General features: G+C 46.5%; 1 protein-coding gene, 1 long non-coding RNA gene and 1 pseudogene across 14 annotated transcripts; 2 read left to right on the top strand and 1 right to left on the bottom strand.

Moving 5' to 3' along the window:
- Positions 1-9,457: 9,457 nt before the first annotated feature.
- Sall1 (spalt like transcription factor 1) lies at positions 9,458-26,136 on the bottom strand. Of its 2 annotated transcripts, XM_013119909.3 has the most exons (4): positions 26,003-26,136; positions 24,343-24,435; positions 12,165-15,589; positions 9,458-11,032 (listed from the first exon to the last, which is right to left on the bottom strand). In XM_013119909.3, exons 2-4 carry the CDS (start codon positions 24,416-24,418, stop codon positions 10,577-10,579), a joined length of 3,957 nt encoding a protein of 1,318 aa, XP_012975363.1. In that variant the 5' UTR covers positions 24,419-24,435; positions 26,003-26,136; the 3' UTR covers positions 9,458-10,576. The 2 variants fall into 2 exon arrangements, with proteins under 2 accessions (XP_012975363.1, XP_005079221.1); XM_005079164.4 differs by lacking the exon at positions 26,003-26,136 and having other exon boundaries at positions 24,343-24,524.
- Positions 25,084-113,148, top strand: LOC106021873. Of its 12 annotated transcripts, XR_005873021.1 has the most exons (8): positions 42,859-43,064; positions 45,091-45,155; positions 51,574-51,867; positions 52,859-53,282; positions 83,256-83,424; positions 92,624-92,761; positions 93,387-93,495; positions 108,343-113,148. It is a non-coding gene; the product is annotated as an uncharacterized LOC106021873 (long non-coding RNA). The 12 variants fall into 12 exon arrangements; XR_005873018.1 differs by lacking the exons at positions 42,859-43,064; positions 45,091-45,155 and adding an exon at positions 25,084-25,348; XR_005873024.1 differs by lacking the exons at positions 42,859-43,064; positions 45,091-45,155 and adding an exon at positions 26,245-27,209.
- Positions 113,149-117,591: 4,443 nt separating this feature from the next.
- LOC121135969 lies at positions 117,592-117,691 on the top strand (annotated as a pseudogene).
- The last annotated feature ends 26,488 nt before the right edge of the window (positions 117,692-144,179 follow it).

The following is a 144,179-nucleotide window of genomic DNA, read 5'->3' on the forward strand; positions in this document are numbered from 1 at the left end:
TGCCACATTGCATGTATCCTTTCTCCTAGTCCTAAAGCTCCTGAATATAACTCTTTAAGCAAATCTATTGTTATGTGAGGAAGGGGCTGTGCATGCCATGGCGAGGTCAAAGGACAACTCTGTGGAGAGAGTTGTTTCCTCCCACCTTTGAGTGGGTTCTGGGGATCCAGCTCCGGAGACCAGGCTTCCACACCAAATGCTGTACCCACCGGGCCATCTCTGCAGCCTAAATCCTGAATATAAAGATTCTCTGCGTTTTTTTCGGATGCTCCAGACAGATCTTAGAAAAATACCGCTTCCCTAGGCCTTGGTTTCTTCATGCGCAGTGAGGAATGGCGCTTCCACGTGCCCCATCCGCTTCAGCAGAGTTAGAGGAGACAGCTTTGGAAAGCGCAGCCTTCGGAGGCTGGGATGGTCCCCACAGAAGGCCTGGTTTCGGGGGCCTGGGATGATCCTGGATGATCCCCACAGAAGACCTGGCTCAAGAGTCCTGCTGTTCTTTTTTGAACACCTCCAAGGAGGCCTTCCTTCTGCAGAAAGCTGAGGGCCTGTCTGCCACGAATGGCCTTGTTGATGTGTCAGGCAAGCTCTCTTGGACAGTTTGGGGAGGAACTGTAGGATTCCTGTAGGAGGGAGAAACACTTAGCTCCCTCTGCCACGGTTGTTGAGATGTGGGAAGCAGACAACACTCAACTGGCTGAAAAAAAAAAATCCCTGGAAACTAGAGCGTTGGAATGAGACCTTCGAGTTTTAGTGCTGGCAAGACTTTCACATTTGTTAGCCAGGCTACGGGAGCCAAGCGAAACACTCGGTAGAGCAAGTGGCGGGCGTCTGCAGGCTGTGGCTGGCTCCCCAGGCGCTTTTGGGACTCTGAACACATTGCTTGTTCGGTTGGTGGACTCTGCTGAGAGACCCCCAGGGCTCCTCTCTCTTGGGATTTTTTTCCTCAGGTCCTCCTAGGGTTGCACCTGGGCCACTGTGTCAGACAACTGGTACTTGTGCCTCGGGCCTTTATTTAGAAATAAGGCCTTTGCAGATTTAATCAAGCTAAGATGAAGTGCAGATACTTTAACATGGCAGGCATCCTCAGAAGAGAGGCAGAGAAACGCAGTGTGAAGGTAGTAAGGGCTGGCTGTGTGGAGGCTGGTGAGGCAGGGGTTGAAAGGCCCTATCTACCAACCCTGAGGTGCCCAGTCTTTCTGGCAACAGCAGAAGCTGAGGTAGGCCGAGTAAATTCTTCCCCACAGAGGGTATAGCTCTGCCAATGTGATTTCAGACCACTCCAACCCAAGACAGCCCCTCTGCTCTTTCATCTGCTGTCAGTCTTGCCAGCTGTGGGTGGATGTAGCTTGCCATCCCTGAACCTGCCTGATGGTGCCTTACCGAGAGGCGGGGCCTGATGAGGAAGGAGATCAGGTCCTCGGGGATGGATGAGGGCCTTGTCCCTTGAGTGGACTGTGAAGGTATCTATCACATCTGCTTGTGCAATGGCTGCCATCCTGCCCACTGTGGCCACACAATCTTGGCCATCCAGCTCCTGCAACCACAAACTGAATGAGCTTGATAAACCTCCAGTCTTACCGCTTCTCATTCTTTCGACTGAGATCAGGTGTCAGTGTTGTACTGTTGTCTCACACTGAACCCCCCAAAACATGCTGTCAGTTGCAGACAGTCTGCTGCAGCAGCAGAAAACAGATCAAGACATCCATCCTGCTGGGCTTCTCAGGACCTGTCATGTCCCCATAGTACATGCTATACAGGGGACCAAGTCCCCAAATTTCCTAAATTTGGACGACTCCTGTAAGTGCATCCTTGATTTTCCAGGAATGTTCAAATCTAGCTTTGTATAAATGAGAAAGTGTGGACTGCTGTGATTGTTATTACAGAGAGTAAGAGACACAGCAGCTGCTCACACCTGCAGATGATCCCCTCCCAGTGACAACAACTTGTGATGACGGAATGGTTTGCAGCCTGAAAATACACAGAAAAAGAGGAGCGTATGAGAGGGTGAAAACCCGACACGTTTCTAGCTAGCTAGAAGGATCATTTCCCATGGAATTTATCTCTAGACTTCCGTATGATCTTTGTGAGAAGGTTTTAATTATCTCATGCAAAAAACACCCCTGCACCCTGAAGGGAGATGCTGGAAACAGGGAGAGAAAGGGTCAACCCAAGTGATCCTGGCTGGCCTGGAACCCAGGACCCTACTGTCTCAGTCTCCTGCCTTCTGAGACTTCAAGCTTGCACTCCACACCCAGACGAACTGCTTTTCCATCTCCAGCACGAGTCACACTTGGATGGGAAGCTTCTTCTGCAGACAGGGGTTTGGAGAACAGCTCACTTGCCTGTGGGTCCGAGACGGCTCTTTGCTGGGTACCTAAGAGCAAGGAGGGAAAGCAATTGCCAGACAAGGACACTGATTTATGACAGAGCTCTGAGCCTGAGGTCTCGCCAGGGAGGGACAGATGTGTGACAAGGTGGGAACAGCTCAGTCTTTAAGACCTCCACATGTGTCCTGGAGCCAGGAGCTCTTGGTTCAAATAGTTGTTGCGGATCAAACGTGTGTCCTTAGGCATTTAACACAGCCTCTCTTTGCATGAGTCTCCTTACCCACCTAACTGACTCTCCCACTATCCCTCATCATGCGGGTGTTCCAGATCCAAAGAGTTAATTCAAGTAAAGTATCTAGGGTGGCAACACTTTGTGCTACTAAATACAACTTACAAAGTGAGCTGACTTGTCAAGGGTGTTGAGAAATCACTTCTAAAATCAACAGCGTAAAACACTCAGGTGCCTGTGGCTGGGGCTTGGCTGAGCCAGGGTGGGCTAGGCTAGAGAAGGCTCCTCCAAGGGACTGTTTCCTTCTGAGGCTAACTGGCGGGGTGACAGCAAGGGCCCAAGAACACATGTGGAAACACATGTAGAAACACGTCGTGTCCCAAGGCCCAGGCTGTGGAACCAGCACACCACAGCATCTACCTTCTCTCCTGGCCAAAGTGAGTTCCTTGGTGAAACCTGGAGGCCGCTGTGAGAAAGAAGGATGGTAAAGGGGAGGGTGGCAGAGAGGGAGAGAAGAATCCATGGTAACTTGCTTGTCCCTTGAGGGAGGCTGTGCTGAGTATCTAGGCCACCAGGCCGTATTCTGCCCTTGAGTCTTCAGACTGACCGGCATCCTACTTCTGCTCTCAGATCAGAGGGTTAAACCTAAGAGAGTCAGGCTCTGGACCTTAGACAGACTCCTATCCAGTCAAACAAGTTCCTTGCTGGTCACTCTCAGTTCCGGAGGTCAAGCAAGCAGACAGACGGGGTGGTGCATGCCTGAGAGCCTAGCTTTCAGGAGGTGAATTCACAAATCTTTTCAGTTTTGAGGCCAGCCTCGATCGCTACATAGCAAGACCTTATTTCAGAAGAACAAGAGGGGAAAAGAGCAATTTAAGTAACTGTGTTGCTGTGTTGGAATTGTATGTTCTGGCGTCCTCAGACAACCTTCCTATTGGAGCAGTGTTTTCCTTCCCCTTTTCTTCTTGAAGTGCTGGGATCTGAACTCAGGGCCCAGTGCAAGCTAGGCAAGCGCTCCACCCTGGAGCCACCGGCCCAAACCCCTGAGGAATTGTCCCTAAGGACTCTTCCTAGGATGCCTTCTGAGAACGTTCTACTGTTAGGCCATAGTAAACCCCACACTGAAGTCCTGGTGACTAGGATGCTTAGAAATGGCAGGATTTGGGAGGGATGTTATCTTAGTTACTCAAGAGCTGGGCCCAATTACCAATGGGGGAAGGGTCTTAAAGAGACAGCGCAGCTTGCTGTGTAATTAAGCTTCCCCACTAACAGTTTTTGTTTCCTCTTTTGTGTTAGTGTGTGTTTAAGGAGAAATCTCTTGACAACAGAATGCTATTGAAACCCTCCAAGTGGAAGCAGGCTGGGCAAGGAGGGCATACACGAGGCGGCACTGGAACCCCAGCCCTCCTTCTCAGGGGCAGAACCAGCCGCCAGGAAATGCTGCCTAATGGATGAGTGGCTGAGAGAGAATTTAGGGACCTGTATCACCTACCTGTGCCTCAGTCATCACTCTGTTCAGGCCCAGTTCTGACTGCCAGCCTTTATTTTAATGTGTCAGTTGAAAATCAGACAGAAGACCTTTGTCACTGACCTTCCAACTTTTGTTTCTTTTTCCCCTCCTAACAGGGTCTCCCTGTGTAACATAGGAATGCCTTGTAGCTAGTGGTCCTCCTGTCTCTCAGTCTTCTGATTTCTGTGGTTGAAGGCATATATTACTATACCCTGATGCTATAATACTGTTTGTTTTTTAAACAGGGTCTCACTCTGCAGCTGGCCTGAAAGTTACAGTGATCCTCCTGCCTCTGCCTTCTGGGTGTTCAAATTACAAGCCATGCACCACCATGGCTTGGTCCTTGTACATTTCTGGGATAACGACCATATCAGCAGCTTGGGCTAACAACCATGCTAACAGATGTGATATAGGGCGTGCATGTGTACACAGCTGAGACCAAAGCTTCAGGGGATAGTGTCACATCCAAACAGAGTGCTGGAGAGGGCCTGCAGCACTGATGTCACCACGACCCGAATCACACTCCAGGCTGGGAAATCCTAGTCATTTTAAATGGGCCTGGTGCCTGGTGCCTGGTGCCTGGTAAGGAAGTAGGGATGAGGACTCAATAAAACCTTCCAAGCCCCACAGACTCCATCTGTATCTGTCTCTACAGCAAGTGGCAGCAGGGGAGAAGAAGATGTCTCTGAGTAGCACAGCGGGGTGCACTCAAGTTATTTGATTTGGGGTGTGTCACTGGTTTGAAAACTTCAGCTGTTCACCGATTTCTCCTGTGCAGGGTTACAAGACTGTTGGGCAAAGGAAGCTTGTGTTTTCCACTCCTTTGGGAATGACTCCAATGACGCTTTAAGAGGGGACCCACCTAAATCATTGAATAAGTAACTGGAGATGCTTCAATAGCAGGAGACTGTGACAGAGGGAAGCAATGGGTTTTTGATGGCTGCCTAACCTTGTACAGTTTGAGATGGGGAAACCAAACCACTCACCAGATCAACACCCCAAGAATGCTCGGGCAGGCTCCCAAGCTAGGAACAGCTCTAGTTCTGTTGTTCCAGGTGCTGGAGTTTTGTTTGTGTTTGATTGTTGGCCTGCATGTCTGTGTGAGGGTGTTGGATCCCCTAGACCCGCAACTGTAGATAGCTTTGAGCTGCCCGAAGAGCAGCCAGTACTCTTGGCTGCTGAGACATCTCTCCAGCCTCTCCCAAGTCCCTGCTTTTTGAGCCTCAGTTTCGTCATCTGTCAAATGGATTTTTGTGACTCACAAACAAGATGAGGCACTTAGAAATGCCCAAAGTTAGGGATGCAGAGGCACAACTACAAGCCCACCAGGTCAGCCTTCCTTTTCCTGTTGTGAACATCAGGAATTAGGTGGTCCCAGTTACAATCTCATCCTTGTTCGCAGGGGACATCTAGGCCTCCTACCCAAAGGGAGCCATGATTCCGGTCTGTGACTCCAGTCTCTCATCCATGCCCTGACAGACTGCTGTGTCAGGATTTAGCTGGCCTTCCTGAGCCCGGGTGAGGTCCATTCTGCCTCCAACAGAGACTTATATGGAGCTTCTAACTGTGTGATTTGTGCATCTGCAAATCCCTGCATAAAAACCTAAGTAAATCCTGATCCTGGACTTGCCTTCCTGGAAGAAGAGGAAAGTGGAGGGACCCACACAGAGAACTGCCTGTTCCTGAGGTGTCCGCAAGGGCCCCTTACATTAATACCTCAGTGTCCTCATTCACAGAGGGCCCACCCAAGCCAACATATCTTCTACGAGTCTTTGTTCAACTTTAACTCAGATGGATGCAGAAACGCAGGGAAGCCAAATCATATGTTTAAACAGTTGAGAGGAAACCAGACTCAGCAAAGATCTAGGGCCCTGGATTTAGATCGAGTGAATTTTCCTTCTCTGGGATTTCCTGTCCCTTTTCTGTATGTTTCTATCTATCCCGTGTTCCTTGGCAGTTGGTTTAAAGGCCATCGGCTCAGCGGCGAAAGAACGCCTTACACAGACTTGGACTTAGCTGTTAAAATATCAACCGCTGCTGAATTGTGTGGATCCAAAGCTAGGTTTATAGACATAAGCACTCAGCCTCTGACAATCTCATCTTTCAGTGGAAAATGACCAAACTTTAAGACTAAGCTTAAAAGCGCACCCACACCCAACAGCCACTTAGGGGGCAAGCCACAGGGACAGGAGGGCTGCTTGCAGAGACGAGATTGGGGGGGGGTGATTCTTAAGGAATGTAAAAAAAATGAGCCCAGAAGAAGCCCTCCTGCAGTGTTTTTAGACTGTAGTTAAAATTTAACCATTTTTTAAAATGTAAATTATCTGGCCTTCTCAACTGCACAGGATGAGGGGGCAGCGAGGAAGGGACAATGGGTGAGGATTAGATAATTTACTTAGTGCTAAAATTCCAGGAAGTTTGTGTTGATCTGGGCCTGCATGTTGTTACTCTTTAGCTCGAATCTAAATCTTTATCTTCCTATTACAGTCAGAGAGGACGTTTTTTCTACTTAGTCATTTTTACAGTTGTAATTTTTACCTCTTTCATCAAATAGAGCTGGTTAGATTGGCAGCTCTTAGCACTGAGATGAAAATATTGGGAGGGCCCAGTGGGTCCTGTTTTGTTTATTCTAACAGTGCAGTCTTTGATCTAAACATATTTCCTGGGGTCTGGACCAGATGACCTAATTCCTGTCTTATCCGTCTCCACTTTTCTGTGCATCTCAGATTGCTGCTGCCTTACCGAGGGACCCTTTGAAATTCACTTTATGCCCCCCCACTGTTAGCCTCTGCCATTTGTTTCATTTGGGGTGGAGTGTGTAACTCCTAGCGAAGAGCCCATGGCTTTGTTTCTCTAACAGAACTGTGAAGTTTTAACAGAGTGGGAGTCCTTTCCCTTTTTTTCTTTTATACTTCTCTTTCTTGACATTCTCAACATGCCAAAAACAATACGCAAATAACCTACTGCTAAGAAGTCTACGTTAACTGCAAATCATTTTGGACTTTCTGTTTGAACACTTTTAAAAAACAAATATATATCTTAAAAATGCTGTTGCCCCCTCATGCCCTAACAGCCCATTATAAATCTGAACTGGGAAGGAGTATGTGAAAAGTCAAGCTTCGGGTTATCTCCCTTCCATATTCCTGCCCCCTCCTCATAGACCCCCTACTTGGGGATCTGTAGGGAACTTCCGCCAGCAAGGGTGCTAACTTCTCTTTCTTCCCAGGTCACTGTCAATTATCAACTGCTTTTCCAAGGGTGTTTTCCAGGAAGGGAGGCTTTTATTGGGGGAAGGGAGGAAGCGGGAAGGGAAGGGGGTGGAGGGAATCATAAAGGAATAGGAGGGGAGGACACTGATACAAGGGGAAAGAAACATAATCAAGTCCTTAAAGTTGGTAAATTCGGGTCTTGGCACTGATGGAATTTTGGGTATCTTCAGCAATTTACATTAAAAAAAGTCAACAAAGTCAGTCTTTTAGTTTTAAATTTTTATGAACTTAAATTGTCGTTCCAGTCTGCAGCGACCCTTCTTAGTTCAGCCAACCTGGTTCCAAACTACCAGGTTGTCCCTCAAGTTCCAAAAGGAGGAGGCTCAGTAGCCAAATCGGAGACGGGCAAGGCGCGCTCGCATCTTCTGCTGGGAACCCACCCAGTTGCTGTACGAGTATCAAAGGCCAAGCATGTTTATTTCTGGGCTGCGCGCTTTATGGGGTTGGAATGGACGTAGAGGGGAATGGACAGGTAGTGATCGATACATTATAATGATAGTCAATCGATACACAGATAGGTCCGGACAAAAGGCGGGAGGAGGGGCGCAGAGACCCTGTCATGGGGGCCTAGGCGACTTTCGAAAATCTGGGTGAACCTAAAGCTTCTTTAGCTCGCCTTAACTTACTTTCAGAAAAAGCTAGAAGGGAGGTTCCAGTGATAGAAGAAAAGCGTCCGCCCCTGCTCCCTCGCTGTAACAGCCTCGCAGCCCCCCTGGAAAGCGCGGCCAGCGAGACTTGGGGACCCGGCGGGCCTGCGGCAACCCAGGGAGAGCGAGTCCAACTGCCGCGCGGTGGCCGGGGAGGGCGGCAGAGGCGCTGTCCCTGCCTGGCCCCTCGCGGCGGCCGCAGCCCGGGAATCACCCCGACGCCCCCAGGCTTCGTGCCGGGGCCAGGAGCGCTGCGCGCGACCCCTCCTCTGCACGCGAGACCAGCGACACCGTCATCTCCGCGACAGAGGAGCGTGTGGCCTCTTCATTCGGTGCTCAGTCCTGGAGAAAAAAATGTCGCAGGCATGGCGGCAGAAAGACCCCGAAGGTGAACGGGAACCAAGGCATCCATCCGCACTGTACCCCCACTGTGCCCACTCCCTCTGTTTTGGGGGCCCCATCCCGCGACGTCAGATCCAAGGACAGAGGCTTTCCCGAACTCCTGGCAGGACGCTGAGGCTGAGTTGGCGCTTAAAGCGCCCTCGTGGCTCTCTGAGCTTTGGTCTGGGGACAAACCTTGGGTAGGCGCGGCCAGAGTCAGAGTTGCCTAAGAATGACCCAGGCCTGATGGGAGCTTCTGCTGGGAGTCCTCACCTGAGCAAAGCCAGATTCAATGAGATTCATCACCTCCCTGAGACAGAGTTCATCGACCCCTGAGCAGACAACCTCCACCCGGTCTACTGCTCACCCTAAAATTGTGCGTAGAAGTAAAACATGCCCCCAGAACAAAAGACAGAAAAGAAGACCACTTAGGTGAACTTGGATGGTGAAATGTTTCAAGTTGCTCCTACAGATCTAAATAGACTCCCCCCTCCCCCCTTTTAAATGTGCATGCGTTTTTAAATGCCTAAAAGACTAATTAAATAAAGAAAACGTTGACCTCCTGGGTTGAGGCCCAGTTTCTGAGTCAGGTTATAGAAGCCTGCTGCACGGGGAATTCTCCTGCAATCGGGCCCTCAGCTGCCTGAAAAAACAGGCCACAGAATCAAGTGAAATGGAACTAGAATGGTTAAAACTGAAATCAAGTCCACAGATCACGTTGCGGGGGGGAACTTACCTGTCAGGATGAGGCCTCCAACCATAGCGTATCATCCCCCCTTCCTTGGGAGGTGGAGAGGGAGAAAAGTGGAGACTAATATACATTCCCAACAAGAAGTGGATATTGGAAAAACAGATTGCCAGGTCTCAAAAGCAAGCAAGCAAACAAAAACAACAAAACAGAAAAAAAATTAATCCAAACTAAAACAAAATGCAGGCCCATGCATGCCCATTCCTGTTATGTCTTTTACTATTTCTTATTTAGAGGAGATACTCGCTTACCCATGCAATTTAAGGCTACCTGGGGAAATGTTAAACTACCTTAGGGGGCCTGGCTAAATAGAAATGCACTCTAAAAACACAGACACGGTATGTTGTTTTATCTGTTGCAAAAAAAAAAATGTATTTGATTACTTGAGTAAAATTACAGTATCTCTGTTGTTAGTATTAAATGTTAAAGAAATTGGAATCCCCCCTTTCAACTTTCCAAGAAAGTGCATGTAACAGTCCATTTTTTTTTCTTCCATACCTAATACAAAATAAACCAGCACTATACCTGCTCTCGATCAAGAAGCATTTGCTCTTGTAAGGGATATATGTACATTTTAATGAAAGTGATATTTCTTATTGTATATACAAGAGCATCTACATTTCTCCACTGAAGGTTGTTCAAGATGCTATTGTTAGCAGCATTGTGAAATTCCAGCACACGTTTTCTACTGTGAATATACCCTACAAGGCAAAAATGCTAAGTCTCAGTTTCAACTACCAAAACAACACTTGTGGTTATTTTTTCCCTCTAAAGAATTCTGCGTGCTTATTACTGTACAGAAACTTATTAACATTGAAGACGACTCAAGTAAAAAGCACAATACAAATAGCAGTTCAAAACGGAAATGGTTAACTCTATAAAATAACAAAAAAGGCAGGTTGAAGTTCAGAATAAAAATGAAAACAAAACCAAAACAAACAACAAACAAACAAAAAACCCAAACCTTTCAAATATTCAGCCTGTACTTAAAGTCCTTCCCTTCAATCTGTTTGGAAAGATTAGACAATGTGTTTACTGATAAAATTTTCCAGCAGGATCAAAGTGTACATTTATATACAGACTTTATTAGAGATCTAACGCATCACGGAGGCATTGCATCAACACCAGATTCATATTAAACTGGATATAGAAAATAAGTTAATGCCAGATTAAGACTGCCTAGCAGGGCAACTTGCAATTGCCATAAATGTTACAGCAAGCTTATAGCACTCTAGTCCATTAGTATTTAGTCCAAAATACAGAAGACCAAAGTTAATGCTTGCGATCTGTTTGCAAAGCAAGGTTATAGCACTAATAAATAAGCTTTCTTAGAACTCTAGAGGTTGAACAAAGTACAAAAGAATGTCTTCATAATGTAGTTCATAGTCCCAGGGGCAGAAGGTAAGGGGCTGGGGCGGAGGCCACCTCGGGCAGCGTTCTGAGTGGAAACGCTCTGGCAGCTTTAGCTTGTGACTATCTCTTTGCTGTCCTCCACGAAGCGGGTGAAGCGGAAGTTGGTTCCATTCTCGCTGCTCGCCATTTTCTCCAGGCCAGCCAGAGGAGCACTGGGTTCGGAATTCCCCAGCTTTTCCACATTCCCTGTCAGCCCGCAGATAGGTGAACTGCTCCCGCTGCCCAGGCTTCCAGGAATTGGAGGGATGCCACCGTTCTGAATGACAGAGATCTCGTTGGCCTTCATGGCCAACCCGTTGGATAGTGCTGCTGTGTACTGATTCCAAAAACTGGATGGATCCCCACTTCCTGACCTTGCCGCCAGATCCTTCTGGAACATTTCTGGGAACTTGACATCTGGGAACTTGACAGGATTGCCTCCTAGAAATGTCATGGGGCCATCCATGGAGAGCCGACGGCCCCGACGTGCAGGGGTGCTGTTCCACATGTGTGTGCCCATGTGAACCTGTGATGTGGATTGGGGAAGAGAGAAGAAAAGAGAGAGAGAGAGAGAGAGAGAGAGAGAGAGAGAGAGAGAGAGAGACAGAAGCTTAATAGCTGAATCTGTCTCAAGTCAAATCCCAACACTTGACATAGCAAGTGGCCTAAACGTCTATTCTTATTACATGACAGACGGGGGGAAGAGGTACCAGGAACCATCCACTCCCAGGGTCTAGTAATAACGTGTTCTCTCTCTCAGCCCTCGGCTGGCTCTCCTCTTCTGGGCAGAGAAGCCTTACTTACTCTTTTTTTATTACCCGTATTTAGCTTATAATGGCCTCAAGCAAGCCAGGCGGTCGCAGACAGTGCCTTTCAGGGTTAGAATTGTTATGTCCACTCTCATTGCAGTGGCAAGTATTGTATCTGACACCCTTTACCCTGTAAATGTCCTTTTCAGATGGGAAGAAAGTAGCCCTCACTGATTGCCCATTGGAGGGCCTGCACAGAGAGAGAAAACCCAGAAAGTAATTATTCATTTCACATTGCTGGCAGCAACCTCCAGAGAAATACTCTGTCAACAGAAAAATGTACACAGTGAGAGTGCTCAACTGTTGCTCTAGAACGAGCATATTTGCTTTATTTCCAACACATATCAGTAGGAAATGTCGTGCAATCAATTATCATAATGCCCATTAGCAGGAGTGATGTTACTGTTTCTAGAAAAACAAACCACGCTAGACTGCGGTTATGAAAAATAGCTGCATACGCCGAAGAGAGCCATAATTATTAAGTGATATGGGCAGTATGCAGGCCACACGGAGGTCTTTAATCAATACCCCATGGCAACGCCAGGCTGTCTGATTTGGTAGGTAAAGCAATTCATTTGGTGCACTTAGCAAGACAGCAGAGAAAGGCTGCTGCTTTACTTGGGTACCAAATTATTCAAGGCGTGATGACACGCAGCAAGCTACAGGCTGCTCTTGTCCCTGCCATGATCCTGACCCTAATAAGGCTCCCTCATCACCCCCTCCCCGTAAGCTGCGTGCATGCGTTAAGCTGGTCCCCCGACTATGCAGCTCAGGGCTCCGGGAGCATGCACTACCATCAAGGGCATGAGACAGGGCTGCGGGGTAGTGGGGTACACACGGAGCAGGTACCTTCAGATTGCCTTTTGTCGTGAATGCTCTTCCACAGATAGTGCAACCAAAGGGTTTCTCGCCAGTGTGAGTTCTCTCGTGGATCTGCAGGGCACTCGAGGAAGAGAAGGTTTTACCACATGTGTTACAATAGTGCTGTTTGGGAGTTCTCCGGGGCAGAGCTGGGAGTAGAACTGGGGATGTTGAAGAGGATGACGGAGGCCCCGAAGGGACAAGACTAGTGAGGGCATCCTTACTGTCCTGAGGAGAAACGTACACAAAGCCGTTGACCTCCGTTTTGATGAGAGATGACAATGAGTTGGCGGGAATCACCGCAGAGTTCTGATTGAGGCCGAGGTTGGAACTGGGCTCAAAGAGCTGTGACGGCAGATCCCGCATCTGATGTGTCAACATGTGCTGCTTCAGATTACCCTTTGTGGAAAAGCCACGATTGCAAACTGTGCAAATGAACGGTCTCTCTTTGGTATGACTTCTGTAGTGAATGTCCAAGGCACTCTGACAAGCAAAGGTTTTGCCACAAATGTCACAAGCAGTGTTTTTAAATTTACCCCGGTCTCTGAAAGGGAAGAGGATTCCCAGAGACTCTTCTTTGATGGTTTTGTCTGAATGACTAGAGGTCAAGTCCAAAGCACCCCCATTCACTGGGGTGGGAGACAGACCATTGGCAAACTCACCTGGTCCCACTCTCTGTGGCTTCTCCTCAACACTGGGTGACTTGTGAAACTCTTGGGTGCTGTTGGATGGGGACAGAGCCTGCATGGAAGAGGTAGACTCTGAGATGGCGGGACTGCCGGCACTCTGGCTCTCCATATCGCCACCCACTGAGGATGAGTCATTGGTCAGCACGTCCCCTTCCACGGACCCATTCGCCACTGACTTCAGGCTGGCCTGCAGCTGCTCTGCCAGGCCGGCGTTGATCATCTTCATTTGATTTTCCAAAGCAGCGATGCTCGAGATCTCGAGGGGCAGAGGTGACGATGACAGGCTGTCTTGGGAAGCATCAGCTGACTTGGGTGTGTCCGGGATGCTGCCCTCGGGACAATCTTCCACGTTCTCATCTGAGAAGTTGTCTAAGTCATCGAAATTTTTCTCATCAAAGGAGCCTGTGTCAGACTCCATGGACTCTGGGTAGTTGTCAGGGACTGGGGTATTGGGGATCTGGCCTCCCATGTGCATTCGGATGTGCTGCTGAAGGACCACTGCGTTTGTGAACTTCTTCTGGCAGATCGGGCAGGAGTGCTGCACTCTGAGTGGGGGCATAGCCCGGTGGACACTGTAGTGGGTCTTAAGGTTCCCTTTCGTGGTGAAAGCCCGGCCGCAGATCTTACACTTGAAGGGCCTCTCCCCAGTGTGCGTCCGGTAGTGCATTTTCAAGGCGCTCTGGCAGCTGAGAACCCGGTGGCAGATGATACACTCATTGGGGTCAGCGGCCTTCTTGTCAATGTTTTCCACCAGCTGCTGCAGCTTGGATGTCTCTGAGGCCTGGGCTGAATCTAAGAGTCCCCCAAAAGGAAACTTGGCCTTGAACTGCTCAGACATGAGTGGCAACAAAGGGTTGGTGAAGGTGGCCCCTCCGGGGCCACAGTCAGCCCCTGGGGAACTCAGGGTGCTGCTGCCTGCTGTTGGGACTGAGCCGGCGGTCACGCCAGTGTCTTCACTTTTTCCACAGAAGGGTGGCACAGCAGACCCTTCAGCTTCCTCTGGGAGCCCACTTGGGTTTTTTGTGGCCGAATCAGGTGCTCCAGAGTCACTTTTGACTGAGCCTTGGGGGCTGGCAGCAGAATGGCTAATAGGGATGGGGGCTGGCTCTTCCGTCTTGATGAAGGGAGTGAGGTTTGGGAGGGTTGGGGGCAATGGCAGGCCGACGGAAGTGGTCAGAGTGGGCAGGACCGGCTTGGTGTCTAGCCAGCTGGTGACTGGCTTCTCTGGGGGGATGGACATGCCATAGGGGATGCCGGTGCTCGTGGGGATGTTGTCCAAGTGCTCCGGTACAGGGTAGGGGTTCATCTGGATGTGGGGGTACTTCTCTTTGTGGCGCTGGAAGTGGACTTTCAGGTTCCCCTTGGTGGAGAACCTGTTCCCACAGATGTTGCACTTGAAGGGCCTCTCTCCGGTGTGGGAGCGCAGGTGAATCTGCAAGGCACTGTCACTCCCGAAGACCTTTGCACAGAACCTGCACTTGTGTTTAAAGAACGTCTCGTCTGAAGTACTTTTTGCTTCAAAGGCAGCGACATTTGGTGGCTTGCTTTTTCTTTGCTGGGCCAAGGCAGACAGGGAGTTTAAGTCCTCTGCAGTTGTTCCAACGTTGGGCAAAGGGCTGGGGAAAACAGCGTTAGCTGGGGTGGGCTGAGGTAGAAGTGGGTTAGATGCAGGACTCAACAGGCTGCTTATTGCGAATGCTGGTGAGGATGACGCTGAGACTGGCGGAGAGCTGACATGGGAGGCACCAGCACTGGAAGCCACCTTCTCTGAGGATGGGGTGGGGACTGCCGTCGTCGTCACTATGCTCGTGTTGGGAGAAGTGCCACCGCTGGGCGGGACGATGGTGCCGGAGCTGCTCTGAGGTAGCTGGACTGGGGGGAGCTGTTTCACACCGCTGATGCTGGCAGATTGGCTAGCAAGGCTCTGTGCTAATCCAGCTGCCGCCGCCAGCTGCTGAGACAAATGGGAACTTAATGTGGACAAGGGGTTGGCAGATGTTCGTAAAGTACCTTGAGAAGGACTAGAGGATGTTGGCAGGTCTGCGTTCTGAGAAGCCAGCAGCAGTATTTGGTGACGAATCTGCTCTATGAGCTGCAGCTGGTGGATCTGCTGCTGCTGCAGGGCTAGGAGCTGCTCCATGAGGGCTGGGATGGCCAGCTTGCCTCCGGAGGCCCCCCCACACCTCGCTTCCTGGGAGAACTGGGCCACAGCCACCTTGGTGCTCTGCAGGTTCTCGATGATGACGTTGCTGTTGATCACCGAGAAGTTGCCCAGTGTCGTCAGGTCCCCGAGTTGAGGTAGAGAGGTTGTGATTGCTGAGGTACCCGCGGAGGAGCTGCCGTGGCAGCTTGGGGTGGTGACGTTGGTGACGCCGCTCAACGTGCTGCTGCTGCTGGTGGTGGCGGCAACTGTGGCGTCCACCTCCATGGACTCTTCCCTGTCAAGTCCCTTGTGTTCTGAAAGGTTGCTGCAGTCTTCTTGGTCGGTCTTGTTTACTGCCTCTTTCATTTGCTCATCGGGATTACTGAGAGACTGGCCAGGAGGGAAGGTTTTGGGTGGGGAGGCTGGACTTTCATTGACGATCAGAACTAATTGGTTCTTAGTGCAGTTCTTTTTGTGGAGCAGAAGATCTGATAATTCAAAGAATTCAGCACAGCACCGGCCACAGACATGGGCATCCTTGCTCTTAGTGGGGCGACTTGGTTGACCCTTCTCTGTGTCCCCTAGAAACATCAAAAGGTGCAGGGTTAAGAATGAAGCCAGGACAAGTTGTCAGAAATGACTTGAAAGAGAAAAGATCATAAATGTTTTCTATCTGGGAGACTCCAAATGTAGACCCTGAAAGCCAGATTGTGTTACCAGGGATATTCAGGGACACCGATCCAGCTGGCATCTTGGATAGTTATGGCCTTTAGATAATTCATCAAAATATAAAATACCATGAAGGGAGGACATTGGTACATAATGAAATTCCATAGCGAAATATTGATTTCCAATATTTTATACACTGATTGTCTACTTGCCGGGAGAGGGTCCCTCCAGCAGGCTGACGACTTATTAGGCTCCTGAGTTCCTGTCAACCTTATTCATTTTCAACTGATGCAAAGATATCTGTGACAGTTTGTTCTGTCACTAAACTAATTTGTAGTCATTCAGGTTCCAATCAGTTGTTGACAAGGGGGAAAAATGCCTATCACCTAGCTGGGGATGGATGACTCCAGAGTCACCTCAAGCCCCTGCCTGGAACCTGAGCCCAGGCTGAGTGGTGAGGGACAAACAACAAACACAGTTCAGAAACAGACCTGTTGGCTTCAAAAGAGAAGACGAAGACACACACACACACACACACACACACACACACACACACAGAGAGAGAGAGAGAGAGAGAGAGAGAGAGAGAGAGAGAGAGAGAGAGAGAGAGAGAGAGAGAGAGAGAGAGAGAACACAGGAGCATAATCCCTCACTGGCCTGTCTGGTACCTATATATCACCCCCAACACATTTATTTTTCAAATTCAGGAATGGGCCCTGGTGATAATTCTCATAGCCAAAGACTATCTATGCCATCACCGTGCTCCAAGTGTCAATGTTCTAAATACCTCCTCAAAAGTGGTCTTTTTGTCTATAAAATTTGCCATGGTATCTAGGGTGTTGCTAAACACGAATGGAAGAAGAATGTGATGAGTAGTGCTCCCATCCTTCAAGCATCCGGCTTGCAGGAAAGTTTGCCAATTCTTGCCTGGATGTCGTTAAAAATGCTTTGTTTCTTACTGTTATCAACTGTTTAACAGATTGTACCGTATCCTTTCATACACATATATAAATAAATCCCAAGATTTCTTGTTTGTCTTCACTGGTTGCTCAGATGTCTTCTCACTAAGATCCATTTGTAAATTAAACATCAAAATCGCCAACTCCAAGCTAACATTCTATTCAAAGACAGGATGGCGTCCCCTTGTTTGCTCAGCATGGGGAACACCAACTTCTGTTGTACAAATGGTGTGTGGTCATCTCCGAAGGCTGTGAAAAAAACTGTTTAATTCAAGGATTACCTCCCTGCATGCTTTTTTACAAAGCTGAATCAGATAATAGGTAGTTTCCATGACTTCCAAATTGAATCTTCTAGAAAACTTGCAGGAGAAAAAAAAAGTAATTGCAGATATGACTGCATACAAAATCAAGATGCTGCACCCCCCTCCCACAACTCAGGGTCCACTCAAAAGAGCCAGAGGTTACCTTTTTTGGATTAAGCATCTAACAAGCTTGAAGAATTTTGCATTTCAGAAAATACAATTAACACCTAAACAGTCACTTGTGAAAATTCCTTAACTCTATCTGCCTGGAGTGGCGCGGAAGTCCATTAGGGCCCCTGGTGAAGTACGCCAAAGCGAAATGAACACCAAAGCCAAATGAACGTATGCATGCTCTCCTCACTGGGAGTGGTATTTTAGTAGCTAAGTTATACTTAATAAGCCAGCTTTCCTAATCCCCATCTTTAAATCTACACAGGGTTATAGTGCAAAATGCATTAACAACACCAAACAAATCGCAGTTGTAGCAGAAAATACCGATAATGATCCAGTTTTAATTTAATGTTTAATCATCCTAATTGGCACCAGATTCCCATGCACACTGAAGGTGCTGTTTTAAGCACTTTCTGTCTCTCCTCCTGCCTTGGAATAATACAAACAAAATATTAAATGAAATTTGCTAAAGTTACACTGCTTCACTTGGGACAAAAATGATGTGACAAAAATTTCGTTTAAAGCTTCGTATTTTGACAACTGATTTTAAATGATGCATCCATTTCAGACGCTTATTTTAAACTAGGAAATGCAATTCCTAATATATTCAACAGAAATGTTATTTCTTTCTCTTTGCACATTTCCATATGTAATGGTTATGTTTCCATCTACTTTTACAGCCAATTATGAAGGAACAAAAGCTATTCTGTTTGTTCACACATTTTCAACAAAATGCATTAAAACTATTATGTCAGCATGTTCTATTAAGCTCTGCATTCAGTGGAAAATACTTTTCAACCAGCTCACATTTATCAAAACATAAAGCCACTTTAAAACACAGTTTTGCTTGGTCAGCTGGGCTTAGACAAATAATGACAGATTCAGAACTAAATAACTAGCAAGGGAAATCAGAAAACTGACTTCATCAATTGTACACATTACAATGTGGTTGCTTCAAATATTTAGCACATCTGTGTTCACGGTTAAAGTGCATCTTAATTCTTTATAACTTGCATGCTTCTAATATTCTCATAATATATAGAAAAAAAATAAGAGGAAGGTTACTTTGGAGGGCTTAAAGGAGTATTACTCCCTGCACTGGGTTTCTGCATCCGTGCTGCTTTGAAGACTCACTTGAGAATTTTCAAGTTTTTCAACCTGAACATTTTCATATTTAGGATTATGCTAACAGGATGGAAAATAGAGATGCTTAAAAATAAATGCCTGTTTGCTCCTGAGAGAGCCTATTACAAAGTTGGCCATATTTGAGCTTTGATTTTTCACGATTTAGTAAGTGGACATTTGATCTCACTGTACAATCAACTAATTTAATTTCCTGATGTTTATGAACATGCTGCCCCCACCCCCCAAAATCCTGGTATCTATTTTGGCTCACTTCAAGAAGCAGGTGTTGCTATACTCTAAAATGCCTAACTTTAAAACCCATCTGCATTGTGAACTCAATTCCAGTGAAGCAGCTTAAAAAGAAAGAAGACAGGCCAGGAAACCAGCATGAGTCTTCAGCCTCAACTGCTAAAAGGAATACTTTAAGTTGCAATTAGATAACAGGCAGGCAGGCAGGCACACGTGGGCGCGCACACACTAACAGGCACAGGCACGAGGGCGCGCGTAAGCGCGCGCACGCACACACGTTCTAATTCATTTTTCTGATCCTATCCTCTGTTATCTTGTATCTCTCTCAATAATCTGCTAGACAGGACAGCAACTGGTGACCTCATTATAGTAACTACAGTTGCCTTCTTCCTCCTATTGTGGTGAAAAATCACATTCCAGATTCTTTCGGATGGATTTTGCATTCACATTAATTTTGTAATTCCAGTCAGGTAGGAACATTTACGAAGCAAGAGCTTTTTTTCTCAGCAAACAGAAAAAAAGATGCTTAGAATTTCTGTTCTTTTTTGTTTTTTTTTGGAGGCAGGAGGTATGTACCAAATTGACACTAAAATTCCAGATGTTTAAGCTCTTGGTGAACTATTTAGGTACCCAATTCAAATTTGTCACTTTTTCATCCTCTGAACCAAACACAGCAGACTCGGAAGCAGAAAACTGAAGTGTTGCAGCCTGTCTGTCTACCCAGAAAACGAAATAAAACTATGTCTTGTAGAAAGGTTCAGCCAGGCAGGAAAGGAAGAAAAACAAAACAAAACAAGCCTAGAAACCAGCCACCAGGCTCTACCAGATTTAGTTTTCTTTTTTGGAGCTCTTTAGAAAGGCCCTTGCCTCTACTTCCCATTACCTTAAGCCTACATTAGCATTTCTTAATAGAATTCAAACAATAGTGGGGTTGGGGCCCCAAATTTTAACAGGCTGTTGCTTCCCATGGACCTACTTGCAAAGGCGATCACAAACGTAATTGATTGAGTGATCCTATATCTTTTTAAAGACAGACTCTAAATGTTCCAGTTAAGGCTCCAGAAAAACTGTAAACACAACATATACTGTGCCTGTTTTCAGTATGTCTGAAGTTCTCTTTAGGCAGTATGCAACCAAATGACAAACTAACTGGCCTCCTTGAAGTTTACAGTGCCGGCTCTGATTATGTGAAAATATGCAAAGAGAAATCTCTGAAAAAAAAAAAACCAACATGGACAAGACACTCCACTGAAAGCTCTGGATCCGGCCCACCTCTTGCTCACAATAAATAAAAGGGGAAAATGTCTTCCCTGTGGCTGAATCAAACTGAACACTAGATGGGGTTCCAACTGCAAGGGTTTGTTCAAAAAGTGCTTTGTGGCTTTCCTATTCCAGTGACGCGTAAAAGAGAGACTCCTTAAGGCGAGATCTAAACGCTGACTACACAAACATTGGCAAACTCACAAGAAACTAAATCCCTGTTGTTGGAGGGTGAAGCTGAGCTATGGGAACTACCTGTCAATCTTCCCCTTTGGGGGTCTGGCATCTGGGGGTGGTAGGGGAATAAGGTTAGGAAAAGGAGCCAAGCTGATAAGGAGAAACTAAAATAAACTACTAACTTCCTGCTAAGTGACTAGCAAGACTCAAATTGGGGGTCACTGGGAAGACACTGAAGGACATATTATGATCTGGACCTTGTCACCTTTGCAGGGGAGGAGGCTGGCAAAGGTGAAAACAGCTCCATACACACATGGCACAAACTTTTTTCTTCTCCTCGGGGGAGGGGTGTCAAGTCTCAGGCGAGAATTCTCTTCTCCTCTAAGAACATTTTGGAACACAGGCTTTCTGCACTAGGGACTGTGGTAGGAAAACCATGTTTAAGTTGTAGAAGAATTTCGTTTTTCTGGTTACTACTCACTGAGTTTGGCTAAGTTTGGAAACCAGGAACCTGCCTGAATCCCTCCCCCCACGCCCTCCAGATTCTCAACCAGGAAAAACAAAAAACAAAAAACTAAACACTTGGGCTTTTGCCTTTTGAAGGAAGGAGACTGTTGGTAAAAGACAACTTGAAGCTTCCGAACGTAGAGAAAAGAAATCTTCCCAAAGAGCACCCTATAGTTTGAAACTTGCACTCAGGAGCCATTGTGGAAACTGGATGTAACCACACCACCAAATGCTCAGTACCAAAAGCCACCTTCACACATTTTATCTCCTGCCTGGTTCTTTTGTTACGTGTTTGTTTCCAACATTTTAGAAAGTATCTGCAGTCTGAAGCAAATTTCAAAAAACAAATCAACAAAAAAGCAGTTCACTTTTTATCATCCAGAATCTTCTATTTCCCCAAACTTAAAAATAGGCTAGATTAAACATGAATTCTTTCCAACCCCCCTTATCTTGCAGGTGTCAGATTTTTTTTAAAGCTATTCATTATAGTTCTCTCTAACCTTTGGGGCCCAGAAATCAATGTGCGGCCATTAAGCTGCTTACAATGAGTAAATTACTTTGATAAATAATAGAATTTCTTTATTAATATGAGTAAGAGGGGGTTTCAGGGTACTTCTCAGAGTCAATGTTTTAGCTGCAATTTTTGACGTTTTTTAAAAATTTTTCTTCCAATGTTATCCTTTCCTTAAAAAGCTGAGCAACAAGAATACTTAAAACGAATGAAGTCAGAATGGGGCTTCCATGTAGCTGCAAGAATATTGAAACCATCGCCAAAAGGAGTGACTGACACACACACACACACACACACACACACACACACACACACACACACACGGAGGAAATCCAAACTTACAGAAAAGTAACCACATATTAAATCATTAGATTCACACACTCCCTTTTCCAAGGATTATCTATCTTGGTAAATAATCTTTCCAAGGCCAGTTATCTTGCTACAACTAATTTGAGACTTGTTGAATATCTTTTAAGATATGAATCCTACTTACCATAACCCTGGTTTCATAAGAAACAGGAAAAAAAACCATAAAATACCCAAGTAGAATAAATTATCAATGTTTTAAGATCAGCTAAATCATCCTTAAAACAAAACAAAACTTCGAATGAAGCTGCTGGAAAGGCTACTTAGCATGGCATGACTTACTCTGTAAAACTCACACACAGCATATACTACATCCACTCGAATGAGGGCATACAACCCAACAGGAGGATGGCGGCTTCAGGACCACTATGGGTGGGTCTGCAAACTTTTCTAGGTTTTGCTCTGGGTCAGACGGTTTGAGGGACAACATGGGAAAAGGGCATAAATCAGATTTACTCTGCTAATATCTGGTATTCCATTTGCTACAGCAAACCTCTCTTGTGATAGAAGAAAAAGTAAGGTTGGCATTTAGGTAGGGGATTGCCTTCCAAAGTAAAAACATGAGACGTCCAGCAGCGCCTTCTCAAGCGCCCATTCTGTGTAGGGAAATGGATGGAGATTGCTGGGCTCTGCAAAAAGCTGACTTTTTAGAGCAAACCTGAGCTATGTCATGAGCTTTCATTTCTATCTCTCTCACAACAGTTCCCGAATGAAAAGAACCGGGGTATGGGAGGCCCTCCTGACCGTCAGCTGGTGGGGAGGGCTCCTGTGTAGGAGTACTATTACAGCCCACTAAATCCTGTAACCCTATTACAAAACCTACCCTCTAGGCAACTTCTTCCCAACTTATTGTTCAACCATGTAAAAACAGTCATAACCTAAAACTATTACTACTGAAGAAAAGGAGGGAGTGAGAAAAGGGCCTGGGAGGGGTGTTTCCTAGGGTGCTCAGAATAATCACTGCTTTGTGGACAATGAACTAGCTTTTAGGAAGGAAAAAAGGAGAAATTAAGTGAAAAAGAAGAAAGAGAAAGAAAGGAAACTTGCTTCAGTTCCTTAATTAACTTACCTCAAAGCTCAAATAAACTAAAAAAATTGTACTAATAAATAATAACAGTAAGAGGTAGTGAACTCCTTTAATGCTATCGCTTTATGAGAAACCTTAACTATTAAAAATTCCAGATCCAGACTCAAAGCGGGGAACTAGCAAGTATCATTTCTTCCGAAGCCCGATCTGGTGGTTGCTCCTTTTGAAAATTTTGCGTGGAAAATGTAAACAATCAGTACAAATTTACAAAATTTAAAAAACCTCTCTCCTCCCTAATTGTTTTTTTTTTTCGCATGCAAATTGTTAACTTTAACAGTAAGCCTCATCAGAAACTTGAGGGAAGATTGGCGTGGGGGCGGCAGGAGGCCTAGGAAACTAGCTGAGAAACCCACAAAAATAGTCCGAGTGGTCGCTGCGGCCTTGGTTAATCGCATCTGGCTTTACTCTGGAACCGGTTCTTTTGGGGTGGGAAGCCGGGTGTTTCAGGGGATCTTTCCGAAGAACTTAGAGAAGCAGAAACCGATAAGCCTTCAGGCTTCAGAAGGTGCTGGGCAAACAGTTGTCTTAGTGGGTTTCTGGTCACCCGAAAAATGTCCAGGTATCTCTCCCGCCAGGACTGCCCTCTCTCTCCCAACAGCGAGGAGGAAGGGAGCGCCGGCCCCTTCTCGCCGGGGCTCTGCCTGCGCGTCCCCGCACCCAGAGCTGCTCAGAGTCAGGCCTCTGGGGAAGGAGCCTGCGACGTGGGGCTCAGCCGTCCGCAAAGCGGAGCGGGCAGAGGTGCGGATCTCAGGTCACGCTTCGGAGCTCTGCTGGGGTGTAGCTCCCACCTCCACACCCCGCAACGCCTCCCGGGACTGAGGATCCCGAGGGGCAGCAGTAGCTGCGGGCTCATGCAGCAGAGTCCGGCACAGCGCCGGGTGACCCGGGAACCGAGCGGAGCCTCCGGCCTGGGAGCTCGGAAACTCTGCCCTGACTCAGCTCAGGTCACGCTGGGGTCGGAGGGGGTCTTCCCCCCCTGGCCCCAGTTCCCTGCCCGGGTGTCTCCTACTCTAGGCCATAGTCCTCCTCTCCCCAGCACACAAACTTTTCCCGACTTGTCCATTCCTTTCCGGACCCTGCCTCCGTCGCCTGCTCGCTTCAGGGATCTGGCGCATTAACCCCAAGACCCGAGAGAGTGTCCCACGAACGACCCTTTCCAGGACCGGTTCGAAAGGACGGGACTCGGTGGGGAGCACACACCCAAGCCCGAATTTGAGGGGTTGTGGGTGTAAATGTCGGGAGAAACGGTGTGGGGAGAAACTTGGGAAGCCGGACCGCGACACTTCCCCCGTCCATAAACCCAGTCTCCAGGGCGACCGGCAGCACTCTGTGGCCGCGACCCCGGCATGCCACTCCTCCACACCAGTCCCCACTTCTCACAGGTCGGAACCCCCAAAGACGGCACATTTCGCTCGCTAGCCGAGTGGGAACCAGAGAGTGGGGAGGGGCTGCAGCGAGCTCCCCACGCGCTCCGCGTTCAGCCACCCGCACGAAGTAAACTTCTCTAACGCTGGCGGCCGGGCTGGGCTGAGAGGCCCAGGCGACAGAGGCCCAGACCGGGGACCCGTTGGCCGCGCGGGGAGCACGAGGGACCTCGCATGGGCAGCCACGGCCGGCCTCTGCCCGCGCGATCGCCCCTGGGGCGGCCGGGTTGTGTGGCCCGGGCTCCTCGGACCGGCGGGGCGGAGGAGAGAGGCCGGCCGACCCTGCTCCGCCCAGCCGAGGACACGGAACTCCGGAAAGCTCCAGCCGGGATGGGCTGGCTCTCCCGGGGCAGGGGGGGAAACCCGGCCGGCAAATTGAAATCGAGGAAGCATGAAATAAAATCAGACGCGCCGAGCGCAGAAGGCGAGAGCGGCGGTGGGCGCGGGGCCCGCCGCGTGTGCGTGGGTCCGAGTGTGCGTGTGAGTGCGTGTGTCTGTGTGTCCGCGGCGCGGGCCGGAGCACTCACCATCTCGCCGGGGGAGCGAGGCCACTTCGGGGTCGGATTGGAAATGTTGAGGCTTCGCTTGCTTCCTCCGCGACATGCTGGCTCAAACATCAGCTGGGGCAGAATAAAAAATTACTAAAAAAAAATCTTCTCAAAATTACGGAAATCGAGCGGCGGCGGCGGCGGCTCCCCCCGCCCGCCGGCCCGCCCGCCCCCTCCCCGGCTCCCCGGCCCCGGGCACAGCGCGCATGTGTCCTGCTATAATTATGATTATCAATAATGCATTGCGATTAATCATAGAGGGGCTCTTTGAAAGGCGATTGGCACCGGGCCAGCGCTATTCAAACCCGCTCGCCTTAATCAATTAGTTCGTGATTTGCTGCAGACCCCTGTCTCTCCGCGCGCTGGCCCAATAAGCCGGCCGCGGGGCTGGCTCTGCGCGCCGCGCCGCCCGACTCTGGGTTAACCCTCTTGGCGACCGCCCGGGACTCCGAGGCCCGGCCGCCGGGGGCCTGCCTCCTCGCCACTGCGCGCCCGGCGCCCCGGCCGGCGCCCCCCGCTCGTTCCCCTCCCCCCTCCCCCGCCCTCCATCCCGGGCTGGGCCGACCCGAATTAGCATGCCCGCCCCGGAGCCTAGCGGAGCAGGGCCGCGTGGGGGTGGGGCTGGCGGCGGGGGCTGGGGACCCAGGCTGCGGGCGCGCGGCGAACTTCCCAACTCCCGCGCTGCGTGCCGGTCCGCGGGGGGAGGGAGTCCCGTGGCGGGATTGGGGGGTGGAGTGGGGAGAACGTCCCATTTCGTGAGTGTTCCTTCGTTTCTTTAAGAGCTACCAGAAAGCAGCCCACCCCCACCCTCGTAAAAAAAAAATAAGCGAGTGGGGAAGAGCCAGCCCCACGCCGGTCCGCCTCCCGCCTGCTGCCGGGCCTCCCTCCCGCCTGCCCGCCGCCTGGCTCGGAGATTCTTCGCCCAGAGTTCTCCATTCCCAGGATCCCGGGCTCGCGGGGGTGCGGAGAAGAGGACCCAGGAAAGGTTTGGGAACGTGACGGTTTGGGGGCCTGGGGGGAGGGGCAGTTTTCTAGCCACCCCATCTACTCCCTGCCTGGGAGCTGCGCTCCTCCAGCCTCTGGCTGGCTCCTTAGCTCCCTTTCTCTACCTCGGACATTCCCGGGACAATTAGGGCTGAAGTTTTCGGGAGAAGCGCCCCGAGCCCGTGGGATAAGGGGGCGGCTCGGCTCCGCCCAGGACCCCTCCCGAACCTCCCCCCGGCCGCCCCGGTTGGCTGCAGGGCGCGTCACTCCGCGGGGAGGCGGCGGCCACCGTGGCGCCGCCAAGCCCGGGGCGGGTGGAGAGCAGGGACCTGCCTGGGTCCGAGTTCAGCTTCGGCGGGAGGGAGGGGAGGGGCGCCGCTAATCCTGTGCTAGGAAGCGCGCCCCCGGCCTGGGAGGTGCAGCTGAAGCCGGACCCTACATACCCAGGACCCCATTGCTCCCTATTTTAGCCGCTTCCTTGTCTGCGGCGAGGTGGCTTCCCTGAGCCGGGAGTGAGTGAGAGGGGAGGGGGTCCTGTCCGCTGCCCCCTAGCTACGCCGCAGCTCGCCTTCACTTTTCCGACACTTGCCACGCGCGGCGCCCAAACTTTTCGCCCTATCTCTACCTCCCAGAGCTGGGTAACAGCCTCCCTTACCCGCTCATGGGACCCAGGAATCCGGGCCCTGCAATCCCTCTTCCGGGCTTAGACGCCCGCGAATCTGAGACTTGGTCCTCGGCTTAGCCTAGATCTCCTCCCGCCTCGGGATTTCCGCTCGCTGAGGTTCCCGAAGTCCTGCGCCCGAAGGACTAAACTAACTAAACTTCGGCTGAGTGATGGGGGTGGAGGCGGGGGAGGGGTGCAGATACACAATCCTTGCCCTATCTCGCGATCGGGAGAGAGGCCTCATAAGGACGCCCCAATTCTGGAGCGCCTGTGAGTCTGGATGCGTCTCAGTGGGCTGGCGCGAAGTGGGCACCAGCCTTCACAGCAGAGCCTCGGAATTCAGGAACCATATCGGACTCTCCCAAATGGCCCTTTTTTTCCTCCTAGTTTTTTCTTTTTCCCTTAATCTTTTGTGCCCTAGTTAAAAGTATATTTTCCATCTGCTGCCTTTATTCTTTCTTGGTATAACTTCTCCCTTCTTTCATTCTCCCTGTTCACTCTTCTTAGTTTTGCTCTTGCTTGCCCACCCCTCTCCCATCTCCCTAATTTCCCGTTCTCTCTCGCGCCTCGCTCTTCCCCTCTCCCCAGGTTCTGTTGGCTACTGTAGATTTTGATAAAAAGACAAACGAAGCTATCAGTGGGTCTGATGTTGAAGAATGAAGATAATAATGTTTCCATAGGTGGTGTTTCAAATGCCATTATTTCTCGCTGAATATTTAAAGAGATCTCTCGGCAAAGATGGATTTGCGCACTCCTGGGGTGCGAGCCGCTTGCTTGCCCCAAACCCCCGGGAACGTGATTAGACCTGAACATTTTAAAATCTAGCACTCGCCCCCACCTCACAAGTCGGCGCTCTTGAAAACACGCCAAGGCGCACCCTTCGGGTGCGCCGACGCTTCCAGGCGCGCTTGCGCCTTTCTTCCCCAAATCTGCCGGTTATGGAGTGGTCCTTAACAGTCTGTAACATTTTTGGTTTCTTCAAAGTCCCGACCTCCGGGCAATCCAGTGGCCAGAAACCCAGTAAAGCTAGCGGTCCCACAATCCCTTCTCATAGTTTACTCTTCGGGAAGCTCGGGGGAAAATCTTTACACGTGCTCGCTGTTGGCTCTATGTGTGATTAAGGGTGAAGGAACCTCCTCCCCAAAACAACAAATGAACGAAAACGCAAAAACTGCTTCGCGCTGATTAATTAAAATGGGTGAGCAGAGACGAATTAATTGTGGGTATCTAAACTTTGATAACTTTTTTCGTTCTTTTGAGTCCTCGACCACGTAGAGGCGGGCGCCTGGCTCTGCAAGCGGCATCCCCCGCTAATTTCTTGTTTGTTTTCTTTCCTTTTGGCCCGGAGAGAGATGAGGGGAGGTGGAGGAGGGGGATGGGAGGAAGGGGACGGTTGGAATGGCCGGGAGAGGAGAATTGGTCTTTATTGTTGGTGGCGATACATCAATTACAGGCCATTGTCTCGCGCCCAAGTTCCGCGGTTCGCTGGTGCGGTCGCCGAAGTGTCAGCAAGCTGGCAAGGCACCGCGTGTCGCGGAGCAAAGACATAATTAAATCAATAAAAATGAACATAGAGTGAGGGTTAATTTTTATTTTTGAACGGGTCGAGAAAGCGAAGGTCAGTGAGGTGCAACAGCTGGAGTCCCTCCGACTGCTCTGCACACCTCCAGGCCAGAGCACTCCATGGGGTCGCGCCCTCCTAACCGTGGATGGGGGCTGCTGCTGGGAGATATGGCCAAGAGGTTGTGGCTTGCAGGTTCCTCAGGAAGGCCTGGTATTTGGGGACAGATACCCAGTAGGGAATGAGGGTGGCCGAAGTGAAGTGACAGCTGTGCAGGGGTCGCGACCTCCCGGACCAAGACGAAACGCACCCTGGGGAGACGCTTATCAATTGCGCAAACTGCCTTTGGGGCGCGGGGGGGAGGGCGGGGGGTGTCTCTGTTCCTTCCAATGTATCACCTCACTTTCCTGATGTCTAGTTTGTCCTCGGTGAGTTGGCTGGCCCGAGGGCCGTGGCCTAGGGCTGCTGACACAGCATAGTTGCCAAGGAAGGGGTTTCGGTCTATCTTTGTTCGAGCTCCAGTTTTAGGAAGGGATGGTGGCGTGTGAAGGCCTTCTATTCTGATGCCTGGTTCTTTTGCCCGTAAAGTTTTCTAATTATGGCCCAGTCTGACCTCGGTGTGGCCTGGGTTGAGGCCTTGTGTGGGTCCCCTACTCGCTTTCGGGTTCCATCGGTGCAGGTTGGGAACCCTACTCCAGAGGTGGAGATGGTCCTTAAGCGCCCTGGCTATGCCCCAGCTTCCGAAATCTCCAGCCCAAGGTCCCAGGCCGGGACTACAAGGGCAGTAGAGGAGGTTTCGTTTTCCTGCGCCCGGCAAAAAGCGGCAAAAAGGCGGCAGCGGCGCCCTGGGGGCGGGGAGTAGGCACGTCGATGGTATCAACATTATTGATGGGGAAACGTTCGGGGCAGGAGCCGGGAGATCAGGTTCCCAGTCCCTCCCCTCCCCGGAGGTGGGTGGGGCCAAGTGGGTGGTGAGCTTGGTGTGCGTGGTGTGTGTGTGTGTGTGCGCGCGCGTGGTGTGTGTGTGTGTGTGTGTGTGTGTGTTTGGGGATGGGGCGCCTGGATGAACCACCATTAACCACCTGGGGTTTATTTGTGCTTTTCTTGCCTGGATGCCTGCCGGGTGGGGGTGGGAGGAGCAGGGAAGAAAGATTGAGGTGGCTTGTACTCCTGCCCTTAGGGTTCTTTTCTGGACTTGGGGCTTGGGGTGGTGGTGGTGAAGACAGAAAACAAAAGACAAATTTGGAAAGCATTCCGTAGGTTCGGCCTTTTTCCAAGCCTGAGACTCCGCTTTCCTGGGAATTTCACAGAGTTTTTCCTAAGTGAATTGATATAGTTTAAATCCTGACCTCCCTCGGATCTTGGCTCAGCTTCGAACCCGAGGCCTTGGAGACCGAACTGTGTGCTCTGCCCAGCAGCTGACTCCTGGCGAAGTGGAGAAAGGCGCAGATGGGAGTGGGGAAGGGGGACCAGACCGCCGTCCACCTGCAAGGGCGTTCTCTAGACCTCTGTTCCCGCAGCGCGGAGACAGGGTGCTCAGGTGTGGGTTCTAGAAGGAAATTCAGTCGTGCACAGCGGAGGCAGGATTCCACCCAGGCAATGGATCCATTACTACCAGTGTGTGGCAAACTTCATCTTCCCCTCCTTGCAGGGCTGTTTTCACACCGGCATTTAAAAACGGAATAGGCAGGGGACCGCAAACGGTCCTCCAAGTTCGCGCTAAGTTCTCCGTGCCCCGCATGCAACAGTGCCTCGTTAAGGAGTGCCTGGGTATAAAATTCCTCCCAGAGGAAATGTCCCGAGGCAGAGACAGTGGAAAAGGCTAATCGAATTTATAAAAAGAAAACCTTCGCTTCCTTTTGGTTAAATCCTTTTGCGGTTTTCTGTGCGAGAAAAAAAAATTACCACCAAGCAATCGCGTGTGGCTAATTCTTGGAATGAGTAACCAAGACGTTGAGAAAGCCCAGCAGGGTGCACAGATTCCCCTCAAGCGCAAGGAGTAGGTCCCCAGGACCCAGCGAAGAGTGATTGTTTCTCATTAAGTGCCTTCAGTTGAGATTGAAAGTAAGGTCTCTAGGGCCCCGGCTCTGGTGTGGTGTGCGTGTATTTGGGGGTAACCGGGAACCTGTCAGGGAACAACTAAAAGAGATCGTCTCCAATCGCGGGGCGCCCAGACGTGGTCGAAGCAAACCTCCTTCAGCAACTTTTTTTTTTTTTTTCCATTTATACTGTCACTTTTTTTTTTCACCAGCAAAACTTACTAAACAACAGGTTAAAAGTTTTCAAAGATGTTGGCTTCATTAAAAGGCTGGGTGCCTTCAAAACTCACTCGGGGAGGGGCTTTTCCCCATTAATTTTCATAGGGGACAAAGAACCTTTTGGTTTCATTTTGATAGAAAAACAGAAATGGCAAGGTCTGGTTTCAGGACTTGTGCTGTCAGGAAGGCCTGCCTGTCACTCACATGGGTGGTGACTTACAAGTCCCACACGAGTCAGCTGAACCCTGGCTTTCACAGGGCATGCTGTGCTGGGTTCCTGCCTATTTTTAAGAGGTTTTTCTCCTAAGGAGGAAAAGCCTGTCTTGTCCCTGGATGCTAGCTGACTCAGCCATAGCTTTACCTCTCCTTCAGGTCCAGTCAGACTGCCGGCCTCTCCAAGCCTGCGCCCTTAATTAGTGCACTCTAGCATCTCTCTCCAGCCTCGGCAACTCCGCTTTTCCTCAACTTGATGTCCAGTTTAATGTGCAACAGGAATTTGAGATGCGTACAGTTTCCCAACTCCAAACCCGTAGCCTTGCATTCTCTCAGGATAGAATTCGGAAATCATCTGCGTTCCCCAGGCAGAGCGAAGAAGGAGCTCTAGAGAAAGTCGTCGTTCTGATCCCTGACTGCCTTTTAAATTTCCCTAACTTGCCCTAGACCTTTTGGAATATTTTGTATTAAAATACAATCCCAAGAAGCCCTCCCCACGTTGCTTAGACTATAACACTATAACACTCCAACCTTTAGATTCTGCAAAGATGGCATTGGTCTGGCTCCAGCTTTTTTTTTTTTTTTTTTTTTTGACTGTGCTACATCCCCAGGCTGCCAGGGGATGGTTTCTTCTGCAACCGAAGCATATATGTGACTTGGGTGTGTGTGTGTGTGTGGATGAATTCCGTGTTTCCCAGGGTTGCTTTCATTTTTTTTTCTTTCTACCTTGGGCCTCACAATGCCTTCAGTCTGGCTAAAGCATATTTAGCAGATCAGCGCCCATGACCTCAGCTCCCCACCCAATCTTTCTTTGGTTCATCTCGGATATTCGCAAGGCCGGCCTTTCTGCACCTGTGCTGCAGAGGTGTTGAGAGTGTGGAGTCAGAGCAGGCTATTCAGATCTCACAGTTTGGATGTGTCACTTAACAGTGACCAGGGACGATAGCCCTAGGCTTGCTTTGTGTTCACATCTTACCTAACCTCATTTAAATTAATATCATGAACCTATGTTCCCTGCTTTGTAAAGTATACAGTAGAGGAGCAGTATAATGCTGGCTAGTGCCTAGCAAGGAGCCAGCTTTGCCTCCTATAAGCAAACCTGCCTCCATGAGTTCCTCCGTTTGCTAAATGGAGATAATAACAGTCCTTATTCCATAGGATTCCAGGGTGGTAAAGGAGTTAATATGTATGAAGATTTTAGGATGGTGGCTGGCGTGTAATTACAGTGCAACTGTTAGCTATTATTGTCATTAACATCACAGGTTTGCTGTGGGGATCAAATAATATGATGTGGTCAAAATATTCCTACTTCTTCTATCCATCCATTCATTTATTCATTCGCTTCATAGAGAGAACTGTTGGGTGGGCATGGGGGAAGCCACTGGGAAAGACTCACATTCATTCCCTTGCTTAGAGTAATACATCGAAAGGATTATTCCTTTGATTATGTTGTTGCCTGGCTCGGTGTTAAGGGTGGAGGAGGGAACAAGCAGTGCAGCGAGAGAGCATGCTTGATCTAGGAAGTCTTTGCCAATCCAATGGAGAAATCCGAGACTAGAGTAGGCTGTGCAGGAGACGAGCTCACATACCCATGTGGGTCCTGGGGCCGCAGCCAGGCCTTCTTGTGCTTTGGGAAGGCTGGGGGCACCGCGGACACAGGAGCAGCTAACTACTCAGGTGCCAGGCGGTGCTTGCTGGGTCTCTCTATTTGGCTTTGTTGTATGGAGTCCCCTGAGTCGTGCACAAAACAGAGCAGAGCAAACAGGGCAGTAAGACAGGAAGTGCTTCCTTGGGCTCTAGATGGCGTCAACCAGGTGTAGAGTCCTAGGCCTTGCTTTTCCAGTGTTCTACCCCCCACCCCCTTTCTCTTTCCATTTTGTCAAATCATGAGAATTCACCTTGGCCATTCCAATAGTGTGCTTCCTGTTGCCTGTCTTGTCCTTGGAGTAGCTGCCTTTTGGTATGGACTCAGCCCCTCCAATGGCTGCTGTTCCTTCTGTTATTAGGATTATAACCATGTTGTGGCTCAATGTAATCGAACACCTAGAGGCGGAATGCAAAGTGCCCTTGTGAACTCCCTCCCTGTGCAGTGAGATTAAAACGCTTTTTATGGCTGGAATCTGGAAAAGGAATCCAGTATGTGCAGCCGTACCTGCTAGCATAGAGCACAATCCCTGTGAGATGCCTGCAGCAAATGGCCTTAAGAAGTGCCCAGGTGTCAGCTAGTGGAGGGCAAGGCTCACCCCCCCTCCCATGATGGAGAAACAGACAACGTTTAATTTGTTACTTGATGTCGTTCTACTCAAAAAATAATGCCGGGGGGGGGGTGCACAGGACCTTTTATTTAGAAGCTCCCAGGAGCTCAGCAGTATGTAAATTATATGTGAGTGTCCTGGCTTGTGTGGCCACAGTTGGGGGTGTTAAACACGGTCTAGCATTTCTGATGATTTGTGGGAGCATTGCAGTGGTGGAAAGGGCACTGACATTTCTCACTGTGCATACCATAGGCTTCCAGGTCTCCGTGGCTCTGTCCATCTGCACTGCTGACCTGCCGTAGGAAAGACCTCTGGTGTTGGTGGGTGGCCCTCTGAACATCTTCATTGCTTTGGGGAGTGCAGGGATTTTCAGAAGCGGAAGGATTTTTGTAAGTTAAGAAAACACAAGTCTCCAGTGGCCCCTGGCCTGCTCACGCATTCAACCCTTTACTCACAAATCCATGGAAGCAACTTGGACCAAGCAGCTTAACATGCCAGAGATGATTTTAAGCATGCAAGATGTAATAACGTTTAGCAGGACAGACAGATATGTTTGGTTTAAAAACAAGATCCATCATTAAAAGGATATGTACTGTATAATTTCACTTATACAAAATTCTAGAGAATTCAAACTGATCCACATGCCAGAAAGTGATGGCTAAGGTGATTACATGGGGAGTGGAGGGAGGTTGTTAAAGGGAGGGAGGGCACTTTGGGGAGGGTTAGAAATGCTTGTGCCCTGGGATGGATGCTGCTGCTCACTGTGAGTGAGCGCTCAGCAGTGCACAATTAGTTGTGTTAATAAAATGGAAAGCTTGGGGCCTATAAGATGTTTCAGATAAACCAGTTAAAGGACCTGCTGAGTTCAGTCCCCAGAACGAACCCACATAAAGGTGAAGGGAGAGAGCTGACGCTCCGTCGTCTTCCGCTTTGGCACACACCTCATGGCACGCACACCCCTGCCCCTGTGTACATGCGCACACGCTGATAACGGTCAAATTGAAACTTCTCACTCAACAATTATACGAAATGGCTATGTTATATTAAGGTCTTAAAGGGGGGAGGGACATTGCAAGTGCCACATTTAAGCACTTGAGCCTTAAAGGTTGTCTGGGGCTTGTCACCTTCGGCTTGAGGACAGCACACAGTAGTACGGAAGTGGGACTGGGTTGCCACCAAGTCTTGGTTCTGGAAGGACCTTTAGTTTTGGTCAGGTGTACTGATGCTTCCCATTGATCTGACTAGAAACAACAGACTCCTGAATGTCACAGACTCCTGAATGTCGGGAGCTCGTGGAGTCTAACAACTGGACTTCCTACTGGGGAAGGAAAAGGGCACAGCTTCCCCAGACGGGTGGGTCCAGAGCGAGCTCAGGTCTGAGGCTAGACCCACTGTGACTCCCAGCCTGGCATGTGACTCACTGGTCACATGTTTGTGCTGCCATGTAGTCACCAGTTGTGGTGAAGGGTCATCTTTGGTGGAAGACCAGTAGGTTTCTTTTTCTCCCACAACCTGTCATGGACCAATATTTGTGCAAACGTAATAAAATGTAGTAGCATGAAAGCGAAACAGAAAACAGTCACACAAAATACAACCTCAAGCTTTCTTACATTGTCTGCCTCTCATCAGAACCCATTGCATATCATGAACTCTGTGATGGGGCTGTGAGAAGTATCCAGGGAGCAGAGTAGAGGGGGCGGCAGTGGGCTGTCCTGTGCTCACATCCCTGCTTCTGTGAGGATGCAATCCTTGGGATCCTTAGCTTGCTACAGTCACAGAGGCCAATTTAAACAAAGAACATTCTCATGGAACTGGGGAGTGCACAGATTTTACAAGGAGGGTCAGGGACTGAGCCTGTTCAGAGTCTCCCAGAATAAGCTCATGATTCCTTCTGGAAGCAAATCCCATTCTGACCACGAAGGAGCCAGGAAGCACAGCATCAGACCCACGGTGTTTTCATACAGGTCTTGGCTGCTGTGTAGAGCCTTGCTGGGAAGCATTTGTTGATGGTGCCATAGCTGCAAGGGAAGCTGGGAACATAGATGCATGACATTTTCAGCATCGGTTCTGGGAAGCATCTAGGGTGCATGAGGTAGGCAGCTCCCTGAGCTAGATGAGCCAGAGTGAGGTCAGACATCTGGGTGGGCTTTTCAGAACCCTCTGAGCACAGTTGACCACTTCCTCACAATGCACACTTACTGTCAGACAACAGGGCCCCTACCTCTCTCTCCATCCCCTGCCCTTCAATGGGTGGTGACTCTTTCACACTCTCAGCTCTGCCTGCTGGGGTTAGGAGTCTTGAAACCCTCAGAAGAATCTTGGGGCATCCTCAGGAAAAGGGGGATGAGAAGGTGGCTACCATTCATTGCTCACTCTCCTGGATTTAGAGAGAGCTGGAGGTGAGCTCATTGTACCCCCAGAGCCCTTAAAGTATTTCCACGGTTTCTAGTTCAAACATGGGAGAGTTTATGCCATCTCTTTGGGGTCTCTGAGCTATGGAGATGCTTGTTGCCTACAATCCTGTGTCTTTTATTTATTTATTTTTAATTGGAATTCAAAATTCAGGCATGGTGCCACCTACCCTGTACTCTACAGACTGAGATAGGGACCGGCAAGTCACACCAACATGGGGCTGCATCATGACATCCTGCCTCAACCCCTTCACTTCCCCCCAACAAAACAATAAGCTAAATGGCAACCCCCCCCAAATGTTAGAGCCCTCAGGAAAGGAATGATCTGGGGTGGGACTTTCGGAACTCACAGCAGAGGTGTGATCTGGACTTTTTCCATGTAGGTAATTTCTAATCAAGGGTACAGATTTGCTAGGCTCAGGGATGTGGCTGCTTTGTGGTTTTTATGTGTGGTCTGTAAATGCCTTTGATTTCCACCTGATGAAATGGTGGGGAGCTTAGAGTAAAGCTAAGCCTGTCCCAGTGACTTAAACTGTCTTTGACCCTCTTACTCCTGATGAGTTGATAGCTGGTGCCAGCTGTCAGTCTGTGTGACCCCAGCCCCCACCAGGCTCCCAATACTTAGGACAAGCAGAAAGTTCCAGTTCTGCAGGGCACATATTGAAAGAGCTGGGATTTGGGGAAAGGAAGTCTGCATTAAAACCCGTATTCTGCTATTAGCAGAAGAATTAGGCCTGAGTGTTCTCACCTGGTAGCACTTCATTGTAGTCTTGTGTGGACTGAAGGGCTTCGTCTGTGCACTTAGCTGCCTAGCAAGTGTGAGGTCACCAGGCTGTCACCCCCAGGGGCAGGCCATGGGTGTTGTTGAACGAATTGAATAGAGAGGAAGGTTGGGGCATTTATTTGTGCACACTGTGACAGTTTATATGAGAATGTCCCTAAGGCCTGCATGTTAAATGTTGGGACCTCAAAGTAGGACTGCTTGGGATGTGGGGAGCCTTTAAGAGGTGGAGCCTAGGGGAAAATGTGCAGATCACTGGGGAATGGCCTTAAGAGGACCCAAGACAGTTCTGTGGGTTTTGTTTGTTTGTTTTTCTTCTTTCTGGCTTTGAGGTGAGTAGTTTGCTTTGCACATGGCTCCACTATGCCACCCTACAGATCAGTGAGCAAGGGGCTGGAAAGATGGCTCAGTGGTTAGGAGTACTTGCTGCTCTTGCAGAGACCTGAGTTCAATTCCCAGCATCCACACTAGGCAGCTTATAACTGCCTATAACTCCATGGAATCCAACTTCTTTCATCTCCCAGGGCATCTGTGTATCCCCTTCTCTCTCCCTCCCTTTCTTCCTCTTTCTCTCCTTCCCTCCTTTTTTCTCTTACACACACACACACACATTTTTTAAGGAGCCCAAATAAACTTTTTCTCTTGCAAGTTTATTCTCCCAGATGTTTACTATGTTGAGCAGGAACTGACAAATGGGTAATGCCAAGTGCTGATGGATGCTGTGTGTTAGAGGCTGCTGATTACAACATAAGCTGCCATTACAGAGAAGACCGCAGCAGACTTTAATGCCATCTCAGATAACCTAGGGATCTTGCCAGGATGAAGATTGTGATCTAGAAGGTCAAGGGTGGGGCCCAAGAGTCCAAATTCCTAATGAGCTCCTCAGTGGGCTGCATGCCGTGGACCACTCTTTGTGAAGTGTTAATTGCACACAAGTGGCAAATGCAATTGGCAAGCAAGACTAGGTAGGGTAACAGGGCAGTCACCTTAGTTTGTGACCTTCCAGTAGGACGGTGGCCCATGGAGTGATGGCTTAGAGCTTAAGAGCACTGACTGCTCTTCCAGAGGTCCTGAGTTCAATTCCCAGCAACTACATAGTGGCTCACAACCATCTATAACGAGATCTGATGCCCTCTTCTGGTGTGCAGACGTGCATACAGACAGAACATTGCATATATAATAAGTAAAATAAATCAGAGAGAGAGAGATGAACGGTCAATAACTAGGCAGGAGAGGATAGGTGGGACTTCTGGGAAGAGAGAGGAACTCAAGGGAAGACTCTGAGGGGCTGGGGATTCGCTATGGAGAGGCAGAGGAAATTGGACATACAGTGCTGAGGAGAGTATGTGGCAGAATGCAGATTAATATAAATGGATTAATTTAAGCGTTAAGAGCTAGTTGGGAACAAGCTTAAACTTAAGCTAAGACCACCCTTCCATAATAAGAAGTCTACATGTCCTGTCATTATTTGGGAGCTGGTGGTCCAAAGAAAGTTCAGCTACAGAAGTATACTTCACTGATCTCTCAATCCATTCAAGTTGGCAATCACGATTATCCACTCTACCAACCATGTTCCTGCCTCCATGCCTTTGCTTGGTGCTATAATTTTCAGCTGAGGGTAACTTCCAGCCAGGGTCAGTTTATAACACCTGGAGGTCTTTTTTATGGTTACACCTGGTGAGCGCCAGCAGTTCTTAAAGGTCTGAGGCTATGGAGGTTGCTAAATACCTTCAGAGCACAGGATAGCTTCACACAACAAGCTATGTATAGGCAGGTCAGTGTTAGTCACTCTGGGCAGAAGATGTGCAGGCAGGCCAGTGTTAGCCATGCTGGGCAGAACAGCCTTTTGGCTTAAGTGGTTCATCCTACAGGAAATGCTTTCCTTTTCTGCCTTGCAATCTCTTGACGGTTCTTTGAGCTGGCTCGGGAATGGAAGTTTTCAGTGTTTATTTCCTAATTTGTATCTTTTTTAGTCTAAATTCAAGGTCAGTGAGGGGCTTTCCTGTCCACTCGTCCTGCCTGGCTGCCTTTGGCAGGATATTATGGCGTGTCACATTCTCCTTCTCATGTAGTATGTGTTGGGTGGAGGGGAGGAAAGGACTCCTTTGGTTGTATGTTTGAGCTACTTTAGTATTGGACATTACTGTTTTGGTTACTGTCTACCTTTTCTGACTGCGATCGGTAAGGGATGTTCACCCAGAATTCAGGACAGACTACCTAGACCCACTCTGCTTGTAGCATCTAGACCAGTCACTTTATTTTATGGAACCCAGGAGAAGGTATAAAAAAAAAACTCTAAGCAACTAGTTTGGCCCCTCCCCCTCAATAACAACAACAAAACAAAAAACTTGAGGAAGGATTGACAAGGTGTGGCTTCCTTTAAACAATTTAATTTGGCATAGATCTCTCAACAGCACACAGGGCTTCAAAACACCTTCCCAGGTTTCCTGGAACCGGTACTCACCACAGACTGTGCCAGAGCGCTCTGTCGTACATCGTATATAGGTCCACATGCATCAGTCCTCAGAGGGGGCTGGGCATGTTGCCTCCTGGAATGGTTTCTTTGCTGCAGGCCTGCTCAGGAGATGTTTATCAGAGAGGGTCAGACAGGTCTGCAATGGACGGGCCCCCATTCTGTCTCCGGTGGTTTTTTATTGCTAGTGATAGGTGCCATCAGTGTCTTGCCTGAGCAATGGCCATGCTGCAGGCACCTCTGTCGGAGCATCTTATTGATCTGTTCTCCGGCTCCTCCCAGAAGACAGGAGTAGTAAAAACTCAGAGGCTGTTGGCTCGAGCAGCCATGGCGCTATGGGCTGCAGCTGTTCTTTGGGGTGCTTACAAGTGTCATCATCCCTACAGCCGCCCCACCCGGCGTCACAGTCCCTAGCTCCAGATCACAGGGCTGCACAGTGACCATCCAGCAAGGCGAAAGCTGCTTCTGAGTTTTTTCCCCATTGAGGCTGTGTGGCTGAGATTCATTTTCCCAACATTGACCCATTGGACCTCCATAAAATAGGATTGAAAGCAATTAATCTGGGGCAGAACGCCCCTAGAATCTCATTCATAAATAATCCTTCTTGGCCTCCAGCACTGGTATATAAGTAGAGATTTATAAGCTCAAACCTGCAGGCCAAACTGCAGGACGTACCCAGCCTCTGGCTTTACACATGAGATTAAATGGTTATGATCAATAGATTGCCATAAGCACCCGGGGACGTTTTTATGGCGTTTACATAAGGCTTTATAATGTAGAGGAGACAGGATCTGCCACCAGCCCCAACCCGGGCATAAAATGTATCTTATAAATAAAAACACAAAGGCACTTTGGCAAAAGTTCTGTTGTGTAGCTGTGACAGCTGCAGAGAAAGAACTGTAGTGAGTAGGATAGACTCAGAATGCTAAGGATATGCCATGGGTGGGGCCAATGGCATTGATGAGTTATAACTGTGTGGCTAAGGGCTCTGCTAAGAGTCGGGGAAGGGGCTGAACATGACCCCCTTACCTTTGAGCTCCATGACCTTGGGTCACTCAAGTTCCCTCTGTTTTCCCACCCATCCGTTTATTGATGAAAATAATAGTATCTGTCTTCATTTGTTTTTTCTTCTTCTTTGGTGACGCAGGATGTTTGTATCTTCATGCATGCTAAGCCAGTATCCCACTGCTGAGTGACAACCTTAGCCCCACATAAGCTTCCTCTAAGGATTCAATGAACTGAAGTGTATAAAAATATTTAACTCATCCTCGCAGCATATAACTTGATAACAGTTAGGAAGGAGGAGACGATGCTGATGGTGGTGATGATGTTAGTGATGATGGTAATGATAATATGATAGCAATGGGGATGGGGATGGAGATGGTGATGATGGCAAAATATAACCAGATATCTTACTTCTTACCTCTTACCGTCAGGTGGTAAGAAACAGGTTCAGCTAGTGTGGTAGTTTGAATATAATTTGGCCCCCAGAAGCTCACAGGGAGTGGCACTATTAGGAGGTGTGGCTTTGTTGGAGTAGGTGTGGCCTTGTTGGGGGAAGTGTGTCACTGTGGGGGTGGGTTTTGAGTTCACTTCCTTTTGCCTGAGAATCAAAATGTAGAGCTCTCAGCTCCTTCTCCAGTACCATGTCTGCCTGCACGCTTCCATGTTCTGCCGTGATGATAACGGGCTGAACCTCTGAAACTTAAGTCACCCAAATTAAATGTTTTCCTTTATAAGAGTTGCGGTGGTCATGGTGTCTCTCCACAGCAGTAAAAACCCTAAGATAGAGAGTCACTCCCAAACATGACTGGTGACAAAGGGGCCCAGCCAAGCAATTACAGCTATGTCTCAGAGATGGTTGTTTGCCCTGCAGAGCTGGCCATGGACTTCTGCCCTCACTCTCTCTGGCTTTGTTGTGCTACCCTTGGCTGTGTGTTCTGAGACTGCAAACTCGTTTTTACTGTGAAGACTAGCAAGCTCTGATTTGCTATCCCAGACTTTGATATGCCAAGAAGGAGACGGTTTTGCCTCTATCATCATTCACTATTCCTGTTTGTTTGATGTTGGTATTGGAAGGTTTCAGTCTCCATATTTTGTGTTCATCCAACATTGCCAATTTACAGTGAGTATGACAAATAGGAACCAAGTGCAGCCAACATCTAAGTATAGAAGTTACTAGTTAGATAGCCAGGATTCTAGGTACCATTTCGGGGAACAAAAACCCATGTTTGACTCCAGATATTCCTTCCTGGGGCCATGGGAGCCTGAAACCATCTCAATAGTTAACTTGTCCTGAGCCTGATCTAGTGCCAAGCATTCAGGGAACGCTTTACAAATGTGACCACAGTAAAGCTTGGCAACAGCCTGCAAAGGGAGCCCCGTGTCTGTCAGCATCCTTGGCTGTCAGCAGCAGAAGCTGACTCACTGTCACAAGAAGAGCAGCTTTATGGGAAGGGTGCTGGGGGCGTGTAGATCTATCCGATAGATGGAGGACACGGCTCTGAAAGAGTGGGCACTCGAGGAGCCCAGAGAGCCAGGTGTGCTCCAGTTTCTTCTCTGGAGATGCGCTTAGGCCTGTGCTCAGAGGATTTGCTGCCCTGACTAACCGGTAGGTGTGTCCACCCTTGTTGCCACAATCAGTTAGGCTTCTAGCTCTCTCCACGCTGCCTTCAAGCAAGACAGGCTGAGCATGCCGCAAGACTTGCCCTCTGGCAGGGAAGGAGGTCTTCTCTGTTGCTTGTCCCTAGCTTCAGGCAGGCTGTCCTTTGCCAGGATTGTATGCCCCTAGGGAATCTCTGAGAGGAATTTTAGAGATGGGAGGCTAAGGTGGTTCAAATGGGTAAACACCTTCTCAATAACATACATGTTCTTCCTGTACAGATTAATAAATAGATGTTCAGAAGGGTTGGTACATTGCCCAATTTCATACAGGAAACAAGTGGAAGAGCTGGGCTTGCATTCAGGATTCTTCTATTTGACTACTAATCAAGGCTCTGTCTCTGATTAGAGAATGTGCTGGGTGGAGCAGGCCAGCTGGCAGTACCGCAATAGTCTAGGGATTAACTGATGGATATTTAGTGTCTCAAGTACCTGGGGTTCCTGAATCCAGGGCTGTAGGTATGATCTCAGGGTTCCTGTATGCTTGTCATGTTCCACTGCAGAAAGCCAGAGTATATTTTGATACTCACTTTAAAGCACATGAGAGGGAGGGGCTGCGGTGGTACAGGACGAGGCTTGTCTTTGCACTCTGCTCTCTTCCACACGTGACTACCCGACTCCCGAAGGGAAATGGGCCACATAGAATAATCCACGCCTCACTCAGAGGTATTGGATGTCCCTTTCATCTTAATTTCCTGCATCCCTGAAAGGTGTCTCTGCTCTGTGTGGTCTAGGTCCCACCCCAGCCCAGAAGCTACAGTGAGCTTACAGGTGACTCTCTGGATGACCCTGCAGGGCAATTCCTAGACAAGGAGGAGTCCTGGGCACAGTCCCACAGAGCCACCATCATCTGGTGCTGGGGAGGGGCAGCTGTGGTAGGAGCAGGGAGGGGAATCTCCTCGGTCATTTGTGGATTTGGCTTTGCTGTTCTCTTCAGGGATCCTGAAAATCTGTTCTCTCACCTCTCAGCCCAGAGGATTCTCTGAAAGATGTGTAAGGTCTCCCGGTGGGCAATGGTTCCAGAGCTGGGCATCTGGTTACCACATCCTATCTGCCAACAGAAAGGCCATAGATAGGTCAGGGCATGGATGGGTATGCAAGTCAGAGCCATACCACCAGGTCTATAAGGACACCTACTGTCCTAGTCTGCATTGAGGCAGCTGCATCTGTGTGAACTCCCCCAGGTCAGGACTGTGTAAGAATCAACTCTGCTCCGGAATGCAGTTCTCCTTGAATGGCCGTAAGTGGAGGCAAGTAAAGGAATACCTAAAGGCTCTCCCCTCAGGGCAGAAAGAACCGTGCTCAAGAGAGATGCATGATGGTTGCTTGGATTTTGAAAGGCTGGCTCCTTTGAACTTCCAAAGACATTAGCTATATGCACCTACTGAACATGTTCCATGAGGTACAGCCAGAAAGTCCAAGGAGGAGGTGCGCTCCATTTGCATAATAGGCTCAGGCTTCCTAGTGCTTCTGTTCCCAGCCTGGGCCTCACAACTGAAAGTGCTGCTCCCTAGAATGTCATCATATTGTGGAGAGTAAATGAGAATGTTCCAAGACGTCAGCAACTTTGCGGTGGCTGTATTGACTTTCTAGAGCTCCCCGCATTCCAAGTAGACAGCCTCATTCTGTGCAGTAACCAGAGGACCAGGGGAGAGAGACAGATCAGGGAGAAGACGAGTGCAGGAGGCCAGGTCTCTGAGGTTTCAGAGAGCATCTATACAGCTCTGCCAGCCACAAACCATGTGACCCTAAGCGAGATTATCCTTGTGTGCAGAGCCCATGTTTCCCATACATACACGAAGAGACTTTGCAGCCCCAGCATTTCAAACTCATACTGCACTCCACTGTTTGCACTGGGTTTCTAGGAAGGACAGGGGTCTGCCGAGCCAGTCAGCAAGCTGGGGAAGGAGCTGAGAAGTGAACCCATTGTGAGAATAAGACCACAGAGTTTCCTGCTGCCACAGTCAGAGTGGATTCTGGGTAAAGACTTGCTGAATGAATGAATGGATGGATGGATGGATGAGTAATGTGTTAAGTTTCCAGAGTTAATGTAGATTGCAGAGATGCTGACTCTATGAGGCCCACAAGGAAGGTCTGGTTTGAATGGTTAGACAATTTTTTTTGTTTTGTTTTGTTCTTCAAGACAGGGTTTCTCTGTGTAGCCTTGGCTATCCTGGAAATCACTCCATAGACCAGGCTGGTCTTGAGCTCAGAGATCCACCTGCCTCTTCCTCCAGAGTGCTGGGATTAAAGGCATGTAGATCACCTGGGAACTTACTAGAAAGTCAGGTTTCCAGGCTACAACAGTAGCCTTTCTGGGAGCTTGAGCAAGTAAGTCTTCCAGGTGAGCTGAACACTTGATAAAATCTAAGTGTGGGATTCTGGCATCACGGAATCTAAACAATGACGACGACAATGATGATGATGATGACGACGACACGTAAGTTTAGATAGAGCATAAAGGAGGCTGCCCCCAAACCCCTTACAGGCTGCTCATGGTTTCCGTCTAGCTCACTTTATATCAGCTCTACTTTGCCACCTTGGCTGGCCTCACTCATTTGTGGTTCTCTCCGCTCTCTGGGGTCTGGTCCCTGCCCGGGCAGCTCATCACCAGCCCTAGCGTGGCTTGAGCACCATGGGGGAAGTGACTCAGGCGCCTCTTCAGGGAAAAGGCTCTCTTCCATTTCTGGCTCCCCTGAGTACAAATAGGAATGAACTGTCTCCTCGCCACATCAACTGTGAAGAATAAGCCCCTGGAACAGAGCCAATCCTCAGTGAATGCCGGTAGAGAAAAACAGAAGTCAGGAATCCTCCATCAGAGGGACCGGCATACACTGGAATTCAAGGTGCCTTTTCGGACCACCAAGCTTTGTGCCACTCTGCACCTGGCATGGCCAGAGCAAAGGCAGAGTTCCCTCCTGTAGGTGTTGCTTGGCTCTACTGCTTCCCATAGGTAGTATTTTTACATCTGTTTGGGTACCTGATTGAGTGTCACCTAGGGCAGAACTTAAGAGAATTCCAAGAATGCTATTTTTCTTTTTCCTTTTCCTTTTACTTTTTGTTTTGTTTTGTGAGGTTGTCCTGGAACTCACTCTGTGGACCAGGCTGGCCTCGAACTCACAGAGATCCCTCTGCCTCTGCCTCCTGAGTGCTGGGATTAAAGGCGTGTGCCACCAACGCCAGGATTAAAATGCTGTTTTTCATTGCAAAGAATTCCTTGTGAGGTGTGAGTCACAGCTGGCTTCAGACTCAGTCTTCTGGCGAGTAGAAAGATTGAGGTAGGGGAGGGGCTTGGAAGTCCACTATAGAGCCTGGAAATAACATCTAAAAGGAGCTTAGGTACAAAGAGGAGTTGGAGTGATTTGTATAATGATTTGCATAGGGTGTGCAAAGTCATTGGAGCTTGTGGGGATGAATGAATGCTTGAGTTCCATCCTGCAAGCATCCTTGGCCTCTGCTTGCTCACAGCCTCGCTGCTGGAGCCCTTCCTAGGCAGGTGGTGGCTTTGGGTGGTCCCTGAGGCTCTCCTTGTCATTCTTCTAGAAGCATGCTGGGGGTCCCATGTTGGTGGGAAGAGCGCCTGGACTTCCTGCTGTGCTGTTTGCTGGATGTCATGATGTCTGAGCTCTCACAGCTGAAACCATTAATGGCTGTTCTCCTTTTAATTCCTCCCGGTTGTTCTCATTCCTGCTTTAGAGAAACCTCTGATTTTCACTTGTGAGATGCTCGGCTGAGCTTGTCATACCCTAAAAGGTGATTTCAGTTCTCTGATGCCAAAGAACCCTTTTCTGCTAATCAAAACACAGCTGCAGAGGCCCGTGTGATTTGCTAATGGGCACCCCAACTCGGGGGTATGTCTGTCTGTACCTGGAAAATAGATGTAATTAGGATAACAGATATCATAAGGATATGCTAATGCATCAGGTAAAAAAATGGGCTAGAAAGGCGACAGGCTCATGCTGCCGAATCCCACCAGACCAGCTGTGCAGCTTAGCCAGGGGCGCACGCCATCACCCCAGGCCTGCTCCAGCACCAGTTCTAGAGACCTCTCTGCATATGCCTCATCCCCCTCTGCAGGGTACCTCATACAAATTACATTTAAAAACATTTTTTTTGAGATTTCATTTTACGTGTATGAGTGCTTGCCTGAATGTGTGTCTGTTCTGCATACCATGTGCATGCCCCCTGGCCTCTGAAGACAGAAGAGATCATCAGGTCCCCTGGGACTGGAGTTACAGATGGTTGTGAGACTACCATGTGGGTACCGGGAATTGAACCCCCATGCTCTAAAAGACCAGCCAGTGTTCTTAACTGCCTCGCCCCACATTTTATTTTTAATATCAACTTGGGTCTGCCTAATTTTCTGAAGATAGAATTTCAGTCGCTCCAGGTTTGATGAAGTTTCAGGAACTGCATCCTAGAAGTGCCAAGAGAGGAGAGCCATTTGAATGTTTTGTCTTTGGCAGGCGCCCTCTTCCTAGAGTGAGGAGACCTGGCACAATCTACAGGTCCAGCATCACCATGGGAGGAGGTGAGGGAACTTGTTGGAAGGGGCGGGTTAATCTCTGTTGCTACCTCTTCCTGCTGTGTGCCCTTGGGGAAGGGGCTCACCGTTCTGTGCCTTGGGACCATCGGCCTTAACTGGGCTCAATCCTATTCCCTCACTCAAGGAGCCTGGCATGGTGGAAGCTCAGATAACATTGCTTTGGCTCAGTTTGTGGAAGGGTAAGGAGCAGAGAATCAAGGAGTAGCCCGGGTCCCTCATTCCACTGTACAACGCCATCTGTCTGCCCCGAGATGATGCTTCCCTGCTCTGAACCTCAGCTTCTTCATTGGTCGAGTGGATGAATGGTGCCTACTTTCCTGGCCTACTATAAATAGCAGCCAATCTAAGTAGATAGGGACAGATACCTTGGGGATGCAGACCAGTGAACAACAGTGCATCATTGAGCAGGTGTAGCCATGCAGGCCAGGCTTGGGCTCTACACCCCTAGGGATCTGAGTCTGATGATACTGGAGAAACCCTCAGTCTTGAGCTCTATTTCTTGCTCATCTTCTCTATACAAAGTGACAGTTTCCTACTGAAGGACTACACTCCCCAGCTTCCTTTGTGGACTATAGGAGTTATTTCCGCCCCTGTAAGAGGCCAGATCTTCTCCTATAGACATTTTGGTCATCTGCACATGTGAGTGACAAAGATGTTTTCAATGTGAATAAACATGGTTCTACCTATGGTCAGACCAAGCATTTCTTTCTACCTTCTCTCTCTCTCTCCAGCTCTTTTTTTTTAAACAGTTTTTTTTAATGATTTTTTTTATATGCTGGATTACAGACAGCTGTGAGTTGCCATGTGTGTGCTGGGAATTAGACCTGGATCCTCTGGAAGAGCAGTTGATGTTCTTAACCACTGAGTCATTTCTCCAGACCTATGGCTGGTTTGAAAAATAATGTAATATATGGTATTAAAAGGCATGGGATGGAAAATCTAAGCCTATTAGTGGCTCGAGCCCACCCATGGACCAACCTCCCTGACTGTCATACAAGCTCTGGGCCCAAAAGTGCCCAGAAAGGCCATCTTTAGGGCAGGCAGCCTTTTCACTCTCTGCCTCTGTCTTTCCTGCTCATCCTACCACCCCGACACAACCTGACCTTGGTGTGCAGCCACACTGCATCAGCCAGAACACAGAAGAACACCGGGACAAGGAAATCTGTTGGACCTAACTCAAAGGTGCCTAGTTAGGCTTCAGGGCTCACTGGAGTTTCCTTAAGACCAGGTTGGTCCAAGGCACCGGAGACTTTCCACTGGTTGCCAGACTGCTGTTTAGCTGAAAGCCCTGACAGCTGTCCGCTGGGCCTGCAGCTCCTTAACTCTGGAACTGTAGCTGGGGACTCCCGCTTAATGTCCCAGATGTGCTTGGTCTTCCCAGAACTCAGAAGATGCTCTAAAGGGCTAAGTGTAGACCTCTGTTTACCTTGGCCCTGGACCCAGCCATGGCTTCCAAATTCTCCATCCAAAGAACCCTAGGCCTGGCTGCATGCTGATCGAAAAAGCTCCCTTTGGGAGACCTCATCTCCGGGTCATTTGATCAGCTCTGGGTCCAAATCTGTCCTCAATACACATTGGACAAACGGCAACTACTGGCTCAAATTGTGAACTGCCAACTTCTGATATCTAAACTGATTTAGGTAACTCTGTGAGATGGAATGGTAACCTAATGGGAGGCCTCATCCCCCACAAAATCCACAGTTCACTTTGATCTTTCTCAGGGTTTATAGCTACACCTAGAGTCAGGATGCCCATAGCCATTTCTGCTGGGCCTCCAAACTTGCATCTTTCCTATCTGAGATAGCACAGAACTCTCGGCCTTGTGCTTATGGCCTACTTGTGTTTCTGCCTCTCCAAGCCTGGTAAGTCCCTGCTTGTATCTTCAGCTGCTGAGCATTCTGCTGGACGGTGGTGGTGCACACTTTAAATCCTAGCACACGGGAGGCACAGGTGGGCCGATCTCTGTGGGTTTGAGGTCAGCTTGGTCTACAGAGCGAGTTCCAGGGCAGGCTCCAAAGCTACAGAGAAACCCAGTCTTGAAAAACCAAACCAAACAAAACCGAAACAACAACAACAAAAACATTCCAGGTTGTCTGCTCCCATCTGCAGACATACACAAACTGGTTATGGATATGCAGATCACCAGGTTGAGTCTTACAGAGATTCAGATGTCTTTTGAGTATGGATAATATGGACAAATTGTTGCATGCTGTCCCATTCTGCTGAAAAGGCTGGCTCTGGAGTTGGAATTTGGACTATCTGCCCCAGACTCAAGAATGTTTGTGTAAGTTTCCTCCAAAGTCTCTGTCCAGGCTCAGGCTGACCACCTGACTCTGTGACAAGGAGGAGAGAAAAACAAAACATCCCAGGAAAAGACACTTTGCTCTTGAGAACACCTAAGAAGTAAACTTTTCCTGTAGAGGTTACGGCAGAGTGTTTAAAGTCCTGAATTCTCCCTCTTTCTTCTTGGTTTTGTTTACTATCTTTAAAGCTTTTGTTGAAACTTTAACTTTTTGTATTTTACCATTTCTAAGTTCATTGAGTATGATTTAACAAGGATGTATAGATCATCTTTTACCATAACAGGCCATGTATGTAACTTGGATTCAGTTCTTGTTTAAGAAGAGGGTATGTGCCTGCTGGGTATCATGTCACTTCCTGCCATCTTGGCTAATGACCTAGGCTTACCTTGGAATGCCGTGTGCCTTGATGCCACCTTGGAAGCCATGTGACTTAGCCACCATCTTTATTAAGGTTAAAAAAAGGGCATGCCGTGTGACTTCCCGCCATCTTGGTTAAGGTGACCATGTGATATAAACCAATCAGAGCAGCACCCATAAAGTGACTACACCCACTGAGCTCTACTTATGTATCTCTGTTTTATTAGACTAAGGAGGCAACACCAGCTTACAAGATAAGGTTTGTTTTGAATCTGAGTCATAGAAAAAAAACTGGCATTTTTTAAAACTAGACTAAAAAAGACCAATCTCTCTGTGGACCTTACTTATGGTTTTAAATTTATTTTAAAGGGATTGATCTTTAATTCAAGATTTACATTTTTAAGGTTTAAAATAAACCTTAAAATTGTAATAAAATTATAAAAATCCCAATCTTATAAAAGAGTTACTTACTAATTATACATTGTTAAAGATAATTAATGTATACAAGCTAATTGGTCAGTCATGCTAAGTACAGATGTAATTTACAGAGATCAGGTTGGAAGGAGAGATCTGTTTTTATCTCCCACCCTCTAGTCTCCTGTTACCTTCTGCCATATAGTATTCTGTATATGTTGTCAAATTAAGACTAAAGCAAGTAAAGTAAAGCAAGTTTAAAGGAAACAGCTTGTTTGATGTAAAATAATATGCAAAATCAAGTATGTCTTGAAAATTGGTCATGGAAAAAAGTGAATGCTTGAGCAAAATGGGTTAAATTTACAGTACACTTGAATGACAGGGATGCACCCGACTCAAGTAGTTTCCTTAGATGGAGCACATGTTCCCTTGGATGGAGCACCACCAGAGTAAGTTGCGTGCTGACCTCCTCTCAGGACAAGGATGCATGGAAATAAGAATAAAATAAACAAACAGCAAAACAAAAACCCCACGCCTTCTCTAAAGAATTACTCCTGGAGTCTCACATGATGGGAGAATGGAGTCTCTCTCTTGCCCAGCAGAAGATCTCAGAGTCCACACCCACACCCTAAACATCTCAAACAGCAGAAAGGCAAATGTCAATTACTCTGCCCTCAGTGTCTCCTGAACTGACGCGTGAGGCTGCTGTGGACAGGGAACAAACCTTGCCCGTAAGCCTACCACCGACTGGCGTGGGACCTGCAGGCTACTTCAAGGGGCCATGTCCTTTACCCTGGTATTCAGTTCCTCCTCTCATGGTCCCTGATTATAGGACAATGCCAGACACTGCCATCAATCTCACAGCTTTGGGAAGTTGTTCAGAATAGCCAAGGATGTCTTTGGCAGTTGGTTTTGTGTCTGTGGAGTCGATAAATGGCTCTCTTAATTGATATCCCAAGGCCTCAGGTTCTTCAGGACTAGATGACTCAGAGGAAGGAGTTTCTCTCCAACCTGGGCTAACCTGTGGTACTTTGAAAACATAATCCAGTCAGAGAGTTCTGGGGCTATGCCGGTGTTCTCACCTGGAAGCCTACAAGGAGCACAGGGCTTTGGCCATGAAGTAAAATGCCTGAGTAAAGAAGAGACATCACTGTTCTTCAGGCATTCAGTGAGGCTTGTGAATATTTTCTTAAACAGTTCAAAAGCCAAAAGCTCATCCAATTTAATCTTGCTCAATTATACCTCTAAACAACCAATCTATTTTTAAATAGACTGATGTGAAAAAACATGCTTACTACTGTCACTAGAGTGGTGACCTAGAGATCTGTCCTTCTGCAGAAGGAGCCGAGGGTTGGTTTTCTGAGCCTTCTTCTTTAATTCATCCATGTTACATGTAAACTGTTTGTTACAGATTTGATGTGACTGACTGCTTTCACCTCTTGGTTCAGTGTATGGAATGAGAATATAGAGATTTTTTTTTAGGTTTCTGTTAATAGGGTTAATTTTACAAAACTTTGTAAAATGAATCATCTACTCTTGACAAGTCAGACACTGTCTCTGGGAATATAGTTTTTAAATTGGAAATCATTTCTTTCTGGGGAATACAACTTAGAATTAAGTTGTCTCTTTACACAGCCTGACAGTATAAAATGTATTCACTATATAATCTTTGAATATAACTATAGCAATTTATATTAAAATATGTATTATCATGTTTTCAAATACTGGATGTGGTCTTTTAAGGTAACAGTTCTAATTTTTAAAATTTAAACTTGTCAATTTTTTTCTAGCCAAAAATTTTGTTTAATTTGAGATTTGCATTAAGTAGTAGCTGGCGTTGTTACTATTTGAAATGGATATATGCAGTTTATCAGACTTGCAAGCAAGGGTACCACTCACACACTTTCTGTTCAGATTCATCCATTGGACCCTGACTTTTCTTTTTTTCAAGACAGGGTTTCTCTGTGGCTTTGGAGGCTGTCCTGGAACTAGCTCTTGTAGACTAGGCTGGTCTCAAACTCACAGAGATCCACCTGCCTCTGTCCAAAGTGCTGGGATTAAAGGTGTGTGCCACCATCACCTAGCTTGGATCCTGACTTTAGCTGACTTCTTTTACAAAGCTCCCAGGTGCTTGTTCCTCATGCAGGAGACTGATGTTCATACAGCCATTCCGTCACCGTATCGTTCTGCAGAACTCTGGCACATGGTCCAGCCACTTGCACATTTGTGTTTAATTCAAGTTAACAATGATGTAAAAGTTTTCCTCACTCAACTCTGTCTCTTAATGTCCCCCTCAGAATTGTACAGTTACTGTCTCCTGGCTTATGTTCTGGGTCTTTGTCGACTGTTAAGTTCTCTTATAGCCTCTTGGATGGGCCCTCTTCTGAGACACTGTAGCTGCTGTTCCCTCATTGCCCTTCTGTCAGCCTTGAAGCAGTTACTGAAAGACTGATGTTTCCAAGCCCCTAAGAGCAGTTTGGATGACTTCTACAAGAGGGCTACTGGGCTCTGGACCGTCCAATTTGTCTCTCTTCTTGCCACTCTGGGTATTGTTTTTTAGGGACTCAGAGCTGAAACGGCTGAACTGAGCCTCCTTTGCCTCAGTTACCCTCTCTGTGTCACCGGCTCAGCTCAGCGCACCATCCTTCCGTACCAGCTGGACACCATGACTGCTGCAGCATTCAGAGGTTATAGGAGCAGATCTGACTCCTGCTAAGGATGGGATCTGTGTGCTCCTCGAACAATCCTGTTTCCACACCAACAAATCCTAACTGGTTTGAGATGGGGCCTAAAGACACAGGGACCAGACAAGCTTCCTTCTGGTTCCCTCCTGCTCTGGTTCCTCCCCTGGATCAATCACCCTTTCCTCTTCATTGTCCTCACTCCTATGCTGTCCCCTCTCTTTTAAACGTTTCACTTTCTGAACTTCACCCTATTCCCAAACAGAATGTTCCACACAAGCTCTCCCAGTAACGCTCACCCTGCAATACTCCATTTGCTCCTGATAGACCTGCAACAGCTCTTTTAGATGCTGCGGAGAAACTCTGACTAAAAGGAACCTTCTTTCCAGGCCAGATGCAATTCTTTAGATCAGTTCTCTAGTTCCTCCTGTTCCCCTCCTTTGATGCCCTGGCTCGTCTGCTGGCTCATCCCGTGCTATGGTCCTGGCAATGGGGCCAGTCACTGTCTCCCTGAATCAACTCTACCTATGCCCCCTCCGCCCACCTTTGTTCTTTCCAACCCCTCAACTGTCCTAGAAGATCTGTTTCACTCTATCACCAAATTGCCTGCTTTCAGAGCTCTACTAATTATTTTCCAATTCTCTTCAGGAGTACAGGACAGCCATCACTTGAACCATCACAGCGGATCAAGTTTAAGACTCTCCTCCTGCTACATGGCCAGAGGACCCCCCTCTTCGATGGACCTAGGCATAGACCCTCCTCAGTGGAAAGCGGATGTAACACCCCTGCCCTGCGTTTGAATATCCTTTCAGAGTTAGGAATGATAGTTTCCTGCTGAAGAACTATACTTCCCAGCTTCCCTTGCAGACTTGGAAGTCATTCCTGCCCCTGTAAGGGGCCTCCACCCATCTTCCCCTGTAGGCATTTTGGCAGTCTGAACGAGTAAGTGACAAAGATGCCCCTCAGTGTAATAAATATGGTCCCGCCTAATGTCAGACCAAGTCTCTCTCTCTCTCTGTATTCTCTCTCTTTCTACACCTGCTCTTTAAAATAATATAACACAAAGGGCTACCTAACCCTGTGTGTATGCCTCACAGTATGACTTTTACGCTCCCTGGTGTAGGCATTCAGCTCTCAACAAGCCTTGAGGGCCTGCATGTGCACATTCAACTTGGGGCCAGAGACAATCCTGCCCCTCCTTTTTATTTTATTTTTATATTTTTTGAGACATGTTTTTTATGTCCCTTAGGCTGGCCCCCAAATCTCAATTCTCCCAACGTTGCTTCCTGATCGCAGGGTGTCCCAAATGCACAGCTCAGCCCTTTCCCCTTTTCCCCTTTTCTCTCTTTTGCGAGTCTGCAGAAGCTCGGGAGATGTGTTAGTGGATGGAGACATGAGCCACCCGAGCCAGTGGATGTCTGGGAGGTAAATGCTACCAGGAGAGACTTCCCTGTCCTCTGGTGCAGTGAGGACTGAGACTTGCCCCACAAACAGTGAGTGAGGGTGACATGGGCTCATCTACCTGTGTCTCAGGACCCTGGCTTTCAGTTGGTCTCCATGGCATTGACAGACCGATGACGCTGTTTGACTTTGGGGTCACACTCTGGTTTTGCCTTCACTCTTTCTTTCTTATTTACTTGTTTGTAGTACTGACAGTTTTAACCCAGGGCTTCTCACACTCTAGGGAAATGTTTCTACCACTGGGCTCTAGTCCCAGCCCTTAAAATTTTCCTTCCTTCCTTCCTTCCCTCCTTCCTTTCTTTCTCTCTTTCTTTCTTTTTAAATTTTAAAACATGGTCAGTAGGTTATGCTGGCTTTGAGCTCATCCTGTAGTCCAGGCTAGTCTCGAACTTGTGATCCTTCTGCCCCTCAGCCTCCTGAGCAACTAGCCTGGTTTTATCATATCTTAGCTGTGACTCTCTTGGAATTTCAGCTTCCTAAAACTGGCTGAACTGGACCTCCTGAGAGTGATCTGTAGTTGGTGTGTCCCAGCCTGGCACATGCTGGCCGGAAGATGGAGAGAGTCTTCCTCCACCCTCCTTTCACACCACAGAGCTAGGCCTCCTGTTTCACGTGCTGCCTTTCTCAAGCCCCAGAAGAGAACGGCGCTCCTCGTCCTCCGAGGCACTGATGGCTTTCTTCTGCTGAAGACGTCAGTGTTTGCTCAGTGGTGTTGAGTCTTAAACAAGCATGCGCGCGACATGCAGCGGATGATAGAAGCTGTCCTGTCTGTGCAAAGATATTCTCACACGATCATGTTTCCATCATCATCCCGGGCCCCTGCAGTGGGCAAATCTCTGCAGCTACTGAAAGATAACATTAGTCCTCATACCACGTAAAATGACTAGTTCCTCCGGGTAGGTTTATTTTTAATAGTGTATGTCAGCAGCAAATGGCTGGGAAGACCCCAGAGGAAAAGCCCAGCTGCCCTAGCTCTGCCTCTCACTGAAGTGATGATATGGATATATTTATTATCTATAGTACAAACCTTTTAGGCACCGCGGTGATATTGAACTGGATAGCAGGAAAAACCCAAGGCTGTTTATAGGCACTCAGCGGCGTGTGCTATACAGCCTCTTGAGGTTGTTCAAAGAAACTTTGGCTTCAAAAGTCTTTGACAGACATTTGATTCTGAAACACAAGCCCACTGGGTCTGTAAGTCCTGCTTTTCTGTGAGTTCGTTGGTACGTTTGCAGAGCTGTTTACATGGTACTCACCCTCATCCAGCAAGGGTGAGGCTACACCCGAGGCTGCACTTCATTTTCATGTCCACAAACATACTTGCTGCTTCTCCAAAAGATGGCCAAGGATTCTCAAAGGCAAAACACTCCTCCTTCACCCTTTGGTTTTGGGACCGGATTTCACAATGTGGCATTGACTAACCTGGAATCTACTATGTAGATGAGGCTGGTCTTAAGCTCAGTGATTTATCATATTGCCTCTCCAGTGTTGGAATTGAAGGCAAGCACCCCTCCACTTGGCAAGAAAATCTTTTTTCTTTCTTTTATGTTATAGCCCAGGCTGGCCCCAAACTCTCAAGCTACTGTTTTGGTCTCTTTAGGGCTAGCTAGGATTACAGGCCACACTTTGAAACCCTGCAAGGAGTGGTGGATGGACATTGTTTTGGAGTTGGTGCAGAGGAGACAGAAATGCACTGCTGTCCGGTCCCATCTGCCCGTAGACTCTAGTCTGTGCTAATGGTGTGTCCTTTGGCAGTTGTGAAAGGCTGCCAGGGCTGGCCCAGAAGAAAGAAAAGATAGTGGGGGAACGCTGCTTGCCACAGCCAAGAAGAGGGTTCCTCTCTGCCTGCAGGTGCGATTGAGATGCTCCTTCCCAGGGACAGAGGTCAGATGCCAGGATCAGGACTGCTTCAGCCGAGGCCCTTCTCCTGCTGTGGCCCCCACACCGGCCTTTCCGTTTTAACCCAAGGCAAAGCAAATCCGGCTCCAGGGAGGGCACACTAGCAGACTATGGCAGACTGTGGCTGTGTCATCTATGATGTTGCTCCATCGGATTCTGTTACTCAGAGTCAACCATGATCCAAGCATAAGAAATTCCAGAGACATCCTAACTCTAGTTTAGCCTTGAACATTAGAAACAATTAGTGAGTTTTAAATCATGGGCCATTCTCTGTAGGGTGAGGTGTTCTCATGCTGTTGGACTCAGATCCGCTGCAGCTCAGACTCATGCCTTTGCCCAGATCATCCCCCGTGTTCATGTCATCTGCCCATTGACCCCCTGGAAGTCATCCCACGATGGGGGAAAGGATTTTGTGCATGTAAATCAAGCACTAAAGGGACCTTAGAAGGTGGCCAGTGTCTGGGCAGGGTGACTTAATCCAGTGAAGCTATACATTCCCTCTCTGGCTTTGAAAGCAGAGGACACACTGTCTTCTATAATCAGGAAGGGGGAGATTTTTGTTTTTATTTAATTTTTAAAAGCTTTGTTTTATTTATATGGGGGGCACACATGTCACAGTGTGCGTTTGGAGGCCAGAGAATAAGTTTGTGGAGTTCTTTTCTCCTTTCATCTTTATATGAGCTCTGGGAGTTGAACTTGGGTCATCAGGCTTTTGTCACAGGAACTTTCACCTGCTGAGCCATCTTACCAGGAATATTTTATTTTTATTGTTTTTCAGACAGGAACTCCTGTAACCCAGGTGGTTTGCAACTCCCTATATAGTTGAGGCTGGCCTTGAACTTTTGCTTCTCCTGCCTCTACCTCCTGAGTGGTGGGGAAGGCAGGTGCATGCCACCATGCTGGCTTTACAGAATTCTCAGTGTGGCAGAATCCTTCCATCTACCACAGCTCTCAGCTATGGGCCGGGCAAGTGTCAGGATGCTCCCTGTCCCTTTCTATGGGGGACTGGCTGGACTGAAGGGCTTGCCCAGGACACTAAGTCAGGAAACAGATACGGTGTGTGTGTGTGTGTGTGTGTGTGTGTGTGTGTGTGTGTGTGTGTGTGTGTGTGTGTATGTGTGTGTGTGTCTTGAATGAAGAAGCTTCTGTGTGTGTGCTGTGGGATTAGGGGTTTCCTCCACTCTCTTTTGCATTCAAATAGGAAAACCATGAGCGTTCGGCAAGATTGCTGTTGGGAGCTTGTAAAAGAGGTAGGAAAAAAAAATCCAACTGCCTTGTCAGAGAGGCCTTGTCTTCAGCTGACATCTGACCAGAAAAGCTTGTTAGGAAAAAGCCTCCCAGCTGGGAGTCAGGGGCTACATGCAGGGATGGATGGGGTCTGGGTAGCCGGAAGTACACTGCTAGGATTCTTGATTAGGGTGAACTGGGAAAAAGACTTAGGCCTGTGATACTCGGAGAGGAGCAGTATCTGCGGGCCACCTCCCTGCCCTGACTGGTGTTGGCACATTCCTTGGGTCTGGCTTTCTCTGAGAACACCAGAAGACTCACCAGGCCTACATGGCATCCTCCAGCACAGTGTCCTCCCCACTTCTGTCATGGAGAAGTGGAGACTAGTTCAAGGTCACACAGATCAGGATCCAACACACACAAACTCCCTGTCTCTCTGTCTCTTTCTTTGTCTGTCTCTTTTTTTTTTTTAAAGATTTTATTTATTATGTATACAGCACTTCATGTATGCCTGCAGGCCAGAAGAGGGCACCAGATCTCATTACAGATGGTTGTGAGCCACCATGTGGTTGCTGGGAATTGAACTCAGGACCTCTGGAAGAGCAGCCAGTGCTCTTAACCTCTGAGCCATCTCTCCAGCCCGTCTGTCTGTCTCTTTGTCTCTGTGTATATGTGTGTGTAGGCCAGAGGTTGATAGCAACTGCCTTCCTCAATGGCTCTCTACCTAATTTATTTTTATTTAATATGCTCTGGTGTTTTGTCTGAATGAATGTCTGTGTGAGGGTGCCAGGTCCCCTGAAACTGTAGTTACAGGCAGTTGTGAGCTGCCACGTGGGTGCTGAGGATCGAACCCAGGTCCTCCAGAAGAGCAATCAGCACTCTTAACCACTGAACCATTTCTCCAGCCCCATCCACCTGATTTCTTTGAGACTAGGTTTCACCAAATGTGGAGCTTGCTGATTGAGCTAGGTTGGCTGGCTAGCAATCCCCAGGGATCCTCCAGCGTCCTTCTGGGTACTGGGAGTACAGGGGTAGCGCAGCTGCACCCAACTTCTTTGTGTGGGTTCTGGAAATCAAACACAGGTCCCCAGGCTTGCATCGTGAACCATCTAACTCATACAGGCAGAGAGAATACTGTCGTCATTGTTTCCCAATTGAGAACATGGAGACACCAGGATGTTTAATAACTAGCCCAGATCACACAACTAGTTGGTGGTGGAGCTGGGGGAAATGGCCCAGTGTCTGAATTTCCCAGTGACATTCAGGAATGGTTAGGGCTTTAGCAAAGTGAAAGGGCAGGTCTCACCTGAATACTGCCACTCTGCTCCAGACAAGGGTTTAAAAAAAGGGGTGTTGGGGCTCTTCTGGTCCCACTGGGTCCCCCGATTGTTTTCTTTTTCCCTTTTAAAGGGAAATCGTAAATCTAGACTTTAGAATGAAACTCCCAGATTTTTATTTTTAATGATTTATTTTTATTTTCTGTGCATTGGTGTCTGTGTTAGGGTGTTGGCTCCCCTGGACCTGGAGTTACAGACAGTTGTGAGTTGCTATGTGGGTGCTGGGAACTGAACCCAGGTCCTCTGGAAGAACAGCCACGGAGCCATCTCTTCACTGAGAGGTCCATCTCTCTTAACCACTGAGCCATCTCTCCAGTGCTCTCCCGGTTCCCCCAGATTGATACATTGTTTCATAGAGATTATTGTGGGTTGCTGTAGGTGAAGACTATGTGCTTGAGACCTTACAACCCCTGCCTCAGACAAAATGCTGAAATTGAGGCCGGTGGCTAGACCACACTATGACATAGCCCAGGCAGAGATGGACAAGGAGGGAGCCACTTGGGGTCTGAAGAGGCTTTGCAGGGATGGAGGGCCACAGAGGCATGTTCAATGCCTAGAGAGGGGAGGTGATAGAGATAAGAGCATTCCTAGACTGGGGTGGAGGCAGGGCATATGTGTGTAGGGGGGTTGGGGAGGGTGAGAAACCTTTCCAAGGACTCAACCACACCCTGTCCCCTAGGTCCAGAAACTTTACTAATACGACTGTGAACTTGTGGACTTGGGATAGACTATATCAAAGAGAGACAAGGCTGTCACTAAACATGGCTTCCTGAAAACTGGAAGTTTCCCCTTGCCAAAGGGAGCCTGGGTGCACCTCATTGTACCCCTCCTGGCACCACAGCATTTCTATCTGGCTTAGCATTTTCCTAGTGGGGCTCTACTCGTTCTTGGGGAACAGTGAGAATGGCCAGCAGTTATGGCTCTAATGCACAACCTGAAGAGTGACAGTGACATCAGTGCATACCAAGAACCCCTGACCTCATGTGGTCCCCTCAGGGTCCCAAATCACAGAAGGCAACTTTAAATGATGTTGTTTGTGGGGCGTTTGCAGGAAGGTTGTGAGTGAGGATATAGAGCAAGGTCCTTTGCTGCAGGAATTGGCAGAAACTTAAACCATGCAATTATGATTGCCAAGGGGCAGCCCTGTGACCCTGGAAAGTCTTCCTTCCTGTTTATTATTTTTATTGCAAAGAGTGTTGTCAAGGACATTCTTTGAGCCAGGTGGTGGTGGCACATGCCTTTAGTCCTAGCACTTGGGAGGCAGAGGCAGGAGGATCTCTGTGAGTTCAAGGCCAGCCTGGTTTACAAGAGCTAGTTCCAGAACAGCTGGGGATATGTGAGACCCAACCTCGTAAATGAATAAATAAATAATAAACAAACAAACAAATACATGCCTCCAGAGAAAGGGACCATGATATTAAGATGTGACTGTTAAGTATTCCTTTAATCCCACCGCTCTTTAATCCCATCACTCTAGAGACAGAGGCAGGAGGATTTCTGTGAGTTCAAGGCCACCCTGGTCTACAAAGGGAGTTCCAGGACAGACTCCAAAGCTACACAGAAAAACCCTGTCTCAAATAAATTTAAAAAATAAAGGAAAAATTAAATGGATCCACAGTTGCTGGATTCCTCTGCCACCGATGCAATAAGCCCAATCCAACAAATTAATAATCCAGATTTAATAAACAGTGCAATGTCTGCCTCCTGCATCAGCACTCAGGCAAGCCTCACAGGCATGCATCACTGCCCCTGGCCAGGGCCTGGTTTCTACTGTGTGTCCTAGGCTAGAACTCACTGACTGGGCCACATGCATCCCCAGACCTCCAGAGACTTTTCAGAATTGTGGCTTTCTGTTTTCAGGGAGTCCTTTTTGTAGATTGAGTAGCTTAAAAACAGGGGTGGTTAATAAAGAAGGGGGGAGGCCAGGCGTTGGTGGCGCATGCCTTTAATCCCAGCACTTGGGAGGCAGAGACAGGCAGATCTCTGTGAGTTCCAGGCCAGCCTGGTCTACAGAGCGAGTTCCAGGACAGCCTCCAAAGCAATACAGAAAAACCCTGTCTTGAAAAAAAAAACAAAAAACAAACAAAAAACAAAAAGAATGGGGAAGGCACTGCACAGCTGTCCCTGTTCTAGGCTGGGCACAGGTATCCAGCCCTGTCCCTAACTCAGGGTGACTGTAACAGTTGAACTTTCCAACCCACACTGACATTTACCTAGAAGCAGAGGAGCACTAGGGAGAAAGCGACTTTCTCAAGGAAACAATTGCTCTTCTGCCTGGGGATACAAACTGGGGGAGGAGCTGGAAGAGGAGAGAAGCCCCTGAGGGTCTGAGCAAATGGGGCCCCTTTTATGGCCTTCCTGTTTATGGTGAGAAGTAAGCAGCCCAGGAGTCGGGTTGTCTCCTGCAACAGCTGGCTGGGGACCTTCTTTCGGAAGGCAGAGAGAGTGTGATCTGCTTCACGCTAGCACCTCGGCCCTTTTGCTGCTCCCCAAACCAGTTTGGTTTGCCGTGGGTGACTCTGGGGATCTGTGTGCACAACTGAAGTCTGAACTCGGGCTCCAATACTGGATAGCTGTGTGATCTTAGGCAAGCCCGTGTGTCTCTGGGCCTCATTTGTAGTGAGTGCTAAGCCTCCCTCAATGGGATTTGGGAGAGTGCACAGCCCCAGGTGTTTGACCTGTGGTCCTTCCAGACTCAGCCTGAGGCCACACAGGGCTGGTGTGGGGGTTGTGGGTGGTGGTGGGGTGGTGATGGTGGAGAGGAACCTGCTTACATGCTTTGGAGCTCTCCCTGGCTGGGCACACAGAGGACGCTGCCTCCCAGGAAGTACAGGCTGTGATGGACCACACGGTGCCCGAACTAAGATGAAGAACCTGGCAGTAGGGTAACAGATGGCAGGCGAAATCAATAGACGATAATTATCAGGAACAGTGTCTGCAGGGTTGGGTGTGGGGACAGACACAGAGATGAGAGGGGCCGGCAGATACCAGAGGAAAAGCAAGATATGCGCACACTGACTTCTGCAGGAGGGTGCAGCAAAAGAAGGTGAGGGGAAAAAGCAAGGTGTGGCTGCCGGTCCTCCTGGTGGAGGGGCCCAGGGTGGGTAGAACCCAGGACCAGCATGGTCCTCACCCACACCATTCCTCCAGATGATGAGCACAGGGACAAAAGCAGAAGGGCCCAAATGCAGAATCCAGAAAGGATGCTGCAGAGCTCCGATTCAAGGGTTGGATTTGCTGACGTCCACTTACTACGTCCAGTGCATGAATTTAATCATGCTTAGATATTGAACCAACAGAGATCATAACTGTTAGGTTAAAACAGGACTTTGGCCTACCAGGGCCATCATCACTGGTGGTGGCTATGCCTCCAGTCACCATTGACTCGGGTTTGCTTTCCTACCTGGAGCCCACCTGTGAGACTCTTGTCATATTAAGTACCTGCTGGCTATTTATAAATACTGCCAGCCTGCACTAAGAGGATTTTGCTTCTTTCCTAAGACTTCGGTTTCGTTTTCTTTAAAGAACAGCACCATTGAGATATATGCATGCAGGCTCCCATATGCTTTAGCCTTGCATGCCACCTGATTGCTTTTAAAAAGCTTCCGCTGCCCTGATGGCCAATACTTGTCATTTGGATGTCATCCTTGGGGAGGGATTGCAGAATATGTGGGTTCCCTGGCCCCCTTTTCCTCTCATTTCGTCTGGTTCCCTTTACCAGTCTGTCAGCTGTAGTGTTCAAGGGTGATGGGGGCTGCAGGTCCTCTTGGGTCTATGAAAAACCCTCCAAAGGATGCTCTTATGGCTTTCAAGGATGACAGGCTCCTGGCCTGCTTTTTGGTGGTCCTGGGGACTGGACCTAGGGCCTCATTCATGCCAGGCAAACGCTCTACCACTGGTTCTATCCCCAGCCCTCTTTTACTTTTTATTTTAAGACAAGATCTTACTAATTTGTTCGGGCTGGCCTTGAGCTCATTCTGTAACCCCGGCTCCACCTTCAGCCTCTAGAGCAGTGGTTCTCAGCTTGTGGGTCGCTACCCCTTTGACTAACCTCTATCTTCAAAGTTATTTACCTTGAGGTTCATAACAGTAGCAAGATTTTAGTTACAAAATAGCAATGAAAATAATTTTATGTTTGGAGGGGTCACCACAACATGAGGAACTCTATTAAAGGGTCACATTAGGAAGGTTGAAAGTCTCTGCTCTAGAGTAGCAGGATTAAAAAGTGTGTTCCAACACAAGGACTGCGCCCACACCCCTTGTAGATCTCGGGCATGGAACCCAGAGCCTGGTGTATTCAAGGCAACCACTCTATCACCAAGTTACACTCCAGCTTTGAAGGGCTCGATCAGTCCAAATATTCAAGCAAAGTTACTTTACATTTGGGCTTTGCTGTGTCCAGGCACTGGGCTCAAAGTTTTTGCAAGCATTATTTCATTAGTGGGTCTCATCTCCATAACAACCATGGAACAACTTCTATCCCCTTTTGTGAGTGGAGCTGTGGATGGGGTCATCCCAGGGCTCAGAATTTCTTTGGATTGCCAGCTCCCAAATAATGACATGGAGACTTCGTATTAAGTATGAAAGCTTGGTCTTGTTTCCAACCAGCTCTTAAAACTTAAATTAACTCATTTATATTAATCTACATTCTGCCATGTACCTCATTACCTCTCCCCAGTATGTCCCTGTGCCCATAGTACCATCCCACTTTCTCCAAGTGAGGAAGCTGAGGGAGTTTCTCTTCCAAGACTCACAATGATGAAGGACAATGGTTGGATTACGTCCCCAGGGATCAAGATGAAGAGGACAAAAGGAAGGACTCCAGTAAAACCTACTCTGTGTTGAGAGTGTCCAGGGCCTTATACGTGCTTCCTGGCTGCCCCAGCCTCCCTCTGCCTGGACACCTTCCTTCTCTAGCTCCATGTCTTACAAAAGGGCCAGCTTCTGGCTAGAATCACACGACTTCCTGGGAGGCGGAAGGCAGGAGACAGCATATGTCTGGAGCCGGATTCATCTGGACCTGCTCAACCCCAACAGCTCCTGCACGTCCTCTCAGTGCAGAAGGGAGGGTCCATCTGTCCATTCACTCTGTCCTCTCGGTGCTGGTGAGAAGATCCTTCTTTGGGGCAAAATTCCTGTATACACAAAATGCCAGACGGGGTAGTCCAGTCTCTGAGCTGGCACACAGGGGCTCAATCTCTAATTCCCAAGGGGTGGGGCCTTTTGGAAGAGCGTTAATTTCTACTTTGTTTCATTCTCTCTCTGTCTCTCTCTCTCTCTGTCTCTCTCTCTCTCTCTCTCTCTCTCTCTTTCTCTCATTCTCTCTCTCTCTCTCTCTCTCTCTCTCTCTCTCTCTGTGTGTGTGTGTGTGTGTGTGTGTCTTGAGACAGGGTTTCTTTGTGTAACAGCTTTGACTGTCCTAGAACTCATTTTGTAGACCAGGTTGGCCTCAAACTCAGGGATTCACCCGCCTCTGACTCTTGAGTGCTGGGATTAAAGATGTGCAACACCGCTGCCTAACTCTTTGTTTCAATTTTATGTTACTTAAAATTGCCATCTGACCTTGGGCAAAGGCAGCTGGGAACTTCCTTTTGGTCTCATCGTTTTAGTTTTGTGTTTGTGTTTCACATTGTATAAAACTGCTAGTCGGCTAATTTGGATACAAGAAGCCAGATACCAGAAACCTAACCTCCCCTGAGCATGCTCTGCCCTGCTGTCCCCTGAACATACTCTGCACTGCTGTCCTCCCCTGTGCATGCTCTGCACTGCTGTCCTCCCCTGAGCATGCTCTGCACTGCTGTCCCCTGAGTACACCCTGCACTGCTGTCCCCTGAGCATGCTCTGCACTGCTGTCCTCCCCTGAGCATGCTCTGCACTGCTGTCCTCCCCTGAACATGCTCTGCCCTGCTGTCCTCCCCTGAGCATGCTCTGCCCTGCTGTCCTCCCCTGAGCATGCTCTGCACTGCTGTCCTCCCCTGAGCATGCCCTGCACTGCTGTCCCCTGAGTACACCCTGCACTGCTGTCCCCTGAGCAGGCTCTGCACTGCTGTCCTCCTCTGTGCATGCTCTGCACTGCTGTCCTCTCCTGAGCATGCTCTGCCCTGCTGTCCCCTGAGCATGCTCTGCTCTGCTGTCCCCTGAGCATGCTCTGCCCTGCTGTCCTCCCCTGAGCATGCCCTGCACTGCTGTCCCCTGAGCATGCTCTGCACTGCTGTCTCCTGAGCATGCTCTGCACTGCTGTCCTCCCCTGAGCATGCTCTGCACTGCTGTCCTCCCCCATATGCCCAGCCAAAGTCGAATCCCCTGCTTCATTTCTGATGCTGAGTTGGAGACTCTCAAACCAGTCAGAGTTCCCATTCTGGATTCCTTAGGAAATGGTTTATAAAGTCCATGGCTGCTGGCACAGAGAGCTGGAGAAGTGACATTGAAGTACTTGTTTTTCTGGAATATCTGAATCTAACGTAAATATTCTGTGGGAAGCTGTCAAAGAGACACATCGGGACATCCCCCTCCTCTAACTGCTGTTGCTCCTGAGAGGAGTCGTTTTGCAAGTTAGTTTTCTCTTGGACTGCTAATTTTTTCTCCTATCTTGCTAGTCATGCTTTACTCTCTTCTCCACATTTCAATGTGTGTTTCTAAATGTGTGTGTGAGGGTCACTTTGCTTAGTATCTGTAGTTCTTTATTTTCTCCCCCGCCAAGCAAGATTTTGCATTCTCTAGCTAAAACGCAGGGATTTCTGCGCACGCGTGGCCTGCGTGTGCTGCCTTCTTACTGGCTAGTCTTATGGGCCATGCTCCTCTCTGACCTCCTCCTACCGTGCGTGGGCTGTCTCCCGAAGGATATGCCTAGGTGACTTTGACACAGTTTTAAGCTTTCCCCAGGTTCCAAGACCGTCTCTGGTAATGTCCCTAGATTTTTCCCTGTCTGTTAACACGGTTCTAGTCCCTGCTTTCTGGGCTGATTTATGGTTGTATTAGGAAAACTCTACCAGGGATATAAAATACAGTGTCCCATGCTTGGGCCCGATCTTACATGCTATCGGTGATTGCAAGTGCATTTTATAACCCTGTGCCAAATCGAAATCAAGGTGATTTGTGCATCAATCTCCTGGATAAAATCAGGGCACGCTCTATTGCAGCCTGACCTTCCCTATGCCTTTGCTGGCGGGGCTTGCCCATGTGCCTTGGACAATTACCAGAGATGGCAAGAATTGTATCCCCAGCTGTATCAAAAGGCTTAACTGCTAGCCCTGGAGTCTCCCAGGAAGAGGAGCATGAAGATGCTGCAGGCAGCAACTTGGGCCTTTTCCGAGGATCTTTCAAAGCAATCCTAACCTCCCTAGCTATTCTAAGAAATGGACTCTTAAAGTAAGCTGGCAGGACTATGTCCCAGAGAAAGCCGGCACGACACAGACTCTCTCTGCCTTATACATAACTGGAAGACCTTGGCTGATGTTGGGCCGAAGTAGTCATCCACTTTTAAAGTGAGCAGGGACAAGGAAATCACTTATTTTACTCTCACTGTCACTGTCAACCATTGGCCCTTTTTGCAGTTGTCATAGAACAAGGTCAGGACTTCCAGAAAAACCTGAGTTCCTCTGTAAAGTTCCAGCCCTAGCTGCACTGTCCATGACACAGTACAAGTCTGGCAGGGTCACAGCAGCTTTGAACAGATTTGTAGATTTTTCTGAAGTGAAGCCTCTTCATGCTGCTGCTGGTCTGAGGGGGTATTTAGGGTAAATATTTTTAAGTTAGGGTTTTATGGCTATAATCTGAGTTTCTTAGCTTATGTTTAAACCAAACTTCTTTTTAAAGTAATTTCATCTCTTTTGATTTCATAGTCTTTCATAGCCTAGGGAGGAGCTCGGAGGTCTCTACAATTGCCCCAGCCTGCTTTGTGAAACCCCTTTAAGATATGCTAATGGATGGGATGATTATTAAGATAAATGCCTTGTGTAGGAAACCGGACTTAATTATAATATCTATAATCAGTCACCGGTCAGTCTAAAAGTTATAATTTATTGTTCCCTAATTTGCCTTTATTACCAAAGATATTTAACTTAAAGGGATTATTTAAAAAAAAAAAGCCTGATTTGAATGGTGAGCATTTGGCAAACTTAAAAACTGCTTCTTTCAAACTTTTATAAACTCCTCACATATAATTTTAGGAAATAATGTACCAGCACGAGGGAGTCGTCTGTACTTACTGATTAAAAAATGGAAACACTACATCACAAGAAGAAATGATAAAGGTTTCTCTTCCTGACCCTCATTTTTGGTAAACTTTTTACAATAGATTCAAGTCTCCATGGTGGGAATATGGTTTTTGCCTGGTTCAGAACATCTAATGCTCTCCCTTGTGTATGATAATCCCCCTCCCCCAGCCCAAAAGGGGTAGCATTTGCAGTGCTGTGGCTTTGCATAAAGCTTGTTCCTTACAGCTCCACTGGCCTTTTGGACAAAAGGCCTCTGCACTCTCTCCCCTGACCCCCCCCATGAGTAAACTTCTTATATCTTGTGGCCAAGATCATCCTTGAGCCATTTGGACGGTACTTTAGAACCCACTAAGCAGAGTTCAGAATGCTGCTGTCTCCATTCTGTCTTCCCAGGTCAGAAATGAGTTGGCTTTGTGTGTGTGTGTGGGGGGGGGTAAGAGTGCAACAGTCTGAGGGTCACTTGAATACTCTTTAATAGGATATAAACTGAGTTCCCTTATTAAGGTAGAATTGAGAATAAAGATGTGGCAACCTTTGAAAGTAAGACCTCAAATCACCCAGTGTATTTACAGGGTGTTGGGCCAGGAGATCTCCTTTGATAAACAGAGAGAACGAGGTGTTTACTGGTCTTTCCTGCAAGGGTTTCTCACCAGGAAACCCTGCTGAGCAGAGGTATGAGCACAGTGTCATGCAGCAGTGATGAGAACACTGCCTGCAGACAGCTAAGGGATGGAACACCATCTAAAGGAGATCAGCTTTGACTTCCACCAGAAGCCAGCAGTTGGAGGGTTAATGGCTAGGCACTGGCATGCTGCAGATGGAACCTGCCTTCACACTAGAGTTCTGTGTGTATAGTATTCATACAATTCATACTGAAGCCTGATCCAGCAGCTCCAGAGGCTCAGTGCCACCTCCCTTAGAGAATCAGACTCAGAGTTGAGAAGTGGCTCACAGTGCACAGCTGGCCCCAGCTGGAGAGGTGACCCAAGGAGCACTTTGTGGGGTCTTCATTTCCATCCGGCCAGGCTTAGGCTACACTGATGACCAACCACAGCTTTGCTTGGATCCCCCTTCTCTCTCTGGCCACCCTCTCCCCTAAGCATTGCTTTCGGGCATTCAGCTTCCTGTCTTGGGCTGAGCTGCTGAGACCCCAGTCTCCATTCCCCCCCAAGTCCTGAGACCTCATGGGCAGGGATTTTTCTGAAGCAACAAAATTTAATCTCTAGTCTTCTTAGCCCCTCCCACTTAAAAGGCCTACCCCAGAACACGATGTGCTGGTAAATCTGATTTCTTCTCTCTTCTTTCACTATCAGGTCAACTTTCCAGGTTCATTTGTTATCATCCATGGGTCTTAGTTACAGAAATCTGGCCAGACCAACGATGTCACAATTCCTTATTCAGGGTCTCTGTCTAGGACACAAGATTGAATACAACATTTGTGTAGGAGCAGACCTGGGCTTAGCCCTGATTGATACTTGGCTTCTGAGTAGTACCAGACAAGAGAGCAAGCCCAGTACCACCCTCGCCCAGATGGTAAACTAAACATAGAGGATCTGCTTCTGAGTCCCTGCTCTGAACCTCTAGCCTATATAAAGATACAATGGTGTCAACGTATTTGTCACAGTTCTTGGCTACTCAAATGGGAGTGGTGAAGTGAATCTCTATTATGTGCCTTTTAGTTGTTTTTGAAACAGAGTTGCTTTGTAGTCTAGGCTGGTCTCAAACTCTTGATCTTCTTGCCCCAGTATACCAAATGCTGGGGCCACAGACATGTACCACCAAGACTAGTTGATGATTGCTTCTTGTTGAGCTGGTGAGGATAATGACTGTGATGATGGTAACAAGGTTGAGAGAAGACTTACACATGAAGTTTTGGGCTGCAACTGAGTGGTAGGGAACTTGTCTGCCATATATGAGGCCCAGTGTTCGACCTCTAAGACCCCAGTTCCCAAAGAACTCAAATTGGAGCAAAACAAAACCTTTGCATATTCAGTCAGCAGAGGATGGTAGACCAATGACTTCAGATCTTTCATCAATTTCTCCTTCTGATTTGAATAGCAAAACCAAACAAAAATCATCTGGATTCTAGAATTAGCCCCAGTAGGTCTTGGAGTGAGGTCACTCCTCCACCAACCTGAGATGCTGACCTTGGGTATGTCTATGTCAGGATAAAGTAGAAAGAGATTCTGCCTGGACCTGCTTAGTAATCTGCCTGACAGAAGGGATCCAGGGGAGGAAGGCCTTGTATTGTGGGAGAGGACTTTGGAGGTCTCTAGAAGGGAGTAGTGTGTGCCACCCCTCCCTATTATTTGAGCTGTCTCCCAGGAGTTGGTGGGAAAGGCTTGCAAGAACTTTCTGAACTCCTGAAGACCAAGATCTGTTCTACCAATGAAGAGGTTGACTGCCACTCCTTGAAGAATCAGATCTTTGGCATCCCAGGCTCCTCTCCTGTCCCCAGGTCCTGTGTTCACACATTTGCTCCACTGAAAAACAGCTCCAGAAGGAAATACCCATGAGAACAGGGGTTTTAGTCTCTTATTTATTAGTGTTTCCCCAGTGACTGGAACAGTCCTTAGCATACACTAGATATTAAGAAGAATATTGTTGGGAAAATGAACCTTGTCAGGAGCTCAGAGGCTTTAAGATGTATCTGCTCTGCTCTGTGACTGAACAGGACTGTGGACTTTACTCATCTAGTCTGCTGTTGACACCAGCTCTGCCTTGCAAAACATAACAGTGTCAGTTGAGTCTACTGTAGCTTTGAAATGTAAAAGTTATGAAATTGATTAGAAAAGGACAGTGTTAAGAAGTTCAGCTAATTCACAGGAGATGGTGTTTCTAGAAAATATGCTACAGACATGCTTTCTCAGAAGTTTGAAACCTATTAGCTCTTGTGTTGAGAAGTGGAAAGAAACCTACTGGAAATGAGTGATACCATATATCAGAACTTCTGGGATGTGGCTAAAGTATTATCCAAGGGGAAGCTTATAGCCTCAGTGTGTTCATCAGATAGGGCACTGAAAAAAGATGAACCAAACATTCAACTCAAGAGGCCAAAGTACCCCCACCTCTGAAACACCACACACACACACACACACACACACACACACACACACACACACACACACACACACGCCGTATACACATGCTCACACATAAAGAAGAAAGAAATTTTCATCCAAACTTTTTCACAGGTAAGTCATGACAGTGGGGTGTTTTTATATCAGGGGATTTTCTGAATGCGGTCACTAACTAGTACATTTTCTACTAGTCAGTAGCTTGCCACTCTGCAGAAGATAAAGTTCTGTTAAAGACGTGGCCACTCAAGAGTAGCTAATCGTACTTTACTTTGTCTAGGGCATTCTGGAAAAGCATCAGTGGAAGGAGATGGAAGGTGTGGGCTAAAGGGGGTGGTCCTAGAGAGAGCAGGACTCGTTCTGGTCCTTTCTGGGTATGATGGTTCATCTCAGTTGCCATTTCGATAAAATCTCCGGCAGATGTGTCTCTGAAGGGGATTATCTTGATCAGGCTAACTGAAGTAGGAAAACCCACTCTCGATGGGTGCACCATTCCTGAGCTAGGATCCTGGACTGTGTAAAAAAGAGAAGGCAGCTTGAGCATGAACAGCCATTGTTCTGTTTTCTGTTTGTCCTGGACTGTGTGTCCTTGAACTGTGAGCCAGAACAAACCCTTTCTCCCCCAAGTTGCCTTTGCCAGGGCATTTTATCTCAGCAACAGTAGAAGGAAGGAAGACATTGGGTGATCTGACCTGTATGATATGGGAGCAACACAGATGGGCCCTGGAGTCTCCCGTGTGACATGCAGGATCCTAAGTTGCCAGCAGGAAAGGCAAAGGGGACAAAGAGCTGGCTTTCTCTTCTGGTTGATTTGGGTAGTGATTCTGATAATCTGAGATGCTGAGTAGAGTCCCTGGCCCTGGCTGGAGCCCAGACTTCCTGTGTTCCTCTCTCTCAACAGGTCCTGACTCTGGGACCCGTTTAGAGCATCTCAGAGAGGAAGCCAAACCCTTCTCTGCCACCTACCTGTCTTGGTCAGGGTGCTGGTCTGGCCTTCCCTACTGCCGAGGAGAAATACCTAGGAACTGGGAAGACTGAAAGCCCAGATTTCAGCTCCCCCAAGGCTGCTGGTCTATCTTCACTGTCAGCTGAAAATCAGGCCCTGGGTGTCTAGGGCTTTGCTCTGAGGACAGGTGTTCAAATGGAGGCTCCCCTGACTTGCTGGTCACTTGAATGAAACTTTGTTTGGTTCATTTTGGCTTGTTAGATTTTTGATAAAACAACAGTGGGTACTTCACTGGTTGGGGTGGGTTTTTTTTTTATAGGAAATTAGTAAAGGTTTATGCACAGGCAAACTGTGCCAGAATGATATATGATTGACTTTTGTGTCATTTTCATACTGAAAACAAAATAGACAGAGACCAGGATACCCTGTTTCAGGAGGGAGCTTAAGTGTATAATTTTGAGTCCTATGAAATTGTCAATATTTGATCATTTATCAACCTATAAAAACAGCAATTTCATGCAAGTCAGCCTGATAAAACATGGTCTGCTGATTCATCCCTTTAGAGACTTGCAGCCTGTCATAACTATGAAACATTCTGTTGCCCTCCTCTGTCTAGTTCCACAGAGAAGCAAGAAGATAGACCCCCGGAGCTTTCTTCTCCTTTGTATTATTTTGTTCTCTTCACACCTGCAATTTACTCAATATCGCATGCTACACAGTGCTGTAGGGGTGAGTTCTGTTAATCAGAAATCCCCTATAGAATATCACAGGTTTGTTCATTTTTGTGTTCAGTGGCGTCAATGGATTTGATAATTGCCTGGGAGACATACACAGGTATACAGACAGACACACAAAGAAAATGTCGGGCCACAGGGCTTTTCTCGACAGTAGGATGAAGATGTTTTAGTTACTGGAACTCGGATGTCACCTGGAAGAATAAGAGGAGGTAGTGGGGGAAAGGGAAAGGAGGGAGACGGCATGGTGTGGGAGGCAGGTGGTCCCTCTTGGTTATCAAGTGTGATGACTCCTCGAATATGACAATAAATCACGGCAGGAATCAATCTGTCGGGAGGCTACTGCTCCATGCTGATAATGCATCAATCAATATTTAATGTTTACACTTTAATTAATCCACACACGGGAAGCATTCTTTCAGTGACAAAAATAAAGGGATGAGAAATAAAACACCTTTTATATCAAGGAGCCGTGAGTGCGTGGCCTGTCTGGGTGGCTTTGACTGGAGTTGTCATTGATCACTGGGAGCCTCTCCAGCCTTCTAGTCGCATTTGGATACCAAGCTAATGTGGGGGAGGGGTCCAGGGATGCGAGAATTCAGCCTGGGAAGATGGTAACGTCCTCAGAACTGCTACAGAGTATGGATTCCGGTAATGACAGCACAGAACCAGAGACAGAATTGGATGCTAAGCACTGGTGGCATCTCCCAGCAAAGACTTCTGACCACAGATAACAATCTATTACCCTAGTAGAAGCAGGGTGAGCCCCAGAGCCATTTTCTCTTCTGATTTGAAGAGTTCCAGGATAGTGGTAGAGACAGAGATTCCCAAATCAGCCACTGGGACCGTGACTTGATGTTCCTAGACCATCAGCCAGCCAATGTGATCATCATACACCGGCCTGCAGGTATCAAGCATTAGTTATGATTCACCTGTGACTATACATGTCTCTCTGACTACAGAGTGACTTCACACTGCCTTTTACATTCACCTGGTGAGACACTTTACAGAAGGGTTTGAACTACCTTTAGAGAGATGCCCATCAGTGCCTTTCACTTGGCTCATCAAGTGTCTTTCAGGCTGTAAAAGCCAATGGGTGGCAAAGGGCACCCTATAGTTTTGTGTGAGAAGATGGCTTGGTAAAGGTTGCTGGATTTGAACCCTTGAAGCATCCTAAGTATTAGTTCTTGGTACAACAAGGTTACATTTATGGGTATAAAAGCAATGGTCGGGACAGGGTACATGCACGTTCAGGCTGGAGCATGTCCCTAATATGAAAAAGGCTTTGGTTCCAGTGTTAACATCCATAGCAGTATTTAGAAGACCTCAGAGCCATGATTTGAGTTACCCCCAAAACAGATCCTAAGATACAAATTTGAGGAGACAGGTAAAGGCATTTTCTGCCAAGCTTGACAATCCAAGTTTGGTTCCTGGGACCTGCACCATGGAAGATGAGAACTAACTCCTAATGTTGTTCCTTGACCCGCACAGGAGTGCTACATGTATACACACATATGCACATGAAATGCATCAATAAAACTCAATATGAAAAGAATCTGAGAAGAAGGGAAGTGACCAAAGAAAGAGGAGCCCTCCCTGTGGGGTCACGGCTCAGTCAGAACAGAATATTTGTTTCAGACTTGTCTACCAGACAGGACAAGGGATCTGCCTGCCTCTGCCTCCCAGGTGCTGGGATTAAAGTCATGTGCCACCACTGCCTGGCTGTCCTTTTCTTCATCTCATCTTTAAAAAATCCTTCCTTCTCTTCCCTCCTTTGTTTATATCAGACTTGACTATCTCTGAGCCAAGCAGATTTTCGTAGGACTCAGTTCTTACACATTTACAACGTCTACTTTATAATGAGGAACCATATTGTACCCCATTAGCCCAAAGCAGCTAGAATAATATACTAAAGATGATTCATGTAGAGCACAAACTACAGTCATCCAACGCAGCCATATTAACTTCCCTTCTTTTCTACATTTAAACTGCGTGTGACCCTCCCAAGTTCCCCTGAAGCTTACTAGTTATTTCCCTGGCATGCATCGTTGACCATGTTTCTAATTGGATGGGTAGAATTGAAACTTTTTAAAGCTGTTGTTACAGGAAGCTGGCCTAATCTTTATCCATTTGAGTCTTAGAGACATTGTATACAAATGGTAGCCTGGGCTTTGCTAGCAAGTGAGGAGAAGGAACCAAGGGAGGGCTACTAGCTGGCCCACAGCATCTCTGGTGACCTCAGTAAAGGCACACTGGGCCCCTGCTGCATGGCAGGCTCTTGGTATAACCAGAAGCCTGCAGTGTAAATTCTCTGTCAGGTCAACTTCTTTGGTTCTTGCATCCCTCGGCGCCAAGGTGAAATACTTTCCTCATTTACACACTCTTTAGGAAGATTTTAATCCATTTATTTGCAACTCGAGGTGACTTTGTTTCCTAGAAGACACTTGGCAGTCTCTGGAGTTGGGGGTGGGAAGGAGCCATGGTGGAGTACAGACAGGACTCCAAAATAGCCTACTGTGGACCTGGCGACTTTCCGCAATGATGTTTTCTCTGCTTCAACGTCTCCAGTGTCAGATTTCAGAATCTCTGCTTTGATCCCTATTTCCTCCCTGGGGTGGCACTGCCAACTGGAACCCAAACATCCATCCAGGAGAGCAGGATGCTGAAGAGTGTTAGTTCAGTGCAGCCTCGTAGCTCCTCCTTGGTACCCATCTCCTCCACTGCCCAGCGATGCCCTGTATTGAAGCAGTTCATACAAACATCTTTCAGGGCCCCCCCTGGAAACTGACACTGAGCCAAGGCTTGACCTGAGGTGTTTTTATTGGAGCCATGGGTAGAGTGCCACAAAAAGAAAAGAGGCTGAAGTCTAGAGTTTGGCTGTTTTTGGAGCCGAGTGCTGCCTCCCAAAGCCGAATTAATCCCACAGACAGATTCCCTAAGTGGGGTTCCTGTTGGCCCGATTTAAAACCCCCAGGGCTTTTTCTTTTGTCTCCCGGCTCTATCACTAGGTCTTCACCATGCTCATCAGGACTAGACACCATATTCCTTCTACCCTGCTGTCTGGGAGTTGTCCACATGAACTGAACAAGCACTGCATGTGTTCTACACGCCAGAGAGAAAATGACCTTGTACTTGGCCTCAGTTGTTCCCTGGTAGGTGTGCTCATCAGGCTCTCATCCTCATGTTAAATGCCTGGGAGCAGCAATTCAAAAGGAGGAAGGATTGATTTGGGCTCATGGTTTTATAGGTCTGAGCCCACTGTCACTGTCTCCATTGCTACAAGGAGTGGAAACAGAGCATGGCAGCGGTGGGGGATGTGACCCAGCGGAGATGCCCACTCCACGATGGCTGGGGAGGGATGGAGAGAGTATTAGGTACTAGGTATAATCTTCAAAGGCGTGCCTGCAGTGGCCCACTTCCCTCGGCTATACCTTACTTCTTCAAAGGTTCCATTACTTCCTAAACTAGCATCACCAGCCAGTGACCAAACCTCAACCACACAAGCCTCGGGGCCGCTTCCTAACCAAATCATGGGTGGAGGTTAGGGTTTGCGTTAATAGACTTAAGTCGTGTGTGTGTGTGTGTGTGTGTGTGTGTGTGTGTGTGTTTCTTAGGATTCTTGTCATGCCTCCATGAACCTTTTAGACTCTGAGGTACTTAATATTTTCCTTCTGGTTCACTACATTTATTTTATACCTTTTTTTTTGAAAAATGAATTTTTATTCATTCATAGGTAGAAATCAGTTTGCACAAAAGGAAATAGTAGAAAAATAGGCAACAGAAAAAAATCATCTTCCTATTAAATTCTGATTGAATGCTGCCACTCCTTGAAGGTTCTAGGCACTGTGTACACATCTATACGTATATTCAGGAGGAAGAACCAGAAAGGTCAGAAGCTCAGAGCCATCCTCAGCTACGCTTACTGTTCACAAGATCCCATCTTATTTTTAAAAAATGAAGTCTAGCACAGAAGGGGCAATGGGATTAAACTGTGGCATCCCCTGAGATTGTGGAAGGTGGTGCCAGTATCACTGGGGTTCCATATCTCTGCTCCTTTATATGTTTCTGGGTGATCCTACTGATGGTACCAATTAATCTAACTTCCCAGAGAGCCAGCCGTTTCAATCCCCCTTTAATGTGTGCCAGGCATTGGAGAGAGCCAGCGTTGGGGTGTGCTGGTTAGCTCACCTGGCTACCCACAGTGAGATTCTCTAGCCCTATGGCCCAGGGTATGTGCTGCAGTTAAAAATTCTCTCATAGGTTTTGCCCTGGGTTCGAACTCTAGCCCTGAAAGGAAACAAAAACACCCTAAAATGTGTCTCAGTGGCAGCAGCCAAATCCATACAGAAGTATCCTTTCAGGGGCCTATACCACTTACATGCACATTTCCATGGACAGGCTGCTTCACGGCCACAGAAAAAAAAGCCAAAAGCCATGTTTCTCCTCTGATTGAAGTGTCCAATTCTGCCTTTCCATACTAAAAAATTAAACTAGGGAAAAGATAAATCCTAATCCTATTTTGCATTGAAGTTTCAGTTTTTTCAAAGTTTTTTAAAATGGTAATTGAAAGAAAACTCCCTGTAGAATTGCTATAAAGTGGTACTTCAAAAAGTAGATTAAAGATATAGATGATTTTAACTACAACATTTCTAGAATAATAAAAATGAGTCCTAGGAGACTAGTGGGAAAATGTCTAACTTTCCTACTTAATAAGTCTGATTTGCCTTTCCTTAATAAGGGTTATGCTTATTTTTTTCCACGATGGCAGAGTTGGGGTCTGTGTGGTCTTTAGCATTTCTAGAAAGAAAAATTATCATACAAAGTAGACTGTTGCTTCAGTAGCCAGAAAATGAGATAATTTTGGGAATCTGTGAACAAGCGTTAAACTATGATGTTGCTCTTTTCTCCTAGGCACTGCGTAGAAATCAGCCCTCTCATAGCTGATTTCAGTATGAGAAAATGAATGCCTGAGTCAAAAACAAAGCAGATTTAAAATTCTGAAAGTAGACTAAGTTATTTTCTGTGTTGAAATCTCCAAGAACGAATCTAATTTTGGACTAGAATATCTTAGAGATGGAGAGTCAGAGATGAGCTATGAGTTTCCTTTTTGTGGGACAGTGATATTGATGACCAGGAGAAACTGCCATGCCTTCTCTGCTACCCACATGGCTCTCTCTCAAACTCTAGGCACTCCATAAGCTCCTATAATGTCCTTTTCTGGCAGTAATAAAATAAATGAAATTTAAGCTGGGTGTTGGTGGCCCTCACCTTTAATCCCAGCACCCAGGAGGAAGGCACAGGCAGATCTCTGAGAGATTGAAGCCAGCCTGGTCTACACAGTGAGTTTCAGGACAGCCAAGGATACACAGAGAAACCCTGTCTCAACCACCCCACCCCCTGGGGAAAAAAGGAAGAAATTAAATTTTGGTCAAGTTTACAGGGTGACAATGTTGGGGAAAATTAAGTTATTTTTGCCCCAAAATACACTGAGTATTCATGGGGGCACTGTGTAAACTTCTTACAAAGGGGGCTCGAGTTATGCTAGGATGTTAGCCAGATGGGCTGTTGTATTCAGACACTGCTGGTTAGGCTGTTTTGAAAGATTTTATGAAGAGTTCTACTAAATTGACTGTTGAGATAAAGGGCTAATTCCACCAAATGTACAGGACAAGGTTGGACAAACCCACTTCCTCCTAGGAAAACAGAACCTAATACCCAGAGGACACTTAGATGCTGCAGTGGTTTGAATGTAATTGGCCCCCATAAACTCATAGGGAGTAGCACTATTAATTAGGAGGTATGGCTTTGTTGAAGTAGGTATGGCCTTGTTGGAGGAAGTGTGACATTGTGGTGTTGCATTTTGAGGTCTCCTCTGCTCAAGCTATGCTTCCTGTAGACAGACTCCTTCCTGTTGCTAGCAGATCAAGATGCAGGACTGTCAGCTACCTCTCCAGCATCATGTCTGCTTGTGTGCAAATAGGCTTCCCACCATGATGACTGTGGACTAAACTCTGAACTGTAAGCCAGCCCCAATTAAATGGCTGGCTTATATGGCCATAGTATCTTTTCACAACAATAGAAGCCCTAAGTAAGACAGATGTCCATTTATTACAACCCATGAATGCTCCACTTGACATTGATGGTAATGACACCATACTAGTTAGAAAGGGGTACATGGAGGAGTTGGAGATGGAGGCTTCTGGATTTTTTAATTGAGTTTTTTTTCTGGGTTAGTCATCTAGGAAATCACTCTGTTTCATCCATTGTATGAAGGCTAATTACTCCAAAGTCATCATTCACCTGTCCTCTATCTCTCTATCCAAAATATTAGTGATTCTTTCTTGTTGGGCATTCTCTTAAGTCCCAGGGATATGAGAGGTAAAGATCTTATCTGTGCCTTAAAGAAGTAGACAGTTATGGAATGTAATGCCTTCTTACAATAAGTCTGCTCAGATTCATATGGGAACTGGGAGAATATGTGTTGAAGACTGATAGGAACCAAAGATGGACATATAGCTAATCTGACACCTGTGATGTCTTGGAGCAAAGGAGTATAAGTCCTTCCTTACTGTCTTTTCTTTTCAAGATTATTGGCAGGGGCTGGAGAGATGATTCAACAGTTAAGTGCACCGACTGCTCTTCCAACTGTCTGTAATTCCTGTTCCATGGGATCTGATGCCCTCATACAGACATGCATGCAGGAAAAACATCAATGCATATAAATTGAAAATAAATAATTTTTTTGAGGCAGGGTTTCTATGTATTGCTTTGGATCCTGTTCTGGTTGCTCTGTAGATCAGGCTGGCCTCAAGCTCACAGAGATCTGCCTGCCTCTGTCTCCCAAGTGCTGGGATTAAAGGTGCTTGCCACCAGCGCCCAGCTGAAAATAAAAAAAAAATTTAAAGAAAGATTATTTGCTACTATTATTTTACCTTTGTGCTTAAACTTCAGAATCAGCTAGTATCTGCAGAAGAACAGGTGCTGTACTTTTCCTGGAAGGAAGGGGCAAACATCACTGTTCTTTTCTTGACTCTATCATTTGAATCTTTTCTCTCTTTTCTTGATAGTCAGGCTAAAGGTTTGGCAAGTAGGTTGATTTCTTCAAAGAACCAACCTTTGATTTCATTGATTTTTTTCTCTGTTATTTTTTCCACCATTTGGTTTTATTTGATTTTTTTTGCTTTGATTTCTTTATTAATTTATTTTTTACATTCCAAACCCCAGTCCCCTCCTGCCTCTCCTCCTGCTTCCCTTACTCCCCAACATCTCCCATCTGCTTCTCAGAGAGGGTAAGGCCTCCCCTAGGAAGTCTACTAAGTGTGTCCCATCATCTCATTGAGGCAGGACTAAGGCACCTCCCCAACCCCCACACCTCTGTGTCTAGACTGGGAAAGGTATCTCTCCATATAGAATTGGCTCTACTAAGACAGTTTGTGCATTAGGATTAGATCTTGGACCCACTGACAGTGGCCTTGTATATTGTCCCAGCTGCACCTTTGCCACCTATATTAAGGGAGTCTAGTTTGATTTTATGCAGGGTCCCCATTTGTCAGACCAGAGTCAGTGATCTCTCACTAACTCGGGTCAGCTGATTCTGTGGGTTTCCCCATCATGGTTTTGACTCCTTTGTTCATGTTGTCGCTTCTCCTTTACTTCAGTCGTAGTCAAGGAGCTTGACCCAATGGTTAGTTGTGAGTTTCTGCATCTGCTTCCATCTGTTTCTGGAAGAGGGTTCTAGTTTCTTTGGGACTGTGGATGGTAGGCTGGGTATCTTTTGCTTCATGTTTGGTGTCTACTTATGAGTAAGTACATACTATATTAAAAACTGGGGTACAGATCTAAACAGAATTCTCAACAGAACAATCTCAAATGGTAGAAAGACACTTAAGGAAATGCTCAACATCCTTAGTCACCAGGAAAATGCTAATCAAAACCACTTTGAGATTCCATCTTACACCAATCAGAATGGCTAAGATCAAAAACACCAATGACAGCTTATGCTGGAGAGGATGTGGAGAAAGGGAAACACTCCATTGCTGATGGGAGTGCAAACTCGTACAGCAGCTGTGGAAAACAGTATGGCAATTTCTCAGAATAGTAGGGATCAACCTACCTCAAGACCCTGTAATACTCCTGTTGGTCATATACTCAAAAGAGGCACAGTCACACCACAAGGACATTTGCCCAACCATACTCATAGCAGCATTATTTATAATCGCCAGATCTTGGAAACAATCTAGATGTCCCTCAACTGAAGAATGGATAAAGAAAATGAGGTACATTTACACAATGAAGTACTCCTCAGTGGTTAGAAGCAATGACATCCTAAAATTTTCAGGCACATGGGCAGAACTAGAAAAAGCCATCCTGAGTGAGGTAACACAACCCAGAAAGACAAATATAGTATGCACTCTGTTATTTTTTTTAAGATGTGATTCATTCATTTTCACCATAATCTTTACTCCCTTCCTCATGCTGTTCTGGTCTCTGCTCTTTTTATGGTTTCTCAAGATAGAAGTCATTAATTTTTGGATATTCTTTTAAGATTTAAAAAAAATTGTGTGTGGGTATTTGCCTGCATACATGCATGTGTACCACACATGTACCCAATGGAGATAGAGTGTGTTGGATCCCTTGGAACTCCAAATATAGATGGTTGTGGGTGCTGGGAACCAAACCTGAATCCTTTGTAAGAACTGGGCCATCTTTCCATCCCTTGGATCATTGAAAAAATAGTTTTGTTCTTTATTTGAAGATTTATTTATTTATGCATATGCTTGAGTGTATTGATAGACAGGAGGTTGTGAGTCATCAATTGGGTGTTGTGGAATAAAGCAAGAGAAGTTAGTGCCTTTAACAAGCAACTCATCTCTCCAACCCTCCATATTTTTAAAGAGCTATTTATAACCACGGAGTTCCTTGTTAGCAGTTTTAGCTCTATCCTGCAAGTCTTTGTGGTCTCAGTTTTCCCTCAGAGTTTGTTTGTTGGCCATTGTTAAGTCACGAGAGTGTTGATTTCTAAACATATATGGCTTGCTCAAGTCTATTTTTGTTGCTTATTTTTAATGTCATCTCATCAAAGTCAAAGAACATTTTGTGTGTCATTTCAATCTTTTTAGAAGCTCTGAGATCCAATACAGGAGCTAGCATATGGTGTATCTTGGTGAATACTGCATGTCTGCTTAAGAAGAATGTGTTTTCTGTCATCTTGGGGTGGAGAGTTTTATATAGATGTCTGTCAGGGAGAGTGGTTCAGAGTGTTCTTTGTGTCTCCTAGTTCCTTATTGATTACCTACCTTTTATACACTATTTTATACACAATGTATGGTGACATATATAAGTACTTAGAAATAATTTTATTATTTTTAGCTGTTATTGAAAACATTACAGAACAGATTCGATGGTTCCACATTGTGGTTTGAAATTTATCCCAACTGTAGGTTGAGTGAAACTACAAGTGGGAAAGGCTGTGGAAATCCAGAAGTTTCAGCATTTCCTTAGCGTCAGACTCTTCCTCAAGTGATCTCCTGACCCAGGGCTGAGACCCTGGGGACATAACTATCCTTGCTCCTCCCTTCCCATCCTGCAACTTGATTGGGCTACTGCTCCTAGGACCTATCTGAATCCATTTCTTCAGCTGCATGACATTGCCTGCTAGCTTGTCATGGAACTTCCTGCCAACGATCATGGTGATCTCCAGATCTCCATGCACATGTGACTGTTGGTGTGGAAGTCCTTAACCGGGTATGTGTAGTACTTCTTGAGGGTGATCCAGGCTGGCTTCTTCAGAGTGTCGGTGTAACTTCACAGCCTTGGCATGAATGTGGCCCATGTTGGAGGATCCTGGTAAAAGAGAAACATAGCCATCATCATCATCATCATCATCATCATCATCATCATCATTATTATTATTATTATTATTATTATTATGTTGCCTGTTTTCTCTTCAGTTTTGCCAGTTATTGCCTCATACCTTTTAGGCTTTCTTTTTGGGTTCATATATGTTTACAGTTGTGTTTTTCTGTCAGCTCAGACATTTTATTCTTATTAAAAAGGTTCTCCTTTGTGCCTAGAGACTGGCTGACTTAGTCTTGGGATGGTGCTGCCACCCCTGGCAGCTGTATCCTCAGGCACAAGTGCATCCATGACCCCAGCACTAATGACTTGTTCCTGGCTTTCCGAACCAGTCATTTTACGGAACTTTTTTTTTTTTTTTGGTTTTTCGAGACAGGGTTTCTCTGTGGTTTTGGAGGCTGTCCTGGAACTCGCTTGGTAGTCCAGGCTGGTCTCGAACTCACAGAGATCCACCTGCCTCTGCCTCCCGAGTGCTGGGATTAAAGGCGTGCGCCACCAATACCCGGCTCCGAACCAGTCATTTTAAGCTCTGTATAAGGCAGCATTCAGAACTTACTCTGGCAAGTTCATACCCCCAACAAGTTCCTCTCTCTCCAGTGTTTCCTTTACTGCTTATGCCAGGTGACCTTTCTTAGTACCCCAAACCAGACAGTTAAAGTGGCTTTAGGCTTCAATTCTCCTAAACTAGCACTGTTTGTTCAAAATGAAGTATTTGAGAGAATCTCTCTTATGAGAGCGCTTACACAGTTTTAAACATATCCAACTTTGTTTTATCCAATTAGTAATTTTAGGGAAAAAATAACCTAGTATTCAAGCATTCGTAGTCTCCAACTGAATATGCAGTTTTCATTCTATACCACAAAAATATAGCTAGCTATGCACCATGGCACATATACTCCTCTAGCTTCCTGGTGTTTTGAACCTGCCCAGCCCAGGGCCCCAGATCTCATCAGTGAAGTCTTGGTGAGTAATTAGTTTATGGGGCCCAGCCAGATATGGAAGCTGGTGGCCAGGCACCTGAAGGACATCGCTGGCTTTGCTGCTCTTTACTCCACCCAGCACTGCCAGATAACCAACAGGGGATCCTCGGGAGCAAGGGAAGCACAGATCCGTTCTTTATAAGATTCATTATTTTCCAGACACCAAGGGTTATGTTGGGTTATTTGGGATGGTGTTGATCTGGGTTACTGGCTCTTTACCATTTAGAAGTATTTTCAGAGACATGTTTTTAGAAGAAAAACCCATCTTTATAACCAAACCCTTCCCTCCCTCCTCCCCCCCCTTTATCTCTCTGTTTCTCTCTCACAAACACACACGCGTGCGCACATGTGTGTGCACACACGCACACACACACATACACACACGTACGCACACGTGCACACAGATATAGGGCACCTAATGTTCTACACAGAGTCTAGAATCTCAGGAGTGACAGAGTCCAAGATGTTCTCTCAGTACGTAGCCAATGAATGCATTCCCATGGAAATGTGGCTGGGACCAAGGATACAAGCTTGCTTTCTTTAATGCGTGCATCCAAACATGATGGAGAAAGGCACATTTTGGAGAGCCAGACCATCTGGCTTTAAAACACACGCTGAAAGTAAGAATGCTGGCAGCACCGCCACCTGTGCACTGTGTTCGAGACTTCCTAGCTGCTGTCTCTTGTCCTCTTTCTACTTCTCCCCTACCCCTGGGCATCACTGTCTGCTTGTAGGAGACCTTGACGGAAAAAAAAAAAAAAACTCAGGAAATTTAAAGAGTCACACTGCTCCTGAGTTGGAGGCTGTGACTTGGGGGAGGATGCAGGGTCAGTGTGTGTGACCCCACGAGATAACCCCAGTCATGATGTAAATCGTCTGGGCTCAGATCTGTGTTTGAAGAGCAATGTATCTGACAAAGACCTTCAGAAAAACAGCAGGCTGCTTTGGGAAGCCATGGGCTTTCTGGTTCCGGAGACGCTGCAGCACAAGCTCGACAACCACTCCTCAAATGCTAGCATTCCTCTTCGTCTCTGGGGCTGAGAATCACACAGATGAGAACTAACTCAGAGCACCTCCAGGGGCCAAGCAGATGGCAGCACCGAATGAATGGTGCTGTGTAGACTCAAGGTTGAATCGAAATGTCCAACTTTGAGGAGGCTATGACTTAGTGTTGCTGGGTACCGTCACTCTGTGGGACAGCAGCCTTCACACGTTGTCCCTAGCTGTTGTGAGAACTAGAACTTGGTTTTGGCCAAGGTGGGCAAGGCTTCTGGTCTCATGGTGCATCCACTTTGTTAGTTTGTAGAAGGTGGGCGGTAAACAAGGGAACAGGCATAGTCATGTGCCATAGACTGAAATGGCTGCTGGGAAGGAAGGGCGCAGGTAGGCTCCTGAGGACCGAGCGCTCAGCGCCCTCATTTCTAGGACCATTTTGGTGGGAAGTCATGACCCCATCCTTGGCATTGGTCTCCTAACAGTTCTGGGAAAACCGTTCTATGACTCAGCCACGGGAAAGGTCTGACAGTCTGGCTGCCCAGGAATTGATGATAACCTGGGCCTTTGGGCTTCAGCTACCTGGAAAGTTGAAACAAACAGCGTGGAGCGCTGAATGTCACTCTTTACACAGGGGCGCTGACTCCCAGAAATAGCAGGACTCTTGTTTGCTTTGGGTTTTCTGCTCAGCTTGGACATCATCAGTTTGGGCCAAAGGTTATAGTGTTGATTATTAGCGGAAAGAGTTATAGCAAAACAACAACAACAACAAAAGGACTAAACTTTTGACACCAAAATTTCTTCTAAAGGTGGCATTCTGTGGTTAGTTTAGGATCAGAGCTCCTTATCTAGCCCTGGGTTGGTGGGGAGGGCAGAGCTCATCCTAGATAGGCTGTTGGCTCTGCCTACAGCTTTTATGAGCCAACCTTTAAAAATGTGAGGTTTGACCTTAAAAAATTTCAGATTGGTATTGCTTGGAAAAGCTGGAGATCTGTTGGCAAAAGCCGGCTTCCTACAGGGTACCATCACCCAGCAACATGAAGCAGCAGCTTCCCCAGAAGGCGGCCACTAAGGTTTATCCTTGTATCTCTCCAGCACAGGGCACTCACTGTGGCCACCTGCTCCGCTGAGGGAGGTGTTTGAGTTTCGAACATGCTGTTTAATCAACTGTCACATTATTAATTTGAAAAGCAAAAGTAGTGGTGAACCTTGAACTCTCAGAGCTGAAAACACATTTAAAGAACCACCCCCACCCTTGTCCAAATCAAATCCAAAGAGGACACTAGCCATGGTGAGGTCCTCTCGGTGACATTGGTGACAAACTGCTCATATGTGGACATTCAATAGCAGCCATTACATTGAGTTGAGTCCGAAGCAACCTAAGAAAGCATTCCTGTATTCCGAGGAAGTTTCCATCGCAAATGCTTTGGAAGGCAAGAAAGGAAGCAATAGGGAAGTGTGTTTTCTCTCAGGCCTGTGTGCATTTTCTCAACCTTAAAAACTGGATGCAAACATTGGCCGTCCCACCCTGAGCACTATCTTGTTGATCTGTGCTTCTCAGTGAGTCTAAAACGTCAAGAATGACTTTCATCTCTTTGGCACTAGGTGGGGATGGCATAGGAGGAAATGCCCTCCTCTCTCTTCGGACACGGAGAAGGAGGAAACTCCCGAGACTTTGAGGAAACATGGACGATTCTTTGCTCACGAAGCATCTCCTTTGACTTTGGAGTCTGGACCGCCATCATTCCATTTTGGCTTTTGGATCAAGAGAATGGTGAGGCTTCAGGTGCTGGGACTCAGTGTAGCCCCAGGATGCTGACATATGCTGCCCCATTAACAGCTCTGACAGAGTTGGGCTCTACTCAGCCACTTCAGACAGTCACTGCCTAATGTCTCATTCAGTTCTTAAACAACCTTGTGAGTGGGGAAACTATTACTCTCCACAGCTGACAGACGAGGCACCGAGAAGCTGAGAACCTGAGGGTTTTATCCAGAGCCTCGCAACCAGACAGGCCAAAGCTGGGGTGTGTGCCTTGTTTCGGGGACACCTTACTGCTGCATTACTTCAAGTCAGGTCTTGAGGAAAATGCACACACATTGTGAGGTTCTCTCTTAAGGTACTGATGCAAACAGACAGAACATCTCTCATTTCCTAACTGGCTAGAGCTGTGCTGCTTTACATGGTACTCACCAACCACACGGGGCCACTTAAACTTAAAATCACTAACTTACTGAAATTACAATTCTAGATCTTAGCCTCACTACATATGCTCCATAAGCTCCAAAGACCCACAGCATTAAATCCTACAGTATGTTTTGGGTGCCAACAATGCAGAACACTAGAACTTTCCATAGAAACTGTATGAGAAAGCACTGTGGCAGATGAAGAATCAGAGAGGCAAAGAGACTTATAACACACACAGTGGGACACAGGTTTTAAAAAGCACACAGTTCAGATGTCACATGTAAGTCCCTCCCTGGCTTCCTGTTCCTGCTTCCAGGACAACTCCTTTTTGTTTGCCACTGGACCCCACATCTGCCCATGGCAGGTAGCTTATCTTCGGTTTCACTTGTGCTCTGTGCTCTGTGTGTGAGAAATGGCTATCAGGACCTCCACACTCACTCAGCCTTGGAGGACTCTTCAACAGAGACACGGTTAAGAGTATAGTCAATGGACTACAGGTAGTAGGTACAGATGCTGGGCAGCTTATGTAAACTTGGACTCTGAGTGGGATCACCTGTAAAGGGATGGTTGAACTCAGAGGGTCTGCAAGTGTCTGCTCAAAGATCCTGGCTGAAATCCCATAGCCACAGCTATGGTTATTACCTTGGGGGAAATGACTTAAGGTGTCATTGTCACATAAGTCATGCTTTGTGTGTACTTCCTGGCCATTGCTGTACCCTTCAGGCTAGCTCCCACTGATAATAAGTTTTGGAAGAAAATAATAAAGCATTTAATCTCAGAAAAAGTTTGTTACTAGCTTTTTTTTATTTTTAATTTTAAATTAAAAACAAGGTTCCTTCACATGTCAATCCCAGGTCCCTCTCCCTTTCCATCCCCTCCTCCTATACCTTCCTACCAACCCTCCCAATACCACCTACCCCCTCCTTTCTCCAGGGAGGGTGAGGCCCTCCATGGGGGTGTCATTTCATCCAGGGCTGGGCCTAGACCCTCCCCCAAGAGTCCAGGGTGAGAGAGCATCTCTTATTGTGGGATGGGCACCCAAAGTCCATTTGTATGCCAGGGATAAATGCTGATCTACTAACCAAGGCCCCATAGATTGCCTAGGCCTCCTGACTGACACCTATATTCAGGGGTTCTGGATCAGCCCCATGCTGGATTCCCAGCCACCAGTCTGGGATTCAAGAGCTACCCCTTGTTCAGGTCAGCTATTTCTGGGGATTAAACTAACTCAGTCTTAACCCCTTTGCTCATCGTTAATAGGTTTTTTTTTTTAAACTAGTGTTCATTAGGGCTTTTGCCTGCATGTATGTTTGTATGAGGGTGTCAGATGTCCTGGAAATGGAGTTACAGACAGTTGTGAACTGCCATGTGGGCTTTGGGAATTGAACCCAGGTCCTATGGAAGAACAGCCAGTGCTCTTAACCACTGAGCCATCTCTCCAACGCCTATCTGTTATTAGCTTTGTGGTTTCTATATTTGCCCCTTTCTTTGGAGCAACTTTTTTTTTTAGTGTGATAACTCTCTATGTATGTAGTCCTGATTGACTTGGAACTTAATTGTGTAGATCAAACTGATCTTGAACTTACAGAGGTCTACCTGGCTCTGCCTCCAGAGTACCAATATTAAAAGTATGCACCACCATGGCTGGCTCGGGGGAAATTCAGTTTAAGACCTTGGTGGATGTCTGAAACTGTGATAGAATGCAGCTGCAAATAGTCTGCATATCCCTACGATGAAGTTTAGCCTACTGGTTAAACATGGTAAAGAGTAACTAAGAAGACAGAACAGCCACAGCAGTGCATGATGACCCAAGCTATGTGAATGTGCTCCCTGCCCCTTCCTGCTGCACTCCACACATCCTGCCTCTGCCCAATAGGATGCCCCCATGATGAGATGAGGTGACACAGCCTCATGCTCCATGTAAGGACCACTTGAGCACAAGTGCTGAGATGTTCCCATAGTGGATGCATGAGCTGGATGACCACGTGGCTAGCCAACAGGGAGTAGATACAGCAAGGATAGCCAGCCTGAGGAGGATTCATGAGTAGCAGGCAGGAGCAAGATTTCCTCCACAGAAAGGCATGCAACTTAAAACTTGTGAGACTTTTTTTTTCCTTCTAGAATTTTCCAACTGAAATTTGATCATGAGTAACTGAAACCATGGAAAGCAAAAGTGACATGCAAGGTTGGGTGTAGTCTAGATCGGTTTCCCATCAGAAGCACAAATCTCCAGTAGCAAGTGCCTTTGTCATGCTAGTCTCGATATGCTTGTAGGTCCAGCAATGGGGGAACTTATTACCTAAGGTCAGTGCTTTGCAGCTTGGACCTCCTTGTTGGACTGACTGCCACATGAGCCTGACCATCTGAATCTCTTTGCCTTTGCTGAAATAGGGCAGTGCTAGCTTTGTGAAGTTTCATGACCATCACTGGGGGTGGGGAGAGGGGGAAAATGAGCCGAGAGAATCTGACTATTAAACACATTACATGTATTTATGGTGCTCGTGCCCCAAGGCCTGGGATAAATCGGAGAAGGAAAAACATTCCACTCTGGCTCTCAGTGACCCCTGAAGGAAACCCCCCATGGAGTCATTTAGGATAGTAATTTGAGCATAGACTCCAGCATGCGTTCCTAGCCTTCCCTCCATAAACTCAGGAGCCTCACGATAATCGGCACCAAAGTGCTTGAAAATGTGGCCCAGAACCCTTCCAGATGAGGGTCGGGCTCAGAGAAATAAAAAGTTAAGGGTGCGTTGCTATGGCATTAACATGGAGGGAGTGTGCAGGGACTTCAAACTGTGCGCTGAAAGTGTGTTCTTTCTGCGTGCCATGCCCATGAAATGCTAAGCCAGCAAAACCATTAAAACGTCAGACAGGGAGCCAGGTGGAAGAAATGCATGTTTAATAGTAAACATGTAGCCCGTGGTAATTGTGTCCCTTGAAAAGTTAAAGATGGGGGAGAGAGGAACTGAGAAGAAAGCAAGCTGGGGAAGGGGGGCTGCTGGGCTCCTTCTGCCCTGTGCTGAGCAGGCAGCCATCCTTACTCAGGAAAGCTCACAAAAGCATCTCCACTCCCTCCCTTTCACTGGCGCTCTGCACCAAATTAACCAGCAGGTCCTGAGTCCCAACTTACTTCCAAAATATTAGGTTGAGTGGCACAATGTGGCCAACATTACAGTTTCTTTGGCCTATGAAAAGTGTCAATTTAGCCTAATTAAATCCCAAACTAACTCATTTGTCCATCTTCAGTGTCACCATCTGGGTGCACGTGGCTTTGTTCTCTTAAAAAATGAGTTCAGGACACTACTGCATACACAGGCAAGTGCCGCTGTGAGGGAGAGACGGGTCTGGAGAAGGTGGCATACTGGTTTCCAGTTCCTTCTCTTCCTCTGAACTGGAAAGAACAGAGTTCTTGACTGGGTGATGGTGGCATGCACCTTTAATCCCAGCACTCAGGAGGTAAAGACAGGTGGATCTCTGTGAGTTCTAGGTCAGCCTAGTCTATAGAGCTAGTTCCATGACAGCCAGGGCTACACAGAGACCCTGTCTCAAAAAACCAAAACCAAAACCAAACAAAGTTCTTGCTTGCTACTGCCTGCAGCTCTGGGGGTCTTTCTGCAGGACAGCTCTTGCTTTGCCGAAGGCAGATCTCAGGTGAGAAGCAGCATGCTGAATGAGGAGCGAGTCCTTCAGACTCAGGGCAAGAGATTGTGGGTGAAGAAACAGTGTCATCTAAGGAGAAGCTGGGGTGTAAGTTTAAGAGAAGCATTGAAAAGAGTGCACACAGTAGCTGAGAGATGGCTCAGTCATTAAGAATACTTGCTGCTCTTAACAGTGGACTTGAATTCAGTTCTCATTACCCATCTTAGGTAACTCACAACTGCCTGTAACTCCACTTCCAGGGATCTAGTGCCCTCTTCTGGCCTCTGTAGGCACTCACACACACACACACACACACACACACACACACACACACACACCAAATTGAAGGAAAAGAAAAGAAAAGTTACATACAGCCCTGAAAACATATGGTCAGAGAGGACCTGAGAAGACTTTAAGATTTCTCCTCTGGTCCCCTAACTTAGAAAATTAGTGAAAGATATCTTTTGTTAATTAATTTGCAAAGGTTGGCTGCCATGGCTGTTTTTTTAAATCAAGTATTTGATTTTCATCAACTGAGTCGCACTATGTGCAGGATAACACAGCAATAAAGTGACCCAAGCTGTTCTTGATGAAGCAGAGACTTCATATTTACTAGACAAAGACTTAAGGGAATGCCATGATAGGAGTCTTAGAAGGAGAGAGAGAAAGGGAAAGCTAGCTCATTTGAATGAACAATTGGGCTGGCTCAATGGCTCCTCAGGTAAGAGTGCTCGCTCTTCTTGCAGGAGATCTGAGTTTGGTTCTCAGTACCCATGCCAGGAAGCTCACAACTGCTCATAATCCAGCTCTAGGGAATTCATTAACTCTCTCCTGATATCCACAGGTGCTCATACACACATGTATACATACATATACACAAATATTAAATAATTCTTTAAACATGAGATAACTGAATGCCCTCCATATATGAATAATTGGATATACAAACTTCAAATTTGTTAACCTCCTAGTAAGACAAGCCCAAAAAGACTCACTTCAAGGTACTTAATCTCACTGCTGGATGACAAAGAGATTCTTCAGAGCAACATGAGAAGAAGGATTTGCCTCATGTAAAGGATTCTCATTTGAACTGGGTGCTCAGTGGAAAAACAGGATGTTGCAGGGCCATGGGACGATATCTTTAAGGCACTATACAAACTACCACCATTACCATCACTACCATCAACAAGACCCATTGGCCAAGAAATTTGTATCTAGCAAAACTATAGGGGGAGGGAGGGGACAGTGAGTCAGATATCTCCAGATGAACAGAAGCTAATGAATAATTGGGTTTGCTTTTCCTGGAGACATAAATGAGTGTCTGTTATCCACAGACAGGGCACCAATAACCACCCAATTAAAGTCTAGCTTGGGGAACCAATGAGTTTAACTAGGGTCACTTATGGGAGCATGGAGGAAAGTTACCTACAGGATCATGGGTAACTTACAGGTACCACTAAAGAAGAGTCGCTACCCTGCCTAGTAATTGCTAACTCCAACATCCTTGGTGGGCGTGGTTAAGGGTTTTGTGTATCTCATGAGCCACCTCATGAGTTCTTTGTAGCTCCTAATGTGCCACTTTGTGAGCTACTTGTATATGGTCTCATGCATTTTGTGAGCCACCCTACCCTCCATGAAGGAACGCTAGTAAGCTCAATCTTGTGACAGTCTCACTCTGATTTAAAGATAGCAACAATCACTGTGGCAGTTTGAAAAAAATGATCCCAAAAGGAGAGGCATTATTAGGAGGTGTGGCCTTGTTGAAGTAGTTATGGTCTTGATGGAGGACATGTGTAACTGTGGAGGCAGGCTGTAAGGTATCATATATGCTCAAGCTACCACCCAGAGTCTCAGTCTACTTCCTGTTGCCTGCATACTAACATATAGCAGCTCCTTCTCCAGTACCATGTCGGCCTGCATGGCATCATGTTCCTATCATGATGATAAATGACTAAACCATTGAAACTGTAAAAGCTGCCACTTCAATGAACTGTTTTCCTTCATAAGAGTTGCCTTGGCCATGGTGTCTCTTCACAGCAATAGAAACCCTAACTAAGACAGTCACGTTATGCTCTGAGGATAAAAATCCATTCTACCCCTTCCCTAACGCTTACATTCTTTTTGTCCCCCTTTCTGCAGTGTTTGCTGAGGCTGATAGAGGCTCCATCTAGGGCTGAACATTCAATAGTCAGGTGCTCTTAACACTCTGGCCATGCAGTCATCTCTGCAGTAACAGCTCCCCTCTCCAAAAAGAAGCCAGTGTGACCAGGTACAGCATGAACAATGATCTATGGGAAGATCACAAATTTTTAGAAGGAAATTTCATAGGCATGTCTTATCCACTCAAGAAAACAATAGCAATTGCTTCCCTTTAGGGTTTATGACCTGTTTAACCAAGGGCTTTTGCCCTGGTTTACAGTACCAGGCATGAGTTTTCTCTGCGGTCTTAAAATCTAGAAAGCAGTTGGTTGCACCTGTAACTATTGTGCCAGTGTTGCACAAGTGATCACATTTCATCTGGAATGTTGATGGCACAGCACTCAGGATCCACAGCTGAGAAGGATTATTGGATACATATCCCTAAGATGTCCACCTTAGTCCCAGCTTGATTTCTTTCATTTTTAAAAAATTACATCTCTCTGTTGTATGTGTGTATGTATGTATGAATGTATGTATGTATGTATGTATATATGTATGTATGTATGCATGTGTAGATGCACATATGTGGAAGTTAAAGGACATCTTCTTGGAGTTACATTCTTATTTTACCATGTGGGTTCCAGAGACCGATCTCAGGTTTTCAGGCTTAGAAGCAAGCATGTTTACCTACTAAGCCATCTCACTATCCCCTATCTTCAGCTCTTTCAACCAAAGCATGTGATATCTTTAGCAATAGGTCTTACTGTCTAGTTCTGCCATTCAATTAACACTAGTAATAATAGTCTTTATGGTTTGTGGCTTCAGGGTCTTCTCTAGCTGTTAGCTTATATCAGTAGGGAACCCAGGCACTGGGATTTTCCCTTAACAATCTTATGACTCCTGGAAAGTGTCTTCTGCCACACAGTGTCTGTGTGCTTTATTTCAAATCCTTCAATTTTTTGAAATGTTCTTGTAGGTGTTTCCCAAGATCTATAAGACATCCGAGAGTTAATACTACAGGGGAATAGTTGGGGATGAGTAAGAATAAAATATATTGCATGGAATTCTTAAAGAATTAATAAAATATATTTTTAGAGTAGATAGCATTACATAGTGAAACCTTTTTACAGAGAGTAGACAGGATCTCTGAGAACTCATTGGCCCATTCCAAACAAATGCCAATTGGTCTTGGGAGGCTAAGGGGATACCAATGTAAAACATTAGTAAGGGCCAAGAAAGCATGAAAAGATTTCATCCCTTGTATCAATTTTTTTCCTTAAAAGAGTGTATGGGGTATAAGATCAGGATGGGAGACACTGTCTCCATCCATGTTCTCCATGACGCATCTGGCCTGCTCATCCGCTGCTTTGGGACTGCCAGGTATCTCCCCATTCCTCACAGACTTGGCAGGGATAGCTCTCACTACTTGGCCTGGCCCAGGGCCAAGGGGAACAAAGCCATGCTCTGCTGGAATTAGTTCCTGGGGTCTGACAGGCTCTGGCTATCACCGTGGCTGCCACCTCTCCTGAAAAATCTCCAATCAGGGTGAAGTCTCCACCCCTAGGATACTTTCTTGCAAGGAGGAACGTATGTAGCTGTGCTGAGGAGGGAGAGAAGTGCCCACTCCCGGGACAAGTTTGGTCTCTCTCATTCTGTTATTGACTCCTTCTTTCACTCCTTTGGTGGCCAGTTGCTGAGGCCCTAAAGCCTTCCAGAGGCTCATCTCAGGACATTTGGCTTTCTGTTAAACTTCCTGGAGGACTATGACCAAACACAAATCTTGCTACATTTGTATGAGTTGGACAGGCACTTTTCTGCTTTTCCTTTTCCACTCAATGATCTAGTACCTTACTGTGGTGGTTTGAATTGCTATGGCCTCCAAGAGACTTGGACCCATAGGGAGTGGCTTTATTAGGAGGTGTGGCCTTGTTGGAGGAAGTGCGTCACTGTAAAGGCGGGCTTTGAGGTCTCCTACGCTCAAGCCATGCCCATGTGACAGTCTCTCTGCTGCCTGCATATCAAGATGTAGAGCTCTCAGCTCCTTCTCCAGCACCATGTCTGCCTGCATGCTGCCATGTTTCTGGCCATGATGATGATGGACCAAACCTCTGAACTATAAGCCGCCAGTCCCAGTTAAATGTTTTCCTTTATACAAGTTGCCATGGTCATGATGTCTCTCCACAGCAATGGAAACCCTAAGACACTTAATAACTCAGTTACACAGTGATGTAAATCATTCAGATCTGCCAGGAGTCTCCTATCTTATAAAGCATATTGGCTCACCACAAGGCACAGCAGAGCCACCGAAGTTTCATATCGGAGTTCCAAGATGCTGGCCGAATAGACTACTTTTCCGTTCTCCTGTGATCACAGCCCTATAAGACAGTGAACTGGGCATCAAACACTGCTTCTTTTTTACCTGGTTCCTCAGTAATGCTTGTCCCTTCTCATATGCAAGGGGACTTCAGCAGGTAGTAATAGTTGAAACTGTTCATTGCAGTCCGTGCAAGGCTCTTTCATTTCTTATTTAGAAACCTTTCCCAGTCCAGTGAGATGTCTCAGTGGGTAAAAGGGCCTGTCCTCAAGCCCCATGATAGGTTCCATTCCCAGAACTCACTTGATAGTAGGAGAGAACTGATTCTCACAAGTTGGCCTCTGACTTCTTTGTGTGCTGTGGCACATGTGAACCCAGATATATAGGCAAACAGGCACACACACACAGACGTGCACACAGGCACACACACAGAGATACACACACTCAGGTGCTTGCATGTGTGCGTGCACACACACACACACACACACACACACCTTAAAACCTTTCCTAATTCAGAAGCAATTCAGAGGCCAAGTATTCCCTGATTACCATAGTTTCCTGTACCTGGTCCTGTCTGCAAACTGAAACATAGATCTTTTAGTTTCTCTCCTTGTAAATGTCAGCTCTGAGAGTTATCGTCTGCCATTTCTCCCCTGCTCTCTTCCTCTTCAGTCTGACTTTTAGTTATCTTTCCAGTCAAGGCGCTAAAACACATTGAAGTGCAACTTAAGGAAGAAAGGCTTTGTTTTGGCTCTTAGACTGAGGTCCAGCCCATCATGCCAGGAAAGTCACAGAAGTAGGAGCCTGAAGCAGATGGACCCGTTCCTTCTACAGGTAAGAACCAGGGTAATTTGTTTTTGCCTTCAGCTCACTCTCCCCTTTTTATACAGCTCAAGATTCCATCCTAGGTGCCACCCACAGAGGTCAGGTTTTCCCACCTCAAATTAGCCTAATCAAGACGATTCCCCCAGACACGCCCACAGATCCACTTCTTGAATGATTGTAGAGCTCATTAAACTGACAATTAATCAAGATGAACAATCAGATTTGTACTTTCTTAAGAAATGGTATGTCTTTAGAAATGGCAAGCTGGGCTGGAGAGAGGGCTCGGTGGCTAAGACCACATGCTGCTTTCCCCTAAGAAGCAGGTTCGATTCCCAGCACCCACATGGTGGCTCACAAACATCAAAACTCCTGTTACAGGGGATCTGATGCCCTCTTCTGGCTTCCAAGGGCACTAGGGATGAAAGTAGTGCATGGATGTGCAGGCAGGTAAAACCTCACAGACATTTAAATAGAAAGAAATGGCAAGCCAATAAGTATCTCTACCTCACCCCACCCAACCCCAGTCTTTCACTTCCCGATTCAGAAACCAGTTTGAAGAATGGTGATGGGGGATGTCCTTTTGTATGTTTCTCTTACTGGTTGATGAATGAGACACTGATTGGCTAGTATCCAGGCAGGAAGATACGTGGTACGACCAGATGAGGAAAAGGCTGGGGAGAGGAGACAGAGAGGAGCGGTGAGAGACGCCATGCTGCCGAGGGAGTAAACGTGTCAGATTACAGGTAAGCCACAGCCTCGTGGCAATACAGAGATTAATAGAATTGGGTTAATGATTAAGAGAGAACTAACCCATAAGAAGCCTAAACCATTGGTCAAACAGTTTAATAATTAATATAGCGTCCGTGTCTTTATTTGGGGCAGAATGGCTGCGGGACCGGGTGGACAGAAACCTCCATCTTCAGAATAGCACCCGCATGTCTTGCTGAGCAGACAACTCAGCATCAGTTGCATATTCTGGTTATTATCTCGTCTCATGTGCGTTACTTTCAGATACTACAATGCATTCTTCGTACCCATCATCTGTTTAGGGGAATCTCCCTATGCATTTGATGGACCCTATTTATCAAGAAAGCATGACACCCCCACATTACTTAAAGGAAAATCTGCTGGGATTCTTCCAGCAAACATTCCTCTTTCAGGCAGAGGAGTCCTAGTTGCATGTCTTTTCACCCAACAGTAGCCATAAGGCAAGTTCTCCTTTCAAACTCAACTTTGGGTGTGTCGTGTTCTTGTTGAGGTTGGCGTTAACTTTCCCCGAGGACACATAAACAAACATGTACAGAAAAGAGGGCATTAAAGACAGACCAAAGAAAATGTTCTACCCAAGTTTAGTTTGATGAACTAGACTGGGGTAACTTATGGCTGATTATACTCCCTGAAAACAAAATCTTCGTGGCCATTAATTTCTGACTACTTATTTATCCATGGAGCGAGACGGAGCTTCACGTGCTTCTAAGCTCTTGTCAGTTGAAACCTCATGCACGTGTTCTGCAAGCCTCATGAACCCCTAGGCTGCTGCCTAGTGTGCTGTCCTGTGAGCCCCTGGGGCATGCGTGCCTTCTGCACTGCTAGTGTGATGCCTCAAGCATTCTGCTTCTCTCCATGAGGGAGAGTCTTGTGTCAATTCAGTGAGTGTCACACAATGATAAACACAGCTTTTCTGACTTCAGGATGGCAGCAGCCATGCCATTCATGCCTAGGAGACAGAGGTCTGCAACGTTTCGCTCTAGACACATGCTGTTTGGAGTCCTTCACACTGAAATGAAAGGGACTGTTGAGTAACTCAAAACTGTATGAAATGGGAAGATCTCCTATGAATATCTGAGCAAATACGAAAACAATCACTAAAGCCGGGCATGGCTGTGAATGCCTGTTATCTCAGAACTTGGGAGGCAGAGGCGGGGGTGCACTGAATGCAAGGCCTGCCTACACCGTGTTCTAAGATCCTGTTCCAGAGCAAGCCCTTCACACACATGCATCTCAGAACAACAACATGTTAAACTTTGTTAAATTGGTATGTAATTATACTTCTCATTTTGTAGGACTCAAAAGATGAACAGAATAGTCATAAATGTGGTAATTATTATACAACATACAACGATACAATTTGGGGCATTAATAACTAGGGACAAGGATGGAGCTCTACAGCTATATAGCTTTTGAATGCAGCTTTTGTGACTGGAGTTAATTTGGTATCAATTCAAAATAGATTGTTGCACATTTAGATGTGGAACCTAACTTCCATGTTAGCCACATATGTGTAGAATATAGCCAAGAGGAGATAAGAGAGTGAAAATATGTCATTAAAATATCAAGTAAGCAAAAAATATTAGAACTACAGTCCCCTAAAATTAAAAGGGAGATGCAAGACAAATAGCTACTAGGGAAATCAAATAAAATGGCAGAAGTATCTTATTTCTCAATTATTATTTTAAATGTAAATACATTAAACTTCTCAAAGAAAGGTGCACATTGGGAAAATGGTTTCAAACACATGACCTAAGTGCTTTTCATCAGAGACTCACGATAAATCTAGATATACACACAAACTGAAAACAAAGGATAGAGGTGGTTATGTAGATCTAAGGTGGTTAAATTGATATTAACCAATGAAACCAAAAGTTGGTTGTTTGAAAAGATTTACTAAGCTAGCTAAGAAAAAGTGAAAATACGTTACCATGTTTTTTTTAATGAAGGTAGTTACATTACTACTGATTTTATAGTAATAAAAATGACAGACAGTACTGAGAGCAATTGTTTTCTTAAAATTTGAGTTACTTAGATGAAATAGACAAATTCTAAGCATGAACATAACCCATTTAAGGCTGATAAGGAAGAAATTGAGAAAAGACTATAGCTAGGGAGAGGGTTGTCAAAAATCAACTCCCCCCATAGAGAAAAACCTTTCTCCAAATGGTTTTGATGGTGAATTCAATCAACCAGAAGATTAATTAGCACCCACATGTATTGATTACTTTTCTTGTTGCTGTGATAGCAACCTGACAAAAGTCACTTCAGGAAGGAAGGGTTTAATTTGGCTCAGAGTTGCAGATGATGCAGCCCATCATGGCAGCAAAGGAATAAGGACAGGATCCTCACATCCACCATCAAGAAACAGAGCAACCAGTGTTGATGCTTAGCTGACTTTCTCCCTTTCATGCAGCCCAGGGCCACAACCCAGGAGGTGGTGCCGCTCAGTTATGATGGGTCTTTTCACCTCACCTAGGCTACCCTGATTTAGATGACCTCTCACAGCAACACCTTGAGGCTTGTCACTGAAGTGATACTAGATCCTGTCAACCAGACATCATTGACATCATTCCTCCTTCTTTGGTTTCTTCCAATAAACTGAAGAGTGGAGACTATTTCCTTAATCAGTGAGGCCAGAATAAACCTGATAAAACTGAAACCAAACAAAGAAATTGCAAGAACACTTAAACTTGCATTCCTCATGACTATTGATCCTCAAGGAAATACAGCAGGCATGGCTTTTAGTTCATTCCACATGTTAGAACCCATAATTTGAACAATTATTAGGCAGAGAAAACTCTGGATAGAAAGGTCATAGGTCCCAGGAGGCAACCTATTAGTACTCTGCTAATAGGGCACAGTATTAAATCAACTCCTAATGAATTCTCCTTATATGCATATATTAGTGCATCTCTCAAACCTCATCACAGAAGCTTCTTTTTGCAGTAGACAGTGACTAACACAGAGACCCAGAAGTGCTCAGTGTGCAGAGAATAAGAGACTGTAGAATGTTCCGTCTCAAATGGGACATCTATAGCATTTCCTTTTCTCCCAAGGCTCAGGGACACCGCAGAAGAAGGGCAGAAAGATTGTAAGAGACAGGGGTGGTGGTATTGGGTCTAGAAAACACTGTTTACTTGTGGGTCATTGGATGTTGACATAATAGATCCAGTTGTACATATAAATTAACAGTGGTTGTGACAGCGTGCACAAGACCTGTGCAAACTAAAGCCAGACAAAACCCAAGGGTGGGTCTGGCAGGTGGTCATGAAGGCCCACCCTAACTGAGGAGCTATGGGAAGCTGATGGCTGCCAGGAGAGAGAGAGAGGGAGAGAGAGACAGAGAGACAGAGACAGAGAGACAGAGACAGAGAGAAACAAAGAGAGAGTTGTCATTCTTTAAGGGTGTGGCCTAGGGTAGATTTAACACACTCCAAGGGATGGCCACATACCCAAGAGTGAAAGGCAGCACTAATGACTTAAACACCAATCAACCAGAAAACATTAAGGACACAAAGTTGGGTAGGTATGGGATGGGGGTAGATAGAGGAGATAAGGGGATGAACATGATCAAAACACAATGTATGAAATTCTTGAAGCATTTCACACAAAATATATAAAGAAACTCTCAAAAAAGTTAAATACAAGAATATAAAGCAGATAAAAATAAAGACATAAAAAAAGAAGGAAGGGGTAAAAAAAACACACCATCACCTCAGCTGATGCAAGGATGCATTTCACAAAACCAACACCCCCACCTGACAGACACTGAGCAGGCTAGGAATAGAGAGAAACTGTTGACATCATAAAGTCATGGCTGACTTCAGACTTCAGATTAAGCAGTGAAAGATGATGATTTTCCCTGTGAAAGACAAAAAAGACAGAGAGTCTTACCTCTATAGTTTCTGTTTAAGAGGCTATTGTGGCTACTAGAAAAAGCCATTAGCCCTTAAGAAGTAATACAAGCATCCTGATTAGACAGGAGACAGTAGAATCACCTCTGTTTGCGAACGCACTCTCTCATTTACAGAAAACAGATAAGAGCCACGGAACAAACCAGTTGTTAGAACTAAGAAGTGACTCAGCGACATAGCGGGACAGTAAGTGAGCACTGGGAAATCACTTGTGTTTGCATGCACTAGCTGTGAACAGTCTAAAAAGTATGAAAACAATTCATAATAACATCAAAAATTGTGTAATGGGGGGCAAGCAGGACCACCCACAGCAGAGGAACTCCCAGTGGTGAGACAAGGGTCTAGGAGCTGGGGGAGGAACGGCAGAGAACCTAGACAGAATCCAGCACCCAGGCCCGTCAGCATTCGCTTCACACGCTTCCAGTCCACCCCCAGCTCTCGTTCCACACACGCTACCTTTATTTAGCATCCAGTTCATCCGGCTAGTGCGGTCCTGTTACGTTCTCATCTTATATTTCCACTCTATCCTCTCTTTACTCTCCCCTTTCTCTTCCTTTCCTGTAGCCTGGCCTGCTTAGCAGGAGCCCTGCCCTCAGCCTCCTGAGAGCCAGGTCTGTTTCCTGTGACCTGGTTGCATCTGTTTGCCGCCTTTCAGTCCATCTTTAGCTCAAACCCCCTCTTCTCCCACTCTTGTTTATGTGTAAGCGCCTGCTTCTACCTATGCTCTTTGCCTTCAGCTTCTACCAATTCACTACTTATAGTCTCCCTACATTTTATCTTCCCTTTTTTTTTTCACTTACTTTCCACTCATACCCCAAAATTGTATATATTAATACATAAAGTACCGTCAATGTCCATTTACTCCCTATGATAATTAACACTTCAGACGTGATTGCCATTACTTTAGTTTATTCCTGCCTCATAACACTTGATGCAGTTACTCTCAGAGGAGGAAGGGGATACAGCCTGTTGCCCTGAAAGCCAGTGTACTAAAGGAAAACAGTACCTCATTCCTACTATAACCCAGTCCTTCTTAAACACTGCAAACACTTCTGTCAAAAACAACATAACAAAAACAAATAAAGACCCCAAAACAACAAACCTAACAAAGGGCTTGACTCCCAAAACACAAGTGCTGATGCAAAAACACGAGCAACATGAAAAACCAAGATAACGTGTTTCCACAAAAAACTACCAGTGCCACAGTAATGGTCACCAAGGAGAGTGACTTTGATGATACTTCAAATGAAGAATTCAAAGAATGAGCCAAAATACATGGAAAGAAATCAAGCGTCAACGACAAAACTCTTGAGTTAACTCCAAGAGAGCACAGACAGCTAAGTGAAATAAGGAAGGTAATACAGGGTATGAACGTGGAAAGAGATGGGAATGCAGACTGGAAAAAACCAGACTGAAATGATACTGGAGCTGAAAAAAGTCAGTAAATCAAATAAAAGCCTCTGAAGAAGGCCTTATCAGTAGATAGGAACATGGGGAGCACAGAGTGTCAAAGGTTGAAGACAAGGTAGAAAAATTGGGTCATTTGGTAAGAGACAGGGATAAACAAAAAGAATCAAACAAACATTTGGATGTAACATGCAAGACCTTAGGAACACCATGAGTAGATTAAAACTATGAATGGTAGGAATAAAGAAATAGAATTACATGCCAAAGGTGTAGAACATATTTTCAATACAATTACAGCAGGAGTTTCCTCAAGTCCAGGGAAAGAGAAGCCCTTCCAAGAAAAGAGGCATGTAGTACACCAAACAGGAAGGACTAGAAAGAAACTCCCCATGTTACAGTTATAACACTAAGTATGGAGAACAAAGAAAAGGTATTGAGAGTTGCAGAAATGGAATGACAAATCACACATAAAGGCAGGGACCTAAGAACGACAGCTGATTTCCCAATAGAAACTTTAAAGAACAAAAGGACAGGGAATGGTGTGTTTCAAGTTCTGAAAACCATATCTAGCAGCTCTAACAACTGTACACATCAAGGCTATTTGTCATATTATGGAGAAAGAAAAACATTCCATGATGAAAGCATACTAAAGGAATTTATGACCACTAAGCCAGCACTACAGAATATAGTAAAAGAAATTCTTCAGACTGAAGAGAATGGTAAACACATCCAAGAGGCTACAGAGGAAAAGAAAGTGTAGAACATTGGTTAAAGCAACTGAGCATCAGGAAAACACCAAACATTATTCACAAAATAACAGGAATCAATACAAACTTTTCAAGATTAACTCTGAATATTAATTGGTTACCCAATAATTTAGACACAGACCAGTGGTTTGAATTTAAAAGCAGGATCCATCTACTTGCTCTCTCCCCAAAATATACCTTAAAGTCAAAGGTAGACACTATCCTATGGTATTCTAAGCAAATGGAATGAGTAAATATGTGTCAATATTATAGGATTATAAAATATATCAGACAAAAACAAATTGGGAGAGATGAAGAAGTTCATTAACCCAGCAAGAGGAAATTATAACTCTAAACATTGATGTACTGAATACTGCCATGTTCAGTTTTATAAAACAAACACTACAAGATGTAAAGCCACAGGTTATCCTTAACAAAGCAATAGTGAGACTTCAATCATCCATATTAATTAGTGGAAAGGTCATCCAGACAAAAATTAAACAGAGAAACATTGTAATTACATGACATCAGAGTTCAAATGAACTTAATAGACATCTAAAGAACATTCTATCCCAACCACAACAGAACACATACCCTTCTGAGGAGTCTATGGGAAGTTCTCTAAAATACATAAGATATAAACCAAGTCTCAGAAAAATACATGAAAACTGAAATAGCTTCATATATACTAGCTGATCACTACTAAATAAAGCTTGGAATCAAGAGTCATGAAGAGAAGATAAGACACTTGTTGAATAATGAATGGTTCCTTAGATAAATCAAGAAGGAAATAAAAATACTCTTAGAACTGAAGGAAGATAAAGAAACAATATATCAAAGCAGCAAACTACAATGAACGCAGTCTTAAGAGACGTGTTCATAGCTGCGCCTAGATATTTAAAACAAAACAAAACAAAACAACATGGAGAAGTCTCAAATAAACGGCTTAATACACTTTAACCCTTGGATAAACAAAAAGAAGCCAACCCCAAAAGCAGTAGATATAAAAATAATTAAGATTAGGGTAGAAATTAATGAAATAGAAATTATAAAATAATGCAAAAAATCAATAAACAAAAAATTGGTTTGTTTAAAAGGCAAACAAAATTGGTGTTCAACCAAACTAACTAAAAGAAATAAGAAATCCATATTAATAAAATTATAGATGAAATGGGAGACATTACAACAAATAACAGTGAAATTAAGAAAACTGTAGGGACATGTGTTAAAAACTTACATTACACTAACTTGGAAAATCTAAAATAAATGGAGGAATTTCTAGATGCACATGACCTATCAAAGTTAAACTAAGATGAGACAAATGACACAAACTTACCTATATCAAGCAATGAAACCAAAAAAGTAATAAAATAATTTCCCAGATGGATTCATTAAAGAACTCTATTGGACTTTTAAATAAAGATGAATTTCTTTCTCTAATTATTTCATAAATAGAAAAAGAAGTAATACTACCAAATTCTTTTTAAAAGCCAGTAGTATTACCTTGATATAAAAAACAAGATAGCCAAAAAAAAAAAAAAAAAAAAAAAAGCCGGGTGTTGGTGGCTCACGCCTTTAATGCCAGCACTCGGGAGGCAGAGGCAGGTAGATCTCTGTGAGTTCAAGGCCAGGCTGATCTACAGAGCAAGTTCTAGGACAGCCTCTAAAAAAGCAATACAGAGAAACCCGATCTCAAAAAACAAAACAAACAAAAACAAAACACACACACACAAAACAAGATAGAAACCCAACAGCAAAATTATAGACCAATCTCAAATGAAATTCACGAGCACAACAAAAAGATCATTGACCATAATCAAGTTGGCATCCTTTTGTGATAAAAGCCATGGAGAGGCTAGGAATGGAGGGAATATGTCTCAGCACAATAAAGCCTATATACAGCCAACCTACAGGCAACATCAGGCTCAGTGGGGGTAAAATTCAAGTCATGTCCAGTAAGATGAGGATCAAACAAAGGTGTCCCACTCTCTCTAACCTTATTCAAGATAGCTCTTGAAGTCCTAGCTACAGCAATAAAACGAAAAGGGGAATCGAAGGGATACAAATAGGATCAGGAGAAATTAAAATACCAATGAAAACTTTAAACAAGTGAAGAAGAAAATCAAGGAAGACACTAGAAGATTAAAAGACCTCTCATGTTTAATATTGTGAAAATGGTTGTCTTACCAGAGCTGTGTACAGATTCAGATCAATCCCTAACAAAACTGTGACACTATTCTGCATAGAAATGAGAGAAAAAAATCCTTAAGCTCAAATGGAAGCACAGCGATCCTAGATAGACAAATAATCTGGAACAGAAAGAATGATGCAGGAGGTATTACCATACTTGGACTCAAATTGTGCTAAGAGTCAGCATGTAGAACAGCATGGTGCTGGCACAAGGAAGACAATGAGATCAACGGACTAGAACAGAGAACACGGATATAGACCAACACAGCCACAGCCACATGATTTCTTTTATAAAGAATCCAAAAAATACACACTGGAGAAAAGATATGCTGCCAACTAAGATGTGTCCACTGGTGCGATACTGGCAAGTCTGTTACAGAGGCATCCAACTACCTTCTCATAGGAGTTGAAGCCTACTCCATAGGAGGGATTCGTGTAAAAAACCTGTTGCTAGATAGACCGTAGGCCCTTGTGGGGAGGCTACTTGTGGAGGTTTGATAGAAAATGGCCCCCAAAGATAGTGGCATTAATGGGAAGTGTGACTTTGTTGGAATAGATATGGCCTTGTTGGAGGAAGGGTGTCACTGTGGAGACAGGATTTAAGGTCTCATATATGCTTAAGGCACGTCCAGTGTCTTACTTTACTTCCAGATGCATAAGCCACCCAATTAAATGTTTTCCTTTATAAGAGTTGCTGTGGTCATGGTATCTCTTCACAACAATAGTAACCCTAAGACACTACTGTTGTCATTTTGTTAAGTGGAAATGACGGGCCAGTTGAATTGCTTTCTAAATAATCAGAAGCCGTCCTCTTCAGTGGTTAGCTGTAACTGTGGAGACTCATAACTGATCAAAGTGAGGAGAATACGTGACAATTGAAGGCTCAGCTGGGAGACATCTGTATCATTTTCTCCAAGGCTCAGAGACTATCAAGGAAGAAGGGGTGGAAAGAACGTAAGAGCTAGAGGAAGGGAAGGGGAGGAGTCATGTAGAGCATGGACATCTAGGCATGACAGGGTGGTTGTACTCCTTTAAGACTTGTTTGTTTTTTATGTGTATGAATGTTTACCTACAAGTATATATGTGTACTCTATGTGTATACCTGGTGCCCTTGGAGTCTATAGGAGGGTGTCAGATTCTAGAACTAGAGTTATAGATCACTCTGAGCTGCATGTTGAGACCTGTACAAGGGCAGCGAGTTCTCTCAACTATTCTGGGCCATCTCTCCAGTCTAGGTTGTTGCACTCTTGAACTCACATTGGCAGCTGTGATTACATGCACAAGATCTTTCTACAACTGGACCTGTCAACATCCTGTCATGGAGTAAGAGGAGGCTTATTGGGTCCATCTCTCCCTGAGGATTTGTATGTAGTTAGTGGTTTGTTGGGTAATGTGAATTATGTTTTTTGGTGATGTAGCTACTGGTGAGGTATCCATGTTCATGCAAACAAACTCTCACCTAAGATCCTGCCAATAGCCCTAATGAAACTCACTGAGTTATTTAAAAGGCAAAAACATGACAATTGTTGGCAGTCCTGTGGTTGAAAACAATGAGGATTAGAAGGCATGTGGAGCATGCCCTTCATCCCAGAACTCAAGAGGCAGAGACAGGCTGATCTCTTTCAATTCCAGGACAGCCCTTAGAGAAAGACCCTGTCTCAAAAAACCAAATAAAAATACAAATATTTTTTTAAAGAGGAGGGAAGGGCTGTGAGGGAAACAAGAGAAGGTAAATGGGGAGAATATGATAGAAAAATAGTATGTGTATGCTGAAAATATGATAGCAAAATCCATTTTTTGAGACAGGGTTTCTCTGTGTAGCCCTGGCTGTCCCAGAACTCACTCTGTAAACCAGATTGGCCTCCAACTCACAGAGATCCACCTGCCTTTGCCTCCCAAGTGCTGGGATTAAAGGCATGGGCCACTACCATCATGTGCAAAATCCATTTTTATGTATAACTAATAAATATTAATAAAGAACATTAAATAATCATTTAATACTTAGGAGGTAATTTAACTAAGAATGTGAAAGACTATGTAAGGAATCTACAAAACCTTGCTGGAAGAAGACTGAGTAGAAACACGTCTCATCTGCACATATTACAAAACATTAATGTGTCAATATAACTCAAAGCTGTCTACATTAATGAATGTTTATCAAAATTTTAATTGTAGGGCTGGAGAGATGGCTCAGCGGTTAAGAGAACTGGCTGCTCTTCCAGAGGACCGGGGTTCAAATCCCAGCACCCACATGGCAGCTCACAACTGTCTGTAATGAGATCTGATGCCCTCATCTGGTCTGCAAGGCATGCATGCAGACAGAACACTGTATACACAATAAATAAATAAATCTTTAAAAAAATTTTAATTATAATATTTTTGCAGCCTTGTTCACTGTAGTCAACTTATGGGATAGACTATGTTCCCATCAATGCACAAGTGGATAAAGAAAGTATGGCAGATATACACAACATAGCATTATTCCTCCCATGAAGAAGAAAAAAAGGCATGTAATAGCAGAAAAACAAATGAAGTGGAGACCACCATGCTCAGTGAAATATGCCAGGTCCAGAAGGACAAATGTCACATTTTCTGTCATATGCAGAGCCTAGATTTAAGTCCATGTAACTAGAAGGGAACTAACTACCAGGGAATAGGAAGGGGGAATAATGTGGTGGCTGATCGAAGTGCATTACATATATGTACGATACTGTCATAATTAAACCCATTATTTTGTGCAATTAGTACTCACTAATAAGAACCCAACCACTCCCAATCAAAACAGATCAAGTAGTTTTAGAGACTTTCTTTCATTGTAAACATCTAAATACTTGCAAACAAAAAGGGGAAATTGAAAAGCCTCCTCTCTCCACCCGTAAAGGTCCCTCCCTCTACAGTCCCAGCACCTATAGTAGTGGTTCTCAACCTTCCAAATGCTGCAACCCTTCAATACAGTTCCTTATGTTGTAGTGACCCCCAACAATAAAATTATTACCATTGCTAGTTTATAGCTGTAATTTTGCCACTGTTATGAATCATAATGCAAATATCTCTTTTATCTGATGGTCTTAGGTGACCCCATTGAAAGGGTCATTCAAATCCAAGGGGCCGTAGCTTACAGTTGAGAACTGCTGGTCTAGGCCATCATTAATATTTGTGAATGAATGCTGCAGAGACCACTGGTGTCTAAATTCAGCGAGGGAGGAGCACACAGAGGTCAGGCCACTTACAGAGGGGGAGCGCACCCTGCCCACATTCAGGAAACTGCCTGGCACCTGGCTTTACCTCAGTGAGACGCTCTTTTTTTCATAATGGTAAAACATTCATAGTGTAAGTTTTTACCATTTTACCCACTTGAAAGTGTCAGTTAAGTAGCATTAATTAAATTCACATTGCAACCAGCTATCACCTCTGTCTTTGTCTAGAACTTTCTTATCCCGAATGGGAACTGAGTACTCACTAAACATTAGCTTCCAGTTATTTCTGTGTGGTTCAGCCCTTAGATTGATAGTCTGGGGGTCTCCAAGCCTGTAACTTTTACAGTAATCTCAGAGAAACCGTACCACCCATGGCAGCCTTTTATGTCTGGCCTTGCCTTTTCACGTTAGTCGTAAAGGGCCATCCTGTCTTCCCCAGCCAGCATCTCTTTCCCTTGAAGGGGAGAGAACCTTATGTTGATACACAGATTTTTGGCAGTGGTGTCAATGACCCAGTGAAGCTATCGGGGTTACTCCTGGCCCAGTGTAGGGCCGGGGAACCAGCATCAGATGAAGGGAACGACTCCCAGAGGAGGATGCCCACCTTTCAGGTGTGACCCATTTCTCCATGGTTTCTGCACGTGGAGACAGCAGAAGGGAGGAGCCTTCTGATGGAGAGATGCCAAGTAGCCTCTGAGGACCCCTACTTCTGGTCATTCCAACTCATCATTTCAAATAGAAGGAAACCTGGGGAGGTAGGTGAGCTTTGTCACCACAGGTAACAGAAGGAACTCACTTGCTATGGTGAGAAGAGGAAGAGAACCACAGGGTGATGGGGCTTCACAGGAGGCCCAAGTCTCTAAGAACACCTTCCCTCACCCTCCGCTCCTCAGAGACTGGCTCCTCACTCTCCTCACCTCCTCTTCTGCAGCTTGACTTTCCTTCTTCCCCTCTTGTTCAGGACCCAAGTGAGCCAGTGTGACTGTGGCAACCCCTTGGCACTGCCACTGGGCATCATTGCAGACCTGGGTAGCAGCAGCTTGCCCAGCCAACCCAGGGATCCTCCCCACCAGGAGTGCGGGGTGGAGTGTGTACAGCACCAGCTTCCAGCTTCCCCAAGTCGTGTTTACTCTGCTACGCTGTGCAAATTGGAGAGTTTCTCTCAGTGAACATCTGGGAGGACCAGCTGGACACGTGTTTCCCTTCGCATTAATTTAGGCTCCTAATTAATCGTGTAAAACCTAAACCAAATAATCAGGAGCCAGGACTGAAAATAATCATTAGCCCCACCCCCCAACACACACATTTCAATGAGAACTTGGCCCAGGTGATGGGCGTAACTTGGCTCAGCGCTGTGGCGTGGTGTCCTGGTTCTCCACTGGGAGTTCACCAAAAAGAAATGCAGGGAGACAGATGGCCACTTGTCCTGTGCTGGGCTTCACCAAAGCCAATGGGTGGGGATTTGTGTCCAGTAATTTCTAAGGATGCCTTCCCTTAGCCAAGTGTGCTGTGTTGACTTGTGTCAGGTGGCCTGAGTTCAAACCCTCACTGTGGTAGCAGCTGCTGTGTGGCTGTCTGGCCTGCAGTTTTCTCTTCTGTAGAATGGAAGCATAATGTCTGTGTCTCACAGGTTATCGTGAATATTAAGACAATTTACTTCAAGGGCCTAGTTTTGACCATGGCACATTGTAATCTCAGTAAGTGGTTGTCATTCTTGTCTTATTTCATATAAAATAATCTCTATTATTAGTAGTCACATTAAAAAATAGAAAAGGGGACCATATCCATAAACCTAAGACATATTAAACCAACAGTTTGTGGCACAAAGGTATTTTTCTTGTCTTCCTTTGTCATCTGTCTTGGACCATAAGAATACAGCTGCATGCATAGTTGTGGTCATCTGATGTGAGATGTGTTGTTCTTCTTTGATAGCATGTGGACTGATGCTCTGCTGAAGCTTTATAGTACCAGAAGAGATGACTGACACATCTGTCTGCATCAGGGAGAGCATCCCGGCCAGAGGGAAGTAACTGTGCCTGGTGACTAGAGTCTGGCAAATGCTCATTTTGTAACCTCCTCCTATGCTGAGAGCAGGACTTCCTGAAAAGGTTTATTGAGTGTTTCAAGGGCATCTTGCACATCAGAGAGGTGTGAAGAGGCCGATGTTGCCCAAATGCATCCGAGGCCATGGGATGTCTTTGCTGCACTTGAGGTTACCAGAAGGAGGTTTGGGGTTACAGGAAGGAGGTTCAAGTTATTTATTTTTGTTTCAGTGTTTAAAACTGGTATGTATGCCAGGCGTGGTAGTCAGGGTTCTCTAGAGGAACTGAATTTACAGAATGGATGAGTATGAGTGTGTGTGTGTGTGTGTGTGTGTGTGTGTGTGTGTGTGTGTGTGAAGGGGGTTTATTAGAACGGCTTACAGCCTGTGGTCCAATGGCTATCTGCAAACAGAGTTTTGAGAATCCAGTAGTTATTCAGTCGATGAGACTGGATGTTTCAGCTGGTCTTCAGTGAACACTGGAATCCTAAAGCGATAGACTGTAATGCCAGTGAAGGAAGGGACTTGTCAGCCAGAGCAAGAGCAAGCATTCGAAGAGAAAGTCAGCTTCCTTCTTCCGTATCTTTCATATAGGCTGTCAGCAGAAGGTATGGCCCAGACTAGAGTTGGATCTTCCCACCTTAAAGATCCAGATTGGAAGTGGGTCTTCCTACTTCAAATGATTTAATTAAGACAAAAAAATCCCTTACAGGTACGTCCAGCCATTTGGGTTTTAGCTAATTCCAGATGTAGACATCCAAGAATAGCCAACACATTAGGCAAGCACTGTATCCAAGAGTTTTTCAAAATTTGAGTCAGGGTCTTGCTAAGATTCCCAACCTGGCCTTGAACTAATTGTAGCCTGAGTACAGCCAAGAAATTGAGGTCCTCCTGCCTCAACTCCCAAGTAGCTGGGCTGCAGGGCTGCACAGCTCTTTGAGGATGTGTTGATATTGATCTTTCTTCCTTTCCTTTCCTTTTCTTTCTTTTTGTTTTTTAGTATTTTGGAGCCAAGAGGATTGCTTTATTTGTCTCACTGTGATACATTACAGAGCAGGAATTTTTTTGTAATATTCATATACTTTAACATTTTAAGCACCCTATGATGAAACCTGAGTTTCCTAATACTTTTTTTCTGGGATTTTCCAAAGGATAGGTAGGAACAGATCAATAGCTATGGATATATCACAAAGAGAAGCATTCTGAAGCCATTGAAAGAACAAAGACTATCTCCATGTGATGACATTTCAGTAATAAGAAAATATTAACATCGTATACAAATGCTACCCTTCACATATTCCCCTTTTTCTTTATCTTCCCAAAGACCCTTGGAATGCAGTGGAACCAATCACAGAGCAAGCATGGGCAATTACCTCCTAAAAGGCAAATCTGACTGCCGAGTGGTCTGCCTGTGCAAGCTGCCTCCAGGTAAGTGAGCTGCAAACTGCTGCCTGGGCCTGGAGTTGCAACTCTGCTTGCCTCTTCCATCCAGCTCTCTCTCCTGCTTCAGACTCCTCCCAGCTTCCAGATGTACAGACTCCTTCCCTTGACAATGCTCTAGACTATACTCCAAGGCTCCTGTCCTTTGACAATGCTCTAGACTGCACCCCTGGGCTCCTGTCCCTTGACAATGTTCTTGACTGCACCCCAGGACTCCTGTCCCTTGACAATGCTCTAGACTGAACCCCAGAACTCCTTCCCTTAACAATGCTTTTGATGCCCCCCAAACTCCTACCCTTGATAGTGTTCTAGACTGCACCCCAGGGCTCCTTCCCTTGCAATGCTCTAGGCTGCACCCCAGGGCTTCTTCTCTTGACAATGCTCCTGATGCTCCCCAGGCTTCATAACCTCTGACTTCTTCAACAGGAAGTTTTCCCCAAATGACACTTCATTAAATTTCTCTCCTGTATCTTCTATACTGCTTCTATACCTTAAAGTTCTTCCAGAAGAACAGAGCCATGGGAGACTCCTGTCTCTTTAATTTGATGTCCTGGATGGTTTCTGGCTCTCTCTAGCTAGTGGCCTGATGAGTTTATGGGTGAGGAAAGAGCATCTACACTTCCAACCTTGATTCTGAAGCAGGCAGATAGACAGAGCCGCTACTCAGGGCCACCTAAGCCAATCTTCACTCATAGATGCAAGAGCTTCTTACAGTCTGAGCCCAGGTCTCTGGCATGGCCCTCCTCTTCCCAGGGCCAGAATGGCCCTCCGTTGTCCTTTGGGTTTATGTAACTTGTCTTCTTGACTGTGCTTTGGATTCTGCCTGTCCTGGCCAATGACTTTGAGCTACCTCAAGGAACACTCACTCACATGCTCCCTTCTAGACATCACGGAAGAAAAGCAAGGTCTTTCGAAGTCCTGCCCCGCCCCATCCTACCTGCTCCTTCCCCAAGACCTTCTGCCTCATCTGTCAACCAAGAAGGCAGTTAATATACAAGCTTCCAAGATGGTGGGTCAGAACTGAAGGCTGCTCATGCCCAGGAGTGGAATAGAAGATTCCATGCAAAAGCCTTGAAGGGCCAGACAGGATGGCGCCTTTCTGTGAGCCCAGCACCCAGGGGACTGAGACTGGGGAACCCCGAGTCTGGGTTACACAGTAAAACCTTTTCTCAAAACAAAACGAAATGGAAAAAAGCAAACTGCTGGAGGATTTTTGGTGGTAAACCAAGCAGAGATGCTCGGCAGCTTTAAAGGTACTGTGCTTGCGGCTGTCGGTGCCAGAAGCAGCAACTCAAAGCGGCATAAGCAAGACAGGTTGTTATTCATACAGGTGCTTGGAAATTATCCACAAAGGGTTCAGGCTGAGGCTGGGCAATCTCACTAAAGACCGGCTTTCTTCCTATGACTGAAAAGTGACTTTCAGGTGGTCTTGGAGACTTCAGATCTCATTGTTGAATCCAGGAAAGAAGAGGGAAATACCTTGCTTCTGGCATTTCTAAAAATTCTTTTACTGTAAACAGACTTAGGTGGCTTCTGCCCTACTTCCAGCCAATGGCCATGGCTACGGGGAGGGAATGAGCAGATGGGAAGGTCTGGTGTCTCCTGGAATGACAGACGTTGACTCCTCCAGAACACTTTTGTGTAGAAAGCAAAAAAGGGAAAACAGGGACACGTTCTATGGAGGCCACTAACCAATGTGCATCCGTGGCCTGATGGGAATCCTAAAATGCTGATCAAAGCAATTTCCCTTGGTGAGTGGGGAAATGACTGGCGGCTGGGTGCACACACTGTGGGACTGTGAGCTGGCCTCTGCCTAGAGCAGGAGAAGAGTGTTTGGTTGGGATTTCACAGCATTTGGGCAGGTACACAGTTGGGCTGAGCACACATGCTTGCAGGTGTCTCTGGAATGGATACCAGAGCCACGAGTTGGCACCTTGCTTGGCCATTCCTGTGGCCACGTTCCCATTGTCCCCACATAGGTGTGGCAACATGAATGTCTCTCATTACATTTCCTTGTAATCTGGACATTAATCCAAGCACAAGGAATGTAATGCTAACCCACACGATGCAGGAGCAGCAACCTCAGCCTTCTTGTCGTCACAGGTTAGCAGCACAGCCCCCTGTGAGAGCTTGTTTACTTATGCAATACCCAGGTTTTACTTGGTTCAATGTACTGTGTTACAACAACCTAGCAATTTGCATGTTCTTCCTGATTATCTGGTAATTAAACCCAGTAAGTACAAACATACTGTAATTATCGTGTAACCGGCCATCTGGACGGAGGGATGGAAATAACCGTGTATTTACGCTATAGCTGTATGATAATTATGACGTAATGGAATGATCAACCATGAACAAGAAAGAGGATTTGCTGAGAGTCACGAACATGCTTTAACATGTTTCTAGAATTAATTCTAGCATTAATTTTCTAGAAATAGCCAGCAGCACTGAAAGGCAACTGGCTGATGAATCCTATCCAAATGGAGTCACTGAAGGCATCGCTCAAGATGAACTAATAAGGAAGGGAAGGCAGAGCAGGAAGCCAATGTGCCCACTCATTTATTTGGATCTTGTTTACACTTCATTGGACATCACTAAGCATTTGTTTATTTGAACTGTTCCCCCATTTGCATCAGACAAATCAGTGCCCATCAGTAAATGAGAATGCGTTTAAAATTGGCTGATATGTTTTGTTTTATAGGTCTTAGACTCTTGGAGAAACAAATAGTTTGCAGATAATAGCATTTGTACTGTTGTAAAACTGTGTGTAAAGCACCCTCACCCTGTTGGACAGAGTGGTCACTGTAGTAACCTGGCCAGTGGGTGGCTTGAACATTAAGCATCACGCAGGGATACGTATACAGGAGGAGAGGAGGGAAAAAAGCGAATGTGGGGCAGGAAGGTGGTCAAAGTCGTAACCAGGTAGGCAGCTGGCAAACATCCAAGCTACTAGGCCTGAACTGAGCTGTCTCTATCAAGTTCAAGATGTTGGTAAGGTAATATGCATCACACAATGTTTCCTTAGAAGCATTTTTAAAGAGTTGGTTGTAATCACACTCACATAAAGATGCGGATTCGGGGTTTTTTATTTTCAATTTTCTCCTCCTCCTTCCTCCTTCTCCTCCTCCCCTCGTTTCTCTCCCTCTCACCTTCTTCCTTCTCTTTTTCCTCCTCTTCTTCATTTTTGGTAGGCTCTTGCTATATATCACATGCAGGCCTCGAGCTCAAGGTCTTCCTTCCTCGGCCTGCTGAGTGCTGGGTTCTAGGTCTACAGGCATATGCCACCATGTCTGACTTTCATTTGAATCATAGATTTCTGTTTCAGAAACCCAAAGGAACATATGGAGAAGGTACTTCTAAACCATCGTTGTAGGATGTGGCTGCCTCTTTCAGGTGGCTTTTGCTGTCTCTATTCCTCCTATAAGTGTTCCTCACGTCATTGTGCCTGTTGGTGATTCAGCATCTCCCAAAGGACACTGGGCTGTTTTCTCTGCCATTTTCTTTCCAATCCCACCCGTGTTGGACAGCATCATCTGCAGCTTAATCATTTATGGTAGCTCTGAAATGGTATTTACAACATTGATTGAGTTAGGATTTGAAGGTTTTTCTCCCTGTAAATATTTATATGAATGTTATATGAATAAAAGGAATCAAGTGAACAAAGCAGTCTTTTAGGCTAAGATTACTCAAGCTCCTTCACTCTGAGTCCAGTTACAGGATCTTCACCGAAGTGGTTTATCACAGGTAAAGGTTAATGAATACACAGGTCTGTGTTATTTCAGTTTCCTTCTAATTCTCACAATTTTACTTAGGATCACTTGTTTACAGTCTGACAGCTGTCTGTTGTGTGACTGACGTTTCCAGGGGAGACACAACACACAAAGTCTACTCACTCCAGATAGGGAGTCCCCAACAGACCAAAGTAAGGATGCCGACCAAGGTCCAACTTGGTGAACCAATGAGTTTATTGGAGTGACTTAAAGTAATATGGATGAGGGGTTACTTACAGGAGCAAAAATGACTCAAAAACAGCTGCATCATCAAAGCCCACCCCATAGCATGGATGACAGCTCACAAAAACTGGAAACCTGGAGCACACCACACAACCTGCAGGAAAGAGCGTCCTTGCCCAGTGCCTCAGTTTGTCTGAACCTGTGGCTCAGCTGGCTTCTCCTTCTTCCAGGCAGTAGATCATGTCTCAGAGTCTTCTCTGTAGCTTGGCTTGTCTGAGAGTGGCTCTCAGTAGTCTTTGTTGTTTCCTTTAGAGAAGAAGCCTAGTGAGTCAAGTCAGTTTCAGGGACTTCCTGATTTTAAGTTGTTTTCTTTCTGTCTAAAAGAGCTTCTGTGCAACAATGTCCCAGTAACTACATTTCTGTTGCTTTTTCTTTCTTTGTAGAGACCAGGATCTTGATTACCTCCGTGTGAGCCTCTCTCCATCCATCTGCAAAGAGACTGTATTTTCCTCTCCTTTCTCTCTGTCTTGCCAAGAGTCTTTCCTAAGAGCTGCCCAGGAATGTAAAGGTGTGAAGGTGAAGAGTGAGGTTCATATCTGTGTGAGGACTTTGCTCACAATTTTAAATTACCTAATAAAGTTGAAGCAAAAGAGGGGTATTTATCAAAGGTCACATAAGTGACCTAATGTTGTGTGCCTTTAAGACCCCCCCTTTGCTTCCTGTTCCCATTAAAGGTACTTGAGTCTCTGTGAATATTCCTTTCTTCTAGTTTCAATTATGAAAACGTTACCAGGGAGAGTCTTGATTGTTTAATTTAAGTAGTATGCCTTATCTCTTTATTCCCAATGATTGGTTCAAAGATGGGTATATGCCTACTTTGGACTAATGAGAGCAAACTCCAGGATCTTTGGAAGACCAGCTGGGAGTCCCTCCTACTTTGGCCAACCTGTGTTACAGTGTGAAACCATAGCTGTTGTACTCAATCACCGTCAGCACAGGGAAGCCTGGAGCTGAAAGAGGGCTCTGTTTTCCCTGGGAAATGACTGGATATAGAGAAGTAAGGGTGAATTCATGACTACGTTATTTCAGCCAGAATTAGCCAGAATTCTGAAAAGCCAGGAAGACCTTAAGGCTTTCTAGTAATGTGACTAAATCTTATTAAATTGGGATCATTAGAAATAAGCAAGCTTTTAAATTCATGTATAATGAGACACAAGTAATATAAAAATTAATTTTAAAAAATTTTTGTTCATGATGGTTGATAGTGGCACACACCTTTAATCCCAGCATTATGGAGGCAGGGGCAGTTGAATCTTTGTGAGTTTGAGGCCAGCCTGGTCTACAAAGCAAGTTCCAGGACAGCCAGGGCTGTTACACAGAGAAACCTGTCTCAAAAAATGTTTATTTTTTGTATTGTTTTTAATTTTAACTTTAAATTTCATATATATAGCATGTTACTTTATTTAATATTTAAATTCTTTATATACACATACACATGTACATATATACACAAGCACATGCATTAACTTCAGGAGGCTAAGGACAGAGGTCTTAAAAGTGACTGACATGCTCCCATTGTGACTTACAACTTCACCAAATGTTTCCCTTCTGATCCCTGCTTCTTGGAGTTTTCCAAATCTCACTACATCGCTGTTCATGAATTTTATCCTATTCATAAATTAACCATGGCAGTGAGCCTCAGCAAACTTCTGGACACAGAAATATAGACTTTCTAGAACATACTGGTCCTTGTATCTACTGCTTCTGTGGGGGGGCATTCTTCACTCTTTTCCACTTTCCCCAGTGGCCTTCAAGGGTTCATACACATGACTCAGCTGCTGTCTCTCAGCAGTGGATCTAAACTCCCAGGAGGGAGATGCTAATTGGACCAGTTTAGGTCAGAGGTCAGTCTTTGATCCAACAACTATGGTCAGAATGCCAGAGTCACCAAGGATACAAACTGGCTCTCAGGCCACAGGAGGTGGGGGGTGGGGAGGGAGGTCCTGAGAGGAAGAGGCCTGGGGCATGTTGGGAGAAGCTTAGTCCCTGGAATGTGTCCACTCCGAGTGGTCCCTTCAGGGCTTGGGGCCAAGTTCCTCTGTATAGCCTCGTGTGGAAATGGAAAGGAAATGGGGGTAAGTGCTGTAATGTAAGGGAGGGATGGGAAGTTCTCCCCTGTTCTCAGCAATGACAGGTGCATTGCAGGGGCCGCAGAGACACGTTGCTTGTGTTATTTGGCCATTGTGAACCAAACACAGAGAAGTTTTCTTTAACATGGCTGTGAAGGACTCCTGAGTCCCTGGCCAGGTTCTGTGCACAGCACTTTCTCATCCATGAGTGCAACGATCTAGAGGCTCCCCTCGGGGAACAGAGCCCATGGCCTCATCTGACAGACAAGTAAGCTGAATGATTTCTTTGGTCTATGGTTCCCAGTGTGAGCATCTCCTGGGAATTTGCTGGAAATAAATCCGAGTTTGCAGTATTGCTTTTGGCAGCCATTGTAATTCTGGTGCCCACCAAGGCCTTGACCCCTTTGCCAGGCCATTTCTATGCAAGCTTTGCAACCCTCAAGGAAGGCTTGGCCCATGAGTGCTCATGCCTGTGATCCCAGTCTGAGTTCATGAGGGCTCTGATGCTGCAAAAGGGCATTTCGAATCAAAGATCCCTGCTTCTTGATTGTTACTTACCAGTGACATCTGGGGAAGCCTGGCTCTGGCCTCCGGTCCCGCTGGTGGCTTTTCCCAGGCAAGGCCAGGCTAGCCAGCCTTGCCACATCCTTCTGTACCTTCACACAGTGCAAGGTTGGAGTTGAATGAAGAGCGTATGCCACTGTCCAGATTTTCTTGCTTTCTCCTTGTTCTTACCCAACTCCTCTTGCCTCTCATTCTTCCCTGAGGACTCCAGGCAGACCCTTAGTGAGATGATGGTTGACAAAGCTGACTTATCAGGGCTTTCATAACAGCATGGGCTGTGTGTGATCCATGTTGTCTTGGTATGGGGTTCATTCTCTCAATGCCCATTGCAGGGGCCCAATACCCATGTGTGTCTGGTTGTGGTGAAATACTTCCTCATAGAGTCAGTAATCTCAAAGTGTTGACACTCAAGTCCTTCCGGAACTTCAACCAGTGCTTCTGTCCCGACCTACTGTATCCCCAAGACTTGTTACCTGTAAGGAGCCACAAGAAACAGATTGGCTGACATATGCAGGAGAGAAATTAGTCCAAGGTTATGGGAGGTGCCATGCCACAAAGAGGTCTGAGAGGCACCACTTGGGGGTCAGAGTTCTAAGGGATGCCTATTGTCTCACAAGAAGAGCTGGCAAAGGAGGCCATTCCTATGGTCAAGATACACAGCTAACCTCACTGGGGTGACCTTGCTGCTTGTGTTCCTTCCCATACACTGCCACCCCCCAGTATTTCCCAGTTCCATCCTGTTTGTGTCTCGAGGATCCAGAAAACAACAACAACAAAACACCCAGGGATAGATGCTTCTGACTAGTGAACCATAGGTCGCATACCTCTGTTTTAGCTGCAAGGGATCCTGGGAAGGGGAAATTTGCTGCAAGGAAGTTGGAAAGTTTCTTCTGGAGGTTCAGTATTTAACTCTGCTGAAATAAATGGGCAGTAGAGTGTCTAACAGAAGAAAATGCATTCGAATGTACTACTGATAATGTGTATGGAGCTGTGTGAAACAGGAGGATTGGAGAAGGAGCAGATTGAGGTTTCAATAATGTCTTCATGGGGGAAAGCAGAGGGCTGTGGGTAATTTTAGAGAATAAAACACTTGTAGGAGAGAGAAGGGACCAAGAGAACACACAGTAGGCACTAGGTTTTTTGTTTTTTTTTTTTTTCGTTTTTCGAGACAGGGTTTCTCTGTATTCTCTCTGTGTTTTGGAGGCTGTCCTGGAACTCACTCTGTAGACCAGGCTGGCCTCGAACTCACAGAGATCCGCCTGCCTCTGCCTCCCGAGTGCTGGGATTAAAGGTGTGCGCCACCACTGCCCAGCTAGGCACTAGGTTTGTCATCTGATATTCTGTCTCTTTCACTGTGTGAGGAGTTTGTTCTTCCTTGAGTAAGGACTTGTCATGGAGAAGATCTGAGGGCAGTTGGCATGCCCATCAGTTAGTTGTTTTCTAGGTAGATAAGAGACATTCAGAGAAGACTCCTCTCTGCACCAACTCTTTCCAAAGTCTCTCACTTTTAAACCAAAGTACAGTACTTGAAGTCCCATTTACTGGAACTCAACATGGTTGTTTTTACATTTTAATGAGGGAGGTGGAGTATTCTTTTTCCAAGGTTCAGAAGGTGGGCAGTTGTCGTGGGATATTTGTACATAGTGTGAAGATGTATTACTGTAATTGTTGCATAATAAAAAAAAAGGAGCTGGGCAGTGGCAGTGCATGCCTTTAATCCCAGTACTTGGGAGGCAGAGGCAGGCAGATCTCTGTGAGTTTGAGGCCAGCCTGGTCTACAGAGTGAGTTCCAGGACAGCCTCCAAAGCTACAAAGAAACCCTGTCTCAAAAATCCAAGAAAAAAAAAAAAAAAGGAATGACCAATAGCTAGGCAGAGGGTATAAGTAGTATTTTCAGGGACAGTAAAGGAAGAGGAGGAGGAATTTATGCTAGCAGAAGTTTCAAGGAGATACAAAGAGGAAACAGAAGATGCAAAATGGAAGAGAGGTAATGTCACATGATAGAATATAGATTAATATAAATGGGTTAATTTAAATTATAAGAGCTGGTTATGAACAAGCCTAAGCTATAGGCCAGGCTTTCATAATTAATAAGAAATCTCCATGTCATTATTTGGGAGCTGGTTGAAGGGATAGAAAAGGACTCATTACATACGGCATCCAACATGTGGACACATATTTCCACATAGGACCTGAGAAAGCTTTATAAAAAGTTCCAAACACACAAGCATGGAACCAGACATGGCTTCCTAGTCCTGCAGTCTCAGGCAGGCCACAGCATACAGACACAGCTTCCAGCTGCTGCCTGCAGGCTTGAGCCAGCCAGTGCTATGCTAGGAGATGTGTTGTGGGTTTAAGACTTGGCTCATGTGGTCAGAGAAGACTGCAAGTGTGCATCAAAGTGTCCCCACAGAGAAAAATCTTTAAACAGGTCCAGTAAAAAATGGTATAGACAGCCATATAAAACAGTTTAAAAATAATAAAGTCATGCTCACTTCGGCAGCACATATACTAAAATTGGAATAGTACAGAGAAGATTAACATGCACAAGGATGACATGCAAATTCATGAAACATTCCATATAAAAAAACCCAAAATCTTTAAAAAGAGAGTAAATTATTGTAAAAGGTAAAGGCCACTTAAAGATGGGAAAATATACAGGGCATCTGGATCCTGTGTGACTTTAAATTTTTGATTGCCAATGATCGGATGGCAGTTGCTGAAAGACATTGGATTATCATAGGGACTGCTGATTCAAACTAGTCTATATACTTGAGAGATGTCTTGGCATCAGAATGGAAGTTGGGAAATGTGTTGCATTGGAGGAGAGGATATGCCTTTGATTACACAGGAAACAGAAAGTTATGGTTCTCTTAAAACTTAATGAAGGTCAAATTTTATTGGGGGAGACCTCAAAATCTTGGCTATAGACTGAAGAAAGAAACCAAGAAAGACTATAGGACAGGTGATGTATATGCTGAACCCTTTACTATGGGAATAGCTCTAAGACTGGATAAGACATGATAAATCTTATTGACTACAGAATCCTCATGATGTATTACATGTCATCCTTTCATATGGTTGGATAGTGGTTTGGCTATACAGTCTAAATAAAATTATAAAGTTAACAGATGCTTTTTACCTGCTCAAACATAAAACGAAAAAAATCTTCTTTAACTGACTTGTGTATACTGCACATTTCCATACTTGATACTTCAGATAAGCTCTACACTTTCCCATCACACAGAGACTAAACAAAAAATAACACAGCTAGCTCTCCCAGGACTTGATCATTATCCCAATTTTCTCAGGGTCTCCCAAAGATGCCATTGAATCAGCAGTCCCTATCATAATCCAATGTCTTTCAGCAACTGCCATCCGATCATCAGTAATCAAAAATTTAAAGGAAAACGGGAAGAAGTTTAGAAACTATGATGCCCATGTTCCCAAGAGGTAAGGTGGGTGGTTTTTGGACGTTCAATGGATTATGAATGTTTGTATTGTTTAGGGAGGTTGGTTACAATCTATTGCTGGTCATGGTTTAAAAAATAAAGCTGAACAAAGGAGAGCAGATTCAGGAATCTTTCTCAAGGAAATAAAAGAAGGAGATAGCATATAGAAGTGATGGGATAAAAGGATATATAGTTAAGTATACTTTTGAACAACCACTAGTCTCAAATATTTTATATTGGTATGAATTTTTGTATATTGATACAAATTTAAGTTTATTTTTGTTATGCTGTATATATGTTTCTATTCTTTTTTAAGGTATGGTACCTATACAGCCCATTTAAAAATGTGAAGTTTTTGTCATTGAAAGCTATTTAGGAAAATAAAGACATACAGGTTAGTCATTAGTCATCTATAACAATCAAACATATAGTTATGTATGTTTTCAAGGTCAAATAGAGATATATTCTAGATAGACAGGTGGCCTTCAAACACTTCAGAAATCTATAGAATATGACATTTAAGGTGTTTTAATAACATAAAGCTATTCATGACAATGAGATATGTCTGCTCCTAGAAGCACTAATCTACTTCAGAGAAGATGATGGGCATCGAAGAACCTCTACATGGAGTTTGCTTTCACTGTGGCAGAGTTGGCCACTAGGCAAGAAACTGCCCTTGCCTTGACTGCTGGCATTATGTTGTCAAACTGTACAAACAGAATACAAAAGAAGGTAACTGTTAGATTTTGCCAAAACAAGGTAGGACAGTCCTTCAAAATTCCTGCTTTGCAGAAAAGCCTGTCAGATATTCTAAGCCCATAGGCTGAAGATGGATGCCCCAACATTGCAGAGGAACCTTTGATGACTGTCCAGGCAGCCAGATGTTTCTGTCATTCCTTAGTTTTGGAAGTTGCTTCCTCTGCACTTCCTGTTTAATCAGGTAATATTATATACTTCTTGGGTCTCTGATTGGGTTGAAGATTAGATAGTTATAGTTACAGTTTTCTTTGGTTTTGAAAGAAAGTAAATCAGGTACAAAACTTTGAACTCACTAAGATAGGATAGATAATGGAGTATTTTCTTTGAATTTTTCAGTACTAATAGACTGGACATTGTGATAAGATAACCGTTCTGTATAAATAAGGGGTGTGTGCTGGCTAGTTTCTTATATGACTCTAGCTTGTGTCAAGATGACGTAAAACTAGCCAGCACACACTCTCTATTTAATCTTCCCAGAAGTCCTGAGAGCTGGGCACTATTATTAGCACCCCATATTAACAGGAGGAAACAGAGTCCAGACGGTCGAGCCCTGGGCATGAGATCACAGAGGACACTGAGTGTTCATATAATTGCATGACTTTACCTCATAACTGTGGCTCTGGCATCAGATTCAACCAACTGTAACTTAAAAACACAGTATGTCTCTCTGGACATGTGCAGACTTTTTTCTGTCATTCTTCCTTAGCCTAGAGAGGAACTATTTACAGAACAGTTATCATACTGGGTGTTCCAAGTCACCCAGGAAGACGTGCCAAGGCAATGTGCAAATACTGTTATTTTACAGGTGAGCCCTGGGTGTCTGAGGAGTTTATTATACTGAGGTACAAAAACAAATAACCTCCAGAGACACTGAAAGGTGACTGTATTTTAAATGCTACAATGGCTTTGGGGGCTACTTCGAACTGACCAGAATGGGCACACAGGTAAATAGTGTCCTCTCCATGATCTAAAGGTTAGCATGAATCCCTGGGGAGGTGGCTGAGAAAGGTCTGGGGAATCTGAGCATCAGGCAAGCTGTTTCCAGCCCACTTGACATACTGACCTATAACAACACATGGTTACAAAAAGAATATGATCCTAGAAGCTGTTCTCTTCCACTTTATTTTGTTAGAATTTCTTCTTCATTTAGCATAATCATGTTGCTAATTGTAAAAAAATAACGTGGTCTTTAATTGGACATTTAACAATGATAGAAAGCTAAGGGAATGAGAAGAAGAGAGACGAGGTTGCTTTAATGTTAAATTTACCCCTGAGTTTCCTGGCAGTCTGGTAAGAAAGGGCAAAGAAGAGTCCTGTGAGTTCCCCTCCCTAAGAATGTCAGGGGCAGTAAATCACAGCTCGTGGTGACTCCGGCTTCCAGCTAGCACTATTCCCCTGTACAGTAGCCCTCTTATCCAGTGGAGGCCTGAAACTGCAGATAGTAGGGAACCCTGCATGTTTTTAGTGTTTATATCTGCAATGAAGTTAATGTGTAGTTCATGCCTAGTACAAGGTTAGCGATGATAATTAATAATAGCATATAGCAGGACGGGTGAGATGCCTCAGTTGATAAAGGCATTTGCTGCCACGCCTGGGATCTAAGTTTAATCCTGGGATCCTTGTAGTGGAAGGCAAGAATTGACCTATACTAGACAGGAGCCACAGCGCACGCACACGCGAACAGACACAATTAAAAATAAAATAGAACGAAAATGCCGTGACAAAAATTCTTTCAAACACATGAATTAGCTGTTTCTGGAACTTTTCACATGCTGCCTTTGGGCTATAGGTGACAGGAGCATCTGAAACCATGAGAACCAAAACCATAGACAAGATCAACACACAGGTTTAAAATTAGGGGATTTGTTTTTATTTTCGATCATTCATTTTCCACATCAATGCCCCTGTGGAACGTTTGTATAGTGCTTATAGGTCAAGCTCAGTCTCTCTACCCACCTCTTGTCGATGCTCCCCAGCCCTGAGCCATCATCACTGCTGTATACACAGGGCAATCGGTACCCAGTCTCTGCATGGGAGAGAGAACAGAGCTCTTCCCCAAGCCTTGACCCTTGTTTTCCCAGAGGGTAAGATACAGCCACCCCAGACTCAGAGCTCTCCAACTGAACCAGCGGCTGGCGGCGGCTCCAGTTTACCGCCCTCCCACCGCTCAGTTCTCTCTGCGGCTGTCCCCAGACATCCCTCGTTAGCACCCCACTGGGGACAGGAAATGCACACAGTGGGGGCATGCCGCCCAAGGAAGCAACAGTAGCTCCTGCCCCACACCAGGCTGCTTTGCGGCTCCCAGTCTCTGTCCAGTACGCTCTAGACCGTCAGTGCCCTTCCTAGGCCCCAGCCCACAGGCCCTGCCTAGCCTCCTCCCTTCCCCTCCCGTCTCAGGCCTTGTCTTGGACTCCATTCCTTTTTTCCTCACTGCGGCAGCCTCACTGGCTCTTTCCGTACTTCACGCCTACCCTTTACACACCTACCTCAGGGCCTCAGCCATGGCTCGGCCTAGACTCACCCCGGCAGCCAGGTCAGGTCCCTTCTCAACTGATCCCAGACCTGCTTCTAAACTAGTCCTCGGTCTCCACTCTCCACTCGTGTCCCGAGTCCCGTCCGCAGCCCCCACCCCCTACCCCCGCTTCATTTTGTCCAGTGATTTCAGTATTGTCTGTGGTGACCATTTCTCTGACTACCTGTTTGTCTTTTTTTTTTTTTTTCACCAGGCCATGTAAATTCCTCAGGGCTGGGGGTGGGGTGGAGCTCACATTGTGCTCATTATTACTGTGTGTTTTGCTCCAGAGCAGTGCCTGGCACATAAGAGAGGCTGAACGTGTGGCATGAATGCATAAAAGTCTGTGATGGGTCAACATTTATAGGCAAGATGCATGTATAGAGTCTCCCTGGATAAAGCCATCTTTATGTCAGCGTAAAGCTTGGAGACATAACAAGGCATTGTTTGATCTTGAACTGTAAGGATACAATGTTATAAAGATAGCTCTGTTTGTATCTGTAGGGTTTCCAGATTAAAGGCCAAACAATAGCCAGTAGTCAGAGCAGGCAAGAACAATGGGAAAGCTGTTTACAGTTTCCTTGTGGTGCAAGCTGGTTCCCTGAGCTCCAATTCTTCATAAGTGATATTAACCCTTTGTGGGATCACTACACTATCTCTCAGTCAGCTAACTCTTCTCTGACTGGTGGTGCCCTGATTTACAAGTAGCATATGACAGAGCTGTCTTTCAGGTAGCCTGGTTCCCTTCTCCACACTGCACCTGTCTGGCCCCGTGCTCAACCCCCCCCCCCCCCCCCGTTCATTTTCGTGGCTGTCAGCCTATGTCACACCTTTGCCTCATGCTAACAGGAACTGCTCCTTGCCCACAAGTCTTGTTTCAATCAGGGCAGAAATGTATCCTTTGTCCCAAAGCATGGCTGGCCATGCACCATTCAGGAAGCCACTGTGGTTGGGCACTCCGTCTAATATGCAGCTGGCTGCCTGGAGAACTTTTTTATTATCTGCATCCCAGGTGGGCAGCATTGGCAGGCTGGTTGGAGATAACTGGCAGGGAGGGGAGAGCTGTATGAGCCAGGCCATCCATCAGATGGGGACCCTGGTGTAAGCCTCGCTGGCCCCGAGGCCTTCCTCCCTTCCCTCAGGTTCCTTGTCCCTCTGCCCTCCACCACATGGTTCCCTCCAGTCCCTCTTGAGGGAGAAAGGATTTTGGTCTCTGACTTAGAGGCTGCCCTCCATTCCTAAGAAGATCAGGGTGTCCTTATGGGGGTGGCTTTTTACCCCCAATCTCCACAGACCCTTCTGCTAGGAGAAAGTGCCTTTTCTGCCCTTCTGAAGCCACTTCCGGGAGGCAAAGCTTTAGGAGAGGAGAGCAGATGTCAGCCGAGACACCCAGCCATCGATCTACTCAGTGCTTGTATTTTCCTACCAATTTTGTATTTTTCAAAAAGGACAATAAAACAATTGTACTCTGGGCTAATTAATGACAAGCTGGTAAAAGCATCTCCTCATTGTTCCATTTATTTCTCCATTTCTCCCAGTTAACAGCCCTGTCTCTGAAATGAATCAATGTCGTTTACACAATGCTGTCACCCCATTGTTCCTTTATCATCCTCCATTTTCATAAATCGGGGTGTTAATCCCTTAATGGCTTTTCTCAGCACTTAAAAAAAAAAAGAGGGAGAGAAAAAAAAAAAAGCCCAGCCCCAGCTCAGCCTTAATCCATGGAGAGACAAAGCCTGTTTACACAGGCGGCCCTGCCCTGAATTCAGCTTGGGGATTTAGCCCCTTCTGTTTGTTGGCCAAACAGGAGCCCTCATTCCCCCAGGACACACCCCCACCCAGTAGGGTCCTCCCCAGAGCTGCCCTCCTTGAGGCCCCAAGTTTGGCCCTGCACTTTAGGGGGTGCTAGACTGGAGGAAGAGGAGTTGGGATTTCCTGGCTTTCCCTGTCCCTTCCCAAGTGGCAGGGTTTCAGAACTGTGGGGTCCCTAGATAAGCAAGGTCCTTATCACCCAGGTGCTTGCTAGAAATAGCTCACTTTGGTCTCCCCAGCCTGTGCTTGAAGTGATCCTCCAGATGATTTCTGATGTACTCCCACATTGAGACCCTCTCTCTCAGACCATTTCATTCTAACTTTAAACACAGTAACTGCAGATGAAGACCCCTTATCCAAAAGGGGTCCATCAAAAGTGCTTTGGATGATGGACGTTTGTGGGTTGGAAATACTTCTATATACTTCATGAGATACCTGGGAAACCACAACCAAGTCTGAACACGGAATTTCTGTGTCAAACATACCTTACACATACAGCCTGTAAATACTTTCATACAATGTTTTCAGTGCACTTTTACTGTGACCATGACACATCCATGAGGCCAGGCGTGGAATTTTCCACTTGGGGGGCATCACATCAAAGGGCATGTTCAATCTGTATATAAAACAAGGCCATTTCAGTAAGCAGCTGTTGTCTTCTGATATGTTTGGCACAACACTGGCAAGCAAGTGACATCGTTAGAGCTGGAGCTTCCAAGATCAATCTGGTGGGGACATTTTCTCAATTGAGGTTTCCTCTTTCAAAATGACTACAGGTTGTGTCAAGTTGACATAAAACTAGCCAGTAGAAGCAGCTGTAGTAACAGTGGATACTCTTTGGTAGCCAGTGGGCGTCTGGGAGGTGTGAGGTCTAGTTTACAGCCACCAGGTACCTTGTAACTGAGAGCCCTCTGCTTGGAAGAGGTAGGATTCTATCAGGATGGCTCATGTCTCTGCTATACTGCCATGCAGCTAAAAGAAGAAAAGATAGAATGACCTGGAACTCACCACTGACAGGCAGTGGTAGATGTTTACTCTTACCCTATACGCATATGGACAGAGGCAATTTTAGTAAAGATAGGATTGTTTCTAGTCAACTGCCCCTAGCTCTTTCCATAAGCCTCACTTTTCTTCCTAGTGGCTTCTAGCCCTTTCCCCATCATTTATAGGAAAGCATTATGAAATTTCCTCAGGAATCAGCCTCTTCTCCTTCCATTCCTCGTCATTCCAATGGGGCACCCTTTACCCTGCCCTCTTCCAATCTAGTGATCATGTTTGGTCAACAGTCTCACATTTCTTCAGAATACCCAGACATGCAGACCAAATAAGCTGGAAGTTCCTGCCATAGTTTGCTTCTCTATTGTGATAAAACACTGACCAAAACCAATTGAGTAGGCGATGGGGAGTGTTTGTTTCATATTTCATCTTAAATTTCCCAGGTCACCATCCTTCACTTAAATTTCCCAGGTCACCAGGCAGAAACCTGGAGCGTGCTACTTACTGGCTTGCTTCCCTTTCTTATTCACTCTAGGCCCACCTGCCTAGGAATGATACTACCCACAGTGGGCTAGGCTCTCCCACATTAATCAGTAATCAAGAAAATGCCCACACAGACATGCCACCACACCAACTGATGTTGACAATCCCCCTGCTGAGATTTCCTCTTCCCAGGTTATGTCTATGTTTGTGTGAAGTTGACAAAAACTGTGACAGTTGCTAAAGACCTTCTTTGACATCCAATGAGGAGATTATGTCTTAAAATAAAGCCCAGGTTGAAGAAAGCAAAATTGGTATTCTCATAGTTGCCTGAGCTCTGGGATCCAGCTATGCTTGAGGCCATTTTTCTCACTCTTGAACCATGCAGGTATGAGTCAATAAATTCCCTTTATAGCATCAGCTAGTGTGAGTCAGACTCTAAAATACACCAGCTTTTTCCATTTGTTGTAAGTAGAAAGTGACCCTGCTCAAATCTTGTGCCTGGTCTACTCTGAATGTTCTCTCAGAAAATACTGCCTCGGACTAGAATATTCAAGTTGAAACTCTTTCCCTTGGAAGCTGTTGGCCCGTTACCATCTCCTCCTTACCTGTCACCATCCTATCAACATTACAGTCTACACAATCGCCTCCACGACCATCACCTCCAGTTCTGTCCTCACTGCCGTCAGCTCTATCATCACCATCACTACCACCTCCTACACCACCATCACCTCCACTACCACCACCTCCAAGACTGTCACCATTGCCATCATCAGAAGCTCAACGCTGTCATCATCACCAATATCATCTCCTATACCACCATCACCACTACCATTACTTCTTACAACGCCATCACCACCTGCAATTCTAGCATCCTCACCAGCATGGAAAACTCAACACTATCATCACCATCACCTCCAATACCACCATGACCTCCACTGCAGCATCCACCATGTCTATTTCATCACCTAAAACCACAGCAATGGTAGTTTCTCGTGCAATTTCAGGCAAGCTATCCTAACAACCTTCCAGAGGTTTTTTTTTTTTTTTTTTTGGGTAATCTGGACACTCACTGAACTGTGAGCCCTTTGAAGGCAAGAATTCACTCACTGAGTGATAGAACATAACATGTCCTCATTCTGGAGAACCTAGGTTAGTGAACAGGAGGCTGTAGCAAAGACCTTCTCTCTCCCTCTCCCTCTCCCCCTCCCCCATCTCCCCCTCCCCTCTGTGTCTCTGTCCCTCTGTCTCCACTCAATAACCTCAAGTGCCTTTGATGCTTATCCACCATGCTGAAGAGGGGCTGAGCTTTCTTGCAGCTCATGATGAGGAAATCCCTGATGCCTCCTTTGTGGGTTATAATGACATCTAGCACTTTTTGCCAGTCTGAGAGATAGCATGGGCAGGACTCAGCAGACTGGGACCTCTACCCTCTTCTGCTTCCATTGCCTGTCATTCCAATGGGGTCACCATTCACCCTACTCTCTTCCAGTCTAGTGATCATGTGACCAAGCCTGACCAATTAGTTTGAACTTAAGTCAAAATAATTGACCAAGATAAGTGTGTGACTTGAGTCAGGTAGGTAAGAGTCACATGCTTATCTTGGTCAATTGTTTTGACTTAGGTCAAACTAATTGGCCAGTTTTGGGTCACGTGACCCAAGATTGTGATGCGTTTTCTTAATTAGTGATTGATGTAGGAGGCCGCAGATTATTGTGAGTTGTTCCACTTCTGGGCAGATGTTCCTGGGTTGTATAAGAAAGCAGGCTGAGCATGTCAGGGAGAGCAAGACAACAAGCAATGTTGCTCCACAGCTTCTGCTCTGATTCCTATTTCTGGGTTCCTGCCCTGGCTTCCATCAACAACTTGTGTATAAGTTGTAAGATGAAATAAACGCTTTCCTCCCCCAGTTGCTTTTAGTCGTGGTATTTCACCACAGCAATAGAAACCCTGACTAAGACACTACCCTTGCCTTTGTCGGCTGACTTAGCATGAGCTGGTATTTCTTCTCTGAGAGTCAAGGCCCTCCATCTGGCATAGCTCACATAACTATTCCATTTCTTTCATTGGTGAGATGGGAGTATTCCCACAAATATTTTTTTGACTGGTCAGTTGATTTTATTGTTTCTTTTGAAAGGCCCATGAGCTCTTCATCAGAAAGCACAAAACACTTTATGTCGTAAGACTTTGACAAACCTCCCTTGTGGTTTCAATGAGAAATGTCCCCTGTAAGCTCTGTGTTTGAAAGCCTTCCCTTGGGGGTGGGAGTGAGCCTTGAGGTCTTGCTAAAGAAAGTGGGTCCTCCGGGTAGGCTTTGAGGCTTCTCAGACCCACTTGACATGCTGTATGGTCTCTGCTTCCTGAATTTGTACACGTGACAAATTGCCCCACATTCTTGCTACTATGCTTTTCTTACCACAGTGGGATGTATCCCCTCAAATTATATTCCCTCATGTTGTTTCTTGATGTGTATCTGGATCCTGTAATGAGAAAAAGGAATTAGTACCATCCCATACCCTTCCCATGCTGTCCCCACCAGTCCTTAACACTGGTGGAGGGAGGAGCAAATGCAATTCAGAGAGCCTGGATTAAGGATCCCCAATAAGAAACTGTAAAATGCTACACATTACACAGATTTGCCTGAGAGGTTTCACAGAAACTTCCTCCACTACAGGATGCCTTCCTGGTCTTTGGGGCTTTCAGAAGTGGAAGCATGTGGAGTTAGTTGGAAATCCACTCTCTGGGAGTCTCGGAACATTCAGTGATCTTTATTACAGAGTGTTAAGTGACCTACTTGCTACAAACACTTGGTGAGTGTCTTTCTCCATGACCAGACTAACACTCTGTGAAGGCAAGGACCATGTCTTCATTGCCGCTTGTTCCTGGCTTCTAGAAAGTTCCAGGAGCAGGTGCTGTGTGCTCAGTACTTGGTGAGTGTCAGGGATCTGGATTGCAGTACTGCATCTGTTCTTAGTTTTTTGTGTGTCTTTGGAAAAGGCAATTCTCTCTCCAGACCTCAGTTCCCCACCTGAGTCCATGGCTCCGCTCATAGGCAGTCATAGTCCTGGGGGCCAGAAGCAACTAATTCGGGGTCTCAGGTCTGCTCCTCTCCCCAGGCCTTGAGATGAGGCAGGGTGGAGAGGCCAGGGACCTCACTGCCTTCACGGTTCTCATGTGAAGTCTTTTCCTCAATTCTCACTTCCCTTGGGGGCTGGGGTGAGGATTCTGTGAGAGATCTTCAGTAGCATGTGGATGCCAGAGACCCTGGACCCCTGTCCTTTTTGCTTTTGGTCATGCCTGCTGTCCTTTGGCCACCAGCTCAGCCTGCTCTCTGGAAGGGAGCACATGGGTCATTGTGCCACTTTCGGGATTTCAATCTCTGACATATTTGCCGAGGCATTTAGGAATATGGTTTCCTACTAGGAAACAAAGGCTGGGCTGTTCCAGGCTCATCGGTGATTCCTGACCTACCTGCTCCATGACCAAAGCTAAGGTAAGTGCCTTCTCCGCTGTTTGATGCCCTGTCTGCAGAGTGGAGATAACGCTGGGAGCTACTCCGTTGGGTTATTGGTTTAGTCTGTTTTGTTTGTTTGTTTTTGTTTTTTGTTTTGTTTGTTTTTGCTATTGTACAACTTCAGAGACTAAGTAATTTATAAAAAGCAGAAGTTTCTTTGGCTTATGGTCTGTGGACTGTTAAGTCCAAAGGCAGGGCACTGATGTCTGCTTGGCATCTGGTGAGTAATTTATAAAAAGCAGAAGTTTCTTTGGCTTATGGTCTGTGGACTGTTAAGTCCAAAGGCAGGGCACTGATGTCTGCTTGGCATCTGGTGAGGGTACTGCCTTGCATCGGTGCATGGCAGCATCACTTGGCAGACACAGGTAGATCTTCTTACAAAGTTACTCATGCCATCCCAAGAAGCCATCTCATGAGCTCATCTAAACTTCATCACTTCCCAAAGACCCTGGCTCCTAAAGACATCCACATATGAATCTGGGATTAAATTGTTGCCGCTGTTGTTGTGTTGATGGTGATGATGGTGGTGATCACCTCAGAATCCCACTCCATGGACCAGGCTGGTCTGGAACTCACTGTGTAGCAACATGTAGCCATCTTGTGCCTCAGTCTCCCACAATTATAAAAGTGTGTGCCATCATTCACAGAAAGCTTTCGCATGTGCTAAAATTGTGGTTTTCCCCAAAGTCATTATTTTTGCGTGTGGAGGCTGGATAAATGTTGCTGACCTCTGCCTTCATCCACTTTCCTGGGGTTGTGAAAACAAAGAGCCTTTGCACAGACCCCCCCCCAACATGACTGAGACACACCCCAAGCCATTCCTGTCTCTACACCAAGGCCCAAGTCAATGATGGCTTGGAGTTAGAACCTGAGTGTGGGGAGCTATTTAGCAACTCCAGAGAGCTCCTTAAAGAGATTTAAACCCATGTTCCCCATTTATTCTGAGGTGCAGCTATAATTGCTCCTCTTTCCAAATAAACCCTTCAGATTAAATGGATATCGAGTGTGCAAGTCTAAGGATGGCTTATGGCACGCGAGCCTTGTCAAAGTTCAGGGTGAGTCAAGTCTAGATTAACAGGAGGAAGCTGGCAAGCCTTGTCAGAGTCTTAACACTATCATTTGGAGCTGTTGGGTGTTTACATTTTGGGGAGAGAAAAATTCAGGCCAGATAAGGCAGCTCTCAAGAGCTGGGAATCTTGGCTTGGCAACAAAGTCTTGCAGTCATGGGGGAGTCCCTTCCCTGTTTGGGCCTCGCTTTTGCCACCTGCTCTCCTAATGTATGAGCAGAGCCTGGGCATCTCTAAGGCCCCCTCCTTTTCGACGCCTCTTCCTTCTGCTCCTGGAAATGCAGACGCCGACACTTCTGGCACCGGCCAGAACCGAGCCTGTGTCTTGAGTGCGCATCATGATCTCCCCAAAGCAATCTTAAGTCTGCCTTAAACTCGATGAGCAGCTTTTACCCATCTGCCTTCCCAAAAGGCATGCCTCCGAGCAAACTGTGTACAAAAGTCAACAGGCTCCGCAGAGCATCCAAGAAATGTGCCCAGAGGTGCCGTTAGGATGTGGGAATTATGAGGTGAGTGGTAAGAAGCCAAAAATCAGGAAGCCACTTGAGCAGAGAGTATAAACATAAATATCTCCAAGCAGGCCCCAGCACTGGTTTTTATGTTGATGTGCTAATATGTTATCCACTAAGGGTTTATTCACGCCGTTTTGGTATGCCCTGCAATTCATTTATCTGCATAAGGAAGAGGCGCTAACAGGACAGTGCCTCATGAGCAGCGTCCCTGTGTGATCCCCACCGCTGTTTATAATCCCACATACCCAGATCTATAATTCATGAGCTGATGGCCTGGTGGCAGTTTCCATAAAGGCCACGCCGGGTACCCGGTTGTTAACGGGCGCACTGTCATGCATGGAATCGAAATAAGCCCTTTCTCCTTCTATCCATCACGGCACCACCGACGTGTGGGCAATGATATTATCCAAATATTATTAAAACTTTGAACCCTGTCCTCATAAATTATGGCCGAATGGCTGCGTGGCCATTAGGAGAGGGCGATGTATGGGCTTCAGTCGCTGCCGAGTAATTATGTGCTTAAAAGGAAGCGTGGCTGAGCATTCTCCCAGCAAAAAAAAAGAGGCGCTCAGATCGTTTGTTATTGCCGTGGCGCTCGAAGCTGGACGCTCAGGCAGGTCAAGTCAACCTTACAGCAGGACAATTATCTGTCTAGAGAGACCAAACATCTGTTATTAAGTATGTACAGGCATCAAGGCAACATGCTACAAATCTTGTCCACTTCAAACACTTGGCATATTCCACACAACACCCCCCTTCAAGTTTGGTTCCTGCAGCAGGCAGCTTTGAAATACATGCTCTCTTCCCTCCCCCGGGCCCTGGCTTTAATATACCCCACAGCTGCGAAAGATGCTGCTGTAACTGTGGAAGAGCCGACTGTCTTTTTCTGGCTCTTTAAGTAATAATAATAATCTTTGTTAAGCTTTTTTTTCCCCTTCATAACTTTCTTTGGCATTTATTACTTATTCAAGGAGTATTGCTAGGGCAGAGATAAGAAACTGTTTGAAAGAACAAGGTCAGCCCGTGTTTATGTTAGCAGCCAAAAGCCTCTTTTAGTTCGTGCATCTGTAACGTCTTGGAGGACAGTCCAGCACTCAGGACTGAGAAGGTTCTGTTGGGGAGATGCAATGGGAAAGGGAGTTCAGCAGGAACATGCTGCACTTGGAACCTGCTGTGTGTCTTGGGATGCTGGGAAAGTGGCGCATTAGATCAGGTAGAAGGAGGTGAAGAACACGTCAGGAACCAGGGTTGTAGAGAGAGTAGAGGGTGGGCGGACATCGAGAAGAGGCAGTAGAAGGAGTAGTGGAGGTGTCCTAGCAGGTAGCATTTCAACCGCCCCAGACAAGAATCAGCACAGCGCAATCTCCTTCCTATGAGAAGCAAAGTCTAGATGGAGCGAGGAGAACGGGCCACGCCTGTGGAAGAGGATGCATCAGATCCCCCTCGCTGAACAATGCATGGTAATAACAGATGGGATGTCTTTCTTCCCTAAGAGAATGGGATCTCCAGCTCTTGGAAGGCCCTGCAATCTGAGCATCTCCAAGATATACGAGGTCTGGGTTCTCTTCAAAGTCGTCTGGGGTAGAGTGGGATGGGTGGGGCTAGAGATGAAAAGAAAACGACCCCTAGCTAATCACGGTTGAAGCCAAGGAAGGGGTACGGGGGCTCACTGGACTGTCCTCCACACTTCTGATTGTATCTGAGAAGTTTCCACAGCTAAAACTACTCTGAAGAAGCAGAACTCCCTTCCATGTGCCGGACCAGCAGAGCCAGCAGGCAGCCTGTGTCATCCCAGGGTCCAGGTCTGGGAAACAAAAAAACAAAAACAAAACCAGAGCACAGACGTCAAGATGGACTCCTTGGCTGAGTGGAAACTCTCTGCTCCCATGCACACTTTCTTTAAAAAACTATCTTAGAGCACTGTTTCCCACAGGCCTCCCTAAGTGTTTTCATGAAGGAACCGAGCTCTGCTAGAAGGCAATAAATTAGTCACCTTGCTTGTCGCTTTGACAAACTGTCTGACAGAAACATCTTGGTGAAAGAGAGATTTACCTCGGCTCACAGTTTCAGAAGGCCGAGGCCATCGTAGTTAGCTCTGTTGTTTCTGGACCCTCGGAGAAGCGGCCAGTCATGGAAGCAAGAACCTGTTGCAGAGGCTGATCACCTCATGGCAGGCAGGAAGTAGAGGAGAGGGAATGTAAGAAGGGACAAAGGGATATAAGACACTCCCCCACTAACCTACTTCCTCTAAAAAGGCCCTACCTTTTATCATAGCAATATCCATCCATAGACGAATCCATTTATTAGATGAGGGCCCGCATGATCTAATTGTCTTTGGCCACCAAATTAAGTGTGTACTCTACTGATCCAGACATTTCTAAATCTAATCAAATTGACTAATTCAGATTAACCATCATGCTACCTCACTAGCAACAACCTTGTTCAACACTGTACCGTAGATCAACACGTACTTTTCTGCTATGCTCAAGAGCACTATAGACCAATGCTGTCTTCGTTTGCCTCTGCCTCTCTGACCCCTCCAAACACCTGACTTAGGCTCTCAGCATAGTAGTCAGGAGGACGGCCAGCATGCTAACACAAATTTCCAAGTGGAGCTAGCAGCTGGAGGAATGTTGGAATTTGCCCTCTGTCAGGGCACTCCAAGAGCCTGCACCATGCTTCCCTAGATGGAGGAAAAGAAAGTTCATCTCCTTCAGGTATTGGGCTGTGGGGGACGAGTGGAAAAAGACCTCAGTGAGGGACATCTCCATGGGGCAAGGCTCAGACAGTGACTCGGTGGGTCCAGCCTGGGCTCTGTGGCCAACTTCTCCATGGAGAGAAGAAGAAGAAGGCCGTACTTTGTCACGGCCCTGCAAAGTCCTCCTGTTGTCTTCTAGTATTCTGCCACAGCCCTCCCTCTCTCATTTATTGCTTCTGGTTTTGGGTCAAGGTTAAGTGTTTTCAGCTCCATTTTCTTAAGACTGTAGAGTTCATGCCCAACTATGCCAAGTTCTAGCTTGGCCGGTGGGGGAAAGCCAGCAGGGAGAAGAGCGCTGGGCTGTGTGAGGTCGCAGGATGGCGCTCTTCTCCCTGCAGCCAGGGACCTCTTGCCACAGGGTTATGTCTAAAACGTTGGCCCAGCATAGGCCGAGTCAGCCTGGCTTCTGTGAACTGGTTGCTTTTCTGGAGTAGAGCGGAAACAAGTGGACAGACGCCAGCCAGATCAGCTTCATGCAGCAGGAGTCTCACTAGGCTGGCTTTCCCCCACCGGCCAAGCTAGAACTTGGCATAGGAAGAGGTCTGCGGGTGGAACACTGAGGGCAGATTGGCCCCTGAATGGATCCCAGGCTCACCTGAAGGCCTCTGTCCAGAGTCACTTTTTCTCAAACTGTAGAATCCGTCAGGCAAATGGGTCTAGCGCTGGATGCCCAGCGTTAGGCTTCCCTTGAATCATTCTGTATGCTCCATCCAGCTATCAACGGGTGCGTAGCTGGCCCATTCCTGGTTGGAAACCTGTAAGGGGCAACTGAGATTCAGTGCATGGGTTGTTGAAGTCAATTCTAAACATTCAGTCTGTGGGCCTGCTGTTTCTGCTTCTCCATACACTTTCTTTAACCGGAGTCAGTCATTCAGCGTACAAACTAGCACCCACTTTGGGTCAGATGTTGAACAGGTCTTGGCTTACAAGTGGTAAATTAGACACTGTTGAATGCGAGGCACCAAGGAGCTGGAGGGGAGAAGTGATTGTTAGAACCGTGTGCTAAGGGTGCATGGAACTACCTCTGCGATTTTTTTCATTACATACATAAACACTGTGTAGTGGAAACAGGGAGGACATCGCCATCAAAGCTTCCTTGCATACACAGTATAATTCCCTTGTCTTATGGCTACAAATGGCAGAATGAAGTAGGAAAGTTCCTGGGAATATATGCAGGTCCTTCTGCTTGAACATTGCAAATGTTTTAAAATCATAATGGTTCCTTTTTTTGTTAAGCAAGTGGTTCATCATGCTGCCCACTATTACCATGCCATCCATGTTTATAGGCTATGTTGACTTGAGGTGGCCATCTGGCATCTATCTCAAGTGTATTCCTGGCTTTACCCTCCAAGGTCCTCTTCCTGGGGGATAATCCAAGATCTGGGGTTCAGAGAGTGAGGAGCAGACTGTTGTCATTTCCCCAGGGGTGGTGAATGAGGTGGGATTTACAAATGGGGGTGGGGTCCCTTGAATGTTACTCTATTCCTCTCCTCTCCAAAACTCCAGTTCCCACCAGAAAGAACCTTGTATTATAGCCCAGGACTTTGTGTGTCAAATCTATAAGCAGACCAGGGTTGCTTTAGGGTCCTTGCTGCCAAGTCTGACGACTTACGTTCTATCCTCGGGACTTACATGCGGAGAAATATCCATTGTCCTCCAATCTCCACACATGTGCTTTGATATATGTGCCCCCAACATTCTAGATAAAATAACTAAGAATTTAAAAAAAGAGAAACGATGCCCAGATGAGGTGGTAAAGTGAGGGGTTTGGAGAATGGTGGGTTCAAGGCCCCAGTGTAGCTGGTGAGGTGTGGCCAGTCACTCTCTGTTACTCATTTACAGAGGGATGCAGCAGGAGTGTCTCTGGATCAAGGATCCCAGGGAACTACAGGCCTTGGGAGGCTCAGGTGATTCTTCTCAAAGATCCACACTCATGAGAACGCAGAGTTCTGAGCAATGTTGGACTCCAGGATCTGTTCTAGAACTGTGCCTGAAGGCAAGGCCCTGGGGCCTCCCCATTCAGAGACAGCCTGGCTGGGTACCATTTGCCTCTCTGGGCAGAGTCTGTGGAAGTGCTGGACCATATCCCTCCTCTCCATGGAGGTAGAGGCTGAACGTTTGAGGAAGCCACTTAGGGGAAACAGTCTAGGTGATGACTTGTCTCTGTCTGCCTCAGTTTCCTTTTCTTGTAAAAATGCTGCCAGAAGTCAAAGGAAGGGAGCAGGTGGAACTCTTAGGCGAATTCTCAGCTGAGAGTAAGCATTTGATGAAATGAAGACAACAACCACGGGAGACATCTGTCCTGTTCCTCTCTGTCCTGAGCGGAGGGTCATCCCCCTGTCTTGGGCAATATCTTCTCACCATGCCCCCTCATCAGGCTCTTCCTGAGAAACTGGCTCTTGATTCATGCTCTCTGGAGAGGATGGGCCCAGAGGACGGGGAGGGGGAAGCCAGGCAGCCTTCCCTAGGACTCTGATAATTGGCAAGCTGCAGGTACCTGCTCAGTCTGTCTTTACCTCCTTGATAATAGATGATCTAATCTGTCTCTCGATAGCACTTCCTTCTCCGAGCAGCTGACAGAGATGGAGCGCTCCCATCCTTCACCCAGAGGAAGCACGACTTCCCAAGGAGTCTCTCTGTCTTGCAGCAGCCCATGGGTGGTTCCCCGGGAAGCTGCTGCCAGCTGCTCTCAGACATTGCTGCCTGTGGCTGGCGGCTGGAAGGATCACCTGCAGCGTCTCTCACCAAGCGGGAGGAGATCAGATGCTTCCCTCGGCCCCTGTGTGGTCACCCCACTACATCCAGTGACAATTCCTACAGGAAGTATCTTTGCTCTGCCTCTTTAAAATGTCCAGCATAAGAAAAGCCATAGAAAGTGTTTTCATAAATACTAGAGTACCCGGTAGTAGTTTGGGATAGAAAATAGATGGGCATGAGGCACAGGTCTGTCTATAACCACTGCCCTGGGGAGGCTGAGGCAGGAGGCTTAAGGGTTTGAGGCTAGCTAGCTTGGACTGTTTATGGGGCCCTGTCTCAAAACAGAGGGGATGTAGCTCAGTGGTAGAGCACTTGCCTTTGGGGGCTTGGGGGAACAGCAGGGAGAGAGAGAGAAAAGACATGATTACAAGATCTTTTGTCTAGCCCCTGTCCGTCCGTCCCGTCCCCCCCCCCACTTTCCCCAGCCGTAGCCATCATCATGGTTTTCCCATTCATGTTTGTAGATTTGCTTTATCTCTTCAGCACTGCTTCCAAAGCACTCATGATGGTCTAGTCTAGTCCAGTTTGATGGCTGGTGGGTCTTCTAGAGCATGCTCACCTAGTCTGCTTCCCCGCATTATCTCCTTGGTGGTTCCCAGCTTAGTTTGTGTGTTGATTACTTTATTTAGCATTGCTGAGACAGAAATAGTTAAGGGAAGAAAGGTTTATTTTGGCCCATGATTTCAGAGGGCTCAGCTGTGCTCACTTGGCCCCGTGTGCCTGGGCAGGGCATTACACAGCAGGGGTGTGTGAGGGAGTTCCTCTATTCACATCACAGCAGGCAGTAAACAGTTAGCAGAGCTGGCTCACTTCTAGTGGGTTCTATACACTTCTAAAAGAGTGTCACCTCTGTGCATGGGGGTAAGGGAAGTCCAGGTCACAGGCAAGTGTGCTTCAGCCATTTGGTGACAGCAGGGGAGGATCCTGGCTGCTGAATGGCTTTGTCAGCGGAGCCCTGAACCAGAAGCAAGAAGAAGGACCAGAGCATTTAGTACCTATCCACACTGTCAGGTGTGTTCCCGTGATGGGCATCATCCTGTGAGGTATCAGGGTTGACAACAGCATTTCAAAGTGACTCAGGAGCACCCCCCCACACACACACACATACGCGCACACGTGCGTGTGCATATTGCTGGGGTGGTAGTCTGGTAGGCCTGGATGTGACTGATGGGGAAGGCTGTGTTCTTCAGCCAGGTTGAATGTGGATTTGACACCTTGCACCTATCATTTCTGTTTCCTTGATAAAATGGCTTTATCCCTCATTTGTGGGGTACAAATCCCAATGGCTGGCTCAGAGCTGGCTGGAGAATCAGGAGATGGACTGTGGCAGGCATGTAGGCCTGGATGGCAGTGTGATCCCTTCTCCCTCCTGTTCTTGTCTTCTTTCCTCCCTAATCTAATGCAAGTCACTCTGCCTCCATTACCAGCAGACAGAAACAGCAGGATGGAGTCCCATGGAGCCAGCATCCCCGGGAGGAGCCCCTTTGTCTGCAATGGACTCCTCCTTGTTGCCACAGGACCCTGGATAGTTTGTTGTTATTGACAAATGGCATGGTTTGGGTTCATTTCCTCAGAAAATTTTCTTTTGGGGGGCTTTGGAAATGACAGATCCTCAAGTGGAACTATGACCCTGTGTCCCCAGGGTGAAACTTGAGAGACAAGGTCTACCTGGTCATCACCCACAGTGTCCCTCACAGGACAGGACAGATGCAGGCTGTATTTGTTTGTGCTGGAGAGGAACTTTACTCGTGCTGAGAGACGACAGACATCAGAAATGTGCCTGAACCTTGCACTCCCCAGCTGGGAGGCCAGCCCTTCCCACCTTTCCCTGGTGAACTTCTCAGACCAACAGCCTTCCGGAACTGAAGTTGGTGACAGCACAATTAGCTGAGCTGAGACTACAATCTGCGGTCGTCAGCTCCATTAGTTTTAGCAATAAAATATAAACAACCACGCCCACGTATGTGCACATGTATGCATGCACAGCCACACCAGTTTGTGCAGTTCATTCCCACTGGAAGTTAGGTATGTCAGATCTGCCCTGCCAAAGTAGTGGTTCACCCAGCAGACAGACTTGGATTAGGGAGAACCGAGGGAGAAACGCAGCGATTTCCTTACAAGACGGAGGCCCAGTGCCTCCTTCTGAGGTCCTGCTACTCTCGGTCCCCAGCCATCTCTGCAGCAGCAAACTTGCTGCCCGCCTCTGGGCTGTTCTCAGCCTCTCATCAGGCTTCACCTTGTGCTTGGAGGTGAGCGTCTGGACTGTGAGGATCACAACACAGTCACCATTATGCTTCCCCATCCGTTGTCTCTTTTCTCTGAGTGAGTGGAGTAAATGAACACAGATGAGTCCTTCCCTGGCTAGCCCGGGTCCCTGGATGTCCCTCCATCTGGCTAGCCCAGGTCCCTCTCCAGTGTCTCTTCTCCTCATCTTCAGCACCAATAACATTGCTTGGTTGGTCTAACTAAAATGTCTTTCCCAGTAGGCGTGGTCAACGAGACTCCAGCCTGTTAGGGCAGCTCCTGGGTAGCGCCTTGGAGATGATTTATTTACCTGAGGAATGCGTCATTTATACTTTTGCTTTCCTTCTCTAGTCTGAAACAGGTTGTGACAGCCAGGGCTCAGGCCATCCTTTTGAAGCTTCAGGGAACTTTGTAGATGGAAGCCAGTTACAGGGTTAGTGGAAACGCAAATAACTTGGTTTCTGTTCATTGTGAAGCACTAGGCTGGCTTTGAACAAGGCGCAGAGCCTAAGCTCATTCTTGGTACAACTTCTTGCTAGTCCTGATTATTTACTGACTTGACTTTGATTTTCTGCTCCTTTCCATAGAAACAGATGTCCCCCAGGCCTTCGGCGCTACTGCTCTGGAGCTCCGTCCATTCATTTTCTGACATGTTCATTATAGTAGAGTAAGCTACCCGTAGGGCATCAAGTCTAGTGCAGAAGTGGCAGAGGACCCCTTCCCTTACCCCGGAAACTCAGCCCGTGTCAAAGAAAAAGAAAGAGGTTCTACCAGATAGTGGAGCTTGGTCAAAAGCCCAAGGCAAGAGAGATCACAGAACAACCAAACAACTAGGAAAAAAAAAGATACAAGCACGTGGAGGAGGAGGAGGAGACGGAAGCCTGCCATGGAGACTGTGGGAAGTCGGTGGTCTCCTGCAGCCTGGGGAAGCCAGCACCAGATTGTGATTCTAACTGTACTGGTAACAGCGCTAGTGGCTGCTGTTACATGGGGACTGATGGAGGCGACTGGGACACAAAGGAAAGCAGACAGGCATCTCCAGAGGCAGAACCGGCCTTCAATCAGAACAACCGAAGGACCCTCCAAGGGATGGAGAGTGTGTGCAGGGGGCTTGGGAGTTTATAGGGTGTAAAGGGGACTTCGGGGATGGAAGATTCTGTCTGCAAGTCAGTTCATCTGTAATCTAAGAGGCAGATGATGATGGAGGGAAGGGTCCTGGATCCTAGCAGCACACAGGTGTTGTGGTTGTTGGTCAAGCGGACATTCTGTCCGGAGCATCTCCAGGTCCTTAATCCTCCAGGATGCTGGTTACTGGTCAATGTGGGACCCTGCGGTGTTTGCTAGAAGGCAGGCGGTCACCGGGAGTCCCCAAAAGCACACATGATCTTCTCAGCTGAGAATGACCAGCCTGCTTCTGGGAAGCTACCTCACTGACTGTCAAAATGACTTCCTTAGTGGATCAGGTGAACCAAATTCATTCTAGTCCCAGGATCACAAACATCACCCTCCTGCCTCTGCCTCCATTTGCCAAGTGTTTAGAGCTTGGAAGAAATTAGCCCTCAATGATCCAAGCCCATGAAATTCTTGATAGCATTTTTTTTGGAAAATATTTGTTTTTGTATAAGATATGAACACAATTTATAGCACCCTAGGAAAGATCTAGAATACTGAAAAAATAACTTCCAGAAAGTCAACAGACTGCAGAAATTTAAAAAACAAAGCCAGAATGTATGTATAGGTAGGCAGGCTGGATGCCTAGGTTCCGGTTATATGTGTGTTCTTCTGTAACCCTCAAACAACATAATGATGAGGTGTGGTTACTGCCTTGATAATGAAAACTACATTCAGAGAAGTTAAGCCATTGGTCCAGGGTCACACAGTGCTGAAACAGAAGCTAGAGCTCAAGTGGAGAGGGGTAATGTCACTTCAAAGGCCATTCCTTCTACAACACTTTAAGTCATGGACTCTGAAGTGTTGGGAAGCCCTCTTTGGGTACCAAGGAACCTCCAACCAGAGTGCCCCTATACACTGAGTTCCTACAGGAGCCTCAGGAAACTTCATGTCTGACTGATGATAGCAACAGGAATGTATTCTCTTTAAAGTCTAGAGGTCAGAGCCCACATTGCTTCTACTGGACTCAAATCAAGACATTAGCAAGGACTCTCCTCAAATATTCCAGGTTCAAGTGACTGCCAGCATGTCTTTGTTTGTGGCCTCATCATGCCATTTCTCTAGTCTATGTCATAAGAATTCTTTAGACTTCACTTAAGGTTTACCCAATCCAGCAAAAGTCCCAAGACCCTTTTCCCAGTAAGGCCGTATTAACAAACAGGCCTGGGGGTTGGGGGGGGGCACTGGCTCCTTTGGGAAGTGTAATCTAGTCACCATCTCTGTCCAGCTGCAGAAGGGAGACCTGCTGGTTCTAAGTCCCTGCAAGCAGCCAGAAGCTGCTGTAGGATTTTGTCCTGCATCCTGGAGCATCAGCTGGAGCACCCCCAGGAGCACAGAGCAGGTCTGCAGGTAAAGCTGCCTCTACATTCTTGGCTAAAGCTCCTCACATTCCGTTCTCTGTGGGAGTCAGAGCCAATTTGTAATAAGCAAGAGCAGTCTGACCCAGATTAAAAGATACAATTAGTCTGTCTGCACGGTAAACCTAAAAGAGTGCCACTTACAACAAGTTTTTGTTTTTTGACAAAGGGAGATGTCCTGGAAGAACAATAAGCCCCCACCTCCCGCCCCCGCATGACTGGTAATTTACTGCAAACACCCCAGCAGGAAGACGGAACAGCTGCTGAGAAGCCAGGGCAGGAACAAGTGACCTCGAGAGGGTAGGTGGCCACCATTCCTCCATTGCAGCCCGGAAGGGTAGGGACTGCTGAGCTAGGGCAGAGGGCCCTCATGTTTTCCTTGCTTCTGTGGCTACCACAGCTGTGGGGAGTGTAGGTGAGAGTCCCTCTCACTCTAGAGACAGTGGCTTTGGAACCTGAGGCATTCCAATGGGTCTTGGACCACATTCATCCTGTGGACTCGGGATGGATTCTGAAACCATCACCTCAAGGACACGGCAGGCTTGAGGACTGTATACATAGGGTCTCTCTGGTTGGTCCTCGTCTTCCCTCTTTGGATGGACTCAGGTTTCTGCCATAGGCACCCAGTGCCTATGGTACCTGTGTATTGGATCCTTGTTCTGAGCCAGCTGTGGAGTACTTCCTGATGTGAATGTCCTTATGTTACATTACTGTAACACGATGCCTGAATCTGAATAGTTTGTAAGCACAGTTAATTGGGCTCGTGATTCCGGTGGATGGAACATCTACAGCATGGCCTTGGCCATAGGAGAGCAGTTCTGGAAGAAAGAGCAAGGAAGGCCAGGTTCCAAGTCCTGTGACAAGGCTCCCATAGGACCTAGCCAGTCGTGTGAGACCCAACCCACTCCCTAGAGGCAACATCACTTGGACTCCCAAGAACCCACCACTTTCCTTTAAGCCTCACCCTTTGACGGTCCTACCAACTCAACACCATCACCCTGGGTACCAAACTCCAATGTGTAGCACCCCAGGGCTCACAGCCTTAGGGTTCTGCAGCAGATTTTGTTTACTTTTCACCTTTTCTACTTTCTTTTTGGTGCTGGGGGTGGAACCCAGAGCCTTGTGCATACTGGGCAAATGCTCCATCCCTGGACTACATCTGTAGTCATGGGTTTTCGAGACAGGGTCTTGCTGCGTAGTCAGTTAGTATTGAACTTTAGATCCTCCTGTTTTAGGCTCCCAAGTGCTGGCACTTGAAGGCAAGGGTGTAATTATATCACTAGACCTAAGATAAATGATAACTGGGTCTTTACTGGGGACGATCACACGGAAAAATACAAAGAACCGCCGGAGCATTTCCCTGCTTTTCCTATCGGATCCGCTGATCTACAGCCGCACCTCAAGCTCCTCTCTTTCTTCTGTCCTCCTGAAGCCACGCCCACAGGGGTGTGGCTGCCATTTCAGGTTCTCAGACCAAATGCCTACAGGCACTAGTGGTGGGGCACCCCCTTACCTTCTGGGGAAGGACTCCTGATCCCTTTAGAGCTCAGAAATCTGGGCTTTGTGGCTGAGCTACATCTTCTTCACATTCCCCTGTCCCAAGAGATGCTGAAGTCCTAGTGTGTGAATGTTCCCTAATGTCACCTCATCAGGAGCCAGTGTCTTTACAGAGGTGGCAAGGTTAAATGAGGTTACCAGGGTGGTAATATGTCTGACTGCATCCTTACAGAATTGGGGGTTTTCCTCACTTCCTCGTAAGAACATTGGTGAAGGAGAAGGCAGAGGTCAAGGTGGAGTTTCTGCATGCCAAGGAGCACCAAAACTGGCCAACCCAGCAAGTACCAGAAGCCAAAAAGGGGCCAGCCCAACTTCTCCTTTGAGTCCCGGAAGGCTACTGCTGTCTGGTGCCCCTCTCAGACTTCCAGTCTCAGGCCATGGATCCCTACATCTCTGTCTCTCAGTCACTCAGTTTGTACCACAGTCGGCTCTCCGGGCACATAGGCTCTGCCTCTGTGCCCAACACGTGAGGCCTGTATTTTTTCTTGCCTGTCTCTAAAGAACACTACACGAGAATGACTAATGCAGCGTTTATGCCATATATGCTAGAAGCTGTCTAGAGTCTGAAGATTCCGGAAGATTCACACAGCATGTAGCTGAGCCGTAGTAACCTGGATGTCTGAGCATCTACTGACCGGGCATCCTAGAGGCTTCCTGGATTACAGATACACAGCACACACCTTGATACTTGGAGCAATTTGAGTTTGTCCCGATGCCAGTTTAGAGAGGAAATTCCCTGGGGGCAGATACCTGGTGACCTGGCTGACCTGCAGCTGTCCCTTTGCCTTTTCTCTGCTGATCTGGCCAATGAGGCTAGAGCCTGCGGCCAGTTTGTGTGCCCCGCCCCTTCTTATAAAAACCCAGACAAGCTGCGCCCTGTCCCCCTCTGCTCCTCTATACAGCTTCACAGCTGACAGCTGCAACTCCCAATGGGGTGGGGCCAGCCTGTGACATGAGGAAAGGCCCAGAAGGCCTTGGAGCTGCTGGCCCTCCTGAGGTGGGCACTGAAGCTGGATTTCGTAAGGGAAGGTGAGCTTTGAGTTATTCAAGTTGCTGCCACCGCAGTTAATCACCTGGGTGGGGCCAGCTCGGTTGCTAGCACAGAGCCTCTCTCTGCCTCTGTGGAGACTCAGTGAGTCCTCCTCCAGTGAGTCCTCACTCCCACTCCTTGCTTAGCTGTAAAGAACACTCAGGCCATTTAATGCCCATTTCTCCCACTGGACTAAAAGAAGCCTTGTGAATTGTCTATGCTTATCTTCTATTAAAGTTCTCTAGAGACATTTAAATCAGGTTCTGCCTAACTGCTATGCACACAGTACTATGCCACACCCACAGCAGCCAGTGCTCGTTGGTGAGTAGGTGAATGGATAAGGAACATCCCCAAAAGAATCAGCCTGCTCCAGTCATTTGTGCTTGGGTTCTCAGTATATGAAGCAGGGGGAAGTAGGTTAAAGGGGAAAATGGACCTAGTGTGGTCCTGTCTTTGCAGCTGGTCACCTGGACAAATCTTGTCCACGATCACCCTCATTAGACAAATGAAACTGCACTAAATGGCCATGGCAAATGGCTGACGCAGGGGAGAGTCCTGTTTATAACGGCTGCCCACCTAGTCTCTGTTGCCCTCCCCATAGACCTGCGAACTGTAAACCTGCAGCACTAACACTCAGTGTCTCTTCACTGAGCCCTGCAGGACTCCCAAGCATCTTAGCTTTCCTGACACATCTGAGCACACGTTCCATCCCCTTGCCCCAAAGTGGCCCACAGCTCCTGACATTACATTCTGCACACACACACACACACACACACACACACACACTCGCCCCCCGCTGTGCAGTGTCTTCTCCATGGTCCTTGCCTGTGACATTGATTCCTGAGCTAACTGCATGAGAAGTGGCAACAAGCTCTCTTTGCATGGCTCTCCCGTGCCTCCCTGCCCATGCTGGTTTACATTCCTCGATTAAACTTAATTTGTTTCCTGTTTGCTTCTGGCTGCCGGCTTCAGGCTGCTCAGCTCTGCTGCCCTGTGTTCAGAGGAGGCCATTCCCCTGCCTGCTGTCCCGTCCCTGGCTAACCACATCTGAGGGGGGAAGATTAGCAGGCTCAGTGCAATGTGACTCCAGAGCTGGC

This window comes from Mesocricetus auratus, unplaced genomic scaffold (assembly GCF_017639785.1).
Source record: "Mesocricetus auratus isolate SY011 unplaced genomic scaffold, BCM_Maur_2.0 Super-Scaffold_100045, whole genome shotgun sequence".
Classification (NCBI taxonomy): Eukaryota; Metazoa; Chordata; class Mammalia; order Rodentia; family Cricetidae; genus Mesocricetus; species Mesocricetus auratus.

Coding starts and splice junctions, on each gene's coding strand:
- Sall1 (XM_013119909.3), bottom strand. CDS start 24,418: ATGTCGCGGAGGAAGCAAGCGAAGCCTCAACATTTCCAATCCGACCCC. Junction 15,590..24,342: donor CTCGCTCCCCCGGCGAGATG/GTGAGTGCTCCG, acceptor TGATGTTTCTAG/GGGACACAGAGAAGGGTCAA. Junction 11,033..12,164: donor CGACAAAAGGCAATCTGAAG/GTACCTGCTCCG, acceptor TCCACATCACAG/GTTCACATGGGCACACACAT.